We start from the raw sequence: 144179 nt of genomic DNA, 5'->3' as shown, positions 1-144179 counted from the left end.
CTTGATCTGCCATCCTCTGTTAACTACAGTATTGAGAACCAAACGTATGGTCATGGATTTAATTACGGGACTGAACGTCTCACCATAATCAATACCGTGTTGTTGAGTGTTGCCCCGACCGACAAGACGAGCCTTGGGTCGCTCTTCTTCTCCATTCGCGAGGTATTTCATGGTGTATATCCAGCGACAACTCATTAGATTCTGTGAGGGATTAGGTGGAACCAATTCCCATGTCTGATAGTGAATTTGAGCGTCATACTCCGTTGACATCGCCTTTCGCCATCGTTCGTCTTTGAGAGCCTGAGCAACAGTCTGTGGTTCTGGAGTTCGAGACTGTCTTGAGACAGTTAAGCGGAACTTCGAATTTGGTTTCACGATATGGTTCTTAGCTCTTGTCAGCATAGGATGTCGATTTTGATTTTTTTCTGTAGTAGCGCGGATTGACGGATTTTGTTGGTTCTGGGTGATTTGGGAATTTATCGGTTACTGATTTGGTTGTTCATTGGGCTGTAAATTTTGGGTTTGGAGATGAGGTATGGGCTGAGTTGTACAAAGAGGTTGGGTTTCATTTATTTGGTGGTTTTGCTGGGCCGTGGGTGTCGGCCCATTTTGATTTGGAGCAGTGGGCTCAGAGTCTGAGGTGGAAGAAGAATGAGTTTGAGATGAAGAAGACGATACCTGAGATTGTTGTGGCGAGACCGGAGACGATGCGACCGGTGGTGATGACGGGTGAGGATCCAAGTACGGGGAGGGGACCGGGGGAGTCTGAAGTGGAACCTGAGAGACATGTGGAGACTGATCTGAAACCGGATCTAATTCTTCGACGGAGACAGTTTGGTCTCGATTCAATGATGCATCGGAGAACGGAAAGATGGTCTCTTCAAATGTGACATGCCGAGAGGTGTATATTCTTCCGGTTGGCTCATGAAGACACAGGTATGCACTTTGACTTGTAGAGTAACCGAGAAACACACACACCTTTGAGCGATCTTCCAACTTATGCTTTGTGTATGGTCTCAACCAGGGAAAACACCTACAGCCGAAGACTTGAAGTCTTGTGTAGTTAGGAGCTTTCTTGAACAATCTCTGATAGGGCGAGTCGTAGTCAAGATTGGGAGTTGGCAGGCGGTTAATCAAGTAGATTGCAGCGGCAAAAGCAAACGATTTTTGTCATTTCTGAAATGTCAAAGTTGTACAAGTTATACCAGTCATACTCGTCTAATATATAATAAACAATTATACTAGTTGTTTATATGTAAAAATATGTTTGATGTTTTTTTTATCATAATAATATGGCTATTATAGTTAACAAACCTTTAAAGTATATAATGTAAAATTAAGAGTGTAATGTAATAATTTAACAAAAATTTCAAATATCTCAAATAAAATAAATGATTTTTTTTCATCATATACCAATTAGGATATTTTCTATTTATTTGATATGTACATGATTTACTAGACGTGTAAATTATAATAGTTGTATATTATACATGAATTATAACATTTATATACCAGTTATACCAATTATACTATTTCTTAACATGTTTAGTTATAGGAGTTATACTAGTTGTACCAGTTATACTAGTTGTACCTAGTCGCATGAAAAAAAAATAAGAAAAATTGTGTAGATGTTACTGAAGAAAGAAGAATTGATCATGTGGTTGCGATTAATGAGAGAAGAGAAAGATGGGTGAAATCGTGTGGCCATGATTAAAAGATAGATGAGATAATCTGACGGTTATGACTGATGATTTATTAATGGTATTTTCATAAATATCATTTTTTCTCTAAGATCTGATGGTTCTGATTTTAACAAATAACATATAATCAAATGACTCATATCATCTTTCATTAAGGGTAATATTGTAACTTCTAACTCATTGGTCCATGTAGAATAATTTTGGATATGGTAGAATATTTTTTGTCAATTTGGTCTATTTAAGATAAAAGTCTGAAACCAAAGCAGCCCCAAGAATTTTATTAGACTAAATCAAGAGTCCATCGCTTAGAGTTTATGCAAATACTCCATTAGGATCAAAAACTGAAAAGGAAAAACTAAGATGAAGAAAGCTCTAATCTCTACTCTTTCTGCCCATGTTCTTTACAGTAAATATATTTATATAGGAATGAACCAAAAGTAGCTCTCGAATTTAGTAGTCTTCTTTATGCTTTGTGAATAATGCACAAATTTGTGTCTAATATGCTTTTATTGTCTATAAAATGTGTTATAAGGGTCTGGCTGGTTTAAATTCAGTAGGCGCAAAAATCTGCGGAAGCGTGTGGTTGTGTTTCAAACGTTACTAAATGATTTACACAACTCAGGTTAAAATGAGGGCATTTTTGCAACATACTTATGAATAGTTGACTAACATATGAAAATGCGAATCAATGATAAATTAAAACATTATATAACTATAAAATTATCAAAAATATATTCTTACAATTATAAAAATAAATCGTATTAATTTAATATAACTAATAGTAATATTACGTTCTTAGAAGAAAGATATAATTTTCTGAAATATTTTTTTCTTTTTAGGAAAATTAATATTTTTTTAAAAAAAATTGTTTAATTGATATATATATATATATATATATATATATTAATGGTTAAAACTTATTGAGAATGTATTAATTAGTTAAAATTTCTTTTAACAGAAATTATTATACTGGTTAGTGAATATAAATCAAAAATATATTTATATAATTCAATTTACAATATCTAAATTTAATATTAATATCCTTTATTTTTTAACCAATTGTTTTATATTTTTATTTATCTAGCTGCCAACACTTTGTATCACTAAAAGTCCGTAAACAAATAATACTAATCTAAACCAACATTAGATGTATGTTTTTTCAGTAAATAATGTAATATTATTAAAAAGAAAACGAAAAAACACAAGGCCTCTAGCACCAAATAATAAAAAGCAAAAACAAAACACAACTGCAATCTCAAAATAGACACCAAGCCGAATTGAGCCTTACGATATCCACAAACATAATACCAAAATCGGACACCACAACTACCCTTCCCCGACTCCACTCCTCTCTTCTTCAAACAGATTCGTCAACCAGAAAGACGCACTTGATGCAACATAAGACTGAAATCTATGTTCTTTTGTTAATCTTTAAGCAATCAGAGAAGCACATTTATTGGCATTTCTAGGAATCATTTCGAGGAATAAACTCCAGCTCCCACTCATCACATCCATCTAAAGCTCAACGAATCTCAGTCCCATAAACACGAAAAGATGGCCAGGCATTTGATCTTCCACTGCTCCAACCAGTTCCTTCGCTTCAGTTTTGAAAATAACCTTGTTCAAGTGATGTGACCCTATACTCTCCACTGCCCACACTAAGCCAATAATTTTTGCCTCCACAAAGGAAGTAATACCACTAACGGCTTGTCTACTATACAATAAAACCTCACCTTTGTAGTTTCGTACAACCCATGCCGTTCGGGCCAAGAAACTCCAATATTTCATTTTACAGAACCTGCAACCGGTACTCTCCACGTCGCACAAAAACCAATCCGCCTCCTGGTCATGACTAACTCTTCATTAGCAGCTAGATGAGCTTCAAATCACTGCCGAGCATCATCCACAATTTTTTCAATAGTTTCATCTGCTATAAACTCCCTTCCTTTGAAACAGAAAGTGTTCCTATTTTCCCAGATAATCCAAAAGATCCATGGGAAAAGAAGAGTAATATTCTCAGGCATATTGGTATTCTTGGTCATCCTCAACAAATAATCAAAAATTTCCAAGAGATTCCTATTCTCGAACCCATTCAGAGGAAAAGGAAAACCCAACTATGCTCAAACCAAACAAGCAACTAGGCAAGCAAACAGCACATGATTGATGGATTCACCTTCCCTTCAGCACCTATGACACTTACTAACAACTTTCTCTCGCATCCTTTGTTCCCCATCCACACTAAGAGAATTCGATAAGTCTTTCCAAAGAAAAATCTGTCACATCCCGATTTGTGGTATATAAGAAAGGTTTAAGAGAATTGATTTGGCTACATATGTCACCAAAGTGCACTTACCTTTTCGGTGACACATTCATTTAGAACTCCATGGTTAAGTGTGCTTGAGCTGGAGAAGTAAAAGGATGGGTGACCTACCGAAAAGTGATTCTCAATATCGTGCGAGTGGGGCCAAATCACGGGGAAATGTCATATGGTGATTGCAAGGTCAGTAAACAAGACTTTCAAGCCTTTGAAAAAAATAAAGCACCATCCATCAGATGGGATGGAGTCCACGGACCGAGAGAGCAGACGTGTGTGGCCCATAGGATGGAGCCCACGGACCAAGAGAGCAGACGTGTGTGGCCCATCAACTATGGGCGGTCAGGTTGTTACAAAATCTTTATCTTTGGAGCAGTGTTCACCTTCTACACCAACCTTTTCAAATCATTCACTGTCGGTCGAGCCAAAGCTTCTCTCCGAGCCTCCGAGTGGTCTAAATTACACGCAAGTCAATAGCATGACCTAACAGTATACGCTCCCCACTTGTTATGAACCCATTCATAGGAATCCACATCATATGTAGCCAGTTTCAGCTTCAAAATGAGCTATATCGGGGGAAAATTCTCCTCTAGTGTCCCTCTATCCCAGGTTCTTGTTTGAGGGTTAATAAGATCACAGACCCTCAAATCCACATTGAACAAAATCGGTTTCCTCATTGGCGCTTTTGGCTCTGTATCAAAAATCTATTTCTCCAACCAAACATTAATTCTCTCATCCGATCCTACTGTTCTTCGCAGCCCCTACAGAGAAGCTCTAGACCAAACAGGATGTTTCTCCAAGCATATGAGGGCCTAGATCCTAGAGTTGCAGACAGGAAAAAACCATTGGGATAATACTGACTCCGAAGAACCCTCGCACAGAGAGATTCTGGTTCCATTATTAACCTCCATCCCTGTTTTTCCAGGTCCTTAAACCCAAGGCCTCCATTTTATTTCGCCATACACATTCTCTCCCATAAACTCATTTAATCTTATTTTTTCCTTCATGAGCATTCCACCAAAAATTGGTCATTGCACCGGTGCGATTTTAACAATTCATCTTTGGCAACTTAAAACATGACATCGCAAAAACCGGCATTGCCAAGGCTACTGATTTAAGCAAAATCTCCTTCCCTCCCATAGAGAGAAACCGACCATACCAACCCTGAAACCGATTTGTCATCTTTTCTTTTTAAGTAATTCAGCATATCAACCTTCGAGCCACTAAACCATTCCAGAAGTCCAAGATACTTTCCAGTCCCACCTTCATCGTATCAATGATACCTGTAGTCTCCTTAATCTGTACTTTCTTTGACTCTGCCACCTTTTTCCAAAAGTTATAGCCGATTTTCTGAAGATACTTTATCATATGTTTTCAAAACATCATATACTGCTTTAGTTTGAGCCTCATCAATCATTTAGGTGTATGTTAAATCAATCATTTAAATGATTTAAATTTTTACAATAAGATGGTTGTGGTGGAATTTTAGGAAACAAACAAAAATATTTGGTCAAACAAATTTGGAAGGAAAAGCTTAAATTGTTCAACAAACAAACAAAATTCGTTTTCGAAAGAAATTTAAATTTATTCAAATAAAGAAAACCCTTTGTACAATGAATGCTACAATGGTGTTGAGTTTATGAATTTTTGTAAACTATGAGAAGAAAGATAGGTAAGGAGAATTTGAGTTCTTCATGTTGATGTAAACCATACTTGGAGAGCACACTCCTCCACATGATCCTTTTGTTGATGCAATTATTGTTCTTACGAGCTTATCAATGTGACTGATGAGGCTGCCTGCGTTCGGAGCTGTTCCCCGGGATTCTTTTTGTTTCTTTGAATAAACTGAAGCTTGGAAAACATAACACAGAAAAAACCTTGTCATCTTATCCCACTTAGGATGCACCAAGAGAGTCAGTAGCTGGTCCCACGTAGTTTTATATGCAGAACCAAGTAGTTTTTGCGTTAAACCCCTCCAGACTTCCTTTAAAAATGCGTACTGAAATATGGTTCTGGTTTCTACCGATGACAACAGCCGCTGGGTTCCATTTTATGATCCTGTCTCCCGTTGGCAACCGCTTGTGAATTGCTAACCATGTAAGAGTAGAGAATTTTGGTGTCAAGTTTGAGAACCATATCACCTTATGGCAATTCACCTGCGGATGCAACGAGCGAGTAAGATGCCATGTCTGTTTGGAGCTGAAGAAAGGCTTGAATGTGTCTCACTTCCCTTTACAAAGTCGGATATCTTCCAGAGAGGTAAGGCCTTGGGTTTTTGATACGTTGTATTTCCTTCTCTATTTGGTTGGGAATCTCAACTCTGCGAAGAAACTCCTGAGCAGTGAGATAAAGTCTTGGGAATCAGATAATACATTCAAAGATCTACACTCAAACTTCTCTGCAGCAAGTAGTGTTAAGAAACAACAAGAAACTTGGCTACAAAGGTGGCGACACATTTTGGTGGGTGTGGGAAGTGTGAGGAAATTTTCAGCAACAAAGAGGTGTTGAGTTGGAAGAACGTCTACTGCCAAAAAAAAGAATCTGGTATTAAAGATCCACTACAAGAAAACACAAGTTTTACAAGGACAGTTTTCCTCGTGACTTCGTCGTAAAAGTAGTGTTACGAGGAATTAGCGAGGAAACCCGTTTCGTCGTTATACGTTTGTCGTAACGCATATATCCTTGCTAATTCGTCGTAACGTAGCGAGGAAATAATTTCGTCGTAAAAGCGAAGAGGAATATTTCGTCGTAAAGACCACGTAAAGCTTCCACGTAAGGACGTCGCTAAATTTCCTCGTAAATACCTCGAAAGCCATTCCTCGTTAAAGCCACGTAAATAACTCGAAAGTAAATACTCGTAAAGTAAACGTAAATACCTTGATAGCTTTCCTCGTAAAGACCACGTGAATTGTCCACGTCATTTCCTTGTAAATGTTTCCTCGTAAAAACCTCGCTAAGCTTCCACGTAAAGAAGTCGCAAAATTAGCTACGAATTTACTTCGTTTCGTTATTTTACAGAAATATAAAAAATTATAATTAAAAAATAATTTAAATTATTTAAATTATTAATAAAATTAAATTCTAAAAAAATTAAACCAAAATATTTTATATATAAATAAGTTTTGAATTCATAATACAAGAACCGAAATTAAAAAGAACTAAGGGTCGTTAATCGCCCGGTAGACTTCATCACTCCTCGCCGTTACATCCGCCTCGGCATGTGAGTCGTCGGTTGGTGACTCGCCTGGGATAGGATTTTGTTGTCACATGGTCCTCAACAAAGTCTCCCATTCCGGATTTGTGGCCGCTACAACGTCCAAGAAGCCCTCGACTCCACCCACACGAGCTGTGAACGCAGATCGCGTCGAGCTCAACTCGTGACGCAGCTCAGTAGACTCTCTACGCAGCTCTTCGGATTCCCTACGCAGCTGAGAGACTTCATCATCCCGTCGCTGAACATAAGACGATGTCGCTCTCGGAACATCGTTGACGGATCCCCAACGTCCGTCCCTTTTTTTTAGGGACAACCTTAAAAACAAAAAATAAATTTTGTTAGTAAAAATTTAAAGTTAAATTAAATGAATAATTAAAAAAATTAAAATTTTAGAAAATTTACCTCCTCGTAAAGCTTATCCACTTCAGGTGTGGATAAGGTGACGGGTAATCCATCGGTGGACTGCTGGGTCAGCTGGGTATGGCGTTTTTCAACCCGAACAGCCAAATCGTTGTAAATTTGCTCGGACTTGCCATCTATAAATCAGCCCGCCTTGTTCTTGTGGGTCCTCTCGTAAAGTTGCATAAGAGACGGGAATTCTAAAAAACATTTAAGAAAGTTGTGAGAATATATATAAAAATATACTAAAAAATTAATATAATTAAATATTTAATTACCATTTCCAAACGGACACCAGCGTGGGGTTTTTGGCCCGTAGTGTGAAGCATCGGCCCGTTTCCGTGCTCATCGACTGTGTTACGGGAGTTAGAGCAAGACTGTGCGACTCTAATGGAATCAGGAAGACGCCAATATCGGATGAGGCCATCCCAGACATCCGTGGTGAGCTCAGCGGGTTTGCCACGCTCATACCCCTTCACGATCCAGTCACCCTTCCAGTTGGAGACCGTGTCCAACAAGCGAACTTTCGCCTTCGCGATAAACTTCTTCCTCACCCTCTCAGTGATCCCAAAGGCCCAATTATATTTTTGCTGTTGGAAAAAATAATTTATAATTAGTTTTTCAGAAAAAAAAATATATATAAATAATGAAAAAATTTAAAGATATATAATTAATTAATAGAAACTTACAGCGTAAATTTTGAACCACGTCTTTCCGACGTAGTGAGGCGTCTTTTTCCAGTTCGGATGTGCCATGGAGAAGTAACCTTTTATCGTGTCGGTTACGTCCGATGCAAGACATCCGTCAATCCCAAACCTGGAGAATACAAATTTACAATATAAATTATTTTTTAAAGTTATAAAAGAATTTAAAAAGAATAAAAAAATAATGAAACATACCACAAATTTCCGTCTGGTCGGTCGGGGTCGATGACTGGTAAACCTTCTCTGCCTGGCAGACGGAGAATGTCCTCTACGGTGTACTGCGAGTAAGGAGCACTCGGAGGCACCATCAAATCGGGATGAATCTCGGCGGGCATCGGAGGTGCCATCGGAGGAGGCACATGAGGAGGAGCCATCGGGGGAGGCACGTGAGGAACCGATGGTGCAATAGAAGAAGGAGATCCAAAGACTCTCTGAGTATACTGAGTCTCGGGGTCAGTCTCCTGACCCGAAGAACCGGGAGCTGAAGAAGACGACGGGTCTAAACGACTACCCGGCTCACCGAACATCTCTCTGTAATGGGCAGTAAGTCTACCTTTTCGAACCTGAGAAAGAAATTTAATTTTTTAAATTTTCGTAAACAATATACTTCCCAACATTATACATCTAATCAACACTAAATAACATAAGATCTGTAAACCTATCTAAATTCCCTATACTAACCACCTAATCTATCCTAAACTAATCAAACTAGAGAGGAATTAGAGAGACTTACCATTGATACGAAATAGGGAGGAAGTGGAGAGGAAAGAAAGAGCGAGCACGCTCGGGGATATATATAAGATTACTTGTCCTCGTCATTTCCTCGTAAAGTTACGAGGAATTACAGAGGTCCGCGTTTTCATTTACGAGGAAACAACGACGAATTACAAAGACCCGCGTTTTGGTTAACGACGTTTTTACGACGAGTATCTTTACGTGGAATTAACGAGCACATGTGTTATGAGGAATTAGCGAGCTTATATTTTCTATAAATACCCACAACTTTCCTTCTCAAACCACACACAAACTCACAAAACACACCCTCTATCAAATCACACACCTCACCAAAATGCTTTTCAAATTAGAAATATTTGAAACAAAAAAGAAGAGAAGAAGATTTTGGAATTTATGTGGACGAGACGTAAGTCTCGCCACATATAATTCCAGTATCTTTCTTTTTTTCTTTTTTTACTAGTTTTTATACTATGAGGAAGTAGCAAGTCCCGCTTTTCACCAATTTAGAAATTTTTGGAAAAAAAAAAGAGGAGAAGAAGATATTGGAACTCATGTGGTCGAGACTTACGTAAGTCTCGCCAAATGTGATTCAAGAATCTTTCTTCTCTTTTTTTTTTTAGTTTTTTTAATATTTTCGTCGTAATATTCTCGTTAGTTTATGACTCGTTTACGATGATTTTGGCTTACGTGGAATTAGCGTGCCCCGCTTTCTTTATTTTTTTTTAATTTCGTCGTAAACTCCTCGTAGCCTTACGACGATTTTGGCTTACGTGGAATTAGCGTGTCCCGCTTTCTTTATTTTTTTTAATTTCGTCGTAAACTCCTCGTGGCCTTACGACAACCTTACGACGATTTTGGCTTACGTGGAATTAGCGTGCCCCGCGTTATTTATTTTACCTTTCGTCGTATGTTCCACGCTATGTTACGAGGAATTAACGAGTACTACGTTTAAATCCCTAAAATCTGAAACCCCAAACCCCATCTTCCTTATCTTCTACTTCATATATTCCAAACCCCAAACCCATCTACCCTTGAACCTCAATCTATTCTTTCACCTCAAACCTTATTTATAATATATTCCAAACCCCAAACCACAAGTCCTTATTCATAGTTAAAATAAACTTTCACATTACCTTATTCATAAATCAAACTCCCACATTATCTTATTCATAAAACAAACTACATAAAATCAAATACATCAATCGGATACATCAACATTCTCGTCATCACTAGAAACATCATCATTTTCATTAAAATCATCTTCATTTGCTTCGTCTGTGGCATCGTCGGTAAGATCTTCGTACTCATGATTATGCGGATCAATGAGAAGGATGTCATCAATTTCTTGTTCAGGTTCCTCGACTTCATTTATCTGTTCTTCTTGCAATGGTGGTTCTTCTCCACTGATAATTCGTCTTCGAGGTGTAACTTTGATCACAGCTAACCAATTTATACATGAATCTCTCATCCGAGGGTATGGAAGGAAGCTAACTTTGTCTGCTTGTGAAGCTAAGATGAAAGGCTCGAATTTGTTGTACCGTCGTCCACCGTTGACATCAACTACACCGAATTTGTTAGACCGAACACCTCTGTTGACGACGGGGTCGAACCATTCACATTTGAAGAGGACGCATTTCAGCTTCAGTGTCCCTGGAAATTCGACTTCAGTAATCTCCGTCAAGATCCCGTAGAAATTTGTTTCCCCTTTCACACATATTCCATAGTTACTGGTCGCCCGCTGTCTACCATACTCATATGTGTGAAAAGTATAGCCTCGCGTGAAATACATCTGTGATGTGGTGACCTTTACAAGTGGAGATTGAATTAATTCGTGTAACCATTTAGGATAATCTGCATCGTCGTCATAATCAACCTGCAAAAGTAAAGATAATGTTTAAATACCGATCATGTACGAAAAAAGAGTTTGAGATAATACCTGATTTTGCAACCACTTTATGAAGTGTTGATCTTTCCTTTTGTCTACGTCACTTGTGGATATACCAGGAAATGTTTCTTCGACTTGAGAAACAAATAGGCTGTAAAATCACATTTTATAATAGGAATGAATCTCTCCCAATTAATATAACTTATTATACTTAATTAGATGTGTTTCGAAGTGTCCATATATATGTTACCTTTCAAAATAACGCATCAATGGATCCTCGCAATTGAGTAGAATATAGGTGTGTGCAGTATGAGCGTCTTGTTCACTCGACCACCAAACCTTTTTAGACTTCCCACCGAGTCGCCCAATCTGGCTAAAGATGTCTGAAATACCAGCAACTGCATATGTTGGCGCAACACCACCATCATCATATCTTCTTGGAGCTTTCTCCGGGTACGTACTTTTGACGCATAGTAGTACGATGTGAAGTGAGAAACTTCTTCCATCAAACTTCCAGCAATTATAGAACCTTCAACTTTGGCGAGGTTCTTTGCTTTTCCCTTCAAATATTTCATGGCTCGCTCATACTGATACATCCATCCGTAATGTACAGGTCCACGAAGCAATGCCTCATATGGAAGGTGGACAGCTAGATGCTCCATGACGTCAAAAAAACCGGGAGGAAATATCTTCTCCAGGTTGCACAATAAGATGGGAATGTTCTCCTGAAGCTGTTCCACAACTTCTTCTTTAAGAGTGCGTGTGCTCAGATCCCTGAAAAATGCTCCAATGCCTTTTATATTCCAAAAATAATTAAACACATTGTTAGTCATATATTATTTTACAAAATAGACCGTTATAAAATTATTGTCATATAATACACTACGTACCTGCAAGTGCTTCATGTACGTTTGTTGGAAGTAGCTCCGCAAATGCAAAGGGCAGTAGTCGTTGCATAAAGACATGACAATCATGACCCTTCATCCCGGAGAACTTTTGACCCTTTTCAACACATCTAGAGATATTCGAAACATACCCATCGGGGAACTTCACTTCTGATGCCACCCAGTTGAACAATACCGACTTTTTTTCTGAAGACAATCTGAATATCGGAACGGGAATTTGTCCATTGCTTTTAATATGTAACTCGCTTCTTGAGAAAATATCCGGCAAGTCTAACCTCGATTTTATGTTGTCTTTTGTCTTCCCTGGGACATTCAATATTGTATTCATGATGTTCTCAAAGAAATTCTTCTCTATATGCATCACATCGAGGTTGTGGCGTAGAAGAAGATCCTTCCAATATGGCAACTCCCAAAATATACTCTTCTTGTGCCAGTTGTGATGAACACCGTAAGAATCAGACATATTACGAGGGACATGCCAATTACCACCCCAACGAACTGTTTCATTAGCCCCATAGTAGTCGATTTGCGCTTCAATTTGTTCTCCAGTTAGATATGGAGGAGGAGTGTCTTTCACAACCCTTTTGTGCCTTAACAAATTCTTGTTTCTTCGGTAAGGATGGCCAATGGGAAGAAACTGACGGTGACAATCAAACCAACTTGTCATCCTACCATTCTTCAATTGAAACACATCTGTCGTTCCATTACAATATGGACAAGCTAATCTCCCATGTGTAGTCCATCCAGACAACATCCCATAGGCAGAAAAATCACTTATGGTCCACAAAAGCATCGCTCGCATCGTAAAATTCGTCTTCGTTGAACAGTCATACGTCCTCACCCCTGTTGACCACAAATCCTTCAACTCTTTTATCAGTGGTTTTAAGAAAACATCCAGGGACCTTTTTGGATGGTTCGGACCAGGTATTAATATGGTCAAGAATAGCAATTCCCGTTGCATGCACATCTCCGGTGGCAGATTGTATGGTGTAAGAAAGACTGGCCACAATGAATATTGTTTCCCTGACATTCCAAACTGACTAAATCCATCTGTCCATAGTCCGAGATACACATTGCGGCTATTGCTAGCGAAATCCGGATATACTTTGTTGAAATGTTTCCAGGCTCTTGCATCTGATGGATGAGTCATCTCACCATCTGTTTGAGTATGCTCGGCATGCCATCTCATCTTCTCAGCAGTCTGCTCTGATTGATACAATCTTTTCAATCTGTCTGTAATTGGTAGGTACCACATCCTTTGGTACGGTACCCTATTACGTCCCCGTCCTTGCGGCTTGAATCGTGGCTTCTTGCAGAATCGACATTCTTCTAGCTTCTCATCATCTCCCCAATAGATCATGCAGTTGTCGATGCAAACATCTATCATCTCCGAAGGCAACCCAAGACTATAAACCAGTTTCTGAATCTCATAATAAGAATCAGCAGACACATTGTCTTCCGGCAAATACTCTTTAAACAAGTCAGCCCATTCGTTCATGCAACTTTCAGGTAGATTGTGATCAGTTTTAATATTCATCATTCTAGCAGCCAACGATAATTTAGAGAGACCTTCTCTACAACCACTGTAAAGTGGTTGATTCGCCGCGTTTAACATTTCGTAAAACTTTTTTGCATCTATATTAGGTTCTTCATCTTCATCATGAGCTACGAATGCATCAGCTACCATATCATGAATCCTATCATAATCTACCATCTCCTCCTGATGGTAACTATGTTCATTATGCAAATGATGATCAACCGGTTCTTCTTGAAAATTGCTATTACTACTACTAGCTTCATTCTGATCATAATTAAAACATTCTCCATGTTGAAACCATATATAGTAATTTGGCGTGAAACCTCTATTTATTAAATGCTTCCAAACATTTTCACGGTTTGCCAATTTCGAATTGTTGCATTTCCGACAAGGACAAAACATCTTACCACTTTCTTGGGCGAGCGGTGTTGAATCTGCTTGATGCATAAATGTCTCCAGCCCCGCAAGGTATTCTTTCGTCACTCTCCCGTTAGCATCTCTATGCATGTACATCCACTTCCGCAACTCGTAAATAGTTCCAGAGCCAGCCATTTTTTTTTCTTTTACGTTTTTTGTTGTTGGTGTGTTTAAAATGATGCTCAAACATCCATATTTATAGGAAATTTTGAATCTGGTAGTTGTAATTTTCCTATGAATTTACGACGAAAATTAATTAGGTGCAAAAAAAAACGTGTGTCACTTGGTGGATTCAAAATTTCCTCGCTAAATCCACGTAAATAGTTTCCTTGTAAATAACACGCGAATTTTACGTCCACTTTACGAGGAACGTACGTGAAACATAATATCATCGTTATTTCCACGTAAATGACACGTCACATTACATCGACTTTACGACGAAAGGTTTTTGTCGTTACTTTACGAGGAAATAACGATGATACCGTTATTCACGTAAAATCCTCGTCAAGTTGACGTAAACTTACGAGGTTTGTTTTTCCTCGTTAATTTTCCTCGTTAAGCTTGAGTTTTCTTGTAGTGATCTAAGATTGGGTTTTGTAAATCCATTTACTATCATTCTGAGGAGTAACCCTAACTCATCAGATAAAAATACCAACACATCAATTGATCTCATAAATTTGAAAGACTAATTAAACGAACGCGTATGCATGAAGACTAGAAGCCTAATAGCTTCATACTGAGATAATTAAAGTGATTAGACCTTTATACTGAAGAAGCTGAATCCTAATCTAAGATAGACACCAGCCAGGGAAAACTGTTAAAATTTATCACTAGGAAAATCTTCTTAAGACACCTTGAACTGAATTGATTAAAATAAAAATAATACCTATTTATTTTTCAGTAATATATTTGAAGTTACTTCCTAAAAATGCTATTACCAGGTTTGCAACACCACCTTTTAAGAAAAAGTTTTAAATTAATGGTTAACATAGTGACATAGGATTTGTCATTTTAGCAGGAATTATTTTACATATTTGGTTGAATGCATCCTTAAGGGATATATGTCGAGGGACTTTATGTTCTATACAAGGATAAGTTTAAAACGGGTTTTTGTAACTTAGCTTTAAAACGGTTGGATCAGCCAAGTTGGTCATTAACCCTACTTTTGTTATAAGGAAGAAGCAGAGAAATGGATACGATTATCTCTGCTTTATTAAAAAATTATGAATGAAACAAAATTCCCCCCCCCCCCCCCCCCCCCCCCAACCCAAAAAAAAATATGGCTTTCGGGAAAGCTAAGCGGTATAGCACGAATATTGACGTGTACCTACTTTTGTTTGGTGTTTACAATCTTTGGACTTGGAGTGCTTGTTTAATTATTGATTACAAATATGATCAATGTATCTGCCTTCGTCAAATGAGTTGGCTTTGTTATTTTGATTCGTCCTTTCGTTGTACGTATGACGTACTTTTGCATTATCATATTCTTAAACCTATAAACCAGATGTCTTCCATTGTTGTTTTGTATTTAATTCTATTTTTCGTTCTAATTAAAGTCAAAACATGAATCACATCACAAAAATATCAAAATGTGGCGTTCTAAATAAACTAATCCGTTGACAAAAGAATAAGTAATCTTTATCTTTTCAATTGTACGCATGGTTTATTTTTTTTGTAACTGACGTATGGTAATATACTCATATTTCTATATATGTTCGATTTTTGTTTAGAATTTTCCAACTTATTAGGATTTTAAGTATACAATGATAAAAAAAATGAAGTTTAAACATTGAACGGATATAAAAAAGGCTTTAATTTTACGTTTTAGAGATGTTATTTACCATTTTATGTCTCGCAGATAAATAAGTATATCCAATAGAATTCAATTGGATTGTACAAACAAAAATATAAGCGGTGGAGGAAAATACCATTTATTTAAGAAGATAAAACAGGTGGAAATTCATTCAACCTAAAATAGTTTAAACTATTAATCAGTCGATAATAAAAATAGGTTTAGTATGAGTCAGCCAATCACATGCTTTGGCTAAGCTGGATATCTACTTATAACACGATTAGCCGCGTCAGCACTTACCATTCATAAATTGTCTACAGAGGAATAATATCAAAATTGAAGTAACATCAATTAAATTAAGACAAATGTATCGACTATAAAGAAATAACTAGTTAGATAGTGATGACTGATGAAAATCATTTTATATGACATTTTCAAATCTTAATTAGTTATAACATGCACTTCAGATTTATTTTCTGTTAAAGCTCATTATCTTCTAAATAAAGGAAACTAAATAATATCTTGAAATCTTAATTTTTTAACATGAACTTCATATTTTCTTACTTTTTCAATCCTTTCATTTATCTAAAACATGGACTTCACACACACGAAAAGGATTTCCACCATACCGTGATTTAAGTAGATGAAAATCCATATAAGCCCTTTTTTCAAAAAAGAAAAAAAAAGATCCATACAAAAATTAATCACTAGTTTAAGCCTAAGTTAATCAGAAACAATTACGTAAAACGGAAATGTAATTTTAAAAATAATTTAGAAAATGATACGTTTTAGAAACATCTATAAATCTATATAGATATACATACATATACGAAAATTCAATTGTTCTATTTTGTTTAGTTTATCTAAGAGAGAAACCGAGTAATATGAATTTCTTTTATCTTTGTGGATTCTATACATTTTTTAATCAAAGTTAAGAAAACACATTATGTTATTCTTTGATAAAACAATGCAGCCAATTTTATTCTATGTCGTATCATTTTTACGAAATTTACAACAAATATGAAAATATTATATTAAAAAGTCAACAAGTAGTCATTTCTTCACATTTCCAAATGAGCATAGAAAATTTCTAAAACGGAAACATAATTTTCTACAGTGAAAACACAAGTTTCTATCACGTTTCTAAAATGAGATTGAAAAAAAAAACATGTTTCCATGCGTTCTAAGATATTAAAATTTTAAAACGTCTCAGAAACAAAAAAAAACAGACCTTCATCAAGTCTCCATGCAACCTAGGTTTAAGTTCTACTAAACCATTTGTATATCGAAGTATTAAGGCTAATCCCAAGTAGGGTTTAAAAATCGGAGTCGGATTTATTATTTATACAAATAGAAGTATAAGAATAACGCCATTTATATTAATTCAAGTACTATTCACCTTATGTCTTTTAAATAAAATTATTCATATTCTACTACAAGTCTACAAGTTGAAAACCACTGAATTATAATCTTCTCATGATTGTATTATTTTGTAAGTTGTTTTGAGGAAATATTAACTTATGCGTGAACAGAAATAGAATGCATGACGACAAAACATTAAATAGAAATAGTGCTCTTAAATAGCAAAAACGTAATAGGCTATTTACATTTTTATTCTTTATCTTATCTTAAGTATGCATCCCGATGCAATTTGTTAAATAAAAACTCGACAACTACCAGACATTGACTAAAAATAGCATATGAGCATATGAATATTATTACGCGATATATTTAAAAAATATACTGCTTTCCTGAAATATATAATTTGGTGTGACAACTGGCATCTTACGAGCCACGATTGCTGAGGAAGTCCCTGGTTTCGATCAAAACCGCTTTTACAAGCCCACTGTTCTGTTTTCTTTATTCATTATATTATATTTTCCAGCTATGCTTTTTTTTTGTGCAACACTATGCTTTTTGCCTTCTTATGAATAATTAACAGTTATGTCTTATTAATTAGAATATTGTCAAAATTTTAGATCAAACTTCAAATTATTTAATTTTCTCAGTGTTAAAAAACTTCAAATTATTTCTATGTGACAACGTTTTTTTATCAAAATATATATTTACTATTGTGTTGAAATTTAAAAAAACACTCATTAGAAATTTTAAAAAATATCATTCTAAAATATTTTTATTTGATTAATATTTAATTATAAGAAATTTATATCTTAATTTTTAAATTTATAATATAAAATATTAATTCTAGATAATAAGACAATATATAAGAATTATCTTTTTATATATTTTTTTGATAATTTTAATATACTAATTTATTATCAATGATAAAATATAACATATAAATTTATTATTATTAATAGAATTTTTTTTTTAACTACATATTAAATTATGTAAACAAATTCATTAAGAGTATTATAGACTTTATCCGACCTAATTTTTAACGTGAGAACTCGAATGCAAAAAATTAACTTCACATATAATATAGTGTAAGAGATCATCCTTTACGTCTGATTCCAAAAATAATAATCTTTTACGTTTACTTCAATTTAATGACTGATTAAAATATAAAATCAATTTTCTTAAAGAATAAAAAAATCAATTTTGATATGGTTTAGTTATGTTTGTTTCTTTTGTCGTCTTGGTTATCTCTCTTAATTAACAAATTTTTTATTATTATTGTGTATTAAAATTACTCGTCGAGGTTTTTGTTTATTGTGAGGTTGATTGTTTGTAGTTTTTGCTTTAGTTTTTAGTTTTTTTTTTTTGTAGAAATCATTTTTCATCCAATCATGTTTTTGGTTTTAGTTTTTGTGTTTGTAAAAACTATTTGAGTTGCCAATCGATTTTCAATAAATAGATTCTCTAAAATTTAGAAAAACTAGTTTTTAAAAAGTTTAACCAATTTATGAAGAAAAACCAAAAACTAATTTTTGTGAGCTTTTATGAAGAAAAACGAATATTGGTTTTTTTTATGTAGAAACTACTACATTTTAATTCACTAATAATTAATATTTTCATAAAAATAAAATTATCATAAAATATTTTGTGCATAAGATATCATTTAAAAATAATGTGAAATATTTTAATTTGTGTTTCATATCTGTAAATACATTTATATATTTTACAAATAATATTATTTAATTTAAAACTTAATTATTAGTTTCTATAAATAAAACAATGGAATTATTTTAATAATTACTAGTCACATTAAAATAAAGAAAATTATAAAAACATAATATGTTTTATTAAAAAATATATTGTATAATCCTGAAATATAAAATTTTCATTCAAATTTAAGAAAATATAAATAATTTATATAATTAGTTTAAAAATTCTATGTATTTATATTTTTGTATAATTTATAATATTTATATAAGAATAACTATTGCTTTTCAAGTTTTAAAAATTAAAATAATTTATATAAGAAAAATTTCTAAGTAGTTTCAAAACTTAATATATTTATTTTTGTGTAATTTATATATATATATATATATATTATGATTTATATTTTACTATAATATATTTTTCATAAAAATATAACAATTAATATTTGAAACTTAATGTATCCTCTTATTTGACCTTTTTGCTTATTTACTGTCATAATATTTATCTTTAATTTGTTTTTTTTTTCAAATCATTTACTGGTTCTCATATGACAAACTATTTATCATGATTTTTCTTTATTACAACATAATTTAGTTTTAAAATATTTACTAACACCCATTACATGTCTTTTTGAAAGATTTATAGTTTTCCTAATTGTAAGACAAAAATATATTAATTTTACTTTTACAAAATGTTTTTCATGACCGCAACCACTGAATTATACACCACTTTTACCATTGTTATGTTAAATTTTAAAATAACTTGACAAATAAAACACCAACTTTCCCAGCTTTAGATCAGGGACAACATTGCATATTATTGCATCATTTTTATACACATTTTAATTAAAATTTTAGGTTTTGTAATTATAAGCTTCAGTATTTTTTAAGTTACAAAATTTACTCAATTTTTAAATTAATTATGTTAATTTTGATCAATTTTTTTTTTATAAAACTATAGTTTTAGTTTATTTACTCATCTGTATTTTTTATAAATAAAATTAATTTTGAAGTTAAAATTAAAGAAGAAAAAATTCGAGAGAATGAACTAGTTATCTAGTTAGTTGGCTTGTTTACTGGCAAAGTAGCAATTTGTTAGCACTTTGCCAATATTCGAATGACTCAAGCAAACGTTACTTTTTTATTCATTATCATTCGTTAAAATCTTGGTAATAAACATTTCATGCATAAACATCCGAAAATACATTAATCGTTATCTTAACCTAAAATAACACTACAAGACTTCTGTAAAACATTTAATTTTTGATAATAGCGTTTAATAAAACAATCCAAGAGTTGACTTTTTAGCAAGCCCAAGAATGTGGGTTGGGGGTTTAAAATAGAGTCATTTACACCCTAAGGCAGTTTACAAGTTTTATTAACACTTTAAGACAGTTTGTTCTACTAGGGTAGTTTGTTAGTGGTCAAAGACACCAATACCCCCAGAATGAAAACCAAACCTTTCGTTACCTCTTTCTTCCTTTTTTCTGGTCATCTGGGTTTAGTGTGTCATTTATTTGAAAAGTGAAAATGCATTTTTTTATTTAATTGTTTTTAATCTGAACCACAAACAAAAGGTAACTTTGTCTCTATTTATTCTCTGAATTGAACCAACAAACATAAGGGTGCGGTCGTAAAAGAAATTGATATACCTTCGACGGCGGCAAAGAATCCATATAAGTTGCAGAGATGACTTGACGAGATTTGAGTACTCATCAGTCTCATATAAATAAAAGGTATTATAGTTCTATATCATCTTCTCTGTTGCGTTTCTACTGCTTCAACCGAGCTATGCCATGAATCTCAAAATATTTTCTCGTCAAACTTAGACACAAATTTCACGGCGTCGTGACCTCGCCACTCGCCATTGCGGCTCCATCAGGAGTAGATCGAGAGCATCCATTGCGACCTTCTGCATTTTTGCATATATTTTGGATTTATCTTTGATGTACATGTGTACACGTAACATTATGTACACAAGAAAGTGTGCACAAATATTTTTTGGATTTATCTTTGATATACATGCGTACGCGTAATATTATGTACACAATAAAGTGTCCACAAATTACAATGCTTTCTACAAGAAAATTTACCAATGTGCATTAGCCCAAAACCATGTGTACACTTACTAACATATAAACCATTTTCTGTTGGACTTGATCTATTATGTTATATGTTTTGGACTCAAATACTTGATGAATGTACATTATTCGCATATATACACATGTACATTAGTTTAGACATTGTCCATATGTACATGTGTGCAATGTACACCTCACTAGTAGGCAGTTGTATGTTTCATTATGTACATCAAAACGTGTACACATGTACATATGTAAGCATGAACTCAAAATTGGTCTTAGCCGGCTCGTTAATATCATTAGGAAGCAGCCACAAGCACAAACCGAGTTAATCCAAGTTACCCATCACCGGAATGACAATTAAATCCACTGTGACAGATGAGATGAGGATTCCAAAGTTGAAGCTTAGGCTTCCAAACAAACTGATTATCTCAAAATCATATTTTATCCTCATTATCTTCATTTTAGTTGTCGTCATATATGTCTTAATCGCCATCTTCGTCACCTTCGCCGTTGTTGTCTCTGTCCTCATCTCCTTCTTCATTTTCGTCTTCAATTGGTTGTACCGGAGGCTGATTAAGGACTACAAAAACCGATCTCATCGTCATCATCTTCTTCTAAAATGATTTTTTTTTACAGGAAAAAAAGAAGAATTTAGGAGGAGAAAGATGACGGAAAATAAAATAAAAGAAATGATTGTGTTTTAACTTTTAAGAGATATAAAGAAAAAGAAAGAAAAAAAAATGATTTGTGGTCACGTGATTTAATGTTACAGTAGTTAGTTAGATTTCAATTAGAAATAATAGAACAAGGGTAATAATGGTTTTTAATACACTGAGAAAAAAGTGAATACAGTGTTAAAGAAGAGAAAAGGAGAGAGAAAAGTGTCTGAGTAGTAGAAACTGTCTTATTATGTTATTATAAACATAGAAACTGACCTATAGTGTAATATTCTCTTTAAAATAATAGTTTTTTTGGTGTAATTCAAAAATAATAGTTGACCGAATTGGTATACAGAAAGTTTATTAATTATATATATGCCTTCACTAATTTTCTGTAATAATATAGTATACATAGAGAAACTACATGGGTTTTAGACCAAAGAAAAAAAAGAAACTACGTGGGTTGTGTTTATCAAAAAAATATCATTAACAAAAAAATGCAAGGGTGTAACTCTTTAAGCGATGAGAAAATGCATGTACAGGGAAGTAGATATGATTGGGATATTATCTATGTTTTCCTTTTGAAGCAATATATTCGATTTCAATTACGCACCACGTCCGTACGTCTTCATGCACTACCCATCTAAACTAAATTTTATTTAAACGGTTGTATTACTTTAATTTCTCAATCCTCGCTCACTGCATGACATTCAGATTTTGGAGCTATAGGAGTGGGAATGGAGCAGGGGAAAATATTATTAGTGGGTGCACATTTTAATATATATAAAAAAATAAGAAGGATAACATATCACTAACGTATAGAATTAAGGAGACATAACCAAATTTCTAATGAGTGTACAGCTGGGCTTCGGTCAAAATTATGGAAAAATTTAAACAAGTTTCTTTATAAAACATATATATTTTTTTTTTAAAAGAGAGTGGGTGCACTTGCCACCATAACCTTCTACATACATTCGCCCCTGGAATGGAGTTAATAGCATCATAATTTTTAATATTTGTGATTTATTTCGTATCTTATGGATATCTAATTTGTTTTATTTAAGAAATATAAAGATATTCGGTTTTTTAGATAACTAGAAATTTATGGATATTTTCAGATATTTATTGATATTTCGTTCATTTTGTTCAATACAAGTAAATTTAGAAAAAAAACAAAAAAATATTTTACATAATATAAAATAAGAAGTAAAAATTAGTGAAGCTATGTGTTTCATAAAATTTAAAAATTAATTAACTTTTTTTATAAAACAGTTTTTTTTTTAAATTGTAGCTCTTAGAAATATTTTATATTCCTTTCTTAATTGAATAGTTTTATGAGTAATTTCAAAAATAAAACTATATATTAAGATAATACTTATATAAAATTATATATATAATTCTTAATTTAATTGCAGATATACATACATCTATTTTATAAACGTCAGAACAGAGAAAATATTTGCCTCTAAATTTTTTTATTATTTGTGATTTGCTTTGTTTTTAACGGATAATTAGTTTTTAATATTTGTTTTGTTCCAATGTACGAATATCCATATTTTTGGGATCTAGTTGAAACAAATAACAAATCAAATCAAATTTAGCGGATAAAACTTTCAGCCCTAAATACATCCATGAAAAAATCATAACTTTAGATATTTTTATGGTAAAGCAAATTTTTTTTAAAAAATAACAATTAGATTTTTTAGATGATACCACAATATCTCTCTTATTTCACAAAATAAAATATAGGAAAAACTGAGAAAACATTTTTTTTTCTTTGAACGGTTTGTTAAAATCGAAAGATTAGTTGAATAAGTATATAAATAAATTTTATTTAATCTAGTTGTATATATATTTATATACTGTAAACTAAAATATTAATCTTCCTTTTTAAGAGTAAAAGTGCCAAGTTTAAAAGTAGAACAAAAAAACTTTGACAAAAAGTTATAATATGTATTTTACTATTCATTTGGAAATGTATAAACAATGTTTGTTGAACAAAAGAAGAATACTAACAAATTATTACAGTTACAAGTTGAACGTTGGGTTCATACAATCTAACTCATCATTGTCACATCATATATTATTTTCCACTTTGAATAACTGTAACTTGGTACCGTGTGGGGGCAGATACAGAAAACAAGCAAGACAAAGCTTTTTTTTTTTTTTTCCGTCAATAATTCATTAAAATAAAAAGGGCCAAGCCCAAGAATATTACAAGATACCCGGCCCACGGCCCAAATACCACAACCTGCGAAACCCTAGAAAAACCGGCCCACAGGCCCAATCAACCAAACCCCGACACGCCCTAACCCAGGAACCTTTGTCGGCTTAACCTAATCACGCCGCAACACATCCCGGCGATTACCGTCGAACGGCTCTCATCCGTCGCGATTGTCACGGAGAGCATCAGCGGACTAACCGCGAGCTCATCCCAATCATCAACTCGCCTGCTGGACAAACCAAGCCCGAGTCTCAATACCACTCTTTCCTTCTTCTGTCGTCGTCTCCATCGATGGAGAGCTTCATCGGCTACCGATAGCTCATCCCTTCAATTCCGAACAACCATCCTAACGACAAGAACCACACCGCAAATTTCACGCAACCCAACCAAAACAAGAGCAAGAAAAAAAAAAAAACCCCAAAAGGGAACGGGGACCTAAACCGACAGCGTAGAGCTATGTGAGCCCCTACCCTCCGGAGCCAAAACCGGCGAAAACGGAGCAAAGAAAGCCTCCCCTTCCCGGGAACTAGAACCGGCGGCGGCGAAGCTAAGGAAGCCTCCACCTCCCGGAGAACAACCGGCGTCGACGGATCTGTGATAGCCTCCATCTCCCAGAATCACCACTGACACATGCAAGCCTCTCTTCTCACGCCGCGAGCCTCCACGCGACCGCGTCTTCCCTCCACGCAAGGAAACCACCGCTGAAGGATGGTTCCAATCTAGAGCTCCGACAAAGCGATCGGTGAGACTCGACGAAGAAGAGGCGAAAAGAAACCTCTGATGAAAAGAATAAGGTTTCCGGCGACGGCACGGACGCTCACGCGCCGGCCGTACGCCGGAAGAAACACAGATCTCCTTTCTCTCTCCTTTCTCTCTCCTTTTCACTGGTTAATGCCCTACTTCCTACTCCTATGAATTATGAGCAAGACAAAGCTTTTTAACGTCTTTATTAAAGGAAACTAATTTGTAATTCCCCGTCAACTTGTTCTCGTAACATTTTTAATAATATTAACTTGATATTTTTCTTTAGTAAAACCTTCTTTCAGTGAAATGAATGAAAATTTTTATAAAGAATTCGAAGAGAGTGATGTTGACTGGACGGAAAACCACGGCCACGATTGCAAATTTGGCCAACCCGCTGATTTTTAAAAGTTATTCTTATCCGAAATAGATATATATTAACATAAATCACCATCACCAGTTTTCGTGTCTTTTTATGAACAGTTATACCATCGCACCACCTAATCTACTTTTTTTTTTTGACAACCTAATCTACTTCTTCATAAAATCTTAATACGTCATCTTCAATACGATATCACACTCATAATCATAGTAATATTTATGCACTAATGGCTTTAGTTTTAATGTTAATACATATTAGCTTTGAACAAAAAATTTAACAACCTACTCCAATTTATATTCTATCAGACAACTAAAATAATAGTCAAGAAAACAGAGAAATAATGTTAAAAGAAAAAAAGAGAAATAACGTTTCCGTATAAGCCACTTCTCATACTTTGTTAATGATCTTCTTAAACAAAGTAGCTATGCTATCCGCAGTGGCGGACCCAAGCAAATCTTTTACCTGTGTGAAACATATAAATAGGTGTAAAACACGAACATGAACTGACTCAAAATTTATGGTTTGTTATTTGAAATCTGACCCACCTTGGCATCAAATAGGTCCGCATGGACGTTCGGTTTTCGGTTAGATTCCAGGTCAGTTTTTTTTTTTTTGGATTTTTCGGTTCTACAGATATAAGAACTATTCGGTTATCTATGAAATTTTCTGTTCGGTTATTTCGATTTTCGGTCCGGATAACAATTATATAAACTGGCTAATCTTCAATAAACTTTCGGTTCCAATTTGCTTCCGGTTCCGGTTTTTTGGTTAGTTTTAGATATACAGGAGTACAAAACTAAGTTTTTTAGGTTTTTAGATTAAAATCGGGTAATTCAGATAAATTTTAATATTTTGTATAAAAGTATTCAGGTAATTCAGTTCTTTAGGGTAATTTGGAAAATTTTAAATACTTTGGATAAAAAATATTTGGGTAATTCGGTTCATAAGTAATATTTTTAGAATATTTTTAATTTAATACTATATAATTGATATTTCTAGGTATATAAATTGTATTTTAGATATACGAGTATCCATTCGGTTCTCAATTTTTCGGTTATAGAAATATCGGAACTGTTTGGTTATTTTTTAACATTGGTTCGGTTTCGGGTTCTATCTTTTGGTTAGATTCCGGTTTGGTTTTCGGTTTTTATGCACATGCCTAGCCTCACCCGTGAAAGAGAAAATTCAATTATTTTCTCTTTTCCATCAATCATATACTTTTTTAAACTGACTGAATTTAAGTAATTAGACTAACAACATACATAAATATTACATACATATATGTATCTATTTATATATGGTTAATGTTATGAGTTAGCTTTCAAATTGACTAAAATCATAAAAGAAAAACATATACTACTTGTAACAGTTTATTAATCTTCCATAGGGAGTTATGTTTTATTGGTTGTTCTATTCCGGTTTGGTTATCCAGACCACCTCAAGTTTGAGTAATAGAATGGCCTTTCGACGTAAAAAAAAAACAGTTTATTAATGGAATAGTATGACTAAATTCACTTTACATGCAAATTTTACTATAATTTAATTTGGGGATGTAATTGAATATAGGTTTATGTATATTCCATATGTATACGACGCATTGGGTCAAACCAGTTCTTGACTAGAGATCTAGCCAGCCGATTATATATATATAATTAATTGTTAGGATATTTGTTGGAAAAATGTCCAATTCCAAATAATGGTAGCATGGGAAAATCTCCATTGATGATGACGTGGAAACTGGCATTTTCTCGTGTATCTATTCTATTAAAACAGCAGTATGACCTATTGATATATGTTATGTCCAATTAATTATTTTCAACCATACTAACTGCTTATAATTATATATAACCACCAGGATAATAATCGAGCAGGCCATGTTTACTTCAGCATAACAATCGCACCACTGCATAGAACTAAATATAAACATTATATCGTCGATGTAACCACCATTTTTCTCCGATCTATACTTAAAGGATTCTGTCATCTTCTATTTGGTACCTAATTAAATGGCCAATATCTAATTTAAATTCTGAGTATATTTTAAATGTGTATTTGATATTATTATGGATGTACTATTTATAAAGATATACTCTATGGGTTTTAATTAAAAGAGTTTTTAAAAATTTATTTGATTAAAAATTAATATTTATTAAATGTGATTTTACTTAAAGTTAATGAAGACCATATTAATCCATTTATACACACACACACACACACACACACACACACATACACACATATATATATATATAACATAATATATTACAAATTATTATTTTCAAAAAACTTTTCAAAAATTTTGTTTGGTTTTCGGTGCGGGTTGGATTTAATATTGATTTTCGGATATAATTTTTTAAGAACCGTTCGAGTATATAGGCCAGATCTAATAGAGTATGAGACTTTAATTTTCGGGTCGATTCCGAGTTGAGTTTTTTAAGTATGAATATTCTTGACTAATTATGTTAGGTAACTATTAAAAAATATAATATGTTGCACACTTTAGAAATAAAGTTTAAAAATAATTTCTGAAATGCATATGGCATAAGTGTATAATTATGTAACTTGACTATTTAATATAGTTATCAAAAATTATATTAAATTAAATTAATATTGAACACAAATATGATTATAAAAATAGTTTTAAAAAAATAAAAATAAAATATTTACCCGCCCTTTCAAGGGCGGGTCATAATCTAGTTTAACTGAAAACAGTAGTTGTGTGGTTATATTTGGATACTAAAAACCAAGTAACATTTTAGGGTAAAAATGTAAGTAACTACTCTCAAATTTTGAGCTCAATAAGAATATTTTGACCCAATGTATATGTGACATTTTGTGTCAGAATAGTAAATTTTGATAATTTCTTTTATATATTTTATCATTTTATTTATACATATACAATATATTTTGTTGTTATTATATAATTTCTTTCCGATAGATAGGTTTAATTTTTATTAAAAATTATGAAACAAAACTATAATTAATATGTCATGGGTTGATCAGATTGAACATTAAACAAATTATGACATAAAAATCTTATTTTTTCCATCGAACACATTCTTGAAAAAAGTCAACAGTATTATTTCCACAGTTGAACTTTTATCTTCCAAATGGTTTTGACTTTCAAATCAACCATTGAATTGTTACATGTCATTTTAATGTTTTTAATCGTATACTTAAGGAAAATTTACATTTTTGTAATTAAAGTCGTTTTAAAAAATTTAAAATATAACATATAAGAAAAAATCTAACATATAAGAAAAATATAACCTATAAGGTGTCCTCATTTTTGTATTTTAAAGTCGTTTTAAAAACAAAATATAACATATAAGGTTTCCTCATTTTTATAATTTAAAGTCATTTTAAAAAATTCAAAATATAACATATAAGAAAAAAATCTAATTTTTATTATTATATGGTTAATGTGATTGTTTAATTTTTTTTAATAATATAAAATTAAACAAAAATGAAGAAGGATGCAAATTTTTTTATCAAATATTTATGATTCATAATCATTAATTGCCATATATATGTAAATCATATTAGATAATTCCGTAGCTTTTATTTAAGGAAAGAATACACACTTCTTATATTTTAGGTTAATATAATGTTCTCTAGTGTTATATAATTATGGAAAAACTGGACAACGTTAAATTAAACTATAATTTATATTAGGTGCTCTAGAATTCTTCGGAAAAATATTTAGAAGGCATTTAGATGTGCAACATAAGCAAGGGGTCTTTTATAATCAATACAAAATTGAGGTTACATCTTTTCAAATGCTTCTCAATAAATATATAGGGGATAGAGAACTATATGTATGAGGTGTTAATTTAAATTTATTCGAGAGAAACGAATCCAACACGGTTGGGTTAAATAATGGAAATAAACTCAATATGACAATGATATTTTTAACTGTCAGAAACATGTTTTGATCTCGGTACAAAGATATGTGTTTTTCCTTTCTGATAAATGGTCCCAACTTGATGACAAAAAAGAGAGAAGGGTTTGTATCCTAGTGTCTCCTTTTCTTAGACGACTGCCAAAAGTCGTAGATTCGATTCTTTGTCGGTGCGTGGTATTATGACTTTTCAAAAAAAATCCTAATGGATTTTCGTGGATTTGGAGCACCGTTTGCGGTGGGGTTTATTCACTATAAAAATTGACCCAAAACAGTTTTATTTTAAACAAAAAAATGTCTCCAACTCCAAAGAGATGTTCAGGCAAAAAATGTTAACAATTGTTGTATTTAAACTTGTATTAAATAATAAACTAGACACTTTTCAAATAAATATATTACATCTTTTTATTGCTATGACTGGTTAATAATTCAAATAAATAAATAATGTAGCGCAGAAGTGTGATCTGATCAATATCATTCGTAAATATTTTGATAAGAGTGTAGAGCCTGATTGGTATAAAGTTGATTTCATTTGTGATTCCTGCGATATTGTGGGAGGTGATGTAGTTGCTGCAGTCAAAGAATTTTTCTACAATGATAAGGAGTTAAATAACAAGATACTATTTTCGATTCCTAAAACCCTTGAGGCGGAATATCGCCCCATTAGCTGATGCAGCATTGTTTATAAAACTATTTCCAAGATAATTGCCAATCGAGATAAGCTTATCTTAAAGATCTGTATAAGCCGGAATTAATGAGCTTTTATAAAGGGATGGCATCTTGGTAAAAATGTTCTCCTAGCATCTAATTTAATCATGGACTATGCAACGGCCTCTTGTCCTAAAAGTTTGATATTGAAGGTTGACATAAGGAAAGCCTTCGACACTGTGTTTTGGGATTTTGTGAGCAAGGTTTTGGAGGCTCAGGGCTTCCTTCCTCTCCTCAGAACTTGGATCCAAGAATGTATCACTTCACCTAGTTTCTCCATTACTGTCAATGTTGAACTAGCGAGTTTCTTCCAAAGGAAAAAAAGGTTAAGGCAGGGCGACTCAATATCTCCATATGGTGATGAAAACTTTGTCTAGATTTCTTGAAAATGCTTTGAGAGAAGATAAAATCAGGCTGCATCTGAAATGTTTGGATCTTCTTATTTCTGCATCAATATCTCCATGACCTCCTTGTATTCTGTGATGGCTCAAGGCATCCCTCTCGGGTATAATGTTGGTTATCAAGGATTTCAATAATTTCAATGGTTTGGATATGAATTCAAATAAGTCAGAACTGTTCTTTGGTGGGTACTTGGATATTGAGAAAATTATGTTCAGTGATTTATTTGGAATAAAGCTTGTCACCTTCCAACAAGGTATTTGGGTATGCTTCTGAAACCAGGAGGCATCTCTCTCTTAAAAATTTGCAACCGTATATAGAAAAAAAATAACCGGGACTTTGCATGCTTGGATATGAAATATCTTTCATTGCGTGTAAGGTATGGAAAAGTTAACTTTTGGAGTTCGGTATTTGTATTACCGAAAGATTTCATGCCAAGATTGACTCTCTTTGCGTGTTCTATGCGGAGAAACAAATCTTCTTATGTAAGAGGAGCAAGAGTAGCTTGGAAGGATGTATGTAAGCCGAAGGAGGAAGGGGGTTTGTATAATGACTCGTATGAAGAACTGACACGTGGCCAAGAGAAGACCGGTTTGACCGGTAATAGCCAATACAATCAGGAAGAAATCGCAAGCGTTTAATGAGTAAGAAAAGGCTAGAAGTTTGTTAAAGAAAAATTATATGGACTAAGCATGATGGTATAGTTGACAGAAATCATATGCGGCATACGCTAGTTACTTGATTTATCCATTAAATCGACCAAGCACCCAAGAATTGCAAGAGTACATCCAAATATATGCCGGTTTGAGATGACTTTATTCATCTATGGGATTCCAACTTAAGAGAAAAGTCGGAGCTGTGCCCTTTCCCTTAGGTAAACCTAAGCATAAGCCATGATGGCAAGGAATGAAAGATGTGTCAAAGCAAATTATGCCACAAAGTCGTTGCCCATTCAAGTAATCTATAAGTATGTTCGATACATTTCAAGAAGAATGGGAATAAAATAATAAGCAACCATGAGATTTGGCTTTGGAGCAAAAGAAACAGATCTGGTTTGTGCATAATCCCAAACAAGCCGTTTGGGACCTATGTTGGGAACTGTTTAAGTAAAGACAGTTCGACTTGGTTCAAGATGAATGTGAGCATCATAATTAGACTTATGGGATCCAATTAGATGGGGAATTTAAGAACTGGATGTCAGAATTCTGTTTGGGTGGATCGTAACTTTCAGTTGGGCGTTTTAGTTTATCGGTTAGTTGAACAAAGTTGATATGGTTGGTGGTTGTCCTGCTTCTCCTGCTTCAGAAGCTTATCCTACTTCACCTTCCTTCCTCCTTCACCTGCTTTCATGCCTATGGCAGCTCGTGTCCTGATTCACTTGCTTGGTAAGCTTCCTGCTTCAGCTACTTCCGATGACTTGTTAAGCATCGACATTTGTCATTTTTGAGGAAATATTGGAGGCTTCCTTCTTACTCATCTCCAGCCTTCCTTTCCTATATATAGTGAAACCATTTTTCATTAGGATTCATCATAGAAACCACAATACCAATAAAAAAAATAGTTAGACGTTTAGCTTGATAAAGAAGGCCTCAGAGAACAATTCATGAGCAGCTTAGTTCGGAAAGTTTTGGTAAGTTCTTTGAAGGTTAGATTTTGTTTCCGACTTACTTTTAAGTCCTCAATGTAAACCTGAAGTTCTTTTTCATAATACTGGTCGGATCATCATATAACCCATGTTTTGTCTAGGAGACTCAAAAACCCGATTTGACCCACAAAGTGTCTTTATCTCGTTCCGAAAATTCAAGGTTAGTTGTGGTTATGCTTGTTCTTTTACTGCAAAGAAAGCATGATATGTTGTGATGTTTATTAATGGTCATGGTTGTGGTTCATTTATTGGTCTTTCTTGGTATGATATGATTTAACATTATAGTGATGTTAGCATGACTAAGTGGTTATTTATGTGAACAAACATGGTATCGTTATGTGAAGCTAAAGAATACTACCATAATTAGATGTGGTCGTGATGGTTATAAGTGATAATGTTCGTCTTAATTTATACTAACGATCGTGAATGATATTGATTGTTGTGATTGATATGCATGATTGCTTGTGACCATTTGGTCGAGGTTGATAAATGTTGAATGTATGATATGCATGAGTATTATCATTTGATAATATGTAATACTATTACTATACATTATGGATTTGAATGTGTGGAAAGTGTTGTTATGGTAATTAACAACCCATCGGTATGGAAGCACGAAAGGACGGGATTGCAGCCTAGAACTGTGTAGTGCATGACAAAGCGCAATCCGGGCGTGCTGGTTTTTAGAGGCAGTTGGATATGTATAGACCATCAGTCATTTAGATTTTCTGGTTATGATCTGTTTGGGTGTATTGGGTGAAATAAGATAGGAAATGTCAAATGAAAGAAAAGGCCTCGAGATGAAAGTGGTGGAAGTGATGAAAGTAAAGTATATTCATATAGTATACATTATTATGTATTAGTATCATGATTGTTTTTTATGTATTGTGTGTTGATTGTTATTTTTGGTTTTCAGGGAATTGGTTATGCGGGTATTGGGAACCCAACTCACTCCGCAAATTAGTTGCTCACGACTGCTTGTTTTGCAGGTAAACATTAGGTGTACACTCAAATTGTAGGAGGTTAGGCTAAGCTGATGTAGAGTTGTGCATTTTTGCAAATGCAAGTAGAAGTTTGGTATGTATGTAAATATTTTGAGCACTGAGCTCTCAGCTGGACCTATATGTATCTTTCGGTTACATGTGAAACTTAATATTATATGAATAATTGAGTTTAATAAACTATTGGTTTCTTATGATACTTGGTCTTGGTCCGGGACAAACTAACTATTAAATGTATCTCGAGTTGAAAAGCCTTGAGATATGTTCACTATAAGATGTATTCTTAGACGTGCAACTGGGGTGTCTGGATTTGTTTTGGAAACCTCAGTTAGGTACGTCTCTGGCATTTTGATTTGGTTTGAGTTAAGTGGTTGGTCGTATATGTTCTTGTTTGATTGTTGCACGACTGATCAAGTCAACTTTGAGTTAACCGGATTGGTGGTGTTACAGTCTTGGTATTAAAATCTTACAAGACTTTGAGTTTGTATATCGTTAGAAGCATGCTTGGAACCTGTTTCTAATGCTGATTCTTTGTGGGTTTCCTGGTTGAAGTTTAATCTCTTTCATAGGAAGCTGTTCTGGTTTATGGAAGATTCACCAAGGATGTCTAAATCAGTAGGGAGTCTTGTTCTTGTGAAGGATTTGCTAGTAAACTTATTGAGATATGAAGTTTGTAATGGTCAGAACGCGCTGTTTTGGTTTGACTTGTTTTCTGACCTAGATCCCCTATTGACGTTTGTTGGTGACTATGGACCTAGGCTACTCCGTGTAAGGCTATTTGCTACGGTAGTAAATGCTACTAGAAATGGAGCTTGGAACTTATCCTTAGCAAAACTCCCTCAGACTGAAATCCTGCAGATTGAGATGACAGCTATATCTCTTCATGATAATTCTTTGGGTAATGACAAGTTCACGTGGATTCAATCAAATAGTAGTTTTGGACCTTCTTTTTCGTCTAAGGTTACTTGGGAGTGTATGAAGGACCATAACCCGATGCAACCTTGGTCGAAGACCATATGGTTTAAATAGCACATTCTCGTAACTTATTTATCTCTTGGCTTGTGCTCCTACGTAGATTACCTATGTGATACATGCTTCAACGTTGGGGAATGAACGTTCCAGAGCAATGTGTTCTCTCTAACTACGATATAGAAACACACCATCGTCTTTTCTCGCCCTGGCAAAAAAAACTGGAACCAAAAAACTGAACCAGAACGAAACTGAAATACCCGAAACCTCAAATACCGGAATGGTTCCTATATTTATATTATCCAAAATAACCGAAACTGAACCGAGAACCAAACGATACCCAATATCCTAAAAACCAAGTTTCACCTTTCTGATATAAGGTAAATTTTCATCAACCCCACTCGAACTCGGGTTGGACAAGAAGAGTGAGAACATTGTTACCACCATACCACATTATCTTTTATGTACTCTTTTATATTATAAATATATATGGTCTTTCTATATTAAAAAACAGTAAATACTTATAAAATTAACACCTTAGTAACTCGACTTTTGGTTGGATTGATGAATATATAAGTGTGTAACCACTATGCCACTTAGATTAACATGTTAACTAATATATGTATATATTGATTCAAGTAATAAAGGGGTACCCAGAATCGACTCAAAACCAAACTGAAACCAAATCGAAATCTCATAGGTATCTATTAGATATAAAAATGATTTATCCGATAGGTACTTATGTTATCCATTAGTACCTATCGAATACCCAAATGACGAGGAAAAGTCTCTTCTTTGAATGTGAATACTCAACATGAATTTGGACTGTGGCAGCTTGGATAATGTTACCTAGAGCTCAATTTTTCCTCAAGCGAAATGTATTATAAAGCCAATGTTCCAATCCACCATCTACTTCACATGGAAGTAAAAAGGAACACTAGAATCTTCAACGCAAAGTGATCTCCTTCTTCAACCATTCTAGCTACTATGGATATTCAAATCAGGGAGTGCATGCTCTCCACTCCACCAGAACCTCGGCTCCAACCATCTCTTCTCCAGTTCTTCCTCTCGTGTACAAGGTCACCTTGATGATTTTCTATTTTGATGTAAGCTTCTGAACGTTTTTGTAAGCCTCTCTTATTATTTTTGTAATGATTTGTTCTCCGTTTGTATTCGCTAAATAAGTTCGTAAGCAACATGTAAACTCTTAAAAATGGTATGAATCTAACATGATTAACAAAAAAAAAAATGATATTAAGCTTAAGTCAAAAGAAATATTTTGATCTTAAGCTTAACTCAAATTTTTTTTTTTTTGAGATTTTTAAAATAATGATTTATTGTCAGTAATATTTGTTGGACCCAAATTCGGTCAATACATTAATGGGCCACAGTTATGTATGTGGGCCGCAAAGAACTCGAGCCCATAGCTAGCATACGAGCTCGAGACGGAGACTATGAGGTCCCATAGATCGCGGAACAAGAGACAAAGATCGCGTGCGGTTATGAAGATCATGGTGTCGACCCACTATAAAAAAAGAGGAACGGACATTAAGAAAGACACGTTGAAAACCCTAGAGAGAGCTACACCCACACTTGGACCTTGTTTTCATCGATCTTTAGATCTTTTCTCTTAAGGATCTCATTGTAACGTTCGATCTTGTTTTACTCATTGTATTCGATCTCATTCATAAATATAAGTCCATTTTTACCTACCGGAAACTGATTATATCGTTGTGTTCTAAAGATATCAATGCCTGCATCATTTATCTTCTCCTGATTAAACTCCCGGTAACTATCAAATTCTTAGTGTAGATTTTAAAATCTACGTTTTAGCGCTGACTGTGGAGAAGATAAACGAAAAAAATCTTTGCTAAAGAAACCGATCTAAGTTTCCTAAGCGCGACTATAGATCCCAATCAAACTATCAGAACCATGCCATCAAGAATCGATAACGTCGATCCTGCCGGATCCAACTCGAGAACCGAAACCTTACCCGTAGGACCAACATGCACCGACGGGACGACTGGAACGACCCATACGCAACAAATCCCTCCAATCGGAACCTCGAACCAAGAGCGATCATCAGTCCACAATCGATCCTCGCCACCAGACCGAACCAGAGCTCGAGTCTGGAATCGCCCCGGAGAAAGACAGGCCGCTGATGACCTAATCCGACCTCAATCGTCTAGACCGATAACCCCGACCCCACTAGCACATACTCGGGAATAAGTGACCGAGCTTCGGGGAATGGTCTCGTCGTTAATCGACGAAGCTCGCAACCAAAGGCCGTCTATCGCGCCATTGCCAACCGGCTGGACCAAGCTGAACAGGAAGTCGTAGAGCACCGAGCTAACGCCCGAGAGAGACACCAGCCGCCTCCCAATCCATTAAGAGAAACGCTAAATCCTCAAAACGTCGGAGCCTTCGGTACTCTTGAAATCCCGAGCGCCCGATCCGGATGCTACACGAGAGAGAACTCGCAATGACCTCCCCAGTAGAGCATGCCGCAGTGAAGTCTAAGTTACAGCGGGTTGGACGAGATAGACACCGGACTACAAGCCCAATGAAGTACCCCGATCCAATCACAAAACAAATATATGGAAAGAACCGCGGAGCATAGAAACCGAATGTTGCCTATGGGAAACCTAACCTCTGAGAATCGAACTCCATCAGCTCCGAGAACCACCCAGCAAGTGGGATTTGGCGACCCAATAGGGCAAGCCCACGGTTACGACCCCCAAAGACCTATTGACGTAGATCCTCAAAGAGAAGACTTGGAACCCCAGGCGAAACCGGAACATTCCAAAATTATATCGAAAGAAACGACGCCGAGCTCAAAAGAATACACACCATCATGCATATGGCGACGAGCTCCGCTCCAGACATAGATATGGTCATTGAGGAAACAATAAGAACCCAATTCACGAACCGAATCGCCAGCGTAAGGCTACACCATGTCGGAAATCTCAAATTTCCCGAGTACGCTGGGAGCACAGATCCGAAAGCCCACGTACGAGCTTTTCAACTAGATATATCAAGAGCTCACCTCAACGACGACGAAAAAGAGGCCGGCTGCTGCCACTTCTTCGCCGAAAATCTCACCGGGGCCGTCCTTGAATGGTTCGCAAGCCTCAAGGAAAAATCAATCGACAACTTTACCCAGTTAGTATCTATGTTCCTCAAACAATACTCGGTTTTCATAGAAACAAAGGAAGCAGACCTCTGGAATCTCAAGCAAGCACCTTTCGAGCCATTGAGAGCGTACATAAGCAAATTCAGGGTAATCAAAGCTAAGATCTCACACCCGAATGAAGTCGTGGCCCTGGCGGCGTTAAAAGACGGCGTCTGGTTCTCATCCAAGTTCAGGGAAGAGATGGCAGTATGAGCACCAATCTCGTTGGATGACGCCCTGCAGCGAGCTTCATATTTTGCTACCCACAAAGAGGAGGCCACAGCCTTGAAGGAGCAGTACAGCGCGAACAAAAATAACGTTGCCAAAAAGAACATTGCTCCTAAATAACCAGCAACTAAAGGGCAGCACTCCTATGCTATAAATAACTCGCCGCAAAATAAATCGTCAACATACGACCCCATCAAACACTGTACCTTCCACGACCGGAAAGGCCATTCAACCGAAGAATGCCGGGTGGCACTTCGCAGTCAAAGCGAAAATAAAAAGACCAGCGGGGACTCCGAAGAAGAGGAGGAAGAGCCAGTGAACCCAAAGTCTAATCGAAAAACTAAAGGCCCTTCGAATAAAAGAAGCAGGGAAACCGAGCCAGAGTCGCCTAGCTCTCCACCCCCAGCGCCTAAGAAAAGAGTCGACATGATCTCGTGGGGGTCAAAAAACCATACACCTGGCGGAATCGAGAAACAAACCGAAGGGAAAGTATGCATCAACATTACAATAGCAGTCCGAACATTAGAGAATCTCAGCGAAGCCACTCCCCCTCCCAGCATTACTTGACACAACCCAAATGGAGGGTCTCCCTTCAGGAAAAACCCCAATCTCAAACAAGAGCTCAAGATGGCCAGAATCTGCGACCTGCTAGAAAGACCGATTGCCCCGCGAACTCAGAAGAAAGACAGCACACGAACCCTTAATCGCAACCTCTCTGGGGACAGAGACAATACCAGCCAACATTCACCAAAAGATGAAAGTTCCCGACAAACGACAAAGGCAAACAACGAAACAACTTTATCTACGGAGGCTCCAAATTCTGCAATTCAGTTAACTCCATCAAATCATACCAACGAAGAGCCGAAAAACAGCGTAGAAAAATAAACATCCGCTTGGTTGATCTAGTTTTTATTATTTAATCATTCTTATTTTAGTTATGTGTCGAGTAACTAATTCTAAGAACTATATTTACTTTTAAAGATATTGAAAGAGTAAACCCATCTGTTATAGTGGAGAAATCATATATGTTAATATCTATATGTTTTTAAACAATATTTGATATAAATAGTTTTTTGTTTTAAATAGTTTTAATGAAAATTACATTTTAAATCATTTTTCCTCTACTATAAAAATATTCTAGATCCGCCACAGCTTAGGCGTTAGCTTCTAATCTTATAATTATTTCACATTTTTCTTCAGTTATTCACACATATATATATGTATGACGGGCGTTACAAATGGTATCAGAGCTGGTTAAACCAAGTGGTCTTTGGCCTAGTGATTAAGGAGTTCCAGCTGGAACTTCTTCCTTAGGTTTGATTCCCTTTGGCCATCCATAAACGTTTTAAGTGGCAAGAAAATCCAAATTTTTATGAGCCTCTTGTGATTAGTTTTTAGACATATAAAACTTTTAAAATCACACCAAGATTATCAAAAAAAAAAAAAATTGTTTTAAAGTTTATAGAAGTACAATACATCATGTATGTTGTACGTAAGCAGGCACACATACTTGTTACAAGATCCGATGTTCTTACGGGTATACATGTATGTCATTTGAATATTGTACGATCATACTTTGAAAGAAGGGTCAATTTGCTGAATAACCAAAATGAAAATGATAATTAAGTATATGACAATGATTTTGACATAATTCATAAACTAACATTTGCACCCTATGCGATCCGGTTATACCCTTCCAATCTACAAGTATCCAGTTAACAAAAGAAATAAGAGATGACATCCACAAAGAAAGATATGGACAAGAGATAATATGAGCACTATTCACTATAAAGTCACGTGAATCACCCACGTCACATTCTTTGTTTCCGCATATGTAGTTTGGGATGCTTGAGACTCCACTAACTATGCTTGAAACGAACTGAAAAACACTAACAAACTGAAAGACACAAATACATAACTTGAAAATTTATGAATGTTTTGTTCCATATCACTGAAATAGTAAGACTACTTGGTCATAAAACTATTTCATTTACAACATATAGCAAGTTCAAGAATGCACAATTACATGACTTTGAAAGTTTTGAAGTATTCTATTCTATATCACCAAAATAGTATAGCATATCAACTTCATTCCAATCCCTAAAAAACTAAACTCTATCCCAACCCCACCCCTAACCTGTACATACTAAACCCTAAATCCAAATATAAACCCTAAACCCAAATATAACTCATAAACCCAAATAGAATGAAATAAAATAAATAGCATAGTGCATTTGAGTGAAATTATGAAATGTTTATGTGCGGTTAACGCATAACCATATATTCATTTCATACGAATGATACAACTTTAAAACATAATACATATTTATTCACTGTAAAATCACATTATATAATCGTCAGATAGAATAGAACAAAACAATATTTCATTGCAACATTTAAAGGAGGTGAGTATACTATATGTGGAGAAGTGGAAGAGGAGAGGATGATGACATTAATGAAAACAACCAGTGGTAGTGTCAATGTTACATGTGAAGTAATAGGAAACATAATACATATCATGCTACAAATCTATTCTGTATATCTATAATGGAATAGAACAAGCACCAGTCATCTTCTTTGATCTTTCTATCAGCTTTTATTTTTTTCAGACATGGCGACATGCATTCACCGGTATACCATCGTTATTTTTCACCACCAACAGACACTCATGGGCTTGAAATTCTCTTCTGAAATATGGATATATGAAGGCGAATCGGGAACCTCTGATGTTATTCTGTTAAAAAGCATATATAAGAAGTTACTAAAACGCAAGACACAAGTAAAATGAATTGAAGATGACAGAAAACAGTTTAATCTAACTAAACTTTTAAATAGTATACTATGTACTTCTTCAAATAAAAATACGACTATTCTATACAAAACCACCACGTACTATTCTACTTTGTTGTTCATGTTATTCTATTTACATAACATATGCAACAGAAGACAACCACACCAACGCAGATTGCTAAATTTATTCCACTTTACTCTAGTTACGAAGTAGATTGAAATGTATAATCGAATGAACACAAGGAAAACAAAAATCTCAAACATTTGGATCAATGTGTCTCCAAATATTGAACCACACATGCAACAACAAAAAGGTTCACTTTCAGATATCTCAAATATTTTCAAATTGATTTACTCAAAATGAAACGAAAGTATAATAGAATGACCATGTAAATCCCAAATCGGAACTTACAGTTCAATAAGCTTCTATTAAGTCGAACTGGGAAGAGTTGTTCCACCTTATCGTTATGCCGTCATCGCAACTATTAAATTCTGAATCGGCGAAGTTGAAGTTTTCAACTAAATCACCGGCAAAGGCTGCAAAATTTTTGCTCCTCCAAAAAACTTCTCCATGAATGAAGTTGGTGCTTTCGTAGTCGTTCAAAAACAGAGAAGAAAACTATTTACCTTCTAAGTTTTTACCTATTAAAAAATTATTTTGAGAAGTTTGTGACAAGAGAAAAGCCACGTTTTACTTTAGACAACAACTAATATTAATTTATTTTTATTTTCTTTTGCAGGTGGAACCGGCTGAATGAAAGGGTAAATATGCATTATTACATATAATATAAGTTGTATCAGTGTAAGTTAGGTCAATCCGTAAGAGAGTGAATTATAATTTTATTTTGTGCTATACAGTGCAATTTCTCTTGAAAGAACCTTAGTCTAGTGCTGTATTTATAGCAATGTGGGTTTTTTCGAACTGATATAGCAATGTGGTTATACATTATATATATATATTTTTTTTTTTGAACTTTGGTTATACGTTATATCTAATACTAATTTTGTTTAATTATGTCATGCTATTTGTTAGAAGAGTTTTAGTTATATTACATCATAAACTTTTTTTTAAAAAGTTAAATCATCATATATTTTAAAATAATCATAAACTCAGTATATATACCAAATAATTAACTTTTGCTAGATTCGGGGCTAGATTCGGGAAGGCAAGAGAAGATTTCCACAGCAGAAACAAACAAATAAACTGACAAATTTTGGCATACATATTTTAACATAAATTAACAGAAATAATTTATATAAACTTATACTCCTTAGAAAGAAGAAAGGATAATTGAGATTTTCTCATTGGGAAGTAGTCCACGTAAGTCTAAGTAAAGGTATAAGGTTCTGTCACGCACGCAAATAGAGGCGTGTTTGCATGTTACAAAGAAGATCGTCAGTCGAAACTCGAAAGTACAACAAACATCTAGCTTGTGACGTTCCTGATATGAATATATATACTATTATTTGCAAAAGTAAATTTTTATAACGGAACTCTCACGTTAAAAATTAGAGTGGTTAATATCAATTATACTCTTAATAAATTAAATATATAAATTAATAAAAAATAAAAACGAATTTGATTTTTTATTAATATAAGTGATTAAAACTAAGAATTATCTAAAATCTAAAAATATATTTAAAAATAAAAAGATAATTCCTGTATATATTATAATAAGATAATTATTTGGGAAAATCTCCAAAATAGCACATTTCTAAGTTTATATCACAAAAATAGCACTCAAAAACTAAAATGACCAAAATAGCATTTTATCTTTTGAAAAATTTAAATTTTTTTATTTTTCAAAATTTGAAATCTTATCCCCAAAACCTCACTTCTCAACTCTAAACCCTAAAGCCTAAACTCTAAATCCTAAACCCTAAACCCCACCCCTTGAGTGCTATTTTTGTGACTTTTGGCATTGAGTGCTAGTTTGGGAACAAAAACTTGATTTAGTGCTATTTTGGTCTTTTTCTCTAATTCTTATTATATTGTGTTGTTATCTTATATATTGTATTGTTATCTTGAAATAATATTTTTCTATTATAATTGAAAATTAAGATATGAAATTATTTATAATTAAATATTAATAAAAAAGCATTTGTATAAATAAAAATATTTGTGATATATAAATAATTTGATGCTTTTTTAATATAAATAAAAAATTATCATATAAAAAAATAATTTCTGTATATATTATAATAAGAAATTCTTATTATATTGTGTTGTTATCTTATATATTGTATTGTTATATTGAAATAATATTTATCTATTATAAAAATTGAAAATTAAGATATGAAATTATTTATAATTCAATATTAATAAAAAAGCATTTTTATAAATGAAAATATTTGTCATATATAAATAATTTGATGTTTTATTTAATTTTTAAAAAATATAATTAAAAAATTATCATTTTGGGTTTTGAATTAATAAAACATAAACTAATAAATGTTCACAAAAAAAATTAGGTCTGCATGTGGGGCAAAAGACCTAGTTTTGATAATATTAGAGCATCTCCAACCCACCCATATATTTACCTCTATATGCTATAATAGAGGAAAATCTACTTCAGCTCATCTCTATTTCTTCCTCTAAAATAGAGATTGCTATTTTCTCCTCTATATTTAGGGAGAAAAATAGCATTCCTCTATAACAGAGGAATACTTTTTTATTTACACAATAGTCCTTTAATTTTTTGTGGTTATAATTAAAATACATGTTTATATAGAAATGCATTATTTTACATATAAAACCCAATTATCTTTTGTTTACATAATATTTTTAATTTTTACAGTTATAATTAAATCAAATAAATAAATAATAATACTATTTTATGTGAAAGTCTAATTTTTAACAAATAATACTTAATTTTATCTTTAAAACTAAAATTATTAATTATAGTTTAATTACTAAAAAATCTACATAAACTTTACATATTGATAACATATTTATTTAAATATTAATTAATACAACATATTAAAACACCTTAATATTATGGTAAATTACTTCCGGATCTCCATAATGATGGTTAGATAATGTATACTTTGTTTTATTATTTTTGTTTAATGTTTTTTGTAACAAACTGTTTAACTTAAATAATATTGCACTTTTATGAAAAAAATCCAAAAGATATAATGAATGGGTCAGTTTTCAATATTTATAAGTTAAAAGGTGTTAATTGTAAAATTTTAAAAGAATCTCTTTAGAATATTCCTTTTTAGAGGATAAAGTAAAGAAATACATTGGAAAGAAACTCACCTCTATTATAGAGTTCCTCTATTATAGAGGAAAAAATGGAGAAATACATTGGAGATGGTCCTATAGTGCATGTTTCGTTCGTGTATAAGCAATACTAACCAAATTTTGTAACTGCATAAGTATTGATGATAGATGACTAAACGGATATAAGAATTTTTTTAACGGATATAAGAATTATTAAACTTTGCATAAACATATTTTAATAATTTTGGAAACTCGAAATAGTGTTTTATATAGTTATTCTCGCCTATAAGTTTTTTTTTTTTGTAAATCAGGAGGTGTCTGGCCTTAACAAAAACTATGTGCATGTGTTTATAGTCTCACCCATTTTTCTAGAACAAAACATTGAAACGTAACGGGACATCAAAATTTGATGTCCACTGTCCGTGGTTTTTGCACAAACATCTGCCAAACATTAAATTACTTGAATGCAATATTGCAATGCCAAATGTGTGTCATAAAATTATAAACACACTTATAACACTTGAGTCAGCTAAATAATTTATTCACGAAACTTCATCCGATATTTGGAAAATTTCTAAAATCCTAATATTTAAATTTTGATTATTTACCTAAACCTAGGAGGGGGGAAACGTTTGTCGACAGAAAAAAAAGGAGGGGGAAACGTTGTTCCTAGAACACACTTTGTTTAAAGCAATTTTTTGTTAATTGAACCAAACGGTTGTGGCCATGTCCAAGTAAACGAACCTTAAACTATTTTTTTTTGTAAATATTTGAGTTCTTTTACTACTTAAAGCTTATAAGTGGGCAACGATAATAAATGGTCTCCAATTAAATATATAAACTAAATTGTCACTTTGAACATTCTTTCTTTTGTATAGAAAAACTTTCAATATTCTATTTTACGATGTAATAACACCAGCATGATTGCATGCCATGATTGATAAATGAATTCCATCAATCAACATAAAATAGAAACTAAATTGAAGAAGTCGTCCACGACTACGTACAAACGAGTAGCGAAAGATCGAAATCGTCGGCCGCGTAACAATGCATAATATTTATTCGACCGCGTATTTATGTTTCTTGTTGAAGAACAATAAATTTGGATTCGTTCTACGATTAATTTGCCCAGCTATATAGTAGTCCATATTCTACTTTTAGAATTTATGAGCTTTGTAATTATTAAACGAAATGTGGAGATGTGGATGTGATACAAGAAGTCACCTCTTCTTATCTTCTAAAAGGATTATACGGATGCCACCCTCAACCTTGATAAGAAAAATGTCACTTAGCTATTTGTTGATCATAAGTTTGTCAATCTCTGACCAATTTTGACCCTGTCAAATTCAACTTTTATTTGGGATTAGTCAAAAGTGTGTAGTTGTATAGTCTTCGTTCGGTGTTGCTTTTAAGTAGGCATGGGCACAGATCGGATATCTAAGTTTTTGAAAGTATTTGTGATTAGCTTCGTATACCACGGATATCTAATTTTTCTATTTGCTTTGCTTCAGAAAAATACGGATATTCAGAAAAACGGATATCCGGAAAATAAATAGATATTTGCGAATATTTACAAATACTTACGGATATCTCATATGTTTTGATTAATGCAAATAATCTTAAAATTTTGATACAAATTTGTTTTGTAAAATATTTTTTTGCATGATATATAAGATGAAAATTAACAGAAATAGTGAATCTACATATTTTATAAGAAATTTAAACTTAGTTAACAATTATAATAAGACAAAAGTTAAGAAAAAATTATAATTGTCATAAATGTATTCATTTCCTTTTATGTAATATTTTTATATAAGTAATAATGTAAATATAATTTGTCAAATCATATGTTAGAATACAAATTATATAATTTTATACATTTAAAACTTTAAATATAATCAAGTTATACATGTATTTATATATTACCGGATCGGATATCCGCTTCCCAAAATTTTAATATTTGTGATTTGCTTCGGTTTTAACGGATATTGATTTTTAGTATTTCTTTGCTTCGAAGGTTTACGGATATCCGGAATTTCGAATCGAATCGAAACGAATAACGAATCAAATCAAATTTAACGGATAAAATGTCCAGCCCTACTTTTAAGTGCAAAAACTTTGTTTACTTATTGAACTGATAATAAATACAGTCACATATTGTTTTATATTTTAAAAAACGATAACTTCTATAAGTTTATAATAAAAAAAAAAATTAGAACTCAAGATTTACACAGTATATGCATATCAAACTTCTTTCACATCTATTTTAATTTGCTTTTATAGAAGTAATCAATGGTGGGGCATATATGTTTTAAAATATTTTTGCTACAACTGTTGTTATAATAGTACTAATTATGAATATATATGTATTAATTTTGCAAGATATTTGGTGATAGTTAGACTTTTCTGGTTTCAACAATTAATAAGGAAGTAGACAAATAAATAATCAAGTCTTTATAGATCCTCCCAAAAAATAGTTATGTCTTTGTTTTAGAAGCACAAAGTCAACTGATATTGAAAAGGTATGAAACAAAAGTCCATTTATATTAAACACATTTCTCAAAACTAATACTTACTGAAGTTGATCACAATTTAGACTTGTATCATTCGAAACGATAATTGTCAAAATAATTTTAAAATGGATTTTTTTATCACATAGGTTTTGAATAATTTTTTATGTCAGCCGTGTAGGTTTTGAATAATTTTTATGTCAGCCATGTAGGTTTTGATTAATTCGTATAAGCTATTAATAAAGTAATAGTATATGGCTGTAATACATGGACCATGGGAGAGAATTTAGTATCTATGAATAATTAAGTTTGTAACTAGTGGGCACCATTAGTGACATATAATACTCACGAATAATTAATCCTACAAACTTTGTATTCTGCGTCTATTATTTTCACAACCACGTGGTTTTTCCATTACCGTCTTATTACCAGATTCAAACTTCCGTTAGTACCAGAATAGAATTTATTAATAGAATAAGTTGAGCAACAATTTATACCATCTATAATATTTTTGATGTTTCAAAAAAAAAAAAACTATAATAATAGTTTTGATGAAAATAATTGTTTATACAAAATGCTTAAGTTCTTATGTTTCAGTTCAGCTTTTATTTTTTTGGGCTTTTTAGTAGGGAAATAATATCAATTAACATATCATTGTGTATCAGTCTTATTTTGAATTTGATTATAACCAAATATATCATATTTTTTGAATTTTCTTTATAAATTTATTTCTGCAGGTCTAGTTTCTTTGTTTTGCACTCAAAAATAAATTATTTTAGCCACGATCAAGATTCAAAATTTTAATTTATTTCAAAAAATTATATTATCAATAAATATTTTATTAGACTTTTTCTATTTTGTAAAAAATATCATTTTAACATTTTTATGTGAATTAGTATTTTAATCCACAAATATGTTCGCATTTTATAAAAATAAATTTATTGCAGATAGTATACGTTCAAAACTTATTAACTATAAATAAAATAAATAAATAGAAATATACTTACACACTTTAAAAATAATCTAAATTGATAATTTGTTTTAAATATTCGATGTTTAGAAAAAACATTATTTGAAATTGGATGATATTTACAATTTTCAGTGTAAAATTTATTAATTTTTATGTTATATAATATTATATAGTCTATTTATTATTTTAGAATTCTAGTTAGGTAAATAACTAATATTGAAATTATAAAAACAAATATTTTCTCAATTTTGTGAGCAATTCAAAAATGTCAACTATTAAATCAAAAATATAATAAATACATTTCTCATCAATAATGTTTATTTTTTATTCTTCTTTTTAATGGTAATACTATTTAGAAAGAAATTATTTATAAAGAGACCATCTTTTTGCTTGTCCTTACACTTTTACCCTATGAATTGAGGTGGTTGGAACCTTGATAAACATACAACAGAATCCAGATTGGACATCACATTGGATCAGCTTTTGAACCATTCACATGATAAGTTAAATTCAGTCTTTCTGTAACTACCGTTCCAAGTTATTATTTGTTTGGAGGGAGAGGAATGAGAAAAAGCACAACAAACCTGCAAAATCCAGCCACTACCTAGCACGTGTTTAGTTTTAGACAAGTTTATTTGAATCAATTGCTCCAGTACTCCTGTCCAGAAAAACAAAATCTCAGATATTCCTGCCCGAAGCTGTTCGGATTAGAAAATAGATAAATCTTTAATTAAATCTGAAAAATTATTAAAAGACTACAGAACCAACAGAATTTTGCGTATTTACAACTCAATCAGGACCATTTCGTGGACCATCAAGACCCGATCCATAAAATTCTGATCTCTTTCTTTATAACTTTCGAAAACTTTGTACGACTTGGTGTAATTGTAAATATAGGTGTAACTGTACAGTGTATAAGACTGCTACTAATATAGACTGTATCAATTACAAAGTTATTCTAAATTGAATTAAGTCGCACTTCTTGATTTGCAAAGTTCAACAGTTTTGATTGTATCTTTTACATTTGCATTATGTTCTTTTATGGAGAAAGTGTTGTTAATGATATATTTATTGAAGTTAAAATAAATAAAGATTACTTTACAGAGAAAAATTAGAGACATTATATTATATGAAATGTATTTTACATAAACCTAGTAAAAATAGATAAAAAGTACATGCCATAACAAATAAACACACAACTAATCTTCAATTGGCCAGTGGCCAGCAGTCAAGTGAAAATCATTGCAGAAGTCTCAAGCTGCACATTACCAGAAACAACGATTGCATGTCCACCGTATTCTAGATCCATCTAAGGAGACTACAAACACCGGTTATATTAATGCGGAGCACCAACAATCATGTGAGACGTTGGGGTTTATTCTTTCCAGCATAAACACCTCAGGTTTTTCGTAACCCCAATGGTCTGAGGATACCGAAATCGTGATCATGTAATTCATCCGATCAACAAATTCACGACTAAAGCTAGGATAGTTGTGAACAAATCCTCTAGCATCTACACTAAACGATAAGTTCAGCATTCCATCTACATACTTGGCCCACAACAATCCTCTCTCACCAGCAAGACAGATTTTTTCCCTTCCTTCATCAAGTAAATGGAGGACGAAGAACTCATACATACCTTGGATGTAGATGGCCTCTAGATTACCAGCTTGGTAGCACCTAAGCCTAAATGTCCTTAAAGCATTAGCCTCATCAATCCAGTCATTCAAGTTAAAGATATCTGCAGATCGGTAGAAGTATTCTTCTCTGCCAATTTGATTGAACCAGGAGAAAGCAATTCTTGCACTACCAAAGTCCCGGAGATGGCTTGTTGCTACCTTTGAGAGAATCTTATGAAGCATGGAAGGAGGGAGAGAAGCCAAGTTACTGTTCGACATGGAGAGATATTTGTTGAATAGTGTAAATGGAGAGATTTTCGTTTTACTTATTTGGAGAAGGTGATAAACCCTTTTATAATGGGGATGATCCTCTAACCGAAATACAAGTAGTATGGAAGTTCAACGGACGTGTAGAGAAAAGTATAAACTGAGTATTTATTACCCCACTTAAGGGTGATTTGATAGACGCCTCGAGAAGACACGAGTTCAGAAGACAGAACTTCTCAGTGCATGGGCTGGATTTGAAACTTTAAAAAACTCTAATCTATAAAGATATATAACTGTGTATAAGTAAATGAAAGTAACTGATTTAGATTATCTAAATTCATGAAACTAAGCACAATTTTAAAATTTTAGATTGTCTCAATATATGAAACTATGTAAAACGTTAAGAAAATGAGATATTATATTGTTATAATTTGCTAGAAATAGCATCTGAAATAATAAATGAAAATGTTAATATTTTGTAATTCTATTTCATGTTATTTAATTCTCGATTTATTACCCCAACTATTCTACAAGTTGTAACTCTTCTATTTAAGGGGAGACGGCGCGACGAGACACGAGTTCAGAAGACACGACTTCTCTCTCCTACAGTCGCATCTCTTGGAATTTGAACTGGAACTTTGTATAACTTTAATTTATTAAGATTTATAACTATGTATAAGTAAGTGAAACTGAGTTATTTAGATTGTCTAAATTTGTGAAACTAAGAAAAATGTAACAATTTAGATTGTATAAATATTTGAAACTATGTAAAACTTAACGAAATTTAGATAGTATCTTGTTATATTTTGATAGAAATGATCAGTATCCAAAACTTATTATACTTAGTGGATATATTTAATGACAGAAACTAACAGTATAGGTGATAATAAATGTAAATGTTAGTATTTAGTTTGAGAAAAAAAACCTATAATTAATTATTAAAACAACGGCATCTCCATTTAAGGGTGATTTGATTGACTCTCCGCGAAAGCAAGACTTCTCTCACACGCCTTCTGACTGCAACAGTCGCATGTCTGGAATTTGGAACTTTGTGTAACTTTAATTTATTAAGATTTATAATTATGTATAAGTAAATGAAACTGAGTTATTTAGATTGTCTAAATTTATGAAACTAAGAAAAACGTAACAATTTAGATTGTATAAATATTTGAAACTAAGTAAAACTTAACGAAATTTAGATAGTATATTTTTATATTTTGATAGAAATGATCAGTATCCAAAAAACTTATTATACTTAGTGGATATATTTAATGATAGAAACTAGCAGTATAGGAGATAATAAATGTAAATGTTAGTATTTAGTTTGAGAAAAAAACATGTAATTAATGATAATGATGGACTTCGCGAAATAACTGCTCGTCTCGCATGAAAAAGTTTCTTATAATAAAAATTACACTTGCATTTAAACGCCACAACTCTACACAGTCTACAATCATCATTACCATTGCATTTAAACTCCACCATAGTAAGTTAAACCGTCTCCCTCATTCCGGATATAACATTTCTCTGCAAACTTCACCAAAAAAAAAAGCAAAGAAAAGATTCATCATCTCCTCTCTCAACAAGCAAGATGACACACTACAATAAACTTTCTGAAGTTTTTATAACCCCAAGATCACGTCTTGCCGTTTTAGAGTCAAAATACACAGGATCTACCCTTTCTATTCCTATGTTACCAGCAGTGGAACTTTCTATAAATATGTCCTAGCAGATGAAGAGGTACGTGTTAAATTATCATCTCTCGAGTTTCTAATAACATGTAACCGTGAAAAATAAAAACTTGATCCTTGTACTTTATTTATGTAGGGAACCAAGATGGAGACAACCATTTATGGGAATTCTGATAGGTTTCGAGGCCTAGAGAAGCAAGAGGGGAAATGGGTGGAAATCTTTCGTGTAGATGTTAACCGTTCCTATCCAGGTTTCCAGGCAACTAACTCTCGGTTCAATCTATCTGCTACGTGCAATACGCAAGTCCACATCATCGATCCTCTGAAAAATCGGCTTTTCATGGACTTCAAGAACATCCATGCAAGCCCTCACATGGACCATAAGGACCAAAATTATCCCATAGGTATGAATGCTACTAGAATTAAAATATATTCACATATTTTGGATTCAGAACTTTGTATAGCTTTAATATATTAAGAATATAACTATGTATAAGTAAGTGAAACTAAGTGATTTAGATTGTCTAAATTTATGAAACTAAGAAAAACGTAACACTTATCTGGTAGATACAATGGGAATGGTCTTCAACACGGGAGCCCATTTCGATGACCCTGCAAGTCCAACGATGGTGTTTTACATAAGGGACAATATGTAAGTAGAAAGTAACATATGATCAAAGCAAAATTTATCTATACTGTAATTGAAGCACCTTTTTTATTCTGAATAGTGACAGTCAAATAAAATGTGTGGCAACTGGCGCTCATGCTTATGCCTTCCGGGATGGTCTTGAAAACATGAAGGGTCGTGGACAGGTGATTGTGGTCCTTAATATGTGGAGGGTCTGGAAATTTTTGAGTAAGTGTAGTTTAGGAGTATGTGATCTCTGCAAAATTTTTGAGTAAGTGATAGTTGAGTAAAACGTTTACTAAACTCATTTACACATGTTATTATGGTCCTCCTGATCTATGGCTTGAGACCGAGGGTGGATTATCTGACTTCAGGTTCAATCCGCGTTTGCCGGAGGTTGAGGAGTTCAAGCGGTCTCTACTACGCAGTGACCCTTATGTTCAACAATATGAGGCTGTAGGTCTTTTGTAAATCTTGTTGTTCTCAATGTTCTCCATCTTCGTACTTGTCTTAAACTTGGTGAAACTTTGTTTAAATGTTGGTGAAACTATGTCAAATGTTGGTGAAACATCGTGGTTTTACTTTTTTCAATTTTTCAACTTCAAAAAAAATAGATGAACTACAAGTTCGTGCTCGTATAAACTAGTAAGTGATTTGTGTTTTCACTTAATCAATTGTCCAACTTTGTAAAACTTAGACAAAGTTAAAATTCGTTTTCGTATAAATAGGTCAGACTATGTTACTTTCACTTACTCAATTGTCTAAAGTCGTAAAAATTATAGAAACTTTTTCGATAGATCAAACTAAATAGTTATCCAACTTCGCATAACTTAGGAGAAACTTACAAAAAAACTTAGAAAAAACAGAAAGTAGCTGGAAGTCTCTTAGGAATGACTTCTTATACATCATAATTCCTAGAATTAAAACGACAGCAAGAATAACACAACCTCCTGATATCTTTATCTTGGGCTCCATTATTTTGGGACCTTCACTGAGTTCACTTTCACTCTTTATTGTTGCTTTGAGAAATTGAACTTCTTCTTCTAGCATTCAAACTTGGTGGTCCAGATGTTGTATCTCATCGGTGAAAGCTTCTTCAACCCATTTGAAGACGTGATTGTCGTTCTCAAGCTACAACGGATTAAACGTACCATTAAAAGAAGAACGAGTAAGCCTTCAATAACAAAAGCTAAACGGATGTACCCTGAGTGATGCCGCATAGATACACCGATAATACCGACGATATGGGTTTTGATTGGTTTTGGAGATAAGTTCGGTGATGCCCACCCCACACCAACACTTACTAGGTATTCCCGGAGTTCGTACTCGTCTCCGACCACCGGTCGTGGAAAATGAAGTGGACATTTCCACTATTTCTCTCTCGGGGTTGGGGGGAGTTCGAATGTGAGGGAGATAAATTAGGGAAGAGAGAGAAAGGAAAATATAGAGAATGGGGAAATAAAAAGGTCTTTAATACTTCGATTAAACGATTTTGGGGTTTTATCAAATTGGGAAGATGGAAATTCGAAATTCGAAAAGTTGGGCGGGAAATTTTGTCCAAGGATTTTCGTGGTCGAAGTTTCACCAAGTTTTTAGTTTTACAGAAAACATCAAAGTTTTTTTTTTTAATTATTTCCATTTATATTAGTTATACTCTACTTGAATGACTAATTTTATAGTTATACCAATTATATTATGTTTCCTTGGTTCATTTCTCATACAATCATGTACACATAAACTTGATTACCTACCAGTACCAAATTTTAAAATCTGGCGATATGAGTATTAACAAAAAAGCTATGAAAACTCAGTGTATTTCCTAAATGATTGCTAACAAGCAATGAAATGAAATTTTTATAATTCTGTTTAAATCATAATTTGAATAATAAATCATCATCTCATCTTATTACTTCCATGACTTATTAACAAGTTTAGAATTTACAATCATATTACTCAGTTTCCCTATCGTAGTTATACCAGTAAAGGAAAAAAGTTTCACTTGGTTGTACAACACATAAATACAAATTTCACCTCACAACGTTCCCATACGATAAAAACATCAAAACTGAAAGCGAAAGGCTTACAACCCACTTCACATCAAAACTGAAAGCAAAAGGTTTACAACCTACTCCTCTTCTGTTTCTTCTGGAGGTGTTCATCGTGTTCCAAACTAGTGCCCACATTCTCTTCTTCTCCATATCCACTCTCACGCTCGCTATAATTCCTACTACATAAGCTTTCTCAAACTCTTGATAGTTACTCGGTTATTTGAACTATTTGCAATTCTTGGATGTTTTCCACATGCAAAATCATTCTTCTTTGCTCTCTATCCACTGATGTTAGATAAACAAACACATCTTCATCATCCAAAATATATGATTGCCTTTTAGGTCCACTACCAATGGAATGTAACCCAAATTGAGCTTCTTCGTTAACGGATCTATTCCCATCTTCCTGCATATCCTCTCCTTGAACAATGAATAAGTGATCTCCTCCAATGATGATGGCTTAAAGGATATAGCATACAAACGAGCATCGGTTGGAATCCATTCATAATCATCTCCAGCCTTCGAATAATGTCCATCATAATCGAAGTGTATGTTCGTCGAAAAAAATACATTGTCTGCAATATAAAAAAATTAAACCATTAAAGTTATACATGATTATTCTGTTATAACATTAAAGTTATACTTTGTTATACCATTTTACAGAGTTTTGTCAATAATCAGCCCGTATAATCTAACCAAGTTTCTCCAAGTTTCAGAGTTCTAGATGTTTCTCTGAAAACCAAATAGTAATCAACTTTCTTTAATTCAATCGTCCTTTCATTCCTGACATTCAATCATACAATTGTTGATTATCCAATTGAGTAATAGACAGACCATCCACACTTTATGATCCTTATACACAAATGAATAAGAAATTTTCCATTACTACGAATCGAGTCTTCAGTTCCAAATTGTAATCAGCTTTGATTCCCGACATACAATTATACAGTTGTTGATTATCGAATTTCCTAATAAACAGACCATCCAAACTTTCCGATCTTCGACTAGTTCATACACAAATATGAAATCTTCTATCCAAATCGGAATCCCTGTGAATTGAGTTAATCTTTTATGAGTGGTGGATGATGATTCTAAAACGATTTGAGACATACCCTGCAAAACGGAATCAATAGCTCAATGATTCAGCATCCAAGCGACGAAACCGAGTTAGCAATTCGATGATAGCGAGGAACTTGGAAGAACACCACGACGAGGACGAGAGAGGATCGAGGGCAGTGGAGCCTCGAGAGAGGAGAGAGAGAAGAAGAATTCGATTAATTAAGTATTTCATTAATTTAAGTTTAAATCAGTCAGGGACACTTTCGACATTAACCACACTCTTATAGAGTATCAGAATAGACAAGAGTACGTCAAAATTCGTAAGAGTATGCCATAATACTTTTTTCCTCATTAAGAACATCTGAGATTATAATCCAATTTACTTAGAACTGCCTTATGTCTATCCGGTACTATGAGAAGCGCAAGCTATTGAGACTTCTTCAACGTTTGGTTTGGTATGTATAAGTAATGGTTAGAGAATTGATTTCATTCTTTATACTAGGGTTTATGTAAATAAATTTAATATTTTATCAGTTATTTTAAAATTTCTTAAAAATAGATAAACGCAAAAGGGTTAGTACTTGAGTAGGAGGCTACCAGTTAACATGGCAAACATTTAATTAAAAGACCCTCCTTTGTCTCTACTTAAGAGCCAAAATTGCCCCTTTCCCTTGACTTAATTCCAATTTAAAACAACTCACAGCGATGGCTCATCTTTGGTCAAAATCTCACACGCTTCTTTTTTTGGCATGCTCTTGAACACGTGCTCTCGTCACTCTCTCTCAAATGAGCTGGCTCAAGAACAAAAAGGCTCCTTTTAGGAAACTCCCTCAAATGTCTCTCTCTCCTCCACTGCCTATAAAACTAAATCATCTCCCCCACTTGAGCTTCCATCTCAACACAACACAAGAAAACCTCCATCAGAGAGTGAATCACATACACTGTTCAAACACGAATTGGGTTTTGTCTAAAATAAAATACAATGGATTTCTCCGGCATGTTTCTGACTTTCTTCGCGGCGGCTCTGTTTCTTTGTGTACTCTGGTTTATAGTTTCCGCCGTCGGATTCCGCCGTAGCTCCTCCTCGAAACTCCCACTTCCTCCGGGAACAATGGGTTACCCTTACGTCGGCGAAACATTTCAGCTTTACTCACAAGACCCAAATGTCTTCTTCGCTTCAAAACAGAGAAGGTCTAATTTGCACCCCCAAGCAATCAAGTTTTATTCTCTAAAAACAAAAAGTTGACTTTTTATTAATCTTTATGGTAAAAACAGATACGGATCGGTGTTCAAGACTCATGTACTGGGATGTCCATGTGTGATGATCTCAAGCCCTGAGGCAGCGAAATTCGTATTGGTCACAAAATCTCATTTGTTTAAACCAACTTTTCCGGCGAGCAAAGAGAGGATGCTTGGGAAACAAGCCATCTTCTTCCACCAAGGAGACTATCATGCTAAACTCAGAAAGCTCGTTTTAAGAGCTTTCATGCCTGATTCAATCAGAAACATGGTCCCTAACATTGAATCAATCGCTCAAGAATCACTCAGTGCTTGGGATGGAACTCAGCTCAACACTTACCAAGAAATGAAAACAGTAAGCGCCCCCACACCTTTCAATCTCTTTAAAAAACAGAGTATCCCCTGTTTTTGTTCTAAAACAGAGCATCCTCTGTTTTTTTTTGTATCAACAGTACACTTTCAACGTGGCGTTACTCTCGATACTCGGTAAAGACGAAATCTTTTACAGAGAAGATCTAAAACGATGCTACTACATTCTCGAGAAAGGCTACAACTCGATGCCGATTAATCTCCCGGGAACGCTATTCCACAAAGCCATGAAAGCTCGCAAGGAACTAGCTCACATCCTCGCTAAGATCTTAACGAAGAGAAGACAGAACCCATCAACGCACAAAGATCTTCTCGGATCATTCATGGAAGACAAAGAAGGATTAAGCGACGAGCAAATCGCAGACAACATAATCGGAGTTATCTTCGCGGCAAGAGACACGACCGCGAGTGTGATGACGTGGATCCTTAAGTACTTAGCAGATAATCCAACTGTCCTAGAAGCTGTCACGGTAAGTACATATTTTTCAAAAGGACACGTTAAGATCTCTCATAAAAGGAGTGGCAGTTTGGTAAATTAACAGGGTTTTATTGGGTAAAACAGGAAGAACAAATGACGATAAGGAAAGGGAAGAAAGAAGGAGAGAGTCTCACTTGGGAAGATACAAAGAAGATGACACTAACTTCTAGAGTCGTCCAAGAGACAATGAGAGTTGCTACAATCTTATCTTTCACATTTAGAGAAGCTGTTGAAGATGTTGAATACGAAGGTACACGCATATATGAGATCGTATTTATACCACCAAGATGTTACCTATTTTTAAATATGCTAAAGTTTGAATCATTTTTTTATCAGGATACTTGATACCAAAGGGATGGAAAGTATTGCCACTATTCAGAAATATTCATCACAATGCTGATTTCTTTTCTGATCCCGGAAAATTTGATCCATCGAGATTCGAAGTTGCGCCAAAACCGAATACATTCATGCCATTTGGGAGTGGGATCCATTCATGTCCGGGCAATGAGTTAGCTAAACTTGAAATCTCCATTCTAATCCATCATCTCACCACTAAATACAGGTTGGTTACCTATGAAAATCATGTCTTTTTAACGTTGACTTGAAAATTAACTTTTTCGAAATATTTTGGCTTATAAATGGTGTTTTGGTAATTTTCAGGTGGTCAATCGTGGGATCAAGCGATGAAATTCAGTATGGACCGTTCGCTCTTCCTCAGAATGGATTGCCTATTGCCTTGGAACAAAAACCATAGGCTGACGTATGAACAATTACGAGAGTACACCAATAAGCTTTCTAAAACTAGAAAGTGAGGAATTTAAAGAGAATTTTTACTTCATGGGCTAAAAAACAAAAATGTAGAAATGAAAGAGAATAATTAGGAAAAATCCCAAATGGGACCCCCCAAGTGTACATACATTTTAGTTATTTTTTTATTATAATTTCTAGTTCAGGTTTAGTCATTGCAGTGAATTAAATTTGAGATTTGTTTTTGTTATGTCTCTCAAGTTGTATATCCTTATGTTATCAATGTTATGAATACAAGTTATGGAATTTTCAAGTAAGAAGTTATCACTTTCTAATTCCAGCATCCCAACCCTAAAATTCTCTCAAAACAACGGTCAAACACTAGAAGTCCTTTTCTCCAGATTTGACTTCTCTAGGCTTCTTCATTGGTTGTTGTTCCTTGTCGATGCCAAAGAGGAACCCTTCTCTGCCGACGAGGTGGATTGTTATGGATGTGAAGTGTGGTGTTTCCATATATGACAATTAATGATTTTTAATAATAAAGATTTTATGAAAATAAGTGTGTATTATAATTATATTTGTTTAATTTTAAGCTATTAAAATAAATTAAACAATCATAGTAACCATATAATAAAAATTTAAAAAATTATTTATATATTATATTTTGAAGTTTTAAAAATGAGTATAAATTACTAAAACTGTTAAAAGTTTCACATTCAAATTTTGTGATCTATGATTTAAAATTTTTGTTATGACATGATACAAATAATTAAAAAATAATATAAGTTGAAAGTCTCATTTAATAAGTATCAAAAATAAAAAATATATAAATATATGTATCATTTTAAATTAAACTATATGTCATATAAAAATACATAAATATCTTAATTTTGAAATTTACTTTGAAAATTTTTTTGATAAAAATTTTGAAAAAACGTTGACAACTTAATTTTTTAAAATATTATAAATTACTTAAACCATTGATCCCACGGTGAAAATTTTGTTATCACAAATTTAGACTTTTTGCTATAACATATACAAATAATAAAAAAAATATGAGCAAAATGTATCATCAAATAAATTTTAATATTAAAATATATCATATATATGTTACTATCATTTAAATTTAATTATATATCATATCAAATAGAAAAAATATTTTATTTATTTATATGTTCGCACCAATTTAATTATATAAGTAGTAGATAATGATTTTTTAATTATTCAATATATATTTATTATTTCATAATATGTTATAAATATATAATATATAAAATAATTTTTATATATAATGTTCATCCCGTCCAAGACGCGGATCTTAACCTAGTAGAATAGTAAAGCCGATACCAACCAGATTTCGATTTAGAGTGAAAACTCATCATCAACATGGGCGTAAGCAAGATGAAACTTAGCTGGTCGGAGCTTTGTCCTGATATGCTGCGATGTGTTTATGAACGTCTCAGTTTCACGGATCTAATTCGAGCTAAATCAGTTTGTTCGTCGTGGCACTCAGCTTCGAGAGGCTTCCTCCCTAAACGCAATCAGAATCCATGGCTGATTCTCTTCCCGAGCAATGGCAGCCACGATAGCAATGGTACTTGCTTGTTCTTCGTTCCGGAGGATAAAGACAAAGTCTACAAAACCAGAGATCTTGGTGTTGACTTTGCTCGGATTCGTTGTCTTGCTACTTACGGTAGCTGGCTCTTGATGAAGGACAACCTGTGGAATCTCAACGTTCTGAATCCCTTAACCGGTGAGAGGATTGACTTACCTGCACTTACAGAGCCTGTAGTGCCTGAAAGATTTAGACCAATGTTGAAATCTAGTTTAGCTTGTCTCTGGATTGACGAGAAAACCAAAGATTACCTAGTTGTCTGGACGATGGAGCACTTCCTGGTCTTTACCAAGAGAGGGATTAACAAGTGGCGAGGGTTTTCTTCTAACTACGTGGGAGGGACCACGGGGTATGTACAAATGGTCTACGATCACAAGGCTCAAAAGCTCTATGCCCATCGTCTTTGTTATGGTGACATCAAGATCTGGTGTTTCTGTGGAGATGATGAGCCGCAAGAAGTTTTTGAAGCCGAGTCTGCTTGCCTTACTGGCTTCAGTTATCGCGATTTCCTCCCTAATAGGTGGCTAAAAAATGGTTTTGACTTTGAAAAAGAAGCAGGTTTATTCACGGCTGAGTATGTTAACGGCTGGATAAATATTGCAATCACGGTATCGGGACAAGTCCTCAAGGTATCTACTGTAGTGCAACGCTCCAAGAGATGGCTTTTTCGCATTCACCAGATATCTCATGTGACCAAAAAGTGGAAAGAAATTGAATCTTTGGGAGAGGAAGCATTGATATTAGACATGGGTATCACTGTTGTCGCCAAAGACATCCCAGGGATCAAAAGAAACTCGATCTATTTCAGTGGCGTTGGTGATGGCAGAGAGGACCCGGACAACATTTTTGTCTTTGATCTAGCCACCCAAAACATCCAACGTCTGCCACAGTGTGTTTTTTCTCCCATTCACTTCTCTGATGCTCGATGGTTCTTTCCCGGTTTAAGAAATTAATCTTCTTGGTAAAAAACCTTTTCCTCTACGTACTCATCCTCCTTTGTTTTATTTTATACAAGATTTGGTCTCCTGATTTTTTTTTTTGGTTAATATTAATCGAAAACAGTAAGAACTTTTAAGGAGGAGAGTTTGAGAAGGAGTTTTGCATGGCAAAATAATACTATGAAGAAATAAGAACATACTAAATTTGTGCTTAGAAAGCGCGGATTTATTTGTTTTTCATTTATTAATCGAAAGCTTATTTACAAATTACCATTATTTTTGCTTCGAACCATAACAATTGAGTTTTTAGGTTTTTATCATTTGTTTTTCTTTTCTCTTCAAAATATAGTATTTGTTCGAAATATGTAGTTGTTCTATAATAATGTTTGATTTTTAAGATTTGTTTTCATATTTGACCTAGATTCATGGTTGAACCTATAGACCCGATACATTGTATAATCCAGTTCAGATTTAATGAAAAATTCGTTAAATTAAAATTCTGATATAACCCTGTAAAAACCCAAAAACTCACTACTAGCTTGCGATCTGATACCATTGATCCGATTACAAAATTCTGATAGTACTTTTTTAAAATATTGATTAAATTACTCATATATTTTTTAATATTACATAAATTAGTGATTCCTTAGAATTTGATAAAAACTTATTATGTTATCCAAATAAAAAATGATAATATAAAAAACCTTATTGATATGAAAATATTAGTTTATTTTCGTTATTAATAACCTATTATAAGTTTGTGTTTTTATTTTAGATTTAAAAATTGATTTTAAGATAGTTTTTAAAATATTCTAGAACACTCGTAATTTCCATATCAATATTATGTATAAAATGATATTATACATGGAAAAATGATATTCAAAATTTCAAATATGTATATGATATATGGTGTAGGATATAGGATTTTGGTTTGTATTGAAAATCTGTATAATATTCAAATGATATATTTTGAATATTGATACGTATATTTAAGAAAATAATGTTTTCACATTTCTTAATTTATTTATAGTTCATAATATATTTATACTTATATTAAATATAAAGTTAGTATATCTTTTAAATATATATATATATGCCCATTATTTATAGATCAATTTAGGTGTATCTGTAGGTTCAAAACCAAAAGACTTAAACTAATGAATTTTATTAATCATTTGTAAAAATAAGGATATTTTTGAGAAAATTGTAATTTTCATTAAGGGTATAATTTGGGAATTATCCTCTTTTAATGGTATTGATGTAAACGAAAAGTAGTTTACTGCATAAAGAAATTTTTTTTTTTTTTTGTCAGCACATAAAGAATATTCATGAGGTTTTAAATTATGAATCAAAAACTATATATTTTGAATCTAAAGAACATGGGCCTAGAAAAGGCCCAAATATTCTCAGTGATGGATCAACGGCTCAGAGATGATGACCCCCTCGCCTTTAAAAACCACGACGGAGACGAACTCGAGCTATGACAGTTTTGAGAGAAAGCTAGAAGAGAGCTTTTTCAAATAAGAAGAGAAAGAGCAAAAGCCCTAATCGATTACACGCGCTGATTCCATTGCTAATCTCTAAAATGGCGAGTGAGAGTTCCCAATCGTCGTCGCCGTCGCCGTCGCCATCTCCTTCATCTTTACCTTCTCCGTCGCCGGGCGATACGTTCGTAGGGAGCTTCATCAGTCTAGTTTCTAAGTCCGAGATCCGCTACGAAGGCATTCTTTATCATCTCAACGTTCACGACTCTACGCTAGGTCTGAAGAACGGTACGGACTCCAAAACCTAATGCGATTTTTCGGATTTAACCTAATTTAGATTTACATGTTTACCCTCGGACTAGAACACTATGTTTAGGCTTGTGTATTTTGAATCTGATTAGTGATCTTGCTCTCTGAACATTCGTTTATAAATTAGTTTTAGTTCAAGTTTGTGTTGAGAGAATGATAATGCTCTTATGTTACTTTTTTTGAATGGTTTGTTGCAGTAAGATCTTGTGGAACAGAGGGGAGGAAGAAAGATGGGCCGCAAGTTCCACCCTCTGATGCTGTTTACGATTACATTCTTTTCCGGGGAAGTGATATCAAGGTTAGTGTTCATCCTCTTACCTACTTATACACGATCACTACAGAACTTTGAAGGTTAGTTAGAATGATTTGTGATGAGTACTTACGTGTTTGGTGTTTTCAGGATCTGCAAGTTAACCCTTCTCCATCTGCACAATCAAGAAAGGATATTCAAAGTGAAAAGGACATCAATCAGGTAAAGACATTCATGTGAAGCGTGGATAAAGGATAACTGTCGGTTAAGATGATTGCGTGTTAATATTTTTGTTTTTTTATTTTGTTTTGTTTACAGTCCTCTCAGTCTAGGCCAGCTGTGAGCTCTCCGCCTACTGGATATGATAGAGGTTATGGTTTGGGGAGAGGAGGACAATGGGTCCATTCACCTGCTTTGACTAGTAAACCGGCTCCTACCACACTACATTCACCGGCTCCTTTAGGTGATGGAGGAAGCTTGACAGAATCCCCAGCGTCTATGCCTATGCCTATGCCTACGCCTTCTTTTGTGCAAGGAAACAAACTAGCTTCTACTGGAGTCCCTCTTGGTATGATGCAACATGCAGTTTCATCATCCTCTACGAAGCATAATGATCAAGCACAGATTGTAGATATGTTTGCTTCACCAATTATGGGATTAGTAGATGATACTACGAAGGTTGTCACTCATACACCCGACGTTGCTTCTAATCTATCATACTCTTCTAACCCCTCTCCCCTTGGTCAAGCACAACACCGTACTCCACCTGGCCTTGCTTCTTCTGCTCCGTATATTCAGAACACTTACCCCATTGCACCCCAGGCTGTTGGTAAAGATGTCTATGACTCTCAGATAAACCATCGTAACCGATCTACACCTTATACGTTACCAGCTGTGACTTCTGATTCAGCTCCTGTAATTCCTGATCCTTTATCGAGCTCGCCTCAGTCATTCTTTGGAATGGAGTTACTGCAATCTAACACAGCATCAGTGGGTGTGCCTTCTCGAAGTCTTGCTACCACACACCAAGCGCCTTTGCTGCCTCTTCCGGTTTCAGCTCATCAGGTCTTTCTCTTTCTTTCTTAAAGTTATATTTCTATGCATGATTTATCACAGTTATGGTGAAGTTTCTTCGTGATCATATTTGTTCTTAGATACATGATCTCATATATCAAGGGCCATGACTGTTTTTATCTTTTGTGAAATATATGCTATAGTTTTTAATTTAGTTTGTTTTTTTCTGGTTCTAAATGTGTTGCAGTCTTGGATCCCTAGTTCTAGCGCTGAGTTCAGTGAAGAATTTGATTTTGAGGCAATGAATGACAAGTTCAATAAGAGTGAACTATGGGGCTTTCTCGGAAAAAACAATCAAACTAATCACACGGAAAAGACTGCAGTTGAGCCAAGCGAAGAAGGGAAAACAAAGGTATTCATTTCTATCTTTATCAAAGTGAAAGAGAGATCTGATTCTCAAGGTCTTGACGTTATCTGATAATATGAAGCAGTCAACGTTTTTTTTAACTTGTTGCAGGCTGCTTATAAAAAGGATGACTTTTTCGATACAATCTCGTGCAATCGACTTGACCGTACGGCAAGAAGCGGACAACAACAGCAACACATCCAGTTTCCGGAGCACATGAGACAAGACCCTCAGGTTTGTTTCATCCTTAAAAGTTTTGAAGATTTCTCTTCCTCAAATTGCAATAGTGTTTAGTTTTTGAAACCTTTTTGCTCTCTTCGTCGTTATTTCAGGGATTTGGTAACCATTTTCAAAGACCACTTCAACCACAACCGGGTCAGGGTGCATATCTAGCTGCACAAACCAATTACCATGGCGAATATAACAACAACAACAATGACTACTCAAACTCGGGTTATGGTTACTACTCTGGTGGTGGGAGGGGACGAGGCAGAAACACACATTTCTAAACTGATGAATTTATGTCTTTCTTAGAGAGGGCTTTTGTTTGCACTTCCTTTTCTCACCTCTGTTTTCGATTTCAGCTTTTAGGGTAAAAAAAACAGTTTTAATGGTAGGCATATCATATTGGCAAGTTCATGTTCTTTTTTCTGTCATGATGAGCTTTAGCCTCAGGAGAGAATGTTGTTGGTTCTCCTATGTAGTGAACCAAAAAAAAAAGTACTATTTGTATCTTTTTCGTATTTGCAAATCATTAAATATATAATATGTACTAGCTATATTCTTTGTTATTTAACACTTGCAAGTTAAGAATTTCTTCTATATAGCGAAAAAGCACATTAGACACTATTTATATATTAAGTAGAAGATTCCTTAAAGATCTACGAAGCTGTATAAAACTTTATACAATTATGTATGTTACTTGAAACACCTATTTTTTGCCTTTACATCAAGGGAAAGAAAGATACCAAGACTTTCCCCACCAATGAGGGTTAAGTACCTAATCCTTTCAACTCAATTATCCCTCTCTCAAACTTCACCCACCAAAAAGACAAGAACTTGTGTCCCAGCCCGGATGCTGTCTCATCAATCCATAACCAAAACCTTAGTCCGAGAGCCACATAATAATGACCAGGTTCTCCTCTCGTCATAGTACAAGTCCTTTCATCTGGTGTTTAGCCATCATCTGTGCCATCATCTCTGTTGCTGTGATCATTGGTGGCATTGCAGTCTTCGCTGGTTACATGGTCATTCATCCTAGAGTTCCCATCCTTAGCGTCGAGTATGCTCACCTCGACCTCTTGAAGTACGGTTTCCCACCAAGACCCTTTCCCCTTCTCTTGATCTTCAGTTTTGAATTAATAATCTTTTTTTTTTATGGACCAGGTATGATATAGTTGGAGTCATGCAGACGCAGATAACGATTGTGATACGTGCAGAGAATGATAATGGTAAGGCTCATGCCCTGTTTGATGAAACCAATTTCAAGCTAAGCTATGAAGGTAGAACCATCGCGTATTTAAGACAGGGAGAGTTTGAAGTTGACAAAGAGAAAACATTGTCTTCTCATTACGTGGTTCAGTCGTATCCTATACCATTGACTCCAACCATGATTCAAGCCACAGACTATGCGGTTAAACAAGATGTGATTACTTTCGAGCTCAAAGGTGGGTCAAAGGCTCGATGGCGAGTCGGGCCAATAGGATCGGTTAAGTTCGAATGTAACCTTAGCTGTGAGCTTAGGTTTAGACCCTCTGATCATAATTACATCCCACAATCTCATTGCACTTCTGCTCACAAGCATTAGGGCTCTTGTAGTCTTGTCTCTCATTTGTTTTTTCTTTCTTTAACTTGGTTAGTTTTATATGTTTTTATTTTTGGGGTTGATTTTTAATTGTTCTACAATAATTACAACAACTAGTATATATTATTCATAATACTATCAAATGAGAAGATGAAAGAAAATCAAGATATTCAGAGTTTTTCTCTTTTCTATTCGACTAGAATTTCTTCGATATATGACGAAAAGTTTATTTTTCATTCTAAACAGAAAGTTGATTTTCTCGAAACTTTTGTTTTTGCGTGCAACTGTGGAAGGCAAAAAGAAAAGAAAAAAAAGATTGTTTAGCCTTCATAACTGTTAAGGGTTTCTCATAAATTTTAAAATCGGCCCCATTAAATTCTAGAGAAATTTTCTAGAATAATTTTTTTTTTTTAAGTTTTTGTCACAAAACTAGCATCCACTAAAAGAACGATCAAAAACAATTTTATTAAAAAATAAAATGCATTTATATCTTATAGTTAACTAACTAGATAAAAACTTAAAAAATAATATTCCATAGAATTGCCATAAATTCTATGACATGCATAAGAAACAAAATATCTTCCCATAAAATAAAACTCTAGTCTAACAATAAATTTTCGTGTGGAAGCATTCTAGCATAACGGTTAAGGTTAAAAGTTTCTACATCCATGTCTTTTTTTTTTGCATTACATTCCTCACGAATATCAATATTCGATCCAATATGTAGTCTTTTCTTCTTGAGAAATGATTTCGACATAAATCTTGATACCACTACGCAGTTTATCATTGCAACAACAGAAAAAAAAAAAAGACCAAAAGAGCTGAGAAACCAAACATAATAGCTGAGGGAGGATTTTATATTTCTAAGAGTTTCATCCTCAGAGTTCCAATCATTAAAGTAATGGATACTCTTTCCCAAAGGTTAAGTTCAAACCGGCTTTAGAGGAAGTTACTCTTATGAGCCAAATTGGTTTTGAAGTTTCAAAGTTAAACAAAAACTTACTTTCAAAAAAAAAAACCTAAGACCATGCAACCTCTATTGCTCGGTTCTGCTTTCCAAGTTCCAACCAGTGTTTATCTCTGTAAATCACCTGCAAGAACATACAATAAATCGTAAGAACAAAAGCTTAGCAATGTAGACATGCGCGATTGATTGTAAGTGCATATAAACCTCACCGTGCATGCGTTTTATGAAGTAGTCTAAATCTGCAAAGCAAGTGGATCCTTGAACTAGAGGAGAAGGTTGGCGGTAAGTGAAGAAGGAGAAGTGATTGCTATCTGGATGGTTTCTTGGCTTAGCCATTTCGATTAATCTCATACAACTTTCTCTATCAAAACAAGTAATCGCATTCTCTCCCCCAATAAGAAGTCCTTTATCCCAAGCTGCATTGACCACCTGCCACTTATAACAAAGCTTCTGTTAAATAAAAAAAAAAAAACAAGAAAGCAAAGTCATCAATAAAAGTTAACATTACCTGCCAACTCAGACCTTCTGGATCAGCTAGAGCTTCTTCATGCTCATTAGAAGACATCTGTGGCCCAGGGCACACAAACTTAACAGTCACTGAATATTTCTTCAGAGTTTCGAAAACAGGAGAGTACCCATCACGGTTTGAAGGGTTATAGTATCCTGCAGTTAGTTCAGCAGCGTGACTAGCTGTCTTGTATGACCAGTAAATCGCCGGTATCTGCATTATTTTGTAGCTGTATGAGTCTCACTGTTACTGGTTTTGAAGAAAAACTAGCCAAAATGATTATACCTTGACAATAATCTTTGTATCCTCAAAAGCGAGATTGGCAAGAGACAGAACATTCTCTGCATGTCCTATCAGTAGTTGAGAGTACCAGTTCAAGAAGAAGCGACCGTAGTAGCTGTCATATTCACCTCTCTCCTGAAAGAAACCAGTTTCATGAGGTTGTGAATTGTATTGACCAGCATTCTCCGGTCCTTTACCCCAGAAAGAAAATCCTCTTGATTTTGCTTCCTTTAGCAGACTCGTTTGTGAATACTTGTCATAACACTGCAACAGGAAGCAACCATGCTCAGACTTTATTAGACTCACAAGGAAGGAAGTAGAGTTAATAGATCTGGAAAAATACCTGAAACTCACCGATACCAGGATAGATCCAACCCATCCTTTCAGGGAAAGATGGATACTTTAGTTCACCAGAAGCTCCAAGACCAATCTCTATTGCAGCAATCATCCCCTCCACAAACAAGTCATCGAACTCTGACCGGAAGCTTCTCATAAAATCAAAATATACCTGAAAAAAAATCAAAATTTTAAACTCACAAAATGATATGTTCACTTAAGTTCTTAGCAGCTTACAAGAAATGGATGTTCTTCTTTTAAGTACCTCTATACCAGTTCGTCCATGCAATACCCGTTCCTTGTCAATGCTCCAATTCAAACACTCGAAGCTCCTTCTTCCTTCACGATCAGTGAAGAATATGTCTGGATTGTCTTTCCCTATCTCCAAAACCCACTGTGGCAACGAGATCATAACGTTTCCAGATGCATTCCCTCCATATTCATGAAATGCCATCACCACCTTCACATATAACCATATGCTTATTGCTAAGATGGTACAAAAAGAAGACGGGTTCTTTATTGCAATAGTTATAGAATGAGATCGACACCTGTAGTTTGAGTTTGAAGTCTCTGATAAGGTTAAAGAGCTCTCTGTAGCCAGACCACACATATTTCTGAGGGTTCCAACCTTCGACTATACCCCACCAACAATCTATTACAACTCCATCGACGTTTAATGACTTCATGTAGCTTAGTTCTTGCCTTACCCCTTGAGGATCAACCAACTGGCCGAAGTTGTCTATAACACCAACCTAAAAGGAAACGTATAGAACCTCAGCTCAAGAAAACTATGTACTCACTTAAAACACACAGTTCTCTAACTAGAAGCTCACAGGAAGCATGGCGTACACTGGGACATAAAAGTTCTCTGTAAAGTCATTACGACGCTCTGTGGAATGAACATCTTGTATAAGCTGAAATAACAACAAAACTGTTAGATTAAAAACAAGTTCAGCCAAAGTTTAACATTATTCTATTGTTACCTGATTGGCATCGACGCATCCCACTGAAGGGATAGGGCTAGCACCTGCATACCTTCCATTCCCGGGATGATCACTCTCGGCGATAACAACGGAATCAAGAGAGACAGGAGAAAGGTTGTCGTCGATTCTAAGGGAAGGATGCTGCTGCTGACATTCAAGTGCCGCCTTAGCACAGTTCTTCAAAGTACTTGAAGAAAGAGGACTATCAATAGATCTCGTCGGAAACTGAACCTATCCAATGGCATGAAACAACCATGATTCATCAAACAAGTTCATAATACTATATATCTCTGTTACTGGTTTATAACTTAGCTTCAGAAACAAACTCAGCCAATAATAGGTTAATAAAGGAAACAACTATGCTACATTCCTTTATGTATAACCAAGAACAGAGTAAGCTACAACTGAGAAATGTTCAAACTACAATTATCGTCTAATTCCTTCTCGTAAATGTGGTAATGGGTATTGAATTTTAGATGAAGAGACTAGAAAAGTTTCCAACTTTATAACTTAGCTTCAGAAACAAACTCACACGAAGGTTTCAGACGCATCCCCAAGAACAGAACAGAGTAAAGCTAAAACTAATAAAGTTTCGAACTTTGAGAGAAAGGGTTAACCACGTGGTTTGATTGATGTGACTGGCGGTAAGTAGTACCGTCGGCGTCAACGCTCCATCCAGCTTCACGCGCCAAAGCAGCGATTACATCGTTCATATCCGCACGCGCCGGTAACGGGAAGTTACCGTACTGTCTCAACCCGGCGAGCATTCTACTAGTGATGGCTCGTCTGTGTCTTTCCCTGAGCTTCGTTCTCTCTTTCTCCTTCTCCCTCTCTCTCTTCCCCTTCCCTCCTCCTCCTCCTCCTCCGCCGCCGCTGCTCGTCTCTCCGGTTATGTTTCCGTTGTTCACATCGCTGTCGGCTTGACCCATCGAAGCCGCCGCAGCAGTTGCCGCGAACCCGCGGGGGCGTCGAGACTGGGGATGGCTGGGGTTCCGGTGGGGGTACTGATCCGGGTCGAGGTTTCGGTTTGGGTCGATCGGATCTTGTGAACCGGTGGTGGTGGTGTTTAGCGTGTGCATTTTCTTTGGCCGTCGTGTTTTTTTTTGTTCTTTGGGTCTCTCTCTCTCTCTTTGTTGTTTTTCCACATGTGAGGATTTTTTGAACTTTATGAATATACAAACGAGCGTCCATAAATGTGGTTAATTACATTAAAGCAGCAGTAATAAACAAAACTTTCACGAGGTTGACTGATCAGCAAGGCTCGGTGGTCCGGTTTATGATATTACAGTAAAAATTAAATTTTCACAAGATTGACAGTAAATACTCTATAAAATTAATAATATTGAGACTATAGTATTTTATTTATGAGATGTAAGAATTTGAATAAAATAATAATAATAATCAATTAGCAAATTCAGATTTAAAATTAAACTTTATCGTATTTGTGGACTAAAACAAATTCAATGGCATTTAAAAGATTATAAACAATTACAACCCATAAAACATCAAAAAAGAGCAATAGCCAATTAATATTATATATTCTCTATAATTCAGATTTTAAGAATAGCGAGACAAAAATACAAAAACAATAAATTACAAAACATTATCTTTATATTCTCTTAGATTATATTTATATTATTTTTATTATCTGTCAATTTTTTTTTTAATATTTTATCCTAGTTTGTCATACTTCCATAAATTATTATTTTTTGGTTAATTTTCATTTTGTCATTACATAATATTTACTATTTTGGTTTTAAATATGTTATTTTGACGACTTTTGCAATTTTATGGATAAAAAGGTAATTTGATATTTATCATGTGAAAAAATACAAAGTAAAATATTTTCAATGATGCCTACCTTTAATCTTAAGTTTAATATTGTAAAAATATGTATTTGGATCAGTTTTCTAATAAGAATCAGGAAAATAGACTATAATATTAGTTATTAAAATCATAAACTAAATTTAAAATAAACGTAATTATGATAAGTTAGATTTTTTAATATTTATTATTAATATCTATTTATTAACTAAATATCCTAAATATCATGATAAATATATTAAAATACTTTTAAAATAATAGTATATATATATATATATATATTGGTAGAGTCAGTTAATATCCTTTTATTAATTTTAAATATATTTATTAAGAAATTATTTTTAAATAATAAGATTAATTTAATTTATTATTTATCTTAAAATTATGGAAAAAAGACAAGCATTTATATTTTACGACATATATTTTCAATGATCTTTTACCTTTAATCTTAACTTTAATATTGTAATAATATGCATATGGATCAATTTTTCCAATAAAAATCATAGAAACTGCCTACAATATTAGTTATTAAAATCATAACTAAATAAAATATGGATGGTATAGTACTCTTGAAGGTTTTGATGGATTAATGGGTGCAAGAAACACAAGGACAAGTTTATCTCCACTTCATTCGGAAATTGAAGCTCTCATATGGGCAATGAAATGCATGAGGAACTTAAAGCAGTATCAGGTCAGGTTTGCAACAGATTATTTTTAATTGGTATAGATGGTTTTCGAACCAGAATAATGATCTGCTTTTGTAAGTTATTTAGAAGATATCAAGATGCTAAAAATAAGTTTCAATCACTCAGCGCTCATTCATATACCTCGGACGCATAACACGTGGACAGACAGTCTTGCACGGAGTGCTAGACAACAATCGTCGTTTGTCGTTCATATGGCTGCAGAGTTACCGTTGTGGTTTACAAAGTCTAAGCTGAGTCTGTTTATGTTGATGTCAAAAAAAAATATAAGATAAACATAATTATGGTATTATCGGTGAAATATCATGATAAGAATATATATTAAATACTTTAAAATAATTGTATATATTTATCAATATAATTAGTTAATATTGGTGTTTATTAATTTATTTTTTCTACTCTATTTTGGTTTTATGATACCAATTTTTTTTTTTGTAATCGACCATTTACATTGGTCGACATAATTTAACATCTTCTCTTTTTTTTTTAGTTTTCCGTATCATTTTATCTTTATTTTGCGTAATTATTTGATATCCACTTTTTCAATCTGTAAAATAGTTTTGTTTACTAAAATTCAACATCCTACCTACCATTTATAATTCATATTTTTATATTTTATAATATTAAAAACAATTTGATTGTAATTAACACAAATAACTAAAATGACATAATTTTAAAAACAATTATTGTGTATTTATATTTTCAAATATTTTTTAAAAATAATACTAAACTTAATATTAATAATTTAAAATTTAAATCACGCTGAAATAGTTGATTAAAATATAATAACAAAAATGACATTTCTCTATTAAAATAAAACGACACTGATCTCTATTTATACATCAAACATTTTTTTATAGATTTGATATATTATTTAAATTTTTTAAGAGAAATATTTGCTATTAAATAATTCAATTAGAATAATTGAAAAAGAAAAAAAAATCATAAAAATATTGACAACCAATAAAAGTTAAACACATGACAATGTGGATCCCCTTGTGTGAATCGACATTATTTTTCTAATATAACCAATCTCAGTGAATCACTTTTAGTGGTTGATATATTTTTATTTTTAAAAAAAAATTAATAATAAATAATTGAATTCAAATAATTAAAGATAGATACAATCATAAGAATCTAAACAACCAATAAAATTGAACACATGACATTGTGGCTCTTTTTCCTTCTTTCAACATGTTGAATAGATTCAACATATGTGAGTCCATATCATTTTTTCTAAATTCAACAATCTCAACATTATCTTTAACTATTGAGTAATTGATTTACCTACCCCATTGTTGATGGTCTAACATCATCAATTTTTTTTCTATTTGTATTATTAACTAATTTTTACAAAATAATATTAAAATCAATATTATTAACTAAACAGTTAAAACACTAAAATAGTTGATTAGAAGCTCATAAAAAAAAATACAAAGAGAATAGCATCTTTATATCAAAATAGAACAAAACTGATCTCTATTTATAAATCATAAATATTTATGAATTTTGATATAATTTTATAAAAAATATTTTATTATTAAATAAATGAGTGGAAATAAAACACTAAGATTCTAAACAAGCATTATGATTTGAACACGGTAATGTAGATTCTCTTTCCATATGTTGAATATATTTAACTTGTATGAATCCACAACATTTTTTCAAATTTAACAATCTTATTGCATCAGTTTCAACTGTTGAATTATTGATTCAACTACCCCATTGTTGAGGGTAAAAGGTCATTAATATTTTTTTATTTATCTTCTTATCCAATTTTTAAAAAATACTTAAATAGTTGCTCATAATCTAATAAAATAAAATGATATTTTATGTATCCAAATAAAATAAGACTGATATCTATTTATAGATTATAATAATTATGAATTGTGAAATATTTTTATTTTTTAATAAATATTTTACTATTAAATAATTGAATTTAAATAGTTGAGTGGAGATAAAAAAATAATAAGAATCTAAACAACCACTAAAAATTGAAAACATGGTAATGTGAATCCCATTTTTCAACATGTTGAATAGATTCACACTATGTAAATCCACATCGTTTTCTTCTTTCTAAATTCAACAATTTTTTTACATCAATTTCAACTGTTGAATTATTGATTCCACTACCCTATGGTTAATGGTTAACCAACATAATACTAAAATTAATATTAATAGTTAAGCATTTTTAAAACACTAAAATAGTTTATTATAAACTAAATGTCCCAAAAAAGTTTATTATAAGCTAAAAAAACAAATATAACGAAAATGACATTTTTCTATATTCAAATAAAAAGAAACTGATTTATATTTATAGATCACAAATAGTTATGATTTTTGATATTTTTTGTCATCAACATTAACAGAGATCTAAGACACTTCAAATCAAATTGGGAACTCTGCGTGCATATGAACGGAAAAAGAAGATTTATTAACTGTGAAAGCTTGATCTTTCCTTGTATTCTGCGTTCGAGTTATGATTTTTGAAATATTTTTTATTTCTTAAAAAATATTTTACTATCATATAACTGAATTCAGATAATCACTAAAATAGTTGATTATAATCTAATAAATAAATATAACGATATTTTTAGATCATACAAATTAATGAATTTTTGTAACTGTTTTATTTTTTTAAAAAATCTTTATTTTATTATAAAATAAATGAATTCGAAAAATTAAGTGGAGATAAAATCATAAGGATCTAGACAACCAGTAAAAATTGAACAGATGGCAACTTGTGTGAATCCACATCATTTTGTCTAAATTCAACAATATTATTGCATCACTTTCAACTGTTTATTTTTTTTGTCAACCTTTCAATTGTTGAATTATTGATTAAAATATCTCATTGTCGATGGTCTAAAGACATCAAATTTTATTTACATAATATTAAAATTAATATTATAAACTAAAAAATCTAAAACACTAAAATAGTGGCTAATAAAAATATATAAAAATGACGTTTTCTATATTCAAATAAAACGAGATTAATATCTTTCTTATAGATCATAAAAATTTATGAATTTTGATATATTTTATTTAAAAAGATATTTTACTATTAAATAGTTTAGGACAGAAAAATCACAAGAATCTGGACAACCAACAAAAATTGAACACATGACATTGTGGCTCCATTTTTCTTCTTTCAACATATTGAATATATTCAAAATTTATGTAAATCCACATCATATTTTCCAAATTTAACAATCTTATTACATTACTTTCAACTGTTAAGTTATTGCACTACCCCATTGTTGATGGTATAAGGTCATCAATATTTTTTTATTTATATTCTTAACCAATTTTGTAAGAATACTAAAATAATTGCTTAGAATCTAATAAAAGAAAATGATATTTTTATGTATCCAAATAAAATGAGATTGATATCTATTAAATAACTGAATTTAAATAGTTGAGTGGAGACAACCACTAAAAATTCAAAACATGCCAATATGAATCCACATTATTTTTCTTAAAATTCAACAATTCAATTACATCACTTTCAACGGTTGAATTATTGATTCAACTACCCCATGGTTAATGGTCTAATGCCATCAATTTGTTTTGTATTTATATTCTTAACTAATTTTGTAAACATAATACAAAAATTAATGTTAATAACAAAACAGTTTAAAAACATAAAATAGTTTATTATAGGCTAATAAAACAAATATTACGAAAATGACATTTTTCTATGTTCAAATAAAACGAGACTGGTTTAAATTTATAAATCATACAAAGTTATGGTTTTTGATTTTTTTGTCATCAACATAAACAGACAAAAAAAAAATTGATTCGCTGTGCAAGCTTATCCGTCCTTGTATTCCGCGTTCGACTAATGATTTTTGATATATGTTTTATTTCTTAATTAATATTTTACAATTAAATAACTTAATTCGGACACTAAAATAGTTGATTAGAAGGTAACAAACGAAATATGACGGAAAATGTTTTTCTATATACAAATAAAATGAGACTAATCTCTATTTTTAAATCATACAAATTTATGAATTTTGGTAACTGTTTTTCTTAATATGTATTTTATAAAAAAAAAATGAATTCGAATAATTAAGTAGAGATAAAATCATAAAAATCTAGATAACCAATAAGAATAGAACAAATGGCAATGTGGGTCCCCTTTTTAACATGTTAAATAAATTCAACTAGTGTGAAACTACATCATTTTGTTTAAATTCAAAAATCTCATTGCATCACTTTCAATTGTTGAATTATTGGTTCAACTACTATTTTGTTGATGGTCTAATGACATCAATTTTTTATTCACATTCTTAACTAATGTTTTTAAAATAATACTAAAATTTATATTATAAACTAAAAAATCTTAAAAAAAAATAAAATAGTTGCTTAGTGCTTAATCAAAATACATAAAATGACATTTTTCTATATTCAAATAAAATGAGATTAATATATTTAATAGATCATAAAACATTTACGAATTTTGATTTATTTTATTTTAAAAAAAATATTATTAAATAATTTACGAAAGAAAAATCATAAGAATCTACACAACCATTAAAAATTGAACACATGACATTGTGGCTCCATTTTTCTTCTTTCAACATGTTGAATAGATTCAAACTTATGTGAATCCACATCATTTTTTTCTAAATTCAACAATCTCATTGCATTACATTCTTAACTAATGCTTTAAAAATAATACTAAAATTAATATTAGAAAATATAAAAACACTAAAATAGTTGCTTAGTGGTTAAAACACACACACATATATATATATATATATATAAATGCCTTTTATATATTCAAATAAAACAGATTAATGTCTTTTTATAGTTCAGAAAAAATGAATTTTGATTTATTTTATTTTAAAAAAATATTTTACTATTAAACAATTTAGGGGAAAAACAATCATAAGAATCTAGATAATCAATAAAAATTGAACACATGACATTGTGGTTTCCTTTTTCTTCTTTCAACATGTTGACTAGATTCAAAACTTATGTGAATCCATATCATTTTTTTCCTAAATTCAACTATCTCATTGCATTATATTCTTAACTAATGTTTATAAGATAATACTAAATTTAATATTATAAACTAAAAAATCTAAGAACACTAAAATAGTTTCTTAGTGGCTAATGAAAACATATAAAAATTCTTTTTCTATATTCAAATAAAACCAGATTAATATCTTTGTATAGATCATAAAAAATTTAAGAATTTTTATATATTTTATTTTTAGAAAAAAATATTGTACTATTAAATAATTTAGGGGAGCAACAATCATAAGAATCTAGACAACCAATAAAAATAGAGCACATGGCATTGTGGCTCTTTTTTTTTTTTTTGGTCATCAACAATACAGACTTATACTGACTCTGTAAACCAAACCGAGTGATCTGCATCCAGGTGAACGACAAAAGACGGTTGTTTTCTAGCACTGCGTGCTAGACTATCCGCCTTTGAATTTTGCGTCCGTGGTACATAGATAATCTCTGATCGGGTAAAGCTCTCTTTCAGGATCTTGATATCTTCCAAATAATTTGCAAAAGCTGGCCATTCTTCTGGTTCCGAAACCATCTTCACCAATTGAGAACAATCCGTTGCAAACGTAACCTGAAATTGATGTAAATTCCTCATACATTCCATTGCCAAGAGCAACGCGTCCATCTCCGCATGAAGAGGCGAGAGACTAGCCCTAACATTCCTCGCCCCTAACAATCCATCAAAACCTTCCAAAGTACTGAGCCAACCTTGTCCTGAAAAACTAACCCCCTCTTTCCACGAGCCATCTGTAAAACACCATCTTCCTGGGATCGACGACAATATTACATCTATTGTTTGTGGTGTCGTCCTCTGGTCATTCACTACTTGTGCCTCAGCCCACAATGTTGATTATGTTTCAGCCAATTTAAGCGTATCCATATGATTCATATCCAAATTACTGAAAACTTTATTATTCCTAGCTTTCCAGATGTACCATAGTATCCATGCAAACTGATGATCCTCCATCTGCGAGAAAACTCTCCAAAATAGATGATCCATATTTGTGAAGAGGGAGCTAGTTGGAAAAATAGCTGGATTTGATGGTATCTTCGAAAGAGCCCAAACCTGAAGAGCTAGAGGACATTCAAAAAACACATGATTTATCGATTCCTCAGGAGCTCCACATCTTACACAACAAATATCTCCTTGAATCTCCCTTGCTTGTAAATTCTTCCGCACTGATATACATCCTGACACCAATTGCCTTAAGAAGTGTTTTAACTTTGGTGGGCACCGTATTTTCCAGCTGTAAGCCTTCAAAACATCAACTGTGGGACCAATCAGTGTTGGTGGTCATTCTCTATCTGGATAAATCCGCTCGACCTGATATCCTGATTTGACCGTATATTTCCCATTTTTTGTAAAGTGCCATCCATCTCTATCTATCCTCTGAGTCATGCTCAGTGGTATGCTTTCTATAAGTTTCGCGTCCTAAGGATCCACCAAAGTCCGAATTACCTCTAAATTCCAAGTAAGCGAGGTAGAGTCAATGAGGGACTCTACAGTAAGGTCCGGGTATAAATTGTGTTGATTTTTATTAGCTGGTCTCGGGCGAGTGGTTGGGAGCCAAAGATCATTCCATACAGATATAGAAGACTCTGATCCCACCATTTTGATTAGTCATTTGCTAACCAGAGATCTAGCAGAAACAATACTCCGCCAGCCGTATGACGGAGAATATGAACGAATTGGTTTCAAGGGTGAAGCATTCCTATAATACCGACCTTTGAAAACTCGAGAAAATAAAGTGGTTGGTTTTTCTATCAGGCGCCATAGCTGTTTACCCAGCATCGCCGTATTGAAATCAGTGATGTCTTTAAACCCCAAACCTCCTTCATCCTTATCTGCACATACTTTATCTCATGATTTCCAATGCATACCCCTTGTGCTTCCCTCTGGGCTCCACCAGAATTGTGATACCGCACTCGTTAGTTTCTTTACAACATGTTGAATAAATTCAAAACTTATGTGAATTCACATCAGTTTTTTCTAAATTCAACAAACTCATTGCATTACCTTCAACTCTTGAGTAATTGATCAACGTACCCTATTGTTGATGGTCTAATTTCATCACGTTTTTTTAGTATTTGTATTATTAACTATTTTTGAAAAAATAATATTAAAATAAATATTATTAACTAAAAAGTTCAAAACTCTAAAATAGTTGATTAAAAACTAATAAAATAAATATAAAGAAAATAACGTTCTTATATCAAAATAGAACGAGACTGGTCTCTAATTATAAATTATAAAAAAAAATTGAATTTTCATTAAATTTATTATTAAATAAATAAATTTGAATAAATGAGTAGAGGTAAAATCATAAGAATCCAAACAAGCAATAGGAATTGAACACGACAATATAGATTCTCATTTTCAACATGTTGAATAGAATCAACTTTTGTGAGTCCACATCATTTTTCCAAATTCAATAATCTTCTTGGATCACTTTCAACTATTAAATTTTTGATTCAACTACCCCATTGTTCATGGTATAATGTCTTCAATATTTTTTTTTATATTCTTAACTAATTAATTAAAAATAATATTAAAACCAATATTATTAAGTAAACAGTTTAAAAACAATAAAACAGTTGATTAGAATCTAATAAAAATGATATTTTAAGTATCCAAATAAAACAAGACTGGTATCTAATTATAGATTACAAAAATTATGAACTGTGATATAATTAAGAGATAAAAATCATAAGAATCTAGGCAACAACTAAAAATTGAAACATGGCAATGTGGATCCTCTTCTTCAACATGTTGAATAGATTCAACTTGTGTGAATCTACATCATTTTTTCTAAATTTAACAATTTCATTCTATCACTTTCAATTGATGAATTATTGTTCAACTACCCCTTGGTTGATGGTTTAATGCCATCAATTTGTTTTGTGTTTATATTATTACCTAATTTTGTAAAAATAATAATAAAATTAATATTATTAACTAAACAGTTTAAAACACTAATATAGTTGATTATAAGCTATGTTTCAAAATTAAAAACTTGATTATAAGCTAATAAAAAAATTACTAAAATGACATTTTCAATATCGTAAAATGATACAAGTTTCTATTTAATTATAAATCATAAAAATTATGATTATTTATTGTTTTTGTTATCATATGAACGACAAAAGACATTGATTCTTGGTACTGCGTGCAAGATTATCGGCTCTTATATTATGCGTTCTAGTTATGATTTTCATATATTTTTTTAAAAAAATATACGTTTCTATTAAATAATTGAATTCGAATGATTTAGTGGATATAATGGGAATGTGGATCCAGTTGCCAATTTGGTTTACAGAGTCAACATGAGTCTGTAAATGCTTGTTGTCAAAAAAAAAAGGAATGTGGATCTCATTTTTCAACATGTTAAATTGATTAAATTTGTGTGAATCCACGTCATTTTCTTTCAAAATTCAAAAATCCCATTGCATCACTTTCAACTATTGAATTATTGATTCAACTATCCTACTTAACTCTCTGATTTCACATTCCTTCCGCTGAGACAATTCTGATCTCTTCGATGCTTTTGCCGCAATATCTGAGTATACTCATGTTACTATAACATCAATACTAAACCGTTCTGCTTCTAGTATCATAAGGTCGTTATTTGGAATTCAAGATCATGAGATGCCAAGTTCTCTTGCCAGAGAAGTTTTATAACAACACAGATCGGATTTTCTTGAAAGAAGGAGGAGAGTAAGATCTCAAGTATTGAAAATTACATCTTTTTTGATGTTCTATGTCCAACTCTATATATAATATCCGATGTAAGTAACAAACTACACAGGTTCGTGCGCTTCAAATAGTGGGAAACCGGTTTGAGAATGTCACAGGCCATCATGATAGGACTTGCGTCTTAACAGGTCCTTGCACATGCCGTGGAGGTACTAACCATGGCTCCACAACAACTGATGAAACAAATGCAAGCACTAGCATCTCAAGGATAGTATTGCTAGCTGAAGCTCTCTTCGAGGTAACTACATGTCTGAATTTGCCACATTCTCTTCTTTGTGTGCTAAGTGTTTATAATGTATTGATTTTTAGGTTCTTGATGAGATTCATCAGCAGTCTATTGTCTTATTTTCTCAACAACCATCAGTATCATCAATATAATATATTCATGCACCTAATGACGTTGTGGACTCACCTCTTATACATTATTTGCAAAGTGATTTTCACACATGTCATCTATATAGACAGCCACTTTCACCAAATAAATATGACATGGTATAATAAAATTGATGACATGGCTTATGATTAATGTGACATGAACAATTACATTTAATATTGAGTTACATTTTTGGTAAACCTTTTAGAATATGACAGTAAATTATGCATCATTATTAATGTAAATCTATTCAAATACGAAAAAATAATAGAAAATGTAATCTTATTTTACAAATTTCAAAATGTTTTTTATTTTTCTTTTTTGTAATTATACAATTTTTACTACTAACAAAGATTTTCATTGTTCCATATAAATCTATAGGTTTCCTAGGTCTTCAAGAGAGTTGCAAAAGAATCTCATTGTTCCATATAAAAAAATTGTTGTCTAAAAATATATTACTGGTATTGTAACCACTTTATCACCGGTTCAAGAGAGCTAATCAAAATGGCTTTACTTCCAAATGATTGGCCAGCCAGCGCAGAGCTCAGCGAATTTGAAGCAATATGTGATACTGAAGATGTATATTTTGTATCAGTTCGTGAAGTACTACATAAGGTAGTACGTGCGTGTGTCACGAAGATGGACTGAGTTGGAGTTCGTGCTTTGTGAAGTCTGTGGGCTTTTTAAACATGGAGAAGAGGTAATATATTTATTGGGATATTTACATTGATGATAAATGATATTACTTGAAGAGGAAAATGCAAGGGAGTTATTCCTTAGAAAAAAAATGAAAGTGGCTTAACTTGCTTTTGGAAGAACTTGGTAATTGGAGAGCAAGTTCTGGTTATACAAGGAGGATGTGCCTCTATGGTGAAGCATGTCTCTACAAAACAAGAAAACCGAGAGATCTTTGTTTGATGCTTGTGTGATCAACCTCTTTGGTGTGACTGCTCTGTTAGGTGCTGACGTAGTTGTTGACGTACTTTCATAGTGTTGAAAGATTGAAATCTAGATTCAGGGGAAGTTTAGCTCGGGATTGGGTAATTCTGATTAACAAAATTCTAAACTCTAGGGTGAGTTTTTACATAGGATTGAGTTAATCCTAAAAGATTATGTAATTGAAAAGATTGGTGTAAGACTTTTTTGTTTTAGTGAATTTGAAAAGAATTTTTTGTTTGTTTCTTCTTTATTTCTGCATTTTTACTCTGACTTTACTGCACTTACAAATACCGTATAAGATGTCAAAGTGATTATCAAACCTAAAACCGCACGCACCAAAAATTATGTTTGTCTTTTGCAGATTCGTGCTAGGTTTTGTATTTTCTTTGTCTAAAAGTGATTTATGAAGATTATAATAAGTAAATCTACTGATATTTTTGTATTCATGAACATCTTTTCCTCTGGCTCACTATATGATTGACTCCCATTGGTTTTTACATTTTGTGCTTTTACTTGCTCCCAAAATATACTATAAAGATTTTGATTCTAAAAGTTAGAATTTTTCTTTAAACAGAATATACATGATGTTTTAGATATTTTTTGTTGTTTTATAATATAAGATGTCTTCATATATAGAGGTAATTTTATCTTTGTTAAAACTGTGTAACCAGTTATATTTTATTATTTTCATTTATAGTTACAAGAATTAAATTTAAGTTATATTTTAATGTTACTTTGAAAAAGTATAGTTTTTAATATATGTGTATTAGTGTAAAATATTATCTTTTACGAAAGCGAGTAATAAAGAATCTATTTACATGATTGTAAAGATGATAAATTGGTAATGTTTATTTATTATTCATGTCTTTTAAACAATTGTATCAGTTATGCATCATATTAAAATTTTAAACAACAATATTCAAAGAAATAAATTTATTTGGAATTTAAAAACATGAATAGATTTTAGTCTTCAGTGGATACTGCAGGACAAGTAGGATTGCAATTCAAAGATGGACAATCTATGTTCTGAAACGTACTCCGCTCATAGAACCAGTCTCCAACCGCTTTCGCCATTTTCTGAAAAGAAAAATAAAATACCAAAACACAATTTAAAAGAACATTTTGATTGTAAGAAAACTTTTCAATAAAAAAAGAAGGCATTTTATGTTTTATTTTCTAAATCTATCACTTAGAAAATTCAGTAATGGACTTAATCTACGATCTGAAAATGACACCTTTTCATAATTTTAGCATTTTTTCAATTAAGAACTTGTGTTCGTTCTGTTTTACTTTTTTTAGTTATCTTTTGTATTAAAAATATAGTGAGTGATTACCGTATTGCCGACTTGGGGGCCTTGAGCACCGGACCAAGTGGCGGCACTTCCACCTTGGCAATGAGCGTGGCACGAATCTAAGAACAATCCTCTAGTCGTCGTTGCTCGAACAGGTGCCAACGCAGCCAACATTTGATCTCTGTACTCTGAGAGATTAAAACCAATCGGTTTAGCCAAGTAGACATATCAAACAAGAGCCCATTTAGTTAATCTTCATCATTATATACCTTGAACGGTTTGAAGCTGAGCGGCTGTACACTTCTTAAGATCAAGCTTACAGTCCTTCCACTCTTTGCGTTTATCAACAGAGGTTGGAGCCAAAACATTCTTGATCTGTATAAAAAACAGTTACGAATAAATCTCAGTCTTAAGGGTTACATATTAATGCAGAAAAAACAGTAATAGTGAGATAAAAATCAGTACCTGCCAAGAATCGAAGGCGGCATTGATTACGAAAAGTGGTGTTTGCATGGTCTTTACAACATATTGCGGGAAGAAACACTGCAAAAACAATCAAACATAGCGTTTATACAATATAACCAACGGGCACAACTCTATATCAACGATGTCTTAATAGAGATTTACCAATTCTGGCTTCATACTTGAGGTGCAAGAAGCAGGAAGACTCTTTGCAGATCCCTGCACATAGTATCAAGGTTAGCGGCTAACTATAGAAAGAATCTAATGTCTTAAGGAAATGTGGTCGGAAAAGAGAGAGATCGTACGTGGGTCGATACGACTTTGCTGTAGTATGATTCGATGTAAGATCCTCCACTGATATCCTTACTGTTTAAAACAACAAATTTAACAAAAGAAGTTACTTAGTTTTGTAAGATGCTGTTTGGTTTATGTAATATTTTTCTGCGTGATGTTCTATAGATTATGAATGTTACCCGTGGATGAAGAAACCGGCGTCGGAAACACACTTGACCTTAGCTGTTGTGGGGAGAATGGACTTGAATTGGTCGCAATGTAGAATCGCAGCCAGTGCTCCGGCTGAACAACCGGAGAGTATTGCCTGAAAATTAATATAATTAAAATGCTCAATTTCAAAAAAAAAAAAAAAATCAAAAGAAATCAATAGTTGAATTTAAAATTTGAAGTTTCCAATGTTCATACGTTTTGAGCATTGTTCATTCCCTTGGCCATAAGATCATCGATCACCGCACGCCAAACCCTAGCACCGCGGAAGAAGAGCTTGTTTGTCTGAAAATTTTCAAGTACTAAAGTTAGATTATTCCCCAATATGCTTTTTAAATGATTTAACGATTTTAAGCACTAAAATTTCACGGTGACACTCTGATGAATTACCGGATCAACGGCTTCTATATCACCGGTGAAAGATGAACCATCACAATACCGAACTTTGATTCTGTTCCAGTTATAAAAGTCTGCGAAGACACAAAATCCAATCAAATTCATTGCATCAAAAACATGATAAGCAACTCATGAAATTGATAAACAAAAAAATATGTTAAGAACCTGGATTGGTGCTTTGCTTGCCACCCAAGATACCGGAGAAACCGAAGTCTTTGTTCATAAACTTAGACGAACCCTTCATTGTAGTTTTACGTTTTACGCATGTAGCGATATCAGTGCACCATCCTCCTCCCTAGTACATATATATGAAGTTAACTTAGCTATGTTCTTCCATCAATGTTTGTGATAAGAATTTTAGTAAAGATAGAACTTTAAGTTATTTTCAACTAACCTCCATATGAACGATCCAGTTGTTCACTCCTGAGCCAGATCCTTTATCGAAATGGTACGCTGGTGCGCTACCGTCCAAGCACACTATCGGAATGTTGTAAACAATTATACCAATGGTAAATAAATATAAAATTTTATGGTCTCCAGTTACCAAAAAAAACCAACGTATGTTTTATTTATCAAATTAATTATACAGCAATTGGCTAGTAAATTGGCATGACTTCGAACAGAAACAATTTATAAATACAATATATATTTTATTCTAAAATTATATACTCAAATAGAATTTATAAATAGCTTATTTTTCCCTAACAATCCTAATTTCTTCCAGGATATATATATATATATATATATATATAACTGAAAATATTAAAATTTTATGAATTTAAGTTCATACCATTTGGTTGCACTAAACTCGGTTAAGAAGTGTGGTTTAATTCATTCGGTTCAGTCTTTTTATGCCCATTTATATGGTGAATGCTCAAACTTTTCCTTTAATCAACACCTTAATTAAGTAGTGGAACCAAAAAAAAAAAGAAATGTGTACCGGCTCCTTTAGCCACAGCAGATTCAAGATATGTGATGGGGACCGCTCCAGCTCCGATCACAACTACGGCTAACACCATTACACTTGACCATACTTGCTTTAGCCTCACCATCCTGTAATTTCAAAATAACCCACGTTTTAATGAAATTAAACTTTCCCCTAACAATATCTTACTGTGAGTAGGGGCGTACCGAGAAATTATTTTATGGGATGTCAAAATTTTAATACAAAATGACATGGTATCAGGATGGGTTCGGGCTCAGATTAATAGGGTGTCAAGAGATGAATTTTACCATAAATGACAAAGACTCCTTATTACTAACTTAAGAGGGTGTCATATATTTATGCTTAATGGGTCCGCCTCTCTCTGTGAGTGGTTAGAAAATCCGACTAGATCATTAATTCTCTCCCAAACACTGTGGGAATGATTCTTAATAAAGCTTAAAGATCACGAGATGAGATCAGATCTCTAGTAATGTTTTTCCGTAGTTTATTTAATTGTTTTTACCAACAAATCGTGTTAAAATAATGCTAAATTTCGTTGTGTAGTAACTTTATTGAACTACACGAATATATTTAAGAAAGTATCAGTATTGCTCCACTGGTGTATTCAAAAATCGGGGAACAAGCAGACCAGTCCATGTGTTATTTTAGTTGGTTGTAGTAAATACCTCGATGGGTGTACTCCACCGAAAAATAATTATATATATATATATATATATTTTTTTTTTTTTTTTACAAACTGGGTTTCATAATAATTTATATTATTGGCTTTTTTTGTCAACAATTTATATTATTAGGTTTATTATTCTAAAGTTCGAAAGATAAAATAAGTACCATTAATATTATGAGTAGTTACTTTTTTTTTGGTAAAAATGTAAAGAAGGAGTAGTTACTTGTTTAGTCAATGCAGTCTATATTAGCACTCTAAGTACAATAAGTTCGACATTTCTTAGTAATATTTTTAATATTAATTGATAAATTACATACTAATAAATGCGATTGAGATGGTGACTAGTAAATGGCATAAAAATACGGTGTATAAAAAAAGCACTTCTTGGCCAAACTTAAACCAACCGGAACTCACGGCGTCGGGGAGGGGCAAAATGAGAATCATGAAAATAATGAGAATTCGATCTAGAAATAACTTTTAAATTCAACAAATATTTGGTTTATAGAAAAAAATTTACTTGAATGAAAGGATAAGACTGAGACAAAAACAAAATTAAGATTTCTGCATCATAAACTATACGACTGCTACGTTAAACTCCAAGATCACTCACAAGTCACAGTTGATAAGTGATAATCGGAATAATCATTTAGGCTTTTACCAAAAAAAAAAAAAAAAAATCATTTAGGAACTTGAAAACATATCTAAAAAGCTATGGTTGGATAAGAGAATCTAAGCTAAGATCAATATGTAATAGAAGATCTTTAGTTGGTCGAGCAAGATGGAAGAAATTATTATCCAAAAGATGGAATAACTCAGAAATATCTAATAATTTGTAGGGAAATGAAACTTAATTATATGAAGAAAATAAGCTTTACCTTGAGAAATGTCTCTTCAGATTCTTATTCACGTAGAGAAATGTGTAAAAGAGGAGTCTTCAAGAGTAAGGTTTACAAGTTCATAGAGAAGCCATTGCCGTCTCCTCTGTTATATAGATGGGTACAGAATAGCACACGTTCAAAGCAAAAACTTTTATTTTTGTCTTTCCATTTATCTTTTTTGCTTTGTTTATTAAAATAAGCATAAAGTTTTTTGGTTTCTTTCATGTATTTGCCAGGTCACGAGACATTCAACGTCAAAAGAGTGTCATGAAAACTACCTTCGTAGTATGATAATAATTCACATTTTAATTCATAATACTTTTTTATTTAGCTCTCTGATATTAATCTATCTTACAAAAAAATATTATTTATTTGATTAGAGTATATTTTCTTTTACCGATGAAACCGAAACTAAGAGATAATAGAAAAAAAAAATTTTAAATTAAAAGACAAAAAAAAAAGTCGTTGATGTATTCTTGCCTTCTTGGGATGGTGGTAAGAGCTTATATAATACTACAAGTCAGAGAGTTTTTTTTTTCTTCGAAATTACAAAACAAATTCTAAGGACACATTTCGAAAATGAATACTCACTCCCTTTCAGAATGATCTATTTTTTCTAAAAAAAACAGTTTCTAAAATATCTATATTTTATCTTTTCGATGAATGTAATAATGACAAATTATAAATTTTAAAGACAGTAATTATATTTATTGAACTTTGATTGGTTAAAAATCATAGAAAATAGTTAAACGCATAAAACAATTCATTTATTGTCTAAATTTTATGTGTATTCTTAATAAATTTAAAACTGTAGAATATATATTTTTTTGAAACGGAAAGAATACATTCTATAAGTTATCATTCAAACACCTACCTAAGAATAACTCCATGAGACAATTTTTGGACGCTGCAACATTATTTCTAAAATTTAGGTTTAACACAATATAATAAAGAATACTAGAACGCAATATATAGGGAATAAATTAATGTTAGTGAAACAAGATTTAAATGAAAATACATTATCAATGAATTTTATTATTACGGCTAATTTATTGAATCTTACAATTTGCAAATCATATAACTGTGAATAATTGGTAAACTATTTAATTTTAAAAACTTATTGTTATTATTATACAATACTTTTTTAGTTTCAGATTAATTTTCACTCTAGAGTTCAAAATTTGATTCTTTTTAAGTATTGTTTTATTTTTCAATGCATTTATTTATTATTTTTTTCAGTTTTATCTATGTTTTAGTTTATTAATTAACTTAGTCATATAAAAATATAAAATTTAATAGTTTTGTTTAAATAAAAAATTCAGAACGACAATTAATCTGAAACCGAGAGAGTAGCAGATTACCAACCAAACCAGATAATAACGGTTAAAACAAAAGAAAACAAAAACAAAATTTCTCTACGTAGTAGTAGTTGGTAAATACTAGTAATGACCTACATTGAAATCAAAATACGAACGTCCAAATGAGTTCAGCTTTATCTTCAAGGTTTTAAATTCGAAACAATAGCATTTAAATTAATGACAAAATAACATTAAATTATTTCTGAAATCGAAATAATTTGACACGTGTCCTGTCGGTGCTTCAAATGCACCTAACCGAGCTAATGCGAAATACCAAATGTTAAAGACTTTGTTCAAAAAAAAAAAGACTTTGTCCAAAAAAAGACATTAAGGCGTATGGTAGTTTATCTAATATTATTAAGTCTGACTTTCCTCTCCTTTATCTCCATCTTGTATTTGGGTAAATCCATTCCATCTGTTTAGTTATTTGGGTAAATCCATTCAATCTGTTTAGTTATTTTCTTTGAAAAAAGTTTAGTTACGAAAAAAAATACGACACAGTAAATATTAGTTAGCCAGAAAAGAGAGAAAAAAAAACTGTGTCATATCTCAAAATTGTTAGGTTTTACAGATATGTCATTAGATACTTAGATATATACGCATTTATCATATATTATATTTCTGAGAAAGGTTTGCTGTGCAGGAAATGAATAATATTAGCTGATATCTATTAATGAATTAGTGATAGATTTGTCAAGAAATGAATTTTGATGTAGAATGTCTAACGACAAATTAAATAATTTTGGGAAAATTGCTACAAGAAGAGAAGTAGGGTCTCTCTGATTAATGACTGAAAATAAGGAAGCGGCCCGGAAGATCGCGGTTACAATTTGCCAATTCTTTTTAATTCTCCAAAGAATAGTCAAATATTTTCCAAAAGAATTTCGTTTTCTCTTTTTAAAACCCGAAACCGCGTTTAATAATACAAAGACAGCAAATGGGTTTGGAGTTTTGACTCTGACTTTTGACTTTTTTAGTCACGACCTCGTTACAATAATTTGACATCACATGATATTTTTATTTGAATATGATCAGAATATATGAAAGACTAAACAACTATTGTAGGCCTAATACAGTGGTACCGACAAAACAATTTTTTTAGACAGCGAAAGAAAAAACCGACAAAACAATTATATAGTAGAATGTATGGCTTATTTGCTGAATACCCTCGGCAATGATTTTGACGTAATAAAAAAATTAACATTTACATCCTAATTTTTCCGTTTATACCCTTCTTTTTTACAATTATCTGGTAAAAATATGTTTGATGTGTCCGTATATCTCTATAATATATGGTGTGTCTAAAATTATTTCAAAGGAAAGAAGAGCAAGACATTCACGTCACACGTTTAGTGATTATGTATATACATATGTACTGAGTATTCTACTCCACGTCGTCGAAATCGTATAAGATTATAACATCACCTACATAATACTAAACATTACCCAACTCTAACCTCTATATACTAAATCTTATCCCAACCTCACCCCAACCCCTAATAAATAAATTCTAAAACCAAATATAGACCTTAAATTTAAATAGAATGAAACAAAATAAATAACATAGTATAAATTGGTGAAATTGTGAAATGTTTATGATTTCATGGAAGAAGTTAATGCTAACCCCATTTATACTCTCTCACATTCTAAATACTAAACCATAAACCTTAATCACTAAACCTTATATTTAGAAGTAGTATAGGATCCCAACCTGACTTCTAACCCCTACATATTAAACTTTCTCACAACCGCTATATACTATACCCAAACTCCTAATTAATAAATATAAACCTTAATCAGTAAACTATAAATCTAAATATAATCTATAAAATTTTTACTATATTTTTTAAATATGCGTGTATTCTATTTCATATCATCGAAGTAGTATAGAATCCCAACCTGACCTCTAACCCCTACATATTAAACTCTCTCACAACCGCTAAATACTATACTCAAATATCTAATTAGTAAATTCAAACCCTAATCAGTAAACTATAAACCCAAATATTATTTGTAAATGTTCTTACTAAATATTTTAGAGAAAGTTTGTGTATGTTCTATTCCATATCGTGAAGTAGTATAGGATCCCAACCTGAACTCTAACCCTTACATGTTAAACCCTCCCACAACCGTTAAATGCTATACCCAAACCCCTAATTATAATAAATCTAAATCCTAATCGGTAAACTATAAACCTATATATAATCTATAAATGTTTTTATTATAATAGTTTAATTTATCAGCCATTGTATGTAATGAAATATTAAATCCAACCCACCCACTTAAATACTAAAACCCAAGACAAAACCCTCATTACTAAATCTAAACCCTAGTCACTGAATTATAAACCCAAACATAATCTATATAATAAGCTGCCAAATTTTTTTAATATACTCGACATAGTATGGATCCTGTATAAATAGTATAGAACGGGTAGTCTACTCCATTTACATTAGTTAAGCAACTCTGTAAAATAATATGCGAAAATTAGTCGTGGTTGATGAAAAAAAATCCATGAAACTAAATTTCTTACCTTTGTCAAACATTCGAATAAAATCAATTTAATATCAAAAGAATTATACAAAATTTTAGAGAAGAGAACTATCAAATTTAGAGTACAATGACCATATATCAATAAATAAAATAAAGCGCACATACAAATAGTAAATAAGCTTACAAACATAACAAATATTTATTTATTATACATCAACATTTATATTCTACTTTTACCAAATAGAATATAACAATACAAATAGTCTATTGCAACTGAATGACCGGATGTGGAGTTAATGGAGTAATGAAAGAGAAGAATGAGGAGATAAAAGAGATGATATGATTAGTAGAAAAGCTGGTGCTCGAGTTGATCAAGGAGGAGAAGAAACAACCACAGAAGATGGAGGAGAAGAAGAGTGTGTAGGAGTGTTCAATCCGGATATCGGTTCGGTTTAGGTTCAGTTTTTTTTGGTTTTCAGTATTTCGGTTAGTAAAATATAACTACCATTCTTAATCAATATTTACTTCGGTTCGGTTTGGTCTATATACCGTCAGTTTTCGGTTTATTCGGTTTTATACCAAAAAACATAATTATTTAGTTGAGATCATATTATATGAATTTTAGAATCATATTGTCAACACAATCATTTATTAAAAATATATTACATGTTCAAATAAATGAACAAAAAAGTAAAAATGCTTCTACCATCAAATAAAATAATCAAATATATAACTAAAATCAAAGCTTGAAATTTTGAAAATAAAAATATAAAACAAAACAGAAACATGAAAGAAAATTTTTTTCACTCTTCCATATTAGTGTTCATTAAAGTTATGTTTCTTCAATTGAACATGAAACTCTGTTTGTTTACATATAAGAAAAAAGTTATTAAAATTTTCTATTAATTATTCTTTATTAAATTTATAATCTTTATGTTAATTTAGTGAAGACTACAATAAAACAAAAAGATCAAAAGAAGACTTAGAAAATAAGATATTTGAATTACGATGTATTGTTATTTAATTATAATTCAAGTGTTTTACAAATTAAGGTTCTTTATTACTATAAAATTATAGTAATAGTTATTAACACAAATTTAACTTATGTAACAAATATATTTTCATGTATTGGTATAAAATAGATACATATTTACATGTTTCTATTTTTAATCGGTTTTGTTCGGTTTATTCGGTTTAATCGGTTATATACCAAACTATATCCAAATCCTACGGTTTTTATAAAATTATATCCATTCGGTTTATATGGTATATACCAAAACCAAACTATATCGTCTATTTCGGTTCGGTTCGGTACGGTTCCGTTTTACCATATTGAAGAGTCTTAAGTGTAAGTATATATTTACTCTTTAATAAAACTTATTTTGGTCATTTTTCTTTCTAAAAACTATTTTTGTGAAAATAAACTAAAAAGACTATCCTAAAAAATTTCTTTTTTGTTTATTCTAATTTTGTTCTACAGTGGTTAAAACCTTTTTTCATCAATACCAAATCCAAATTACTGTGAACTTTATCAATCATGAAGATAATTATATCGGTTCGTCGTCAAAAAAAGATTCATATTGGTTTAAAGGCCCAAATTACAATCAAAGAAACACAACCAAATAAAATCAATTCCAACCCGGGTTACACCTCATCTACAGATGCCGCCACGTAAACGATTATGATTCGTTTTTGCATTAGAGAGCACAGCATCACTTCCACTACCAAACACATCGTATCGAGAGAACAAAAAAGAAAAAGCAAAAAGGTCCGAAGATTTAGGAACCATCTCCTACGATTTGAAAGAGATGGCGGGACAATCGAGGAAGTGGATGATTCTAGTGGCGACGATCTGGATTCAAGCTTTCACCGGTACGAATTTCGATTTCTCGACCTACTCGTCGGATTTGAAATCGGTTCTCGGGATCTCACAGGTACAGCTGAACTATCTCGCCGTCGCTTCGGATCTCGGCAAAGTTTTCGGATGGTCGTCGGGACTTGCGCTACTGTACTTCCCTCTCTGGACTGTTCTCTTCGCGGCGGCCATAATGGGGTTCGTTGGTTATGGTGTTCAGTGGCTCGTCATCACTAACGTTGTTTCTTTGCCCTACATTCTGGTAATTATATAATTTCCTCAACATTTTCAGTTTCTTGAGCTTATCGTTTATCTTGTTTAATCGGTGAATCAGTTTGATGCTTTCAAGAAAGTTGTGTATAGCTAAATCTTGATTTTTGAAAATTATATTCAGTTTTTTTATGGTTAGTTTATGGGCAAAAACTTTTTAATGCATTAGACTGCTAAGTACATCGGACCAGGTTTGTTAGTATTCACACTTCTGATTTTCTATGTAAAAATGTTTTCTTTTCTGGTGGTAAATGAGATGGAATCAAGATTTGGAAGTTTGGAAGAAGAGTTGGTGATGACTACTGGTAGTTTAGAAATGAATTTTCATTTGACTGGTTGGTCGCACGTGACTTTCTTTGGCTTGCTTCTGCTTTGTCTGTGGGATCTGACTATGGCTATCTCGAGAACCTTCAGTTTCTTGTGATCGGATCTTCGTTTCTTATAGTTTTATTCTTTTCTCTCTCTGGCCAAAAATCATTTAAAATTTGACTTTCTTGCATTCTGAACTATTCTTGTTTTTGTTGAGTAGACATGGGAGGATCTTTCTTTGTCATGTGATAAAAAAATATTGAATTTTAAAATAAGAGTATTATGGTTGAATGATTCCCTTTTTTTATTTATCTTCCACTTACCTGGTCAATAAAATATTTTAATTTCTGAATAGTTTTTTTCGAGGAATGATTAATTTTCTTGGATTTTTATATAATTCTTGATCACAATGTCTCAGATATATCTTGGGATTAAGTATGTTTTTGTGATGTTGTGGCAGGTGTTTCTGTGTTGCTTGTTAGCTGGGCTAAGTATCTGTTGGTTTAACACAGTCTGCTTTGTGCTCTGCATCAGAAACTTCCCTGCAAATAGATCACTTGCACTTTCCCTCACAGTCAGCTTCAACGGCGTAAGTGCTGCGTTATACACTCTTGCTTACAACGCAATCAATCCTATCTCCACACAGCTATACCTTCTCTTAAACGCCCTTATACCTCTTATCGTCTCCTTCGCTGCTCTCATCCCTATTCTTCGCCAACCGCCTCTTGAACCTCTTCCGCCAGATGGAGTTCGAAGGGACTCTCTCATGTTTCTCTTGCTTAACATATTAGCTGTTTTGAACGGTGTTTATCTGCTTCTCTTTGGTTCCAAGACTTCTGATGTAACCTCAGCTCGTCTGCTCTTTGGTGGATCGATTCTTCTCTTGATTCTCCCTTTATGCCTTCCCGGTCTAGTCTACGCTCGTAATTGGTATCTCCATAACGTCCACTCCAGTTTCCGTTTAGAAGGTTCCGGTTTCATTCTTGTTGATGTGGATGAGCTTGAGATACATAAAGGAATGGCCACACGTGAAGCCAGCCTCGAAGGCTATCAGTTGCTAAACGATGATGTGGTGCGATCAGCCATTACTCCTGATCAGAAGAGTTTCATCGAAGATGACAACGGATCTTGTTGCAGTAAGCTCATTACAAGAAATCAGCTTGGAATGCTTGGAGAAGAGCATCCTTTGTATCTGCTCTTGTGCAGATCAGATTTTTGGCTTTACTACGTAGCATATTTTTGCGGTGGCACGATTGGACTTGTCTATAGCAACAACCTCGGACAGATTGCACAATCTTTAGGACAAAGCTCCGAGACAACAACTCTTGTCACACTTTATTCGTCCTTCTCATTCTTCGGTCGATTGCTTTCAGCAACACCAGACTATATCAGAGCGTAAGTCCCTAACACAAGCCTTTTTACTTCTCTGGTTCTAGCATTATTGAGAAGATTATCATGTTATTGCTATGTTTGAATTGTGCAGGAAGTTTTATTTCGCTAGAACAGGGTGGCTAACCGTTGCTCTTTTACCAACCACAATAGCTCTTTTCTTGTTGGCATCATCAGGAAGTTTGTCGGCGTTACAAGCAGGGACAGCTCTTATTGGTCTAAGCTCGGGTTTCATATTCGCAGCAGCGGTTTCTATCACATCTGAGCTGTTTGGACCCAACAGCGTCGGGGTTAACCACAACATCCTCATCACAAACATACCGATTGGATCGTTGGTCTACGGTTTCTTAGCTGCTTTGGTCTATGAATCTCATAGCATGGCTGGGTCAAAGACGGAGTCAGTGATATGTATGGGACGAGACTGTTATTTCCTAACATTTGTGTGGTGGGGATGCTTGTCGGTGATTGGGTTAGCTTCAAGTATTGTCTTGTTTCTGAGAACTAGAAGAGCCTATCAACGTTTTGAACAAGATCGGATAACTTCAAGCATGCTCTATTCTTAGAAACTGGACTCCAAATCGTGTTATATTGAGGGGGATAAGGACGACAGACCTTTGTCAGTGCTCAGAAGTTTTGATATTTTCCGCAGGAAAAAAAGAAAATTTTGGGGGCATGATTTTGGTTAAAAGAAGAGATTCAGATTTTTGTTTTGGTTGTTGCAGTGACTGGGAAAATTGGAACGGGGAATTGAATTTTAAGGACATCGGGAGCTACCTGAAACTACTCTACCCTGGTGAAACAAACCAAATGGGGGTTAAGTAGGGTTTTTGTTATTGTTGTGACTTGTGACATTCTGAAGGAAGTATTGGTGTTTGGTGTTAATACAATCTATTCAAACGTGTTATTGTTTATCTGTCTATATATGAGATCGTTCAGTTAATCACTCCTATGAATTTGTTACGTGGGACATTGGAGTTCCTTTGAGAAGTTCAACGTACGGAGAAAACCTCAATACCAAAGTGTTTATCAGTTTTCGTCCAGTCGAAGTGCGCTACGGCTGTCCCAAGGGACGGATTCAACGTCCACTTTCGTAGATTCGAAAAACGGCAACTTGTAGTTATATTCGAGAAAAAAAGAAACTCCCAACCATCTTCATTATTTTATTTTAACTTTGTAAACCAACTAATTTTCTTGTATATTTATGTAACAAGTGGAGTCGTAAAAAAAACAAAAAAGGATAAGGGCAGGTGAACGATAATTGGCGGATTCGAAATTAGCCAAGAACAAACGTTGACGAAGAAGATGTTACTCTCTAAAACTTTCAATATGATGTTCCTAAACTCATTTCCCCCAAAACTTCCGAATTCGTCTCTGGAAACAAAATTTCTGAGAAATTCAACCATGGCGATCTAAGTTACAACTTCCTCAAGTGTTCGTCAGTTTTTGATGAACCGATCTGCGCCTCAGCTTTGTCGTTCACCTCGATAAAGGTCGACCGAAACCGCCTGAGTAATGGGTTTTCCAGCTCAGATCTCTCCTTTTCCCTTCAGCAATTTTCCCAAGCGTGCAAGCTAATTCTTCTCCTATCAATAACTCAACTAAAATCGCATTTTCATTTGCCTCTCTCTTCTGCTGGTGGTGACCTAAGTGTCTCGATTACTTCTGAATTCTATTTCCTACTTCTTGCTCTCTGATTAGGGATGTCACAAGCATAAACTAGAAAAAGAAAGAAGAAAAATGATGGGAAATAATTCTAGGAACAAGTTGGAAAATGATGAATCATCTGGCTCACCTTTACAGATCAACCTAAACCCAGCTTACAAAGAGCACTTGACCTCGTACCAAAGAGCTTGTAGTGAAGACCCAACGCTCCAATCTTTTGACTCGGCGCTTCGGGAACGAACTAACCGAGTCATCAACAAGCTTGTATCAGACGTAGAGTTGGAATCTTTGTCGTTTGATTCGCTCAGAGAAGTGATACAATGTCTATTTAATATGAATCAGGACGTGCTCAAAGTTATATTGCACTACAAAGAGGATATATGGAAGGATCAAGACTTGTATTCTTTTGTGAATATGTATTTGCAAAGCATTGAAACGACTCAGAGTTTCTGCTCCGAGCTCGGGAATTGTCTCAACTGCGCGAGGCAAAGGCAGGAGATTATTCAGTTTGCTGTTGAGCAGTTTGAGGAGATACCACTGAATCGGAATAACGTGAAGGAGAAGTACGAGAAGACGCTTGGGGAGCTTAAGAGGTTTAAATCAGCAAGGGATCCGTTTGCGGAAGGATTCTTTTATTATTTCAGTTCCATAACCCGACGTCATATTATGATGCTTGAGGAACTTCATACGCTGAAGAAAAATCTCGTTAAGAATATCAAATTATGGCGAATAGTATCCAACATGGTGTTTGTGACTGGGTTTATCGCTGTGCTTATCTTCCGGGCTGTGGCTGCACCGCCGGTTGTGGCTGCTATTGCTGATGCATTGGCTGTTCCTGTGGGGTCTGCTGGGGAATGGTGCAACTCTCTGTGGACGAAATTTGAGAACGTGGTTAGAGGGCAGAAGCAGATTACTACATGGAGTTGGGTTGAGGCTTGTTATATATCGGTTAAAGAGATGGATAACATAAGTGTTCTTTTGAGTAAATTGGAAGTAGAGATTGAATATTTGTTGAAGAAAGCTGAGTTTTCTGTTACCAAGCAGAAAGTGGTGAGGCTTGCAATAGATGAGATTGAGGAAGGGGTCATTGTGTTTACTGAAACCATTGAAGAATTCAGGGTACGTGCGGATAAGTATTGTAGGAATATGACAACAGCGAGAGCGGTGATTCTGCATATGAGTATCGGAATCGGATACCCGTCTGGTTCAGCGAAAGAAGAAGGTACCAGGTAAGATCTTTGCTCGATAACTCAAAAACTAAACTTACTGCTGCATGTTTTTTCTTTTCTTTTCTTTTCTTTTCAAGTCTAGAAAACGTAAATTTGAACATCCCCCGCTATGGTTAGTAAATTTGTGATGATAAATTCTGTCATACAAGATTAAGTTATACTGGATTTAGAGTGGTATCACTTTACGGCTTTGTTTAGTTTTCCCTATACATTGACAAGAGGAAAAATTGGCAAAGGTGTTGCAACTGTTGTGGTTAACTGAAATCTCTTACTAGACTTACTTACATGTAGCGTAGGATGAGACTAAACTATCATTAAATAGGCCTTACGCGATTGGAGGATCTTATTGTTTCTCTTACACTCCTTTGGCAGTGGTATGGTCGACTTTATCTGGGATATAAATCCAAACGAAACTGAAGCAAATTCAAGCAGAGATGACGATGTGAATCCCAGAAAGGATGACAATTTCATTGACTATGAAGGAAACTGTTTTGTGGCCTTTAATTTACAGAAGAATTATGTTGAGAACAAGAGAGCTGAACCAGTCGTTGGTGAAAAGAAGCAAGAAAATGTAACTGAAAGCTCTACCATGGCGAAGCCCTTGCCAGAGCATAAAATGTTCATCAATTTCTGGGGAGACGACCTGCGTCATGGCTTTGTTGGGGACCTCGTCAAGGCCTTGAAAAAGGATGGAGTTGATAGAGTCTTGATATCCCAAAATCTATAACTCTTCTTATTGATCACTCCAAACACAGATTACAAGCTAGAATAGAGATGACAAGATGATAAACGAATAGCTTTGAGCTGACTCCGGCTAGGCTCTCATGGCGAGCTTCACCTTCGTCACCGATCTCATGGCGATCGGGTCAAGATGACTCATGTCGTCAATCTTCCTACAACATCAAAGCATAATCTTCTTCTCCCCCTGTAACTTCCTCTTTATACTCAACTTCTTCACGAACAGCTTCAAAGCTCGTAACGGTAAACCTTCCGAATCAAACCAAGGCTCTCCTGACTCGTCTTCCTCATTAAACACGTCAGCATCGTCACTTGCCACGTCAGACTCAGAATGATAGAAGTCTATCAATACTTCCCCCATGAAAACAAGCTTGCCCTCAAGCTTGGAAGAAGAAAAGAAACTGATGGTGCTCATGGTAAAGATCATGATAAAGCTTAACCATGCTGCATTCTTGAAGGTCTTGTAGTTTCTGCAAATGGCCAATGTAGCAGCAGAAGTCTCCTCTTTCTCTTTATACTTGAACATCCAAGACTTGGGCATTTTAGTTCTCCGCCTTTGTTGCATCACCTTGTGGCCACTGTGAATAGACAAGCCACTCCACAATCCGTAAGCACCGCAAGTATACATGTCTTTAACCAACCCTCTTGAATCTCTGTGTTCCTGCCCTTCTAATAAGTCTACCATCTCAAAAGCACACGTGGGATTGTCCTGTCTTATCCAGCGACACCCAAGAAAACAAGAACTTCTCCACTGACTAAGCACAACATGTAATAGCAGAACTTGCACTTGCTTTAGTCTAGCTTTGTATTTGAACATCCATGTCTTGTAGCACTTCTTCCATTTCTCCCTTTGTTGTATCAGAATGTGTAACATAATGCCCTCAAAATGCATTAACAACATGTATATCTCTTGATGTAATAGATGATTCCAAACTGTTGAAACTCTGGTTTGAAACAGCTCATGTATCAACAGCTCTGATTTCTTCTTTTGTTCTCTATCACATCTCCAAATCAACGCAGCCAAGATCAACCAGCAAATAAGTAAGCTCTCATATACTCCCACCCTTGAAAATAAGCTTGACCCCAAGCTTGGAGTCTATATAGATGTAGATGAGTTGCCGCGTGGAGATCTTACAGAACTTCTTGTGAATGGGATTAAGGAGTCGAGGATCGCACTCGTAATCTTCTCAAGCGGGTACGCAGAATCAAGTTGGTGCTTAAACGAGCTGCTGAAGATCAAAGAACTTATGGAAAGAGGGAAACTACTAGTCATTCCAATCTTCTACAAAGTGGAGCTATGGGAGGTTACACAACTAAAGGGTGATTTCGGGGTTAAATTTTGGAATTTGTGGCGTATTAATCGGGATAGCCATATCGTTAGCTGGAAGGAAGCTTTGGAGTCTGTTGCGTCCATGGAGGGGATCTATTTGAAGGAGCACAGGTAACTAAGATTATAATATAGATTCCTGAATTCTTTCCTGCTGAAATTATTAGATTGAATCCAGTTTTTTTTTTTTTCTGAACGGTTTGGCAGTTCTGAGACTGAGTTCATCACTTTTGCCGTCAATGAAGTCCTAAAGAGAGTTTCTCTGTGGGAAGGAGAAAATCCATCTCTCTTTCCTTCGACAGAGAGAGGAAAAAGTACTGGATTGCCCCTAGGGACAGGTGAAAAGCATAAAACTTATCAGAACAAACAGCACCTCTTTGGAATGGAACATCACATGGAGCAATTGGAGAAGAAGTTAGAGTTTGACTGCAACGAAACTCGCATTATTGGAGTTGTTGGAATGCCTGGTATTGGTAAAACCACTCTCGCAGTGATGCTGCACGAGAAGTGGAACAGCCAGTTTATACGCTGTGTGCCTCTTCTAAATATCCGTAAGAAGTCAAACGACTATGGACCAGTGTGGCTGCGAAAGACTCTTCTGGAAGTTTTACTAGAGGGAAAGTTTCCATTGATAAGTGACAAGACAACGCATGAATCTGTGAAGGATATATTGCTTCATACTAAAGTTTTTGTTGTTCTTGATGACTTGAGTGACAAGAAACAATTAGAGTTTCTTCTCGGCAACCTTGGTTGGATTAAGAAGGGAAGCAAGATTGTTATTTCAACATGTGACAAGTCATTGCTTGATGGATGTGCTCATGATACTTATGTAGTACCGGTATTGAATGATAGAGAGGCCTTATCAGCTCTTTCAGATACTAATGAAAAACTGGTTGTGTTCAGAAACAACTGCCGTAAGTTAAGAGAAGTCGTATAGGAGAAGTACTAATTCTGCAATCCCGAAGATAAGAAAAAAAAGGAAACGAGAATAGAGTTTCTGTACATCAAGTCAAAGGTGCAACACTTCTTCTCTTTCAAAATTTTACATGGTTTCTCTTGAAATCTAGGAACTCTCAAACCATGAATCTTCAACCTAGGGACCCCAAACAATCCAACTAGACCATTCTAAAGTCTAAACACATGACGCATCGCTTATTTTATTTGGATCTTTGACTAACTTGTGGATGTTTGATGTTGCATGATAAAGCCTCCTTTATCCTGATTCTAACATTCTTTTGTGATACAGCAGAAGCAGTACTCTTGCAAACATATCAAAGGAGCAAGAAAAGTAAAAAAAAAAAACACCAACAAGGAGTTGGCCAAGCTAAAACTCTTGGATCACCTAGTAGTGGGGTCTAAGGGCCATAGTGTCGATTCCCATTGGGAGGGATCTACTTTCCTAATGAGAGTAATTTAACATGGACCTCAGCCAACACGATAATGTGCACACAGTAGTTCGCTGACCAGATACTTCATTGGTCAGTTTTTTCTACCATGTCTATATTGTAGCAGAGGAGCATAGCAGAATTTAACATTCACTATACGAGTCCTATGGAAGCTAAACCGGGGTCATAGACATTTGTATTACCACATCAACTTTTAATAGATGTTTACCACGCTAGCAATAACAGTACCTTGTGTTCCACAGTAACAAAAAGAGAGCAGAAAGTCAACAGAGTTCACAATCCAAACCGAATCAAAACAAACCAGCAGTACTATCTTCATCTAGTGTCTGGCCTAACGAGAAATCAACGTTCAAAATCACCACATAGATCCATGACAGTTTCATGTTTCATGCATTATTATGAGCTCTTCAGTATAAGCAGAAAACATAAGTGAGTTCTTCAATCATCATTTACCTAAGCTCAAGCCTCCAGACGCTTCAGCGTACCCATGGTACCAATATAGAAAGGCCTCCTGCAAGATTGAAAAAGGGTTGAGGAAAGAGCAACATTAGAGCACCCATGGTACCTCAGCAATGTATAAGATACATAAATAGAAGCTAGACGCTCCACCTAGACCAAACCAAATTTTGATATTCAAAGTTGGGTAGTCTAACCTGGAGATTCTTGAGCTGTTTTTTAAGTTATCTGCAGAAGGAAAGTACAAAATAAAAACAATTCTTAACCAGGATGAATCAAAAGAGAATTACATATTTGTTCAATCATCAACCCTTGCTCATACTTACACGCATTTGATTCCTGCTTCGACTTGGCTCCGCGTTGTCATCTCCAGACATCTCGCCGTTCACAGTTTTAAAGCGTTTCATACTACCATTCAGAGATGAAGAAAGCTCCAAGAGCTGTACACCACATTCTTTTATCTTTATTATTTCCTTCTGGTGGTCAACGCCAAAAAACTCAAACTGCACATCGCTATAGTTCAGCTCAGCTGGATTATCATTGAATCCATCACAGGAGAACTCAAAACCGAATATGATGAGATGACTCGTCTTAGTGTGTATGTTTGTCGACAAACTAAAATATTTATTATCCTTTCCACCTCGGAAAAGCCAAATCACCCCAAAGTCAAACCAACATACTCTTGGTTCAACAACTATGCAAGCTTTAAAACTCAAGATTTTTCTGGAAAGAGAGATCCGAGGCAATGAGACGGTTAGAAAATTTCCATCGACTCGATGAGTAAAATATGCAGGAAGTTCTCCACCAGGTAAGATAGCATAAGCACAGTCTGAATGTAGAATGAATTCTCTGGCTTGCTGATTCAGTTTGTAGCAGTTAATAAACTGGAGAGACATCTGTGGCTGTTGGAAACAGCCATATATACTCTCAAGTGATTCACAATAATTTGCCGTCAGGATAGAGAGTGATGTGGGGAGCTCCGGCAGTGACACGAGACTTCTGCAATTACCGAGATCAAGATATTTTGGTTGAATGGAAATCCATGTGTCTGGCAGTCTCTCAAAATTGTTGCCAGACATGTTTACAATCATGAGGGAAGTGCATATCTCCTCAGGATGGTTTTCCCAGCTTTCTTCCGTTAATGCTTTGCATTCTGAAAAGTCTACCTCCACGAGAAGTTTCAGTTTAGATATATTTGGGGAAATCTTCTTTAACTTGTTGCACCCATTCATAGATAGGTAAGTGAGCGCAGAGATGTTCTCGATCCAACCAGGAACTTCCTCTATCGAAGTTCCATCAAGATAGAGATCTGAAATGCTTGTTGATAATTGTGGGAAACTTCTCAACCGTGAACAGCCATTGAGATTAAGGTAATAGAGAGATTCCAAGTTGATGCCGGATGGAAGAACCTCCATATATATGCAACGCTCCATGTCAAAGTCCTTCAATTTATGGAGCTGCCCAATAGAGTAAGGAAGCTTAGTCAAACTCGAGCAACCGCCAAGATCCAATGTCTCAAGGTTTATGGCGTGCGAAAGATCTGGGATTTCTCTCAGGTCTAAGGAACCCCGTAAGTTCATACACTTGAGACTTTCAAGAGGCTGAACAGAAAAACAATGGTATAAACATATATCAGAATCTTTCCAACAGTACCATTAGTTTCCAAACTTCTACTAATATCATTCATATATTTGATGACATCAACAATGGAAAGAAAATCTGAAGCATTAACAAAACTTTTGAAATTCGGTGGTAACAAAAACTCTAACATGTACCTGAATTCCACTCCATAGCACTTCAAGTTTGCTAGCTTCCATTGTGAGTTCAACGAGATGATTTGGAATGAAGTTAGGAGGTAGACATCTCAATGGGAAGCCCTCCCAATGCAATAATGTAAGTTTTTGAGGCAGATAAGCAAGACCATGAGGTAAGCGCACCTTAACTTCTTTATCCTCCAAGTTTGTGTAGAATTTCAAGAACTGCAAATTCTTCATTCCATCGAATCCTCTCTCACTTATTAAAAGCTCCTTGATCTCTGACATGTCCAACGATATCCCTAGAACGTTTCTTGTCCCCTGAAAAAAGAGTCCCGACAGAAACAGGTTACCGTGACATAGACTAGCATTTATTGTTAAACAAATGGCATGTGTATGTTTAAAACTTACAGTGTTTTCCTCAAAGACTTCACTAATATCCCTGGGATCCAACAAAAACTGACGTTTTCCAGGATTAACAGGGCATTGTTTACGGATGATCTCTCTGCCAAATTTTTGTTGCAAATCGTGCATCTTAACATTTCCGTGTTCTGATATATGGATGAGAGATTTCTCGTCTAAGCGTCTAAGCCCATACTTAATATCCATGAAGTGGCTTGTGAGCAATCGTGTGAGATATTCAACCGTACCATGATTAAATAAACATGAGATGTGAAGAAATAAAGCTTGGTCTTCTTCATGTAACCCATCATAGCTAAATTTTAATAAGCTCTCAATCTCTCCATCCCGTCTATTTCTGAGCCGAGGCAACACTTCCGACCACTCTTTTTTGCTCATCCCTCGCAAATAAGAACCATAAACTCTGAGAACCAACGGAAGAGCACCTGCCATCTCTGCAGCTTCAGTTGCAAGTTCCATGAAACCATCAAATGGATACTTTTGCCCGAAAGCATAAAGGCATAACATCTGAATAGCTTCCTTTTTAGATGGTAAATCCACTTTGTATATATAACTAATCCCATGAGACTTCAGAAGAGCTAAATCTTTCGTAATCACAATAATTCTGCTCCCTGGACCAAACCAGTTACTATTTCCTGCTGCGGCATCTAGTACCAATCGATCATTCACACCATCTAGAATGAGAAGAACTTTCTTATACTTTAGGCTGTCTTGCATCACACCTAAATGAGGTATCTTTAAATCCTTTACGTACGTAATTTCAGATAAAACTAGTTGCTGTATATACATCTTTGCGCTATAATCTGACTCGCCAAACTTGTTATTAACATCTCGGTGATCTGTAAAAGCGCAGCACTGGAATGTTGGACAGATCTTATTGTATAAATGTCTTGCAATGGTAGTCTTACCAATCCCCGGGGGCCCCCAAATTCCAACCATCTTCACTTCATCGGATTCCAAGTGCAGCAGCGGAATCATTTTTGCAATATGAGCGTCGATTCCAACCAAATCATCAAAATCACGCGATGGCGTATGGTTCAGCATGTTTGAGACATCAGACAAGATTGTCTCAAACATCTCTCCTTCATTATGCCTAACAAGGAGAAGGAAAGTTACCGTACATTAATTCAGGAATGGATTCCGTTGGCTAATATTATCCAAACATTAATATCAATCCTTTCTAGGAAACTATAATTTAGGATTTCTTAATCCAAACGCGTGAGAGATTTGTGTCGTATCCAAGAGACGGCAACTAATAATGGCTGAAGAAAACGTACCAGCTTGGAGAATGGTATCCTGGAAGATTTGCTACATCCATTAAAGCTCGTTGCCATTGCTGTTTCTCATCCTCTGTTTTGCCCTTCGAAGTCTGTTTGAAATGCCTTCCGAATTCACCGGTCTGTTTCCGAACATGCGCAGGATCAACATCATAGAAAATTGGTATCACTATCTGACCAAACTCTTCCTTACACTTGGTAATCTCCACCAACTCTGCCAGGAGCCAGCTTGAAGAGGCGTACCTTTTAGAGAACACAACAATCGAGATCCTTGACTCTCTTATCGCTTGTACAAGAAGGGGGCCAATCGGCATGCCTTTGTCTATCTTAGTGTCTTCAAATGTGATGATTGATTTACGTTTGAATTCCACAGCCAAGTGGCTAAGGAAATTTTTGCGGAAATCTTGCCCACTGAAGCTCCGGAAAACATCATATTTCCAAGACCGAGACGAAGAAGAAGCCACAGAGACCTTCTCAACGTCTCTTGTTAAATCTTTCGAGCTACTAGGCAGCATGGATTGACTATGGAGGATTTCATTCCACATTTTTCGTAGCGAAGAATCCATCACTATTTCCCCATTGGAAGAAACACGTATCAGAGACTTACTGGCTAGTTCCTTGAGCCCAGAATCAATGTTCACACCAGCGCTAGCAATTTGTGGTGCCACCGAATCAACATTCTCGTCATTGAGCAAACACGCGATGAAACGAAATAAAGCTTTATCCATCTCCTCTAGACCATCGTAGCTTACTCTCAATATTTCTTCAACTTGATCACCAGAACACTCCATCGGATCCGAGGACGAAACTGGTGAGCTCATCTTAAGTTCTGTATTGCTCTTTATTGCATAGATCCCACATCTTGTCACTGTGCAACTATCATCTAGACGCTTCATTTCCTGGTTGACCGGAAAGAATTCAAATACAACTAAATTACCTAAGATATCCGGGTCAATTCCTTCGCCAGTACTTGGACGCATTTTAGCATCATAGAAGACAAACAGATGATTCTTTTGCACATTCGGAGCAACTTGCCCTGCAGACCAACAATGCAAATTTCTTTCTATCCTACGAGAGTGGCCTTCCTTGTTTATCCATCTGCAAACACAGCTAATGCCAAAACCATTAGCATCATAGTAATCCTCTGAAAATTCAACTTCCATTAGCATAGCAAAGCCCACAAGCGTGTTCCTCCAAGAAGGATCTAGTTGTGTCATTACAGAAGATCCTAGTTTCAGACCTAGTGTGGAAACTTGATTCGCATGTGAGGGCGGCGCACAGAAGCTGAAAGCCGGAGATTCATTGAGTTCCTGTTGTAATAAAAGAAAATAAGTCAGATATGATATGGTATAGTCATGTCTGTGTATACATATCAGGCATTGGAATAAGAGAGAGAGAGGGAGAGAGAGTATTACGTGCAGACGATCTCTTGGTATGCGATTAACATTACCCAGTACGTCCACTAAAAAATTGCTGATCACTTGTGGTGATAGATTAAAACAATTACTGAATGTATAATGCATAGGAAGGTGCTCAGAGTCCAATCGAATTGATTTCAGAGAGGCACAACCATGTGCATTCAAGAGTTCTAGACATCGAGGAAGTCGTGGCACTTTTCCTACCGCAGTGCCACCAAGATATAACTCTTTCAGGTTCCGTGGGAAACCCTGAATAGTCTTGAGCTTTGAGCAACCAGAGAGATCAAGAACTGTGAGAAGTTCTAAGCTAACCATGTCTGGCAGACTTCGTAAACGAGAACAATCTTTCAGTTCCAAACAAATAAGCTTGTCAAGATCTTGACTAGATGAGTTAGAATTCACCAGACTTGTTAGACGCTCGAGTTTCAAGGCATCTGAAAGACCGGGTAATTCTGCTAGAAGATTCGCAAGCACTCTGTCACTTGACTTAACAGCAGAAAGTGGTAATTTTCTTATGCCAGTACCCTGGAGATGCAACGTCTCAATATTTGGTGGAACCTCAGGGAATTCTTTAATCTTTGTGCAACCTGAGAGATTTACAACTCGAAGATGCAGCAATTGACCGGTGGATGGGAAACTCTTCAGTTTTATACAACCTTGGAGATCAACTACCTCAAGATTTGGCGCTTTTAGAATATCATCAATACAATCCAGCTTCCTCGAATGACAAAGCCTGATTGTCTTTAGCATCTCCAGGTTCTGAGAAGAAAATGCCGAATAAAAAATAACAATTCAGATTAGTATCACTAAGGGTGAAAGAGACATGTGAGAGTTTGCTTACCTTTGTTCCACCCCAAAGTTTCTGAAGTTGACTGTGCGGCATGTTGATTTCAACAAGGTTCATGGGATCAAAATGCTCAGGCAAAAATTGCAGAGGGTAGTTCTCCCAATGGAGGAGCCTTAGCTCATTAGGAAGAGAGTGGATTTCACGGAAATTGATTCTATGACGGATTTCAGGACTGGAACAGTAAATCTTCAGGAGTCTAAGGTTCAGCATATTCTCAAAGGCAGCAGGCTTGACATCAAAACTCAAGTTTAATGTGTCGAGAAACATGCCTTCGATCTCTTCAGTTCCCTAAAATAATATTGGAAATGGATACATTAGGCAGCTGGCTCACAAAGTAGGCTAAATATGAAACTATCAAAATATAATGGACCTGAGCACGTTTTGTTGTGCGTTCTTTATCTTCTAATAAATATTTGATGCTCCAAGGTTCCCACAGTCTGTTGCGCCTCTCAATGAGTACTGTTTCCCCATTTACAATTTCTCTGCCAACATCCCTTGTCAGATTATGCATCTGCACTCGGTTTTCTGAAATAGTCACCAGACACTTTTCAACAAGAACATTGATTCCAACATGTGGAAAGAAACCACAACCCTCAAGCAGCTGCTTCACATCGTCGACATTTTCACCTTGGAAGAGACAAGCTATGTCCAGAAAAATGTTCTTTTCGCTGTCACTAAGAGTATCATAGCTGCCTTTGAATGCATCAACAATCTTAAGTGGAGGACGTCGCGTGAGTTTGAGGAATGCAGTCTCCATTTCTGACACCTTTCTCTTATTTTTCAGCTCTCTGCCATAAATACTGATAGCTAAAGGGTTTCCCTTAGCATAGTTTATTACTTTGACTGAAAGCTCGTGGAGATTCTGCTCTCTCATATTCTTTATAGACGCGCACAGCAAAAAGAGCTGAAGAGCCTCCTTTTCATTTAAACCCTGAACCTCGTATATGTGATTGACTTGGCAAAGGCGAAACACTCGTTTATCTCTAGACGTTATGATGATCAGGCTCTCGGGACCAAACCAGTCAAACTCTTCGAGAAAAGACTCTGCAGCCAGAGGATTACGCACGTCATCCAGAACAACAAGAACTCTCTTACTGATTAATTTGTCTCTGCGCAAGCTCAGTTTACCGCCATTTCCAAGCGTTAATTGTTCAGCCACGACACGATAAATTCTCTTCTCATGAATAGCTTTATCAAAGTCTTCAATGAAACAACAAGCATCAAATTCACCAGACACTTGATCAAAGAAGGCTTTAGCAAGTGTTGTCTTGCCTATCCCAGGCATACCCCAGATTCCAAGACAGCGGATGCCCAAAGGCTGCTTGTTAACCATGTTTTCAATCTCCAGCAGCTTCGAGTAGATTCCAATTCGCCCCATATGTGAGAGTTTCTCATTCACATCTCTGACAATCTCCTCTACAAGTTCGGAGTCGTTGCATTCCTTCCTGAGCCATATTTCCTCAAACAAGTAAGGAAAAAACTTGTTTTATGGGAACATTAAAAATATGAGGTAACAGAATAAAATTAGACATGGCGAGGTCTAGCAAGGTCCTCGTCACCTCAAGGCAAGGCAACATACACTTTTTGAGCGCATTCTTTGTAAAGCGAATTTGTTTTGTACAAAATTAGGCTATTAATACCAACCTAGGTTTGTAATGGAAGCGTTGACGTCAAAAAAAAAAAGAGCGTTGACTTCATATATAACTCATCTACAAACCTTAGAGCATGAGCAACGCGGGATTTAACACAATCCTTAGCGCTAATACATAAGAAAATACTAATATTAAATGGGCTTACGCTAAGAAAGAATCCTTAGGTAAGGATTTTTTGTCTTTGATCCTAAATGACCTGGCATCATCTGATTGGTTGGGTGAAACGTTGCGTTTCGTAGGGGGACGGGAATGAATCATTTACGCGGCTCGTAAAGAAAAAAAAAACCTCTCCTTCTCTAAAGGCGCCGACAAAGGAGAATCGGCGATCTGCTTGGTTTCAGGTAAATCCGGCCAAATCCGACCGCTAATACTCACTATTCTTTCTTATAGAGTACATGCATGTAGATTTCTCTTGTTTTTATGGATTCGATACATGGGTTTGAATAGATTTCGGGTTTCATTAGCGATTGGGGATAAAATTAGAATTAGGGTTCCTGTCGGGGTTTGCCAATCGACTCTTTTCGATGTAGTTCTTGGTTATTTCGGAGGATTTAAGGGTCCGTGATTAAGCAGTCATTCGATGTTGGGTTTTATAAATCGATTTAGGGTTTTATAATTTGGGGCTTTTGATGATTCTGTTGTTTTTTTTTTTTTTCTTGTCAGCTCTAAATGGAGGACGAACTGCGAGACATGAAAGCACACAAAGCGTACTACAACATGCTTCATTTCGTTTCAGAAGCCCAACAGGGAATTCCGAAGCTGTGCCCCTGTGGATCTATCACAAAGGAGTTCGTCGACGAAGATGATACGTATGATTACCTCCCGGGGAAAAGATACTTCATCTGCACAGACTACCAGGTTCGAAATGTACTGTCTGTTTATACTCCAAATTGTTTTGCTGTTTGCTTACGAATTTAATGTTTTGGCAGAACGACGGGCTGCATTTTAGGCAGCCATGGGTAATGGGTGTGCAACAAGAGATTGAGAGGCTCAAACTAAAGTTTCTCGAGCAGGAGAAGCTCCTGCGCGAGTGCGAGGCGCTTAAGGTTAGTTTCTTACTTAACGTTGCCACTAATTTTTACAATCTGTCTAACATATTGTTCTGTCTCTGATGTCTCTTCAGGTTCAGGTTAAGATGCTTCTTGAGCGTGTGTGTGAGCTTGAGAGAGTCCGCTGAGGTTAGTGCTTTGAACCCTTTTAATCAACAGTTAAAAAAATTAGTTGGTACATGTGTGTGTAACTAGGATCGTCTGGTGTGTTTCCTTGTAGTTTGAAACCAAACTAGGATAGTGGTGTGTGTTGTAGTTTGAAACCAAACTAGGATAGTGTTGTGTGTCTCCTTGTAGTACCAAACCAAACTAGGATAACGTTGTAGTTTGGAAATAAGGTTAACTTTGTAGTTTAAATTCCCACCAAACGATCATTAAATTGTGCCTTAACTGCTTCTTTTTAGACTTAAAGTTTATCTTCCACAGCGACCAGAACCAGAAGTTTAACTTGGAACACGCGTGGAGAGAGCTCAGGCATGATGTGAAGTGGTGCTCCACCTATCTTGAGAAGGAAAAGCGCAAACCAGTGGATCCTGTTGATGGCGAAGGGGCAGTGCCAGAGCCAGAGGAGAGACCAGTTGGGGTCAAGGCTGCGAAGGCTGCTAAAAAGAGGAAGAAAACTGGAAAAGAAGAAGAATTGGCAAAGCTTGAGAGTTTGTTGGAGATCAAAAAACAAATCTCAAAGCAAAGTTTGCTAGAGAGTTTGCTTGCAAAGTCTGAGCCTCTCTCTGAGATGGAGTCGGCTCTGAAAATGAAACTTCTGTCTGAGTTGTTGTAGGGTTTCTTAGCTCTAAGTGTTTCACATGTTTGCATTAGACTAGTGATTATCCTTAGTTTCACATGTTTGCATTAGACTAGTGATTCATGTAGTTGTCATTTAACTTGTACATACGTGAATATCCTCTGCTTACACACGTGATTTTCCTGTCTCAGGTGAAGTACAAGACCATGTGCTTGTTGAAGACTAAAGCTGGCATCTTGAAGTCACGGGTGGTTTGTCTCTTTCTCCTGTTATTTAGAAATCAAGTCACGGGCTCTTTGTTTCTTGTTGTTTGTATTTTGATGTGGACCAAGTCGTGTACCATGTTGCCTTTATAAGTCTCTTTGTAGACTGGGCTGTTTAAGTGAACCAAGTGTGTTTCTACTTCCTTGTATTCTCTCAAAAACTGATGTAAAATGATGTTTTAGTGTTTTCTGTTTCCTATGCTCTTCTTTGCCTTCTACTTCCCTGTTTCCTATGCTCTTCTTTGCCTTCTATTTACATATTTACAAACCAAAATAAAAAACAAGGCTCGATACACAGCAACACAACAAGGCTCGACTCATCCCACTGCAACCTGTAAGCCTTTAAAAAATATTTAGGTAACCTTCAAACATTTACGTAACATTTATGCTGAATCCTTCAAACATTTACGTTTCAAGCATTACTCGAAGGAAAACAATAAAAACGATATATTGTTTAATTTTGATAAACTGAGACTTACCATAGAAATACTGAACAATAGTGAGTAAAAACAGAGTAATTTTATTATTTGACAAAAAATAGACTACTTATTTTTCTCTTTTAAAGTAAAACAAAGAGTAACGTATACAATTTCTTTTTATTTAATTTTGGTTGTTTCTTCATTAGTCTAAATAATTTTTGAAGGAAAGATAGGCAAATATGGGAGATGAAGTCGACCGAAGACTCGATGCGGCTGTCAACGAGGCTTTTGATGAATATTTTGAAGATACATACAACAGCATCGTGGAGAATCGAACAGATAAAAAGAAGAAACGTGCATATGTCGAAAGAAACCGCGAGGCGGGCCACAACCGGCTATGGAATGACTATTTTAGTGAAAATCCGTCATTTCCGGAAAATCTATTCAGACGTCGTTTTCGCATGAACAGGCAAGTATTCATGCGTATTATCAACACCCTCTCAGCAAATGTTCCATTCTTTCAGCAACGGAGGGATGCGGTCGGACGGTTGGGTCTATCTACACTACAAAAGTGTACGGCGGCTATTCGTATGCTTGCTTATGGATGTGCGGCTGACGCCGTCGACGAGTATCTCCGACTCGGTGAAAGCACCGCTCTTTCATGTTTAACCCATTTCACAGATGCAGTCATTCTATTATTTGGAGAAGAATACCTACGGAGACCCAATCCTGAGGATCTTCAACGTTTGCTCGATATTGGAGAGATCCGCGGCTTTCCGGGGATGATTGGAAGCATCGACTGTATGCATTGGGAATGGAAAAATTGCCCAACCGCTTGGAAAGGACAATACACCCGTGGATCAGGAAAGCCGACACTTGTTTTGGAGGCTGTAGCGTCACAAGATCTTTGGATATGGCACGCTTATTTCGGTTCTCCAGGTACCTTAAACGATATTAACGTCCTTGATCGATCACCTGTATTTGATGACATTTATGAAGGTCGAGCTCCAAGGGTAACGTACATGGTCAACGGACACCAATATGATTTGGCGTACTACCTCACGGACGGTATATATCCAAAATGGTCAACATTTATCCAATCTATCACACTCCCTCAAGGTCCTAAAGCAGAGTTATTTGCTAAAGTTCAAGAAGCTACCCGAAAAGATGTGGAGCGTGCTTTTGGTGTATTGCAAGCTCGATTTGCAATAGTGAAAAAACCGGCGCTGTCGTTGGACAAGGGAAAAATAGGGAATATTATGCGAGCATGTATCATACTGCATAATATGATTGTCGAAAATGAACGGGGTGGATACACTCTGTACGATACATCTGAATTTGAAGAAGGAGAATCGAGCAGAAGTTCACATGTTGAGCATATTAACAACATGCCTACCCATTTCGGTAATATGCTTGGTCTACGGAATCATGTTCGAGATAGGCGTACACACCAAGCATTGAAAAATGATTTAATCGAAAATATTTGGAACAAGTTTGGTGATAATGAAGATGTATAATTATTGTATGTTTGCTTTTAAACATTGAATAAAAAAAATTTAAAATTAAAACTTTTTAAAAATTTAATAATTTAAAATTCTTAAGGACCTCATATTGAATAACACCATTAGACATACATTTTAGAGTCAAATCCTTAACTATTCAAAAAGCAAAAAAAACTACTATTATAATCCTAAGGACTCCAATGGTGGGTAACACCATTGGAGTTGCTCTTAGTTTGGTCTTCTAACTAAGGTCTAGTTTCCCAGTTATTGTTTAGTTTTCGATTGGTTTGATAAGTCAAAACAGAAAATAATCAAAATTTTCAGCTTTGATCTCGAAATCTGTAATACGCAAATTTAGAATAAGGTCAATATACCTGGACTGGTAGACCGCTGAGAAGCCCCTCAAATGCAGCTCGTCAAGCCATTCGTCGTACCATTGACTGTCGCCGTACAGCACTGGAACCACCACCTGGTCGATGTCCCTCTGGGAATTGAGAACCTTCCCGAGCTTCTCAAGGCATACCCTACCGTTTCCTGGTAAAACCATCACACAAACCCTAGCGCCCTCCACCTTTTCCTGCGCCTCCTTGGAGAGGAGATCGTCGGAATCGACGAATACAGAAATGCCTTCACGGCGGAGAGCGTCCGAGAGGTGGCTGACAAAAGAGTAGCGTACCTCGTCTACACAGCTGATGTAGACGGGTTGCTCCGTCCGTTTCGTGTTCGTCATGATTTCGTACCTCAAAATTAACTCTCTAGTATGAATATTATGGTCTCCTGTATGCGAGAGCTTTCTTCTGGGTTCGCCAAGAGTTGTTGTCCATCACTCAAAGCTCATCCAAACGCCAACAAAAAAAAAAAAAGTTTCTATTATTTTTATTTTTAGGGAAATTGGAGCCTATAGGTACGAAAAAACGGTAATTTACAAAGTAGCTATTTCACTTAATCTTTCTATACGCACTGTTACAATTATATATTAATACACAAATATCTCTGAAACATCACCGGCCCAACCTGCTGCTAAAATTAAGTAAATATTTTAATTATTAACCCTATAAAAGTAACTCGTGTCTCACCGTCGTTCACATCTTTCACTTTCACTTCTGTGGTAATTTTGTAGCAGTCGAAAGGTCTTCGGCACCGAATTCCTCCAACGCCTCGACTCTGCATGCAATCGACAGAGTTTCCATCTCCTTCGTCCTCCATTGTCACTCGTTTTCGGCGTTAGGGGTCTCCGTTAGGGTTTGAGCGGCGGTTAGTACCACACCTTTTGTACCGAACTTCTCCAACTCGATTCTTCTTAGATCTCTGAAACTCTCGTAAGTTCGCCTTGTTTTCCGTTGATTCTCTTCACTGTCTCCTCCTCTGTGCTTATTTTCTTTCAATTTGGGGCTCGTCTCAGAATTAGGGTGTTATACTTGCTAAGTCTGTACCATCGTCCTCCTCATGTTTTCTGATGAGGAGGACGTGATGAAAATGGATGAGTTTCAAGCAGCGCTTTTGGAGCATGGCTTAGATGAGCAGACGATAGATGCTCTCCCGGCAGTTTCTGAGGAGGAATTGAAGGAGATGATGGCGGGCTATGAGGAGGATGATCAACTTCAGGAGGCAGGAGAGCAGACTAATGGTGCAGAAGAGAAGAATAAGGACACTATGGAGCAGGCACAGAAGCAGGGGACTCGTAAAAGGCTGTTCAAGTCATCAGTCATTGTTGCAGGAAGCACAAAGATGAGGAATGCAGTTGCGCTTGTATCCCCTCGCAAACGTGCAGCAGCCAGGATGGGGACTCGTAAAGGGGATACAAATAAGGAATTGGAGAGTAAGGGTTCGTCAAACCTGAACTCTGGAAATCTGAAGATTTAATTTATGGATCAAGTCTTACAAGTTTCTTCCAAGCAGGGTCTGGGTTTTTTATTTTTAAAAGTTTTTATTTTGTTGTTTTGGTGTTGGGTAAGATCTTTATATAAGATCATGCTTTGGAATAAAATTTGTTATTTGGATTATTGGTATTGGGCGTGTTGTGATCAGATATGCATAATTATTGACTATAGATGTTTGGATTCTCTCTGTGAGTTGTGGGCATATGGCGAGGTGTTGGAACTGTTCCTTATTTGATTGCAGTCGAGAGCTCAATGGTTTTTTTGTAGGATGGTATGGTCTAGGAGTCTGAGGCATCAATATGGTTTATATGTTGTTTTGTCAAATAGGTGTCGGGTTATATGGTTTATGGTGCAATTTGGTTCAGGGAGGAGTGTATCTTGGATAACAATGCAGATACTTAGGCCCTTTCATCACAGAAACAGAGTTTGGCAATTGATGGTTACTAAGTTGAATAATTGTTGGAATGAGTTACGAGTATTTATAAATGTGACGTGGGTTTTATTGGGTATTGGTCATTGGGAATATGATATTTTTGTAGTAACACTTTATCAGTTTTGGTCCTTACAAGTTTTGTCTGGTGTTTGGTGTTGGTTTTATATGGATTGGGAATTATTTTACATTATGGATATGTGGTTGATGGTGGTGGTAAGGCCATTGGTGCTCTGCTTCTATTCATTGTTCTTACAGGAAGTGATGAGACTTGAAAGATTCATGCTTCTCACGAGGTGTTGGGGGTTAAGGAAATTATTATTGGCTCGGGACTACTCTATTATTTTCTTTTTTCACGGACTATATAAGGTTTTTCATTGGAGGTTTAGAGGGAAACTATTATGGGATAGGGTGGAGATTGTAAAGTTAATAAGAGGGGAGATACTAATCGGGAGACGAGATTATCTAATTGAGGATTTGGAGAATCTAGGGTATCATTACATCCAATTTAACAAGCTCAAGGGAGCATTTCTATATATTTTTAAATGAGAACACTAAGTTGGAATTGCAGAGGAATGGGAAGTAAGTGGACGATAAGTTATTTAACGGAGATATAGCATAAACATAAGCCAGATTTTTTATTTTTATCAGAGACAAAGCAAGAATTTGAGTTTGCTCAGAAATTTCAAGGTCATTTTGGATTTGATAATTTGGTCACAGTGGATCCTGTGGGAAGAAGTGGTGGATTAGCACTTTATTACAATAATGAGTATCAGGTTAATGTGTTATATTCAAGTAATCGCATGATAGATGTGGAAGCAGTGGCTCTTGGGAAAACGGTATATATGACGTTTGTGTATGGAGATCCAGTCCAAGATTTACGAGAACAAGTGTGGGAACGTTTAACTAGATATGGGATTTCGAGATCAGAGCCTTGGTTTATTATTGGTGATTTAAATGAGATTACAGGAAATCATGAAAAAGAAGGTGGTGCGTTGCGAAGTGCGAACTCATTTGTTCCTTTTAATAATATGATAAGGAATTATGGTTTACTGGAGTTCCCAGTCAAAGGAAATAAGTTGTCCTTGCAAGGCAGAAGGGGTAAGGGTAAAGGGGCAGTCACGGTTAGATGTCGGTTGGATCGTGCATTAGCGAATGAAGAATGGCATACGCTATTCCCATGTTCTTATACAGAATATTTAGGCCTGGTGGCATCGGATCATCGTCCAGTAGTGGCTTATTTGGAAGATAAAGTTATTAGGAGGAAAGGGCAGTTTAGATTTGATAAGAGATGGGTTGGACAAGAAGGTCTTATGGAATCAATTACAAGGGGTTGGTCCGATAATAATGAAGGAACAAGAACTGGTATAGTGGAACAAATTAGTAACTGCCGCCGGGAGATAGCCAAATGGAGGAAAAATAATCCTCCTTATGGGAAGGAAAAGATAGCGGACTTGCAAAAAGCGCTTGAAGAGGTACAAACAGATGATTCTAGATCTCAGGAGGATATTATGGAGGTATCTAGGAAATTGCAAGAGGCATATAAGGATGAGGAAGAGTATTGGCACCAGAAAAGTAGAAATATGTGGTATTCATCTGGAGATCTTAATACAAAATTCTACCATGCTTTAACTAAGCAACGAAGGGCTCGTAATATGATAGTGGGGCTACATGATGGGGAGGGAAACTGGATTACAGAGGACAATGGAATAGAGAGAGTGGCGGTGGAATATTTTTAAGATTTATTTACTACCACTGCTCCATCGGAGTTTGATGAGTTCCTTTCAGAGGTAACACCTGGTATAACTCCACAGATGAATCAACGATTACTGCGGATAGCGACAGAGGACGAAGTTAGAGAAGCTCTGTTTATGATGCATCCAGAAAAAGCACCAGGACCGGATGGTATGACATGCCTCTTCTTTCAACATTCTTGGCATATTATTAAGGGAGATTTGGTGGAGATGGTGAATGACTTTTTGGTGTCTGGAGAGATGGATTCAAGGTTAAATATTACTAATATTTGTATGATCCCAAAGACAGAGAGACCTACCAGGATGACGGAGTTGCGACCTATCAGCTTATGTAATGTGGGGTACAAAATTATTTCGAAGGTTTTGTGTCAACGGTTAAAGTTATTACTACCTTCTCTAGTTTCGGAAACGCAATCGGCATTTGTGGCAGGACGGCTGATCTCTGATAATATACTTATAGCACAGGAAATGTTTCATGGATTACGGACCAATAAGGCGTGCAAAGGAAAGTATATGGCAGTCAAAACGGACATGAGTAAGGCTTACGATCGGGTTGAATGGGAATTTATTAAGGCATTATTACAGAAAATGGGGTTCCATGAGCATTGGATTAAACTTATGGTAGAATGTATGTCATCGGTTCAATATCGGGTTCTTTTAAATGGCCAACCTAGGGGACTCATTATTCCACAGCGGGGATTACGTCAAGGAGATCCTTTATCTCCCTATTTATTCATTCTGTGTACTGAGGCTCTGATAGCGAATATTAAGAAGGCAGAAAGGGAGAAACAATTAACAGGAATAAAGGTAGCCAGGGCATGTCCTTCAATATCGCATTTGCTTTTTGCGGATGACAGTCTTTTCTTTTGAGAGCTAAGGGTGTGGTTGGTGGTGGCGAAACTGAGAGGAGCAACAGAGGAAGAAGGAGAAGTAGAGATGGAGAACTGGAGAGAGCTGAGAGATGGTTTTGGGGAGTTGTTGTTGTTGGAGAAGAGATTGATAGAAGGAGATGAAGGTTGGAGATTAGATGTACACAACGACATGTCGGAAAGTTGGAACACAAGTTTGCGACAGAGATGAAGAGAGACACATAGACAGTTAAAGTTACAGTCTTTGAGAGAGTTTGACTCAGACTAGATTCGCTCAACAAGGGTTTAACAGAGCACTCACTTCGTTTGTTTTTATTAGTATCCTTAAACAGAACTACTACTTCGTGTACTATTTTTTTATATTTAAATTATTATAAATAAATTATGCCCGATAAATCAGGAATCAGATACGGTTACAAGCTTGTTTTGAACAAAATATCGAAATCAATCTATTACAATACTAGCTTCGCCCACCCACTAAACCCGGCACATTCCGTTAATTTGTTTTTTGAAATCCTTCGACATCGGTAGCCGTTCTCTACCATCGACGTGACTCTCGGGAAAGTGAAGTTCTCCTCGTTGCCGAGGATGCCGGAAGTTCCCTTGACGTCTACGGAGTAGCTAGTTCCCAATGATCTCCACCAAACTTGCAACTTTCTCTGTCTATGAAGCTCGAAACAATAGAAGGGGAGGATTCAAATACTTACCAAGGCCTTGCAAACGCCACCAAAGCCGGAATGTATGAAACGCCACACGACGCTTTGAACCGCATCCCAAAACGGGCAATCACACGCTTGAACCGTCTATGAAACCTGCAGAAAGAAGGGTTGTATCCATCGCCACAACCTGAAAAGAAGTCTCAAAACCAACGCAAGAAAGCCAGCAACACCACCGCCGGAAGGACAAGACCGACACCGTGGCGCTCAGATGTGAGCGTGGACGAGATGCTGACTCAAAGACGGCTAATGACTCCCGAGAGAACCGCCTAAGCATCTAAGCCTTTGAGAACCAAAGAACTTTTCTTGACCACAAATTAACAACCTCCAGAGCCAAGGAGATAAACAACAATGACGAACAAGAGAATTTAACGCCTAAAGCCAGGCCGTCGCCTAAACCGTCGGAGAATCAGAACAGGACGCTAGAGGAGGGAGTAACGAAAGAGAGGCAGAGCAAACTGGGAACCATCTAATGGCCATAGACGAACACTCGAATCGAACCAGCAGCACACACACGAAGAAACAAAATCGAACACTTTCACCACGATTACATCCGACTCGAAACTTGCCTCCTAATCCAAAGATTGGAGCACTCTTGGTTGCGGCAAGCAGGGACCGGAATATCCTCGACCCGAGGAGACCCAAAATACCCACCACCTCAACCAGACGAGCACGACGCGACAGATCCGTAGCAACGAACCACCACCGGACCCAGCCGTGACAAGATCCCGCGCATCTCCCCCCCCCCCACGACGACGGAACACCGGAGAGCTTGAGAAAGGGAAAAACGAGCTCACCATAAACCCTAAAATCGACTTCACCAGCACGACCCGCACCACTACACCGCATCACGGCTCCACGAGGAGCCAAACCACCACCGGAATCGTCAATCTTCGCAAGCAGACAACGGAAGCCAGTGACGGATGCCAAACCAGAGCCGGAAACAAAGCGGAGAGAGCACGAGAAGGTCAGAGAAGCAAAGAGCAAACAGAGTGGAGAGGAGAAAGCCCTCCGGCACCGGCGGCGTTCCGGACCAGAGGCGGATGAAAATGGTGTTTTGAGATCTAGAGCGTTAGGAGAGAGAAAGCACGATTCGTGTACAAGTTATCTTTAGGTGTTATGGGTTTCCAAGTTCTCTTTGTTGTCATTAGCTTTAAATCGAAAAAGTTTCTTATGGATGTGCTTTTAGTATATTGTTTAATGATACTAATGAGTCTGCTTCAACTAATGGCTTACATTACTGGAACATTCTGCTAGGTAATGACATCGGGAGATCAAGAAATCTTGATTTCTCTGGATCATGACTCTCAGGGTTTCACCATTGCAAGAGCTGGAGATAACGTAGCAATAGCGTTCCAAGAAACTGATGCATATCAAGTAATGTCAGGAGGTGTGTTGTGTCATCCTGATTACTCGGTTTCACTAGCAAAACATAAATAATGATTTTGGACTAAAAAATCAGGTTATTATTTTGTTTTATATTTGATGAATATATAAGTGTCTTGTGGACAACCTAAAGTGATGGAGTCAAACTGATTGAAGAGGAAAAAGCATTAGCTGGGAATCAATTTCATAAGATGCTGTCAATGCTCAGAGAATCAGAAAGCAAAGTTGATAATCTGTAGAATCAAGCTCAAGAATCACAAAATAATTGTGTAGGGATCCAAGAGGTGAAGAGTTGCATGAAGAGAGTAATAAAGACCACTTCACGTTTTCTCCTACAGTTAGAAACATAACAAATTCTGTTTGCTGGAAGAGAGTAAACAATTTTTTTTTTTAATTGTAAAAGGGCATTTGTACTTTTTTTCTTTGTTCAGCTTTTATATAAATTGGAACTTATTTGACTTCGTCGAACCAACTGTTGGGGTCAAAATCGATCACGACGAAATCAATGTCTGAAAGTCCGTAAAAATCAGCATGAACATTTTTACGAAAAGTAATCCTCGTAAAGATATATTTACGAAGAGCCTTGCGGTAAAATCTTGTTCAAATCTCAATTGAACCACTAAATACGATTGTCCGAAGGCAACAGACATGTATCCAAATCGGCCGCAGACAAGCTCGAGTATGGCAATCGGACCGGAGACAAGCCAAGCTCGATCGATATGCGGCGACCAAGCATGCACACAGCTCGGTCGCTACGTAGCGACCGAGCCCGAGCCTAGCTCGGTCGCTATGTAGCGACCAAGCGTCCGTTCCGCTCGGTCGCTACGTAGCGACCGAGCTCGAGCCAAAGCTTGGTCGCTACGTAGCGACCAAGCGTCCGTCCCGCTCGGTCGTTGAGCCAAGCTCGGTCGCTACGTAGCGACCGAGCGTCTGTCCCGCTCGGTCGTTGAGCAAGCTCGGTCGCTACGTAGCGACCGAGCGTCCGTCCCGCTTGGTCGTCGAGCCAAGCTCGGTCGCTACGTAGCGACCGAGCGTCCGTCCCGCTCGGTTGCTACGCAGCGATCGAGCTCTTCGGAAACGTCGATACGACACCAATCCATGCATTCTCGTCTATCCTTCGACACTATCTCCCGAAGACCGTGGCGAACTCAGCTCATGTTTTCCGGTCATTCTAAATCATCGATCAAACTTTGCGGAAAAAACCGCGGAAAGTCCATTCTTTATCAAAAGAAGTCGCGACAAACGTTTCGAGTCGGAAGACGGTCCTAAGGGACCTAAGACACGACTCGAGACCCATCTCGCGATTTCTTAACCAAAAGCCCGTAAACCGTAGGACGGTTTACGCTTGGTTCGCAAGGGAAGATAAATATCAAGTTTCCGCGGATAAATACGGAATTTTGAGGATAATTACGAAGATCGGAAAAAATGGAATATCTCCATTTTTTGTTATGACGGCTTAAGGGCATAAGAGTAAAAGCGTAAACCAATCTTGGAGCGAGTATATAAGGAGTCCTAGGCGAGAGGCATGGAGGGACAGCTTTTTAGACTCGGAATTCTCTGCACTTAGAATCTTTTGGCTTTATTCTCGACAAGTTCGGTTTCTATGACTGGCACTCAATTACTAGACGAACTCCCCAGGCAGTTCGATCTCTTGTCCAGCTCTATCAATTGAACTACGTTTGGCTTGATCCTCGAAAGGGGTACGTAGGCAGCCTTTAGCAAGGTTCAGTCCGAAATCAATCAAAAATCTTTTCTATATCTATTTCGTCTTTTGTTATCGAGCTGCGACTCAACTAGGTTTGAGCTATTAGGCCGCTAGAACTAAGTAACTCGCTGACAGCCTTTGCGGCCAAACCTTTCATGATCTCTTGTAATGATCGCAACGCTCTTACTCGGACTCGAAATAAGATCTACTGTTTTCTCTAAACTCGTTGTTATCTTTTCATGATTTTCGCATATATTTGGTCACTTGTCGTTGGCTTTCGCAGAGATCCGGGACCTCTGAGAAATTAGAGTTTTCCTAGTTTCCCAATTTAAACAAAATCGACAGTGCGAATTTCGGTTCCCACACCAACTCCTCTTTGCTGCTTCTTTGTTTTTGTGTGCTGCAATGGCATGAAGTTAGTGTGTGTGTTTATTTTTGAAACACATCAGTGTGTATGTTATATAGAATTGTGTGCTGCAATGGCATGACGGGACATGTGTTTGTTTTATAGTTGTTTGCGTATATGTCAACTTCATCATAATTTTTCATAAGTTCTTTACTAAATAAGGAACTGAAGCTAACATATATAAATACAAAGATGAAAATTTCATATTCACAATGATCTATACATTATGACAAAAACAAATATCTAATCTATTAAAACAGAGTCCTATTTTTTATCTACCGTTAACAAGTCATACTAGGACCATCCAAAAAATAACTTAATATGACATATTTCATTGTTTATATTAATAATAAAAATAGAAATATAAATTTATTTTTAAGTATAAAAAATTCTGTTGAGAAAGAATCTAACAAAATCCTACCAACCTTCTAAATATTTTTATAAAATAAACACTTAATTAATTTCGTAAATACTAATATAACTTTATAATTCAATGTTAATTAAAATTTTATTGTAAAACAAAAAAACAATTCTATACTATTTAATACATATTTTAATTATATTATATATTATATTAAAATAGAAGTACAATATGAATTAAATATGGGTAAATTTATCTATTTTATTTTTAAAATAATTTCATTTAAATAAATTATCACTCATCATTAAAATGTGTTAAAATTCGTAAACTATATTATATTTTTTTAGAAAAATAAATTTATTAACATAGGTTAAACTTTTTTATCTACAACTACATATTATTTTATTTTTTATTTTGAAACTCTCAACAATATATTGTTTAAAAAAAAATTAATATACAAAAATATAATAGTTTATAACTAACCTTTAGTTCATATACTATTTAAAATATGTTATTAGAAAACTATGAAATTCTAATAATTCATTCAAAATATTAATGACAAATCAAATTTTAATTATAAATTTAATATTTATATTAATTATAAAAATATTCTGAGAGATATAAAAAAATCTTACCGAAATTAAAATTATTTATTTAAAATAATGTATTAATTTAGTAACAAACAAATTTCGAAAATCATATAATCTCCCACCTCAAATATAGTTGTGTAATTTTCCAAACAATTTTGACAAAATATAAAATTTTAAAAATAAGTATGCAAACTTAAAATGATAATGTTTTAAATTTTTCAAAACGTATAATCATTGATAATAAAGAATAATTTCTTGAAATGTAACAGGAAAAAATAAATTATGTTATAAAAATTAAAGTAATTTAATATTTGAAGTCTTAATTTAATAACAAAAAAAAAGAAAACTTAATATCATAACATCCAAAAAATATTCTATATCAATAAATTTACTAAAATAATATGATGGATGTTACCATGTATACACTTTACTAAAAATAAAAGGTTTATATTCACAATATATAACACTAAAATTAAAATTATATATTTAAAATATTTATAATAAATCAAAAGTATACATTCATAAAATGAAAATTATCCGCACAAATGTGCGGGTCAAAATCTAGTTAATATATATAACGACCATATGGCTTAGTTGAATTATAATTTCAAGTGGTATTAGATTATTTTGGAAACAAATTTTGTCAATCAAATTTGAAAACTATATAAAGAGTCTTCAAATTCCAATTACGTGTTCTTTCCAATTCAAATTTGTGTTTGGTTTAAAATCTTTCAATGTTTTGTATATAAAAGCCTGACTAAGAAATCAAACTGCTTCTAAGGAGTTTCAAGTTGCACTGGCTGAAACTCAGGCGAATGGTTTAGAGATGATCTCTGATCCTGTTGATAGAGAGGAGGGTTTACTACAAATCCAAAGTCTGGTCGTGAAGGACAGAATTAGGGTGTTATACTTGCTAAGTCTGTACCATCGTCCGTGAATTCTATCATTCCCGATATGGAATTAATCTCTTTCCTTTTCCAATTTGATTTATGAAACTGGTTTTCTTAGAAGAATTTGAATCATATTTTGACAAAAAAAAATTCTTATTTTGCAAAAGAACAAGATCTTATTTTAAATCTTAAACTAGCTTGTTTTCTGGTTTTATCAAAATTATTAAATAAATACACATGTGTATAATTTTATAGTTTTATAGGAAAAATACAAAACTTTGCTTCAGAAAACATGAAACTGGTTTTGTTAGAAGAATTTAAATCATATTTTGACAAAAAAATATTCTTATTTTGCAAAAACACAAGATCTTATTTTAAATTTATTACAAATAAAATATAATTTAATATCTAATCTAACAATATAAAAGCTAAATATACTCAATGTCACGTCCTAAAAAAAATCGACCAATAGGAAGTCAAATTTCCGCCACGTCAGAATCGCTTTCTACTGAAGAAAAGTAAAATTGGGCTTTTTTTTAGTTAACATTTTAACTCAGCCCACACCAGGCCCGCTTTGCCAAACTTTTGTTTTTCCTCTAAAGTTTTGAGACACTACTGATCAATCAATGATGATCTTTAAACTCTTTTTGATTGTTTCGTTTCACCTTCCGTTTCACCTCCTCCTATATAAAGCGCTACGTCTAAACCTAAATCCTTTCAAAATCAAGTTGGGTGTAGAAACGCATCTCAGTGATACGATCAAAATCAAGAGGCACTTCAGGACCAGCAACCACTAAACCCACATTCTATTTTCGACAGAAGGAGATGACAGCTGAGCTGTCTGATACGTCGAGGTCAGGTACGCAAGTAGCGTCTCCGGAGCTCGTGATGACGGGGTTTCCAGGCGCGCATAGCACAGAGTTGCAGGAAGGAGAGTGTTTCAAGGCGTGACAAAGGGCGTGTTCTCTCCCTCCGGTACCGATTACAAGAACTATCACTCTCACTTCTGCAGAAACTGAAACGAAGTTAGTACACTGAATATTAAGCGAGCAAAAGGGTATCGCTGGAACTTACCAGCGCCGCCGTTACCGCCGGGAGCAACTGAAATAGAGGGCTCTAAAATAATTTTATAAATTATTTTCTTCAAATGATAACAGAAAATGTATATTTTCTTAATTTACATCTTTGAGCTCCAAGGTGATTAGGTTTAGTGATTTTATATTGTAGTAATCAAATAATATTCCATAAGAGTATATTAAGTAAGTAGGTAAATATAGTCTTGCTTTTTTAAATTGGTTTAATGTTAGGTAATGGAACATAACACGCCAAGAAGAAAACATTCACCAAAGGCTTGGGGATAGGCAATTATATAGACATTCACTTTGTTGTTTTTGAACAATTGTATTAGAAACGTCTGGTGAAAAAAAAAACATCTGGTGAATGCTGCACTTGAAGAATAAGAAATATTTGTTTCATGTTTTGATCATGCTAATGTCGGAGAAGAACAATGAGATTTTACAGTTTATAGATTGTCAATTTGTTTTTTTTTTCCGGTTTTGTATTCCTATGCAGAATTTTCTTATTGCTTGAAAAGCTACATTTTATATTTATATAATGACTTAAGTATTAAGGAATGTAAAATAATACTCAACCATTTAGGGCCTGACTGGTTCAAACGCAACAGTTACGGTTGCGGTTGCAGAAGTTTGTGGATGCGGGTGGTTGCGGTTTCTAGCGGTTTTAAGAGATTTGTACGACTGGTACTGTGGTTAAAAATTGGTGCGTTTGCGGGTGACTTATGACTGGTTAACTACCAAATGCGGCAACAGTCAAATAATAAATTAACAATATTTACATTTAATATAATTATAAAAATATCAAAAATCATAAAATTATAATAAATATAAAATTTCTATTTAGAAAGTTATAATTTTAATTTTTGAAAATTTATTGAAATTGTTTTTATTATAAAATTTTATAATATTAATTAAAATATAATAGATATATTTTAATGTTTTCATAATGTCAATTTTAAAATTTTTATTAAATATTTTTACTTTTGTATATATATTGTTTTAAGAAAAAGAAAAAAATTTTACCATCCCGCAACCGCCCGCAACCGCAAACGCTAGCTGGAGCCAGCTTTTGAATTTATGAGATTCAGAGCGGTTTGAAGCGGTATAGAGCGATTTGAGTGATTGTTGTAAACCACAGACAACCACTGCCAACCGCAAAAGCTGCGTTTGCGGGTGGTAGCAGGAAAACCAGTCACCCCCTCAAACTGTTCAAGATTTAAGCTTAAGTAACAAATAATAGTTTTGGTTTCCTCAACTCCCAAACAGAATTTCATCTATGGTTCTATATCAAGATGCCCACTTAATATTGTGTTTTTAGTAACACATATACAATAAAGAAAAATACAATACATTATTATTTGATATGAGTAAGTGGGTGAAATAAAGAATTTAATGAATAAAATAATTTAACCAAAACATATGCAGTAAATTATAATGAATTAGTTTTAATATGATATAAGTAATAATTTAATGGATCATTTTAAATAGAAGCCCAAAAGATAAATTTTTTACTTATGCTAAATATTTAACATTAATATTATGAATATTAAGAATTCACACCCTTAACTAAAATAAACAAACTTCCTACTGCATATATTTTGTTTGATGAACATTAAATTTTATTTCTGTATATATAATACACTAACATTATCATAATAATTAAAGAAAACAACATATAAAGGGGATAAAAGTATTAAAAAACATAAATGACAAATGACAGATAATAAATAACTAAAAAATATAATATACACAATGAATGTTGAAGTGTTTTGGATAAAAAAATTTTCCAAACACTATGACAATACTATACTTCTCATATATTTAAATAGTGTACAGTTAATAATTAACACCAGTTTCAATAAGAATAGCTAAAAGCTATAGAAATATAAATATTTTTTTTTGTGAGCAACAAAACAGACTCATATAGACTATGCGAACCATCCTGGTAACTCTGCATCCATATGAACGACAAACGATGGTTGTTTTCTTGCATTGCGTGCTAGACTGTCCGCCTTTGAGTTCTGTGTCTGTGGTATATGAATGATCTCTGAGCTATTGAAATTTCTCTTCAAGAACTTTATGTCTTCCAAATAGCTTGCAAAGGCTGGCCATTCTTCTGGTTCTGAAACCATCTTCACCAATTGAGCACAATCCGTTGCAAAAGTAACACAAAACTGTCAAAGATTCCTCATGCATTCCATTACCCATATGAGAGCCTCTATCTCTGTGTGTAGTGGTAATTGACTCGCTCTCGTATTCATTGATCTCATTAGTCCATCGTAACCTTCCAGGGTACTGTACCATCCTTGTCTTGAATATTTATCCTCTGTTTTCCAAGATCCGTCCGTAAAACACCATCGACCTGGTATACTCGGTATTGCCAAAGTTACTGGAACTTGGGTGTGGTCCGTACTCTGAGTTCGAGAGTTTTGTGCTTCCGCCCAAAGTAACGATTCCGTTTCTGCCAATTTGAGAGTATCTCTTAGATCCGTATCCAAATTGCTAAAAAATTTATTGTTTCTACCTTTCCATATATACCAGAGAATCCAAGCAAAGTAATGATCCTCCATTTCGGGGGACACTCTCCAAAATAAATGCATATTGGTAAACAAAGATTGAGTGGGGAAAATATCCGGATTCGTTGGAATCCGTAAAAGTGCCCAGACCTGAACCGCCGGTGGACATTAAAAAAAAACGTGATTAGTGGACTCCTCGGGGGCTCTACATCGGTCACATACAGTACCTCCTTGCATTCCTCTTGACCTCAAATTTTTCTTAACCGTTATACACCCAGTTAAAATTTGCCATAAAAAATGTTTCATATTGGATGGGCAGCGTACTTTCCAACAGAACGCCTTCAACGGTGTTATCGAAGGACCAAACTGGGGTGGTATACTTTCTCTGTCCGGATATACTCATTCCACTTCATATCCAGATTTAACCGTGTATTTCCCATTGTTTGTAAAATGCCATTCCATTTCGGTCTTCTAGGTGAAATCTGCTTATAGGAACACTTTCAATAATTTTCACATCTTGTGGATCCACCAGAGTCCGAATAACCTGTATATTCCATGACCGTGATGTTCCATCGATAAGAGTATCCACTGTTAGTTCCGGGTAAAGATTGTGTTGATTTTTATTTGCTGGTCTCGGGCGAGTGGATGGAAGCCAAAGGTCATTCCATACTGAGATAGACGATCATGTTCTCACCCTTTTGATTAGTCCTTTGCTAACCAGAGATCTAGCAGAGACAATACTAAGCCAGCCATAAGATCACGAGTATGATCTAATGAGTTCCAGGAGTGAAGCATTCCTGAAATATCTCCCTTTGAAAACACGAGAAAAAAGTGTGTTAGGTTTGTCCATTAATCTCCAAAATTGTTTCCCAAGCATAGCTGTATTAAAGTCTGTAAGATCCTTAAATCCCAAACCTCCATCATCCTTAGGACTACAGAGTTTGTCCCATGATTTCCAATGCATACCTCTCTTATTACCCCCTGGACTTCACCAGAATGGTGCCACAACACTCACTAACTTCTTCATTACCGTTTTCAGGATTCTAAAGCATGACATCACATTGTTTGGCAGAGCTGTAACCACAGATTTTATAATCACTTCCTTACCTCCTCTGGTGAAAAACTTAAAAGTCCATCTATTTATTCTATAGAAATATAAATATGAGACACAACAACAAACAAAAAAAGTGAAATTCATAAATGCAAAAAATCACTATGAAATAACCATTACCAAAATATTTTGTAACTTTATTTTACCAAAAATATATGTTTTTAACTTTCTATTACCAAAGAAAGAATCAAAACTCTTTATGTGATTTTTGGAAAGAGATTCGCAAGTTGTCTACAAAAAGTTTTAAAAAATATTTAAAGAAACACCATTACCAACAAAAAATATTATATACCAACTTCACCTAATAGAAACACACTCAAAGTAAATAATTACAGTTTTTTAGACCATACCAGGTCCTTACGTAATTCATTTGGTAACAAATCGAACCATTTTGAAAAAACAATGACGCTTATAAATCTTTCAAACTCATGAAGTCACATACTAATGCTCTTTCTCAAAACAAAAGTCACATAATATCATTCTTTTTCTCTATTCTGCCAAAAGTAAAATTGATATTCAAATTTTCTTTTTTCTTGTGGGTTACTTAAATTTAAAATATTTAATTTAAGTGAATATGCAACTACTCAAAACTTAGAGTAACAATGACTATCATGTCATATAAAATTATAACATATGAAAACTTTGTTAAAGTTCTAAATGAAACAATTTCTTATCTAAATGTTGGAACCTTATGTGAATTTTATGATATATACATACAGAAATAAATATGAAAACTATACTTCAAATATAAAAGGAAATAAAACAAGTGAAACAGAATACTAATAAAACATTTGTACAAAAAATTATAGTATATAATCTGTGCGTAGCGCGGAAAAGACCTCTAGTTAAAATAAAAACTCTCATAACCATATATAAGGTAAATTTAAAATTAGATAGACATTCCAGTTTGACATAAGTTTTGTTGAACATAAATCTTTTGGTTTACTTTTAGAGAATGTTCGCACTTCGCGTGAAAAAATTATGTCATTAAATAATTTCGTGCTCAATGTTTATTTTAAAGTTCGATTTTTTTTTTGTTTTATGTTATGTGCGACTCGTTATTATGTGTTATTTTTTGTTTTCTTTAACATTTTTTCGTTGAATTTGTTTGTAACGAGATTAAGTCTCACTCTAATTATGATTGACTAAATTTTTAATACAATTATTATCTATTGAGAAGGTTTGAATGTGAGTGTTTTTATTTTAGTGATCTGATATTATATTTGTGTTTTCTTATTGAAAGTCATATATTTAATTTTATTTATGTGTGGTCTTATATGTTTTTGTTGGGTCATTTATATTCTGTCTCTTGTTCCAGGTGTACAAGTATACATTTTTAATTTCATTTCAGTATTATATTTAGAGGTTTTTTTAGAAATATGACTCAAAAGGTCAAGTCAAATACAAATATGACATCTCATTTTTTTGGAACTTTTATTTTTCTTAATCACCCCAGAAATTTAAGTTATTTACGAAAAATGTCTTTTTTTTTTTAAATGAATGTTTTACTCAATCATTCTTATCTTCATCAAATATTTACAATATTGTCATTGTCATCAATACAATGACCACAATAAACAACCAATTTCAAGCTTAAAATGCATATACAAATGAAGATATAGTTTTCCTATCCTCATTTCTTATCCACACAAACAATTTCTCTTTCATTTTCTTACTAATTTTATCCCAAAACTCAACATTTCAGTTTTAAAATTTGTGAGCTTATTAGAGCATGTGCAACGGTAATAATCAAGCAATCCTTAACATAAATCCTTAATGCTTTTTGATTAAAGAAATATTAAAAGAAGAGAGGAGATTTAAGGATGATCCTTAATTAAGGATTAAAAATCGAAGTCCTTACCTTGCTGGCACATATTGATTGGTCCGTTTTTTGTGTTGACTCTGGTAAGGCGAGTTCGAAAACACGCGAACCGTTCTCATTTTTTCAGAAACCCGAAAAAAAAAGCAGAGCAGAAGGCGAGGCGATAGAAAGACGACAGAGAGGCCAATTGCGATCTCGATCCGTGAAGGTAAAATTCGATCTTAATCTATTTTCTTTTTCATTCTCGCGTTTATGCATGTTGATTTCATCTCGTTTTAGGGTTCGATTGAGGTGTTTTATAAAATCTAGGGTTTGAAATCGGATTGGGGATTTTTTCGATTTAGGGTTTTCGTATTGGTTTGATTTTTTTGCATTTTCACATCGGTTCTTTGTTGTTATCGACTGGATTAGAGAGGTTCTGGTGTGAGTTCACAATCGATTTATGGTTTTGGTTCGTGATTTCAAAATTAATTTTTTTTAATAAGAAACGCGACTGGATTAGAGAGGTTTTGGTGTGAGTTCACAATCGATTTATGGTTTCGATTGTGGGGATCAAATAGATTTTGGGTTCACAATGGAAATGGGGTTTTCGTCTGCTTGGAAACTCATTGTTGATATTGTTTACATTCGTTTCTTGTTTGCAGATGGCGATTCCACATGAACCTCATTTCTTTAAGCCTCTGCTTCCTGGTTTCCACAGTGGCGTCGTAAGAACCTCACTCTCTCTATTTGTTTACATTCGTTTCTTGATTAAATGTATTTCTTGTTTGATTAACTTCGCATTTTCTTGCAGACAATACCACTTGCCTTCTTCTCAAAGCACATAGAAGGGAAGATGAACCAGAAAACATGGAAACTAAGATCAGACGCTTCAGATCAAACTTGGGAAGTGATACTAGAAGGCAGGACACTCACCGGAGGTTGGAAAGATTTCACCACAGCACATGACCTTCAAATCGGTGACCTTGTGATCTTCAAACACGAAGGAGACATGGTGTTTCATGTGACTCCTTTTGGTCCTAGCTGTTGTGAGATTCAGTATACACATCCTCACATCATCAAGGAAGAAGCCGACTCCGGTGATGCTGATGACAATGAGATTAGTAAGTTTCAATCAAAGTTCATCGTTTTGGTCCTACCTGTTGTGAAATGTTTTGACGTGGAAATTGCTTCTTTTATTTCAGGAGGAACAGTGGCAATGTCTTCTTTCTCATACGACTTCTGTTTTTTGGCTGAGGTCACTGCTTCAAATCTAAAAGCAGACAAACTTGTGAGTCATTTTTCATACGTATAAACCAGATTTAGTTAGTCAATTTTGATTCCTAAAAACAATATTCTGTGTTTGCAGTATCTTCCTAAGCGAGCTACTAGTTCTACTGCTTTGAACAAACAATGCCAAGAGATGATACTAGTGAACAAAGAGGGAAACTCATGGACTGCGAGTTTGCGATTTAGCAAATCAGGCGGCATGTATTACATCACAAGGGGCTGGGGAAAGTTCTGTCGTGATAACAGATGCGACATAGGAGACTTATTTGTCTTCAATCTGGTTGGAGATGGGAAAACTACTCCCTTGTTGTGTGTATGCCCGGAAAGTAAAGAGTGTTCTGAACTACTGAGCAAACACTTGAGCAGAAAGCGTGGTGAGTCATCTCCATTGCCTTGCTTGAGACGTCTTTAACTTGCTTGTTCTTTCTTTGCTTCTAGTTTAACTTGCTTGTTTGGTTTTGTTCTGTAGGTGATATTGCTTCAAGCTCACGGGTGAATTAGAAGAATGGTCAAGTAGTCTTGCGTCTCTTTAGCTTGCGTCTTTAGCTATGTATCTCGGACTTGTTAAGAGCTTTTATCCTCTTGTTTTCCTTGCTACAATGTACTTGTATGATCATTTCAGTTTAGACTCAAGTTCTTGTGTTTCACTACTCTCAACTCATTTCAGTTTAGACTCAAGTACTTATAAGTTTAAATCTTTGTACTCTACTCTTGTAAGTTTAAATCTGTTTAGCTAACTACAATCTTGCTTCTCTTCATTCTCTTCTCTTTTATGTTATACAAGTAAGAAGATAACTTGTACAAGTAAGAACATAACAAAATCAAGCTTAGAAGATAACAAAAGTTGTACAAGTAAGAAACATACTTAATTTACAAAATGAGAAATTATATACAACACTTATTTGATTTGATTCAAAATATTTGTATGTTTACATTTTCTTTTCTAATAAATGTAAATTTTTAATTTCTTGTTTTAAATTTTAAATTTCTAAGATTAAAAAAAAAACACACTAAGGATTCCATATTGGATAACACCATTGGACCTATAATTATGATAAGAGTCCTTAACTATTGAAAAAAAAAAAAACAAAAATACTATTATATTGCTAAGGACTCCAATGGTGGGTAACACCATTGGAGATGCTCTTAGAGTCACTAAAGCTCTTGATTCTTGGTCAATAATGAGTGGGTATCTTCTCTTGTGAAGTTTTGTGTTCTTTGAGAAACTAAGCAAGACATTGTAGGTACAATTTTTGATTTTTTTTTCAAAGCTGTTTGCGAAGAAGACTTCTTGAGAAGTCTTTTCGTCAATGGTACGTTAGTTTTGCAGTTGACTAGCTATTTTGAATATTTTTTTGTAGAAGGCTTCTAAAGAAATTTTCTAACTTTTCTTTGTAACTTTCTTAAGTTTTATATTGAAGTCTTTTCTGATAAACATGTTAATTTTGCAATTAGCCAAAATTTTATAGATATTTGACTTTTCAAAGAAAACTTCTGAAAAGTCTTCTCAAGAAAGACTCCTATAGAAGTCTTTTTATTGTCACAGGAAGTCTTTGAAGTGCTCAGGGAGTCTAAATAGTTTAGTTTTGCAATTGACAGTAAAAATTGAAACATTTAATATTATTAGAAGACTTCTTTAGGAATCTTCCGGAAGAAAATTTCTATAAAAATCTTCTTTGGTTTTATTGCGGGATTCTGGTCAAACATATAGTTTTGAGAGAAGACTTCCATATAGAAGAGTTCTATAGAGGTCGTAGTCTTTTCTTTAAAATTCAAATATGTTTAATTGTAAAACTAACTTATGCAAACTTCTTGTGACACTTTAAAAACTTCATGAGAGGTAAGAAGACTTCTTAATCTTCTTTGAAAAAGTCAAATATCAGCAAAACTTTGGTCAATTGCAAATTTAACTTGCTTATTGGTGGTATTACCGAGAATTTACTCGAATAAATTGAAGTAATGAAAAAACGATAAATAAATTTCACATTAATTTCTTAATATATATATATATATATGTATATATATGTACATGTATATATGTATTTAAATTAAATAATAATAATGTGTTCTGACATACATGTAAATAATGACATATTTATTCATTTATTTTTAAATAATATTTAGTCGTTAAAATATTCATAAATATATTTGTATATATTTTAATTTCAAATGTACTATTAATTATAAAAATACTTACGAAATGATTAAAAATTATACAGTATAACCTCTTTAAATTAATACTCTATAAATTAATATACACTAAAAATCTCTATATAATAATATAATTTTATAGTGTTAAATTGAATTTTTGGTTCAATTAGTATATCGATAAATTAATATCTCTATAAATTAATAAAAAAATTATAGTTTTGGTGTAGTCACAACATTATTAATTTATAGAAGTTTCACTATATTAATATAATAATGAAAGGATAAAAAAACTGTTATATTTATAAATTTTATAGAAGTATGTTTATCTGTCAATTTTTAGTGAATCATTTGATAATTGTTTTTTTCCAAATCCTACCGTAGCAGTTGTACCGTATAATTTATCCATAATGGGCGGACGAAATAGAGTCCACAATAAAATGGTAGGTTTGGAAAATTCTAAATGGGCATTGGAGGGAACAAATGACAGCTGTGTCCTGTGTGCCTTCAATAATTCTTGTTTTTTTCATCGTAGGTAGTTGATCTTCTTCCTGTGTGCCACAGTTGACCACCATCTCCAACTTGCTCTGTCAATTTCCACGCAATCGTTCAAGAGAAAAAAAACCATGGCGGCTTCTTCCACGGCACTTCCGCAACCTCAGATCTTCATTAATTTCCGGGGGAAGGATTTACGCTGTGGATTCGTCAGCCATCTCGTCCGTGCCTTCAAAAGGAAGAAGATCAATGTATTTATCGATGAAAGGGAGGATAGAGGCCAACCTTTAGATTCTCTTTTTAAAAGGATAGAGGGGTCCACAATCGCCCTTGCTGTATTCTCCGAAAACTATCCCGAATCAAGATGGTGCTTACAAGAGTTGGAGAAGATGAATGAGCGTATGGTGGAAGGCAACCTAGTGGTGATTCCCATCTTTTACAAGGTGGAGCCATCCACAGTGAGATACTTGAAGGGAAATTTTGGGGATAAGTTATGGATTATGGCCAAGGGTGATGAGAAGATTAAGAAGTGGGAGGAAGCCTTGAGATCGATTCCTAATCTATTCGGCATCACTGTGGACGATAGAAGGTACTGAATTGAATTGTACAGGAAAGACTTAGCAATCATCTATTGGGTCTGATGTTTCAGTGTCTGTTTACTGGTTCTATATTTGGTCTAACATTTTTTTTAAATATAAAATTTATTCAATCCGAGAACGGAAAAATTCAGAAATCAAAATAATCACTCTTTCTATTTACAATTATTTTTCTATTTACAATTATTATGATAAATAAATCAAAATATTCATACTTACTTATTTTCTGTGATATATAGTTTAAATGATATTAACATTTATAGTATACTTTTTAATATGTTTATAAGAATTTATACTAATATGATTTTATAATCATTTGTATTTTTTATTAAAATAAAATTTAAACTGTTTAAAACAAAAATTTCAATGTGCACTTTTAATAATCATAAATTATATTTAAAAATCAAATGAAAATTGGGAAACTAAAATAACTAAGTTCTCAATACTTGTTCAATGCAAATTTATGAACTAAAATATTTATTTTTTATTTTTATTTGAAACAAAACAAGACTCAAAATTTGTTCAAGACTTTCAAGCACATTTTGGATTTGATAATTTGTTCACGGTTGATCCAGTGGGAAGGAGTGGTGGTTTAGCGCTTTTTTACAACAATGAGTCTCAGATCCAAGTCTTATATTCTAGTAATAGAATGATCAATGTGGAAGCGGTGGCCCACGGAAAGATGGTTTATCTTACGTTTGTGTATGGTGATCCTGTTCCAAAGTTAAGGGAACAAGTATGGGAACGTTTGACTATATATCGGCTTGCGCGTTCGGAACCCTTGTTCATCATTGGGGATTTAAATGAGATCACTAGAAATCATGAAAATGATGGAGGATCTTTGCGGAGTGCGGATTCATTCATTCGTTTTAATAATATGATAAGGAATACTGGTTTATTGGAATTTCCAGCTCGGGGAAATAAAATGTCATGGCAAGGGAGAAGAGGAAAAGGAAAAGGAGCAGTTACGATAAGATGTCGTCTAGATCGAGCTTTAGCAAATGAGGAGTGGCATACTCTGTTCACATGTTCTTATACAGAATATTTAGAGATGGTGGCCTCTGATCATCGCCCAGTGGTGGCTTATCTGGACGATAAAGTCACCAGGAGAAAAGGGCAATTTCATTTTGATAAAAGATGGATTTGACAAGAAGGTCTTTTGGAATCAATTACAATGAGCTGGTCAGATTATAGTGCAAGAAGTGAAACTGGGATAGTGGAAAAAATTAGTAATTGTCGACATGAAATTGCTAAATGGCGGAAAAATAATTCTCCTTATGGAAAGGACAAAATTAATGAGTTACAGAAAGCTCTTGAGGAGGTACAAACAGATAATTCTAGGTCTTAGGACGATATTATAGAGGTCTCAAAGAAGTTGCAAGATGCATATAAAGATGAAGAAGAGTATTTGCACCAGAAAAGTAGGAATACATGGTACACATCTGGGGATCTCAATACAAAATTCTATCATACTATGACTAAGCAACGATGGGTACGTAATCGGTATTGTGGGTTTATATGATGCTTTGGGAAATTGGATTACAGAGGATATGAGTGTGGAAAAAGTGGTAGTAGACTATTTCGAAGAGCTTTTTACTACCACTTTTCCATCGGAGTTTGATGACTTCCTCACAGAGGTACCACCGGGTATTACTCCTCAGATGAACCAACGTCTGTTGAGAGGAGCGACCGAGAATGAGGTTAGAGAAGCCCTGTTTATGATTCATCCAGAGAAGGCACCATGACCGGATGGCATGACGGCTCTTTTCTTTCAACACTCCTGACATATTATTAAGAAGGATTTGGTGGACATGGTGAATAATTTTTTGGTTATTGGAACTCTGGATCCAAGGTTGAATATCACTAATATTTGAATGATCCCAAAAACGGATAGGCCTACAAGAATGACAGAATTGAGGCCAATTAGCCTGTGTAATGTTGGGTATAAAATTATTTCGAAGGTTCTGTGTCAGCGATTGAAAATATGCTTTTGTACCAGGAAGGTTAATCTCTGATAATATTCTTATCGCTTAGGACATGTTTCATGGATTACAGACGAATAAGGCATGCAAAAGAAAATATATGGCAATTAAAATGGATATGAGTAAAGTGTATGATAGAGTGGAATGGGATTTTATAAAGGCTCTCCTACAGAAGATGGGCTTTGATCTTCATTGGATTACATTAAGGATGGAGTGTATATCATCGGTTCAATATCGGGTCCTACTTAATGGTCAACCACGGGGCCTTATCGTCCCACATAGGGGCTTACGACAAGGGGACCCTTTATCACCTTATTTATTTATCCTGTGTACTGAGGTTTTTATTGAAAATATTAAAAAGGCGGAAAGAGGAAAACTTTAACGGGAATGAAGGTAGCTAGAGCATGTCCATCTATTCTCATTTGCTTTTTGCAGATGATAGTCTCTTTTTCTGTAAAGCTCAAAAAGATGAATGTCACACTATCCTTACGATCTTAAAGGAATATGAGGTTATATCAGGTCAGCTTATAAATTTCGATAAGTCCTCTATCCAATTTGGGCACAACATTGAGGAATCAGCTAGACATGAGTTAATAGATATATTGGGAATCCAGAATCTTGGAGGCATGGGATCTTATCTAGGTCTTCCAGAAAATTTGGGAGGATCCAAGATACAAGCTTTTAGCTTTGTGCAGGACCGGCTAAATAATAGAGTTAATGGTTGGACTTTTAAGTTTTTTACAAAGGGAGGAAAGAAAGTGATTATTAAATCTGTGGTAACGGCATTACCAAACCATGTAATGTCTTGCTATCGTCTACCTAAGGCAACAACTAAAAAACTGACGATCACGGTCGCACAATTCTGGTGGAGTCTAGGGGGAAGGACAAGAGGCATGCACTGGAAATCATGAGATAAAGCGTGTCTTGATAAGGAAGAAGGGGGACTAGGTTTTAAGGATATTACGGATTTTAATACAGCAATGCTTGGTAAACAGTTGTGGCGCCTGATCGAGAAACCAAATACATTATTTTCCCGGGTATTCAAGGGACGGTATTACAGGAATGCATCACCCCTGGAACCGATTCGCTCTTATTCTCCGTCATATTGCTGGCGGACTATCGTTTCTGCTAGATATATGGTACGAAAAGGACTAATCAAAAGTGTGGGATCGAGATCATCTATATCTTTATGGAACGATCCATGGCTCCCAACCACTCGCCCGAGACCAAAAAATAAAAATCAACACATTTTCGACCCATACCTCAGAGTGGATTCTCTTATTGACTCTACTTCGCGAACATGGAATTCACATGCACTCAGGACTTTGATGGATCCCCAGGATGTGAAAATTATAGAAAGTATACCACTGAGTAAAACCCAGATGGTTGACAGAGATGGATGTCATTTCACAAACAATGGAAAGTATACAGTTAAATCAAGATATCAGATCAAACGAATTTATCCAGACAGGGAAAGACCACCTTTACGGTTTGGACCCACATTTGATGCTTTGAAAGCTTTCTGCTGGAAAATACGGTACCCCCAAAATTAAAATATTTTCTATAGCAATTGGTTACAGGTTGTATAGCAGTCAATAAGGATCTGAAAGCGAGAGGAATACAAGGAGACATATCTTGTGCACGTTGCGAAGCGGATGAGGAATCGATCAACCATGTGTTCTTTGAATGTCCTCGAGCACTTCAGGTTTGGGCTCTCTTCAAGATACCATCAAATCCAACCATGTTCCCAACGAGCTCCCTCTTTACAAACATGCATCATCTCTTCTGGAGAGTCTCTCCACCAATGGAGTATCATCAATTTGCATGAATACTTTGGTAAATTTGGAAATGAATGAACAATAAAGTTTTTAGTAATCTGGACATGGACCCAAGAGACAATCTCAAATTGGCAGAAACAGAGTCAATACTCAATACTTTGGACTGATGTACAGGTGTTGAACGAAACCAGGACAGTGTCCAGAGTTGAGGTTATGACTCTCCCATCAATTCCGGGGAGATGATGTTTTACAGATGGTTCCTGGAAGGAGAATGAAGTTTTTGCCGGGAAAGGTTAGCTGAGTACTTTAGAAGGTTTTGATGCACTGTTGGGAGCAAGGAATGTTCAGGCTTGTCTATCTCCTCTACATGCGGAGATAGAAGCACTACTCTGGACAATGAAATGCATGAAAAACTTACGCCAATTTCAGGTTATGTTTGCATCAGATTGTTTTCAGTTGGTGAAGATGGTTTCAGAACCATAAGAATAGTCAGCATTTGCTAGTTATTTGGAAGATATTAAGTCCCTGAAAGAAGGTTTCACACGTTCGGAGATTATCTATGTACCAAAGACGCAAAATTTAAGAGCGGATATCCTAGCACGCAGTGTCAGGAAGCAACCGTCGTTTGTCATTCACATGGATCAAAATCTACCAGAATGGTTTATAGAGTCAGTATGAGTCTGTAGTTGATGACAAAAAAATAGTATATAATTTAGTTTAAACAATAGTAATATATTTTAATTATGAATATCTATTAAATGAGAATTTCTATTCATGTAGTTTGATGATCATTTGAATCATGTTATAACAAAAATTCAAACCACTAATCATAAATTTATAAATGTGTGACTTTTAAAAAATTAAATAATTTAAAGTCATTTTCTTATAATTAAAATATAAATAACAAAAAAATTTAATAATACAAAAATAAACACAAATGAAGGATATAAAAATTATATCAAATCTTTATTATTCAAAAACATTATTTTCAACATATATTTTCTTCTTATTAGGCAATTTCGTAGTTTTTCTTAAATAATTAATTTTTATTAGCTTAATATAAAGTATAATATATGTTTAGATGAACCAACTTAAATATATAGTGATTATAAGAATTAATTTTTGTGATGACACGTGTCATAGGTAAAATGTTGTAATATTTCTATTTTAATATCTTAAGTATATAAAAATATTTTAATAGTTTTAGTAATTTAAAAAATATATTAAAAATTCAGTGGAAGTTGTAAAATTAAAATTTTAAGTTCTCAATACTTATTCAATGCAAATTTAAGAACTAGAATATTTATTTTATATGACATATAATTTAGTTTAAACAGTATTAAAATATATATATATTTTTAATATGAATATCTAATAAATGAGAATTTCCATTCATGTAGTTTTATGATCATTTGTTTCTTGTTGTAACAAAAATTTAAACCACTTACCACAAATTTATAGTCGTTGTTAAAATTTTTAAAGTCGTTGTTAAAATTTTTAAATATAACGTATACACAAAAATATAATTTTTTATTATATGGTGAATATGATTTTTAATTTATTTCAATAATATAAAATTAAAAAAAAAAAGAGAAATGATATAAATTTTTTACCAAATCTTTATTATTCAAAATCATGAATTCCAATATATACATTTTAATCATATTAGGTCATTTGTAATATTTACTTAAGAAAAGAAAGAAAATATATTTTGTACATTAATAATTAATTTTTGATTAGTTTAATAGAAAGTATAGTATAGATAAAATGTTGTAATGTTTATATTTTAATGTGTAAGAGATTAATTGTCTAAACTATTAATCATGTGGATATATTGATCCATTTTGTACGTTAAATGTTTTGCAAATATATTTGGTATATATAAAAGATAATATATAATATTTTTAGTTATATATAATCATTCAACTTTAATATAAATTGTTTTATATAATATGCTTATATGTTATATCATGTTTTTTTTTTGCTTCTTACATTGTACATAACGCTTGTACTAACAATTCTTAAAATTTCTGTAATGTGTTGTTATAAATAAAATTTATGAGTTTGGGGAATAAAAGATATTTTTGTATCATTACTTTATATAAATTATGTTTTTAGTGAAATATATAAAATCATGTTTACTTAAGAGTTCCATGATGTTTGAATAATTGATTTATTAATGATAAGTCAAAAGTTATTATACTTTCATAATTATCTTAAAATTATTTAAGTTCGAAAGAAAATGTATTTAGATATGGTAACTACTAATTGTATATTTTCGTAATTTCAAACTATTTGACATACTAACAAAAGAATATACAGTAAGAACTCTATAAATTAATAATGTTGGAATTTTAATAATTTATTAATTTATGAGTTATCAATTTACAAAAAATCATATGTTTAGATTTTTTTCTAATTTTATTTATAAAATAAGAAAATATTTGATTTTACCGTACATACATTACTTAAATTTTAGAAATTGAACTTTCATATTGTTTTATTATATTATTTAGTGTATATTTTATGTTTCATAGAATTTATATGTGATTTTCAATATAATTTTACTACATACTATCAAAATATATTGAAATGTTAAGAAAAAAATACATTGTGAATATAAACCAACAATATAATGTTTAGTTTGAACTTATATAAAATGTATATATAGATATATTATTAATTATGATTTTAATGGGATTATATATTTACATAGAACTTTCTAAAAATATTATTTTTTTATTTTTTTATTTATGTCATATTTTGAATCAACCAACTCGGGACCGCTAAAATTTATTAATCTATAGTGTTTATTAATTTATAGAGTATTGATTTATAGAGTTTCTACTGTACCTAAAATCTGAACAAGATGATTGATATTTCTGAATACATTCAAAATCTAGACAATTATAACTAAATCTAAATGATTTTTTTTATTATTAACTGTTTTTGGAAACAAAAACTTGAAATAAGAAGATGATACAATTTAACTAAAAAGAAGATAATACACTATAATTAAAAGAAAATAATGCATTATCTTCACTTATATAGATGTAACAAACAATATAAACCCTTTTATAATATGGTAATATACATTAAAAATATTAAAATATTATAAACAACAAAATACATATATAAAAATTTTGTTAACCAGTTATAGTTAAACATCTTAGAAATAATACATTTCTGAAATAAAACCAAAATATAAACAACATTTAGCAAGTAACAATATACAAAATAATTTTATAAAAATAAATGGAAATTGTCCTGCCAGTCACGCAGGTAAGAATGTAGTTTTTGTGTTTAATCTATAGTATTATTTGCGAACTGGTCTATCAGGTTAAATATATACATAGTCAACGAAATATAAAGAAAATTCTCCTTATCCGTTTCTCTTTACTTTCTCATGGAACTTATTTGTGTTATCTCACTCATATTTCAGCGACGAGGGCCAAGCAGTCAATGAAGTTGTGAAGGCGGTTAAGTCAGTCCTGTTCAAAGTTTCGCTGATTGGGAGCCAAGGTGTTTCTATTCAACCTTCAATTAACAGTGACGCGGGAACTTCCTCTGGAGGAGACAAGCACAAGGCTTTTGGAGTGAAACTACGGCTGAAAGAGTTGGAAGATATGTTGGGTTGTGATAAATACAAAGGAACTCGTATCATTGGAGTTGTTGGGATGCCTGGGATAGGTAAAACCACACTCATGAAAGCGCTCTTAGAGAAGTTGCAGTTTAAGTTTATGAAGCACGCTCTAGTTGAGAATATCCGTGCAAAATCAGAGGACCCTGGGTTAGATTACTTACCCACATTGCTTTTGGAAGACTTACTGGGGGTGGAAGATCCTTTCACAGACAATGTTGAGGACCCGTACGAAACGTACAAGCCTCAATTGCTTAGACGCAAGGTTCTTGTTATTCTGGATGGTGTTAGTCAAAAGGAACAGATAGATGCTCTTCTCAGGAAAGGTGACTGGATTAGTGAAGGAAGCAGGATTGTCATTGCAACAAGTGACATATCCTTGATAAATGGTCTGGTTCACGATACTTACATGGTCCAGAATCTGGACCACAGGGACAGCTTAGAGCTCTTTAACTACCATGCCTTTGGTGACGCTCAAGCCAATCCTCCCAATTACACAAAGCTGAGAGAGGAGGCTTTACATTACGCCAGAGGACATCCACTTGCTCTCAAAATGTTGGGTAGAGAGCTTAAGAATCAAAGTATGGCTCAGTGGAAATCGAGTCTGGAGAAACTCGCCCAGAGTCCAATCCCTGATATTGGAAGTGTCTTCCAAATGAGTTATGATGAACTGAGTTCAGAGCAGAAGGATGCGTTTCTTGACATAGCTTGTTTTAGATCGGAGAATGTGGATTATGTAGAAAGTTTACTGGCTTCACCTGACCCCGGATCTGCTGAAGCAATGAGTGCAGTAAAAGCTCTCACGCATAAGTTCTTGATTAATACTTGTGACAGTCGAGTGGAGATGCATGATCTACTGTATACTTTTTCAAGAGACCTCGATTCCAAAGCATCCACTCAATATGGTAACAGAAAACGGAGGCTGTGTCTCCATCAAGACATAATCAAGGACGGTGTAATCAATGCGCAAAATAAGATGGTGAGGCCACACTTAATTGGTAAAATCTTATTCTTTTCTCTTAGCTAATGTTGTGTTTGTTATTGTTGGTATTGGTTATTAGCAAGCTGCCAATGTCCGAGGTATTTTCCTAGACTTGTCTGAAGTGAAAGGTGAAACGATCTTAGACTGCGACCACTTCATAAGGATGGTTAATCTCCGGTATCTCAAGTTCTACAATTCTCAGTGTCCGCAGGAATGTAAAACCAACAATAAGATCAATATTCCTGATAAACTTAAGCTACCACTGAAAGAGGTTAGATGCCTCCACTGGCTGAAATTCCCACTGGAGGAACTTCCAAATGATTTCAACCCGGTGAATCTTGTTGACCTTAAGCTGCCCTTCAGCGAGATTCGACAACTTTGGAAGGGTGACAAGGTGTGTTTCTAAATAATCATTTGATAGCTTTGTTAATGGTAAAAATATCCTGGATTGTTGTTTTCTTTACTGGTGTCCTATAGCTGGTGGCAAAACGTTTTTTTTTTTGGTTACAGGATACACCTTTCTTAAAGTGGGTTGATCTCAGTCACTCAAGTAAATTGTGCAGCTTGTCAGGGTTATTAAAGGCTATAGATCTTCAAAGATTGGACCTTGAAGGCTGCACAGCATTAAAAACTTTGCCAGGTGGTATGAGAAAGATGAAAAAGCTTGCTTTCCTGAATCTGAAAGGTTGCACAAGTCTCGAATCTATTCCAGAGATGAGTTTAATTTCTCTGAAAACTCTTACTCTCAGTGGCTGCTTGAATTTTAAGGAATTTCCGTTGGTTTCAGAAAATCTTGAAATTCTATACTTGGATGGTACAGCAATAAGTCAGCTTCCTGAGAATATGGAGAAGCTACAGAGACTTGTTGTATTGAATATGAAAAGTTGCAAAATGCTTCAGAAAGTCCCAGTCCGGGTTGGTGAGCTGAAAGCTCTTCAGGAACTGATACTCTCTGATTGTTTAAATCTCAATTATTTTCCAGAAATCAGGATGAGCTCTTTAAACATTTTACTTTTGGATGGGACAGCCATTGAAGTGATGCCACAATTACCCTCAGTGCAGTACTTGTGCTTAAGCAGAAATGACAAGATCACATGTCTTCCTACTGGCATCAGTCAACTTGTTCAACTAAAGTGGTTGGATTTGAAGTACTGTAAGAGTCTTACATCTGTTCCAGAGTTTCCACCAAATCTTCAGTGCTTAGATGCACACGGTTGTAGTTCGCTGAAGACAGTTTCGAAGCCTCTGGCCCGTATCATGCGAACCGAGCAGAACCCTTCCACATTCATTTTTACCAACTGTAAGAACCTGGAACAATCTGCCAAGGAGGAAATCACATCGTATGCCCAAAGGAAATGTCAGCTGCTGTCATATGCTCGTAAACGCTACAATGGGGTCTCTCTCTATATCTCTTTTTTACTCTTTGTATCGCTCTTTAAGATTCTTGTATCTCAAGAAACTCTGCAGTCTTATGTTTTTCCTTGTTTATATATTTGCAGGGTCTTGTTTCAGAGGCTTTGTTCAGCACTTGCTTTCCTGGATGTGAAGTGCCTTCATGGTTTTGTCATGAAAGAGTTGGATCAGAGCTAGAAGTAAAACTCCTCCCACATTGGCATGACAAGAGGCTTGCAGAAATAGCTCTATGTGCTGTAGTCTCATTCCATGACTGCAAAGATCAAATCAGCTGCTTGTCGGTGACCTGCACCTTTAAAGTAAAAGTTGAAGACAATTCTTGGGTCTCATTTACTTGCCCAGTAGGAAGTTGGACCAGACAGGGAGACAAGGTTGATTCAGACCATGTCTTTATAGGCTACACCAGTTGCCCATATACCATGAAGTGTCCTGAAGACGAGAACTCTGATAAATGCAGTTCTACTGAAGCCTGCCTTGAATTTACTGTGACGGGGGGTACAAATGAGAAAGGAACACTGAAGGTGTTGAAGTGCGGTTTAGGTTTGGTGTATGCAAAGGATAAAATCAAAAACAGTTCTCATGAAGCAAAGTATGATATGCCTGTTGAAGTGAGCGTTCAAGAAACTTTAGGAGTGGTTGATGAAGATGATAATGAACGGCCAAAAACGAAGCAAAGATCAATAAGGGACGATAGTATCCCGTGTCAATTAGACATTCATGCAAGTGTACCTCCAAGGAGTAACGATAATTCAGTGGCCAGGCCCATGCTTGAGAATCTCCAAGGGCGAGATGAATCTGTTCCAGGTTAAGCACATTCTTACACAGAACTCCAAGTCTTGATGAAGAAAATCCAGCATGAGTAAAGATGTCAGTCAAGTAGTCAACGTAATACAGATGACATTCACTTTGCATCCTCATAGTAAGCAGAAATCAAAAAGCAAAAAGGGAAACTGAAGATATTAGATCAGAGCTTACCCAGATTCCAGAATCTTTAGTGACCTATCAGCCATCATTTTTATCCTGCTTTTGAGTTGTGTTCACGAGAGCCTGTCAAGTTACATAGTAGAAAGATAATTTTTTTTTATAAAATCCTTATGTTGCTGTTTCTTGGTCAAGTTTATTTCTGGTTGTTGTTTTTGCTATCTTTCCGATTGAGCCCCTAGTATTTAAGCTTTTTGTAAGACTCTTTTGACGGTTGAATAAGAATATCTTTCTGATCATGATTCTTTTTATATTTGATAAGCCTCTCATTATGTCAAGCCCTGCTGTTGTCAATTGAGGTTTAGCTTGAATGTAAAGCACTCGTACCAAGTAAGGATGATCCATTTTTGTGAAATAACTTTGTGGGTGAATCTTGATTCTGCTTTTGCGTGTAAGAAAATAATACAGTGTTTTGGCTAAAGGTTCAAAGGGGTTATGTTTTTGCTACTTGTCGTGTAAGAAAA

The 144179-nt window shown here is 34.3% G+C and overlaps 13 protein-coding genes and 1 long non-coding RNA gene across 19 annotated transcripts; 10 read left to right on the top strand and 4 right to left on the bottom strand.

Moving 5' to 3' along the window:
* Positions 1–39214: 39214 nt before the first annotated feature.
* On the bottom strand, positions 39215–41166 carry LOC111209088. The gene is made up of 2 exons (XR_002660852.2): positions 39983–41166; positions 39215–39514 (listed from the first exon to the last, which is right to left on the bottom strand). It is a non-coding gene; the product is annotated as an uncharacterized LOC111209088 (long non-coding RNA).
* A 13211-nt stretch (positions 41167–54377) lies between these two features.
* On the top strand, positions 54378–56734 carry LOC106425473 (abscisic acid 8'-hydroxylase 3). Its single transcript, XM_013866207.3, has 6 exons — positions 54378–54779; positions 54864–55182; positions 55280–55666; positions 55759–55924; positions 56011–56236; positions 56335–56734. Exons 1-6 carry the CDS (start codon positions 54571–54573, stop codon positions 56426–56428), a joined length of 1401 nt encoding a protein of 466 aa, XP_013721661.1. The 5' UTR covers positions 54378–54570; the 3' UTR covers positions 56429–56734.
* A 1003-nt stretch (positions 56735–57737) lies between these two features.
* On the top strand, positions 57738–60298 carry LOC111212324 (F-box protein At2g05970-like). Its single transcript, XM_022713836.2, has one exon. It carries the CDS (start codon positions 57808–57810, stop codon positions 58987–58989), a length of 1182 nt encoding a protein of 393 aa, XP_022569557.2. The 5' UTR covers positions 57738–57807; the 3' UTR covers positions 58990–60298.
* Positions 60299–60437: 139 nt separating this feature from the next.
* LOC106425474 (decapping 5-like protein) lies at positions 60438–63216 on the top strand. The gene is made up of 7 exons (XM_013866208.3): positions 60438–60746; positions 60965–61065; positions 61168–61239; positions 61336–62082; positions 62279–62443; positions 62549–62671; positions 62770–63216. The coding sequence occupies exons 1-7, from the start codon at positions 60560–60562 to the stop codon at positions 62944–62946; spliced, it is 1572 nt and encodes a 523-aa protein (XP_013721662.1). The 5' UTR covers positions 60438–60559; the 3' UTR covers positions 62947–63216.
* Positions 63217–63376: 160 nt separating this feature from the next.
* LOC106425546 lies at positions 63377–64427 on the top strand. The gene is made up of 2 exons (XM_013866270.3): positions 63377–63743; positions 63824–64427. The coding sequence occupies exons 1-2, from the start codon at positions 63565–63567 to the stop codon at positions 64242–64244; spliced, it is 600 nt and encodes a 199-aa protein (XP_013721724.2). The 5' UTR covers positions 63377–63564; the 3' UTR covers positions 64245–64427.
* A 633-nt stretch (positions 64428–65060) lies between these two features.
* LOC106425547 (beta-amylase 8) lies at positions 65061–68491 on the bottom strand. 4 transcript variants are annotated; one of them, XM_013866274.3, is made up of 10 exons: positions 67935–68491; positions 67318–67542; positions 67168–67248; positions 66883–67086; positions 66600–66794; positions 66342–66506; positions 66002–66262; positions 65717–65929; positions 65418–65637; positions 65061–65332 (listed from the first exon to the last, which is right to left on the bottom strand). In XM_013866274.3, the coding sequence occupies exons 1-10, from the start codon at positions 68394–68396 to the stop codon at positions 65316–65318; spliced, it is 2043 nt and encodes a 680-aa protein (XP_013721728.3). In that variant the 5' UTR covers positions 68397–68491; the 3' UTR covers positions 65061–65315. The 4 variants fall into 4 exon arrangements, with proteins under 4 accessions (XP_013721728.3, XP_013721727.3, XP_013721729.3 ...); XM_013866273.3 differs by having other exon boundaries at positions 67318–67548; positions 67938–68491; XM_013866275.3 differs by having other exon boundaries at positions 67938–68491.
* Positions 68492–80771: 12280 nt separating this feature from the next.
* On the bottom strand, positions 80772–85557 carry LOC106437682 (pectin acetylesterase 11). The gene is made up of 13 exons (XM_013878610.3): positions 85082–85557; positions 83534–83646; positions 82988–83070; positions 82759–82888; positions 82588–82667; positions 82396–82482; positions 82170–82294; positions 82002–82062; positions 81862–81915; positions 81700–81777; positions 81504–81609; positions 81277–81422; positions 80772–81019 (listed from the first exon to the last, which is right to left on the bottom strand). Exons 2-13 carry the CDS (start codon positions 83643–83645, stop codon positions 80906–80908), a joined length of 1176 nt encoding a protein of 391 aa, XP_013734064.1. The 5' UTR covers position 83646; positions 85082–85557; the 3' UTR covers positions 80772–80905.
* A 5074-nt stretch (positions 85558–90631) lies between these two features.
* Positions 90632–93701, top strand: LOC106437685 (protein NUCLEAR FUSION DEFECTIVE 4-like). Of its 2 annotated transcripts, XM_013878616.3 has the most exons (4): positions 90632–90807; positions 90870–91052; positions 91830–92764; positions 92853–93701. In XM_013878616.3, exons 2-4 carry the CDS (start codon positions 90984–90986, stop codon positions 93319–93321), a joined length of 1473 nt encoding a protein of 490 aa, XP_013734070.2. In that variant the 5' UTR covers positions 90632–90807; positions 90870–90983; the 3' UTR covers positions 93322–93701. The 2 variants fall into 2 exon arrangements, with proteins under 2 accessions (XP_013734070.2, XP_013734069.2); XM_013878615.3 differs by having other exon boundaries at positions 90637–91052.
* A 281-nt stretch (positions 93702–93982) lies between these two features.
* Positions 93983–99259, top strand: LOC106437684. Its single transcript, XM_048759666.1, has 4 exons — positions 93983–95649; positions 96022–96344; positions 97483–97828; positions 97922–99259. Exons 1-4 carry the CDS (start codon positions 94496–94498, stop codon positions 98649–98651), a joined length of 2553 nt encoding a protein of 850 aa, XP_048615623.1. The 5' UTR covers positions 93983–94495; the 3' UTR covers positions 98652–99259.
* A 33-nt stretch (positions 99260–99292) lies between these two features.
* Positions 99293–112034, bottom strand: LOC106437683 (disease resistance protein RRS1-like). The gene is made up of 10 exons (XM_013878611.3): positions 111294–112034; positions 105663–106737; positions 105287–105580; positions 104443–105204; positions 103028–104337; positions 101742–102843; positions 101352–101651; positions 99903–101177; positions 99774–99804; positions 99293–99631 (listed from the first exon to the last, which is right to left on the bottom strand). The coding sequence occupies exons 1-9, from the start codon at positions 111647–111649 to the stop codon at positions 99796–99798; spliced, it is 6483 nt and encodes a 2160-aa protein (XP_013734065.1). The 5' UTR covers positions 111650–112034; the 3' UTR covers positions 99293–99631; positions 99774–99795.
* Positions 106859–111298, top strand: LOC125588364 (putative nuclease HARBI1). The gene is made up of 2 exons (XM_048759677.1): positions 106859–107802; positions 107874–111298. Exon 2 carries the CDS (start codon positions 109657–109659, stop codon positions 110932–110934), a length of 1278 nt encoding a protein of 425 aa, XP_048615634.1. The 5' UTR covers positions 106859–107802; positions 107874–109656; the 3' UTR covers positions 110935–111298.
* Positions 112035–112395: 361 nt separating the features above from the next.
* LOC125584535 lies at positions 112396–114968 on the top strand. The gene is made up of 3 exons (XM_048753185.1): positions 112396–112744; positions 113881–114166; positions 114269–114968. The coding sequence occupies exons 1-3, from the start codon at positions 112396–112398 to the stop codon at positions 114966–114968; spliced, it is 1335 nt and encodes a 444-aa protein (XP_048609142.1).
* A 2860-nt stretch (positions 114969–117828) lies between these two features.
* Positions 117829–130201, top strand: LOC106441760 (B3 domain-containing protein REM7-like). The gene is made up of 6 exons (XM_048753183.1): positions 117829–117945; positions 129076–129138; positions 129225–129534; positions 129616–129701; positions 129780–130074; positions 130170–130201. Exons 1-6 carry the CDS (start codon positions 117829–117831, stop codon positions 130199–130201), a joined length of 903 nt encoding a protein of 300 aa, XP_048609140.1.
* Positions 130202–132227: 2026 nt separating this feature from the next.
* Positions 132228–143954, top strand: LOC106437687 (disease resistance protein RPS4-like). 2 transcript variants are annotated; one of them, XM_048759660.1, is made up of 6 exons: positions 132228–132932; positions 140142–141318; positions 141401–141715; positions 141832–142006; positions 142109–142716; positions 142821–143954. In XM_048759660.1, the coding sequence occupies exons 1-6, from the start codon at positions 132475–132477 to the stop codon at positions 143541–143543; spliced, it is 3456 nt and encodes a 1151-aa protein (XP_048615617.1). In that variant the 5' UTR covers positions 132228–132474; the 3' UTR covers positions 143544–143954. The 2 variants fall into 2 exon arrangements, with proteins under 2 accessions (XP_048615617.1, XP_013734073.1); XM_013878619.3 differs by having other exon boundaries at positions 132229–132932; positions 141832–142716.
* Positions 143955–144179: the final 225 nt, after the last annotated feature.

The sequence above is a fragment of the Brassica napus genome, chromosome A2 (genome assembly GCF_020379485.1).
Source record: "Brassica napus cultivar Da-Ae chromosome A2, Da-Ae, whole genome shotgun sequence".
In the NCBI taxonomy this organism is placed as follows: Eukaryota; Viridiplantae; Streptophyta; class Magnoliopsida; order Brassicales; family Brassicaceae; genus Brassica; species Brassica napus.
Note: the sequence above shows the minus strand (reverse complement) of the source record. Positions and strands in the feature narration are given on the sequence as shown.

Coding starts and splice junctions, on each gene's coding strand:
- LOC106425474 (XM_013866208.3), top strand. CDS start 60,560: ATGGCGAGTGAGAGTTCCCAATCGTCGTCGCCGTCGCCGTCGCCATCT. Junction 60,747..60,964: donor TACGCTAGGTCTGAAGAACG/GTACGGACTCCA, acceptor GGTTTGTTGCAG/TAAGATCTTGTGGAACAGAG. Junction 61,066..61,167: donor TCCGGGGAAGTGATATCAAG/GTTAGTGTTCAT, acceptor TGGTGTTTTCAG/GATCTGCAAGTTAACCCTTC.
- LOC106425473 (XM_013866207.3), top strand. CDS start 54,571: ATGGATTTCTCCGGCATGTTTCTGACTTTCTTCGCGGCGGCTCTGTTT. Junction 54,780..54,863: donor TTCGCTTCAAAACAGAGAAG/GTCTAATTTGCA, acceptor TGGTAAAAACAG/ATACGGATCGGTGTTCAAGA. Junction 56,237..56,334: donor CATCTCACCACTAAATACAG/GTTGGTTACCTA, acceptor GGTAATTTTCAG/GTGGTCAATCGTGGGATCAA.
- LOC106437685 (XM_013878615.3), top strand. CDS start 90,744: ATGGCGGGACAATCGAGGAAGTGGATGATTCTAGTGGCGACGATCTGG. Junction 91,053..91,829: donor TTTCTTTGCCCTACATTCTG/GTAATTATATAA, acceptor ATGTTGTGGCAG/GTGTTTCTGTGTTGCTTGTT. Junction 92,765..92,852: donor ACACCAGACTATATCAGAGC/GTAAGTCCCTAA, acceptor TGAATTGTGCAG/GAAGTTTTATTTCGCTAGAA.
- LOC106437682 (XM_013878610.3), bottom strand. CDS start 83,645: ATGGTGAGGCTAAAGCAAGTATGGTCAAGTGTAATGGTGTTAGCCGTA. Junction 82,483..82,587: donor ATATAGAAGCCGTTGATCCG/GTAATTCATCAG, acceptor GAAAATTTTCAG/ACAAACAAGCTCTTCTTCCG. Junction 81,020..81,276: donor GCCCCCAAGTCGGCAATACG/GTAATCACTCAC, acceptor TTTTCTTTTCAG/AAAATGGCGAAAGCGGTTGG.
- LOC106425547 (XM_013866272.3), bottom strand. CDS start 68,396: ATGCACACGCTAAACACCACCACCACCGGTTCACAAGATCCGATCGAC. Junction 66,507..66,599: donor ATGGACGAACTGGTATAGAG/GTACTTAAAAGA, acceptor ATTTTTTTTCAG/GTATATTTTGATTTTATGAG. Junction 65,638..65,716: donor CAGAAGGTCTGAGTTGGCAG/GTAATGTTAACT, acceptor TATAAGTGGCAG/GTGGTCAATGCAGCTTGGGA.
- LOC125588364 (XM_048759677.1), top strand. CDS start 109,657: ATGGGAGATGAAGTCGACCGAAGACTCGATGCGGCTGTCAACGAGGCT.
- LOC106437687 (XM_013878619.3), top strand. CDS start 132,475: ATGGCGGCTTCTTCCACGGCACTTCCGCAACCTCAGATCTTCATTAAT. Junction 132,933..140,141: donor ATCACTGTGGACGATAGAAG/GTACTGAATTGA, acceptor CTCATATTTCAG/CGACGAGGGCCAAGCAGTCA. Junction 142,717..142,820: donor CTCGTAAACGCTACAATGGG/GTCTCTCTCTAT, acceptor ATATATTTGCAG/GGTCTTGTTTCAGAGGCTTT.
- LOC106437683 (XM_013878611.3), bottom strand. CDS start 111,649: ATGACGAACACGAAACGGACGGAGCAACCCGTCTACATCAGCTGTGTA. Junction 106,738..111,293: donor TCAGCGGTCTACCAGTCCAG/GTATATTGACCT, acceptor AATATGGCTCAG/GAAGGAATGCAACGACTCCG. Junction 105,205..105,286: donor AACTTTGGGGTGGAACAAAG/GTAAGCAAACTC, acceptor TTTTCTTCTCAG/AACCTGGAGATGCTAAAGAC.
- LOC125584535 (XM_048753185.1), top strand. CDS start 112,396: ATGGATGAGTTTCAAGCAGCGCTTTTGGAGCATGGCTTAGATGAGCAG. Junction 112,745..113,880: donor TAAGGAATTGGAGAGTAAGG/GTTCGTCAAACC, acceptor TATTTTTATCAG/AGACAAAGCAAGAATTTGAG. Junction 114,167..114,268: donor ATTTCGAGATCAGAGCCTTG/GTTTATTATTGG, acceptor TAATATGATAAG/GAATTATGGTTTACTGGAGT.
- LOC106441760 (XM_048753183.1), top strand. CDS start 117,829: ATGACATCGGGAGATCAAGAAATCTTGATTTCTCTGGATCATGACTCT. Junction 117,946..129,075: donor AAGAAACTGATGCATATCAA/GTAATGTCAGGA, acceptor TCTTGTTTGCAG/ATGGCGATTCCACATGAACC. Junction 129,535..129,615: donor TGCTGATGACAATGAGATTA/GTAAGTTTCAAT, acceptor CTTTTATTTCAG/GAGGAACAGTGGCAATGTCT.
- LOC106425546 (XM_013866270.3), top strand. CDS start 63,565: ATGACCAGGTTCTCCTCTCGTCATAGTACAAGTCCTTTCATCTGGTGT. Junction 63,744..63,823: donor GCTCACCTCGACCTCTTGAA/GTACGGTTTCCC, acceptor TTTATGGACCAG/GTATGATATAGTTGGAGTCA.
- LOC111212324 (XM_022713836.2), top strand. CDS start 57,808: ATGGGCGTAAGCAAGATGAAACTTAGCTGGTCGGAGCTTTGTCCTGAT.
- LOC106437684 (XM_048759666.1), top strand. CDS start 94,496: ATGATGGGAAATAATTCTAGGAACAAGTTGGAAAATGATGAATCATCT. Junction 95,650..96,021: donor GCGAAAGAAGAAGGTACCAG/GTAAGATCTTTG, acceptor CTCCTTTGGCAG/TGGTATGGTCGACTTTATCT. Junction 97,829..97,921: donor ATCTATTTGAAGGAGCACAG/GTAACTAAGATT, acceptor ACGGTTTGGCAG/TTCTGAGACTGAGTTCATCA.